Source organism: Onychomys torridus, chromosome 8, assembly GCF_903995425.1.
Source record: "Onychomys torridus chromosome 8, mOncTor1.1, whole genome shotgun sequence".
Lineage (NCBI taxonomy): Eukaryota > Metazoa > Chordata > Mammalia > Rodentia > Cricetidae > Onychomys > Onychomys torridus.
Window position 1 is genome coordinate 50,012,873 of NC_050450.1, and position 144,179 is coordinate 50,157,051.

Consider the following 144,179-nt stretch of genomic DNA (forward strand, 5'->3'; position numbering starts at 1 on the left):
GCTTGTGTGGACAGGGAGGGCCCAGAGACATATGTGCTCCCATCTGGGGCATCAGTATTACCACACACAGGCAGTATCATTTTATTAAGACATTAAATTTCAGATTTTAACATTAATAAAATTCTGATACACATTGGTTCACAAGCTCAGGATTTTAAATTTTCCTTGGCTACTCATTACCTGCTTTTCCATGATTTAGGTTTCAGTATTGATTGATAATAATAATTTACCTAAAACTTTTATTTTTTTTCCTCACTTGTCTATTCCTAAGGATGGTATTTTTTCTCTCTCCTGCTCTTCTCAATTATTAAGACCACGGGCCAAAAGGCTCCAAATAAATTGATAAATTTTAACTCTCATCTCCAGTCTGTATCTCAGCAGGCTGGCAGAAACATGGGAGCAGCCGTGTGGACACAACCTACAGCGCTTCCCTGCTACAGACGTCAGCAGAGACTCTGGTCTATGTGGTGTGGACCGGCCCAGCCGAATGTAATTATTCCCTGCCTCTACAGCCAGGTCTGATGACCACATGCTTGGGTTCCCTCCTCACCTTCAACTAGCCAGAGTCCTCCTGACCACCTGCGCCCTGTTTCAGCTTGAAGCAGCTATGGAGATGATGTCATCCTGTGCTCCCTGTTCACAGGACAGGCTGGAGGGCTGGGTTAGGGTTGGAAACCCTGGCATAGAGTCCACCAAGAGAGTCCTTTTCTCAGAGTTGGGCTGTACCCCGACTCACAAGCCCCTTTGCTCCTGTTCTCATTCGGCTTTGGGATCTTTCCCGTCGTTCTTCTTTGCCTTCTCAGGAAATAGCTTAATAAATAATTATTTCTATATAAGTCATTCAGGATTATAACCTGGATGTACTCAGGGATCAGAACTACTGCCACCTAAAAAGGCCTTTTAAATGATAATAGATTCAGATATCACTACCAACAGCTTAAATAATGTCTCTCCTTACTCAAGGTCTAACCAGGCTTAAGAATGTGAACCTTGCCAGGCGGTGGTGGGGCATGCCTTTAATCCCAGCACTCTGTGAGTTTGAGGCCAGCCTGGGCTACAGAATGAGTTCCAGGACAGGCTCCAAAGCTACACAGAGAAACCCTGTCTCAAAAAAAAACAAACAAACAAACAAACAAACAAAATGTGAACCTCCCTGTCCTTGCTAATTTCATTAAGCTGTAGCTAACTGGAAAACCTGTATATTCAGATCTAAGTCATATATATGCTCTCAAAGTTATAAATACATCTAACAGATTTTGTTCCCCCAGTCCTCAAACACCTGTAGAGATCTGAGAATATGGCATTTAATATAAGAGCCTTTTTATGATAAAGAGACATGTCAGCTCCTGGCAGCATCCTGTATTTCCTCCAAGAAGATAGATGGTTGCAGAAGAACTTCCACTCAGAAGCTCATGGCAAGGTTGGCCATGCAGTGAAAAGCTGATCCTGTCCAGACTGTGAATAAGTAGAACAACGAAGGACCGATTGTCCCATACTGCAAAGTCAAGGTGGGTCAGTCTCCCCAAATTTCTACTCCACAGAAAAAAAATTTGTCAGACCTGGGCCTATCAGCTGAACAGATGCCACCTTTGGGGCTTCTGTTCCCCAACGACCATGAAGAGACTTGGTATTGTGGTCTAGGTAGCTGGAAAGCTGTCTCACTTCTTAAATTTATCCTTCTCAGATCTGATGATGTTTGATGACTAGGGTATCAGTTTAAAAGCCCTAATCCCAAGATATATATGTATATATATATATATATATATATATATACACTCTCCAATTATGGACAGGTATGCCTCATTCACAGACTTCATGGTACAGGATAGACTGGTTTCAGATATAACTCCAGAGGTTCAAAGTTTTAATACTGATAAATGCAGCTTTGATAAACTGATAAACAAAGAGTTCTTAAGAGTCCTTAAATGGATTTTTAACCCCTTTGCCGCGATGTAAATCCATTCCAGCTGTCTTACAGATACCTACAGGCTCCTGGGGAAAGTTTTTCTACTGCATCAAGAAACCTGGTCTGATGAAAACTAACAGTTTCCAGAGCCCATTTCTGACCCCACTTATTTTCAAGCATATTTTGCAGATTCACTGTTCCCACCTGACCTCCAGAGAAATAGCAGATGCCATGGCTTCTATACTTCTGATTTGGTGTGCCATTCCCCGCCGCCCCCCCCCCCCCAAGCTCCTAGAACACCACTGCTACAATCTGTCTCCATGGTTCCCTGAAGGAACATTCCTGAGATCTTCCACTGTGCGTGACTCCCGGTTCCCCCCTCTCCCACTTTGCCCTTGTCAGCTTGAAGTAGCCTTGAGAATTCAGTGCTCTTGTTCCCTCACTTGCTCCCATAACTCACCTCTTTTTATAATAATCAAAATGGAGGAATGTTAATATTCTGATCTGCCCTTGAAATTCCCACCCCCTGGGTGCTGCCCTGTGTCCTGATGTAGAAGCCTCCCTCATTCTAAGGAAAAATTCCTCTCTCTCTCTTCTACTTTTCCTCCCATGAGGTGTGCACCCTCAACCCCCCTCTCTTGCCTAGCTTTTCCTTCATCTCTCTGTTATAATAAACTCTCCATGTGGATGCAGCATCTGGGTGTGAATCACTGGCCGTCGCTGCCACCGTGCCCGCATGGCATGGATCTGCCCAGCCTGTTTCCCTGCATTCGTGAGGTCCCCCCAAGCAATAATTCATATCACTTTCTATACACTAATCTACTGGGGAACTCTGAACGTAATCAACACAATTTTCAGTCTACCCAGATCTACTGAGTGACGCTGAACCAATCACACTCTACCCAAATCTACTGGGGGACCTTGAGCCAAACCAATATATTTTCCACACTCTACCCAAATCTACTTTGCACTTTGAAGATTCTGGTACACTGGTTTTTCAGACCTTCCAAATTTTATTACACATTTGAAAAGTCACATTTGTAAACTAGATCTTACCAGAAATCTCTCAAGTTAAAAAAAACAAAAAAACAAAACAAAAACCACCACCACCACCACCACCACCAACAACAACAAACAAATTCACTATGGTGAACACTAGTTTTCCAAAGTGATTATTTTTACTTGAAAACTCGAAATTTCACCTTGGCAATAAATAATGTCACTGTAGTTTCTCCTGATGTGGCAGGTTTTCCAGAACATGTCTTTTAAATACCAAGTTTGAATAGCTGGCTTGTTAGTTGTCCGTGTAAGTAGATTCTATGTAAACAATGGCCAACTTATCACCAAGAAGAGCTCTCCCTGGCAGGGCAGTGGTGGCACATGCATTTAATCCCGACACTCAAGAAAGCAGAGCCAGGCGGATCTCTGTGAGTTTGAGGCCAGCCTGGTTTACAGAATGAGTTCCAGGACAGCCAGGGATGTTTTGAGAGAAACCCTGTCTTGAAAAACCAAAACCAAACACACACACACACACACACACACACACACACACACACACACACACACACACATATGCTCTCCCTGGACAAATGGTAGTACTGCAACATGCAGAAGTGGTGTATGTGGTCTTGCCGTTTGTCAAAACGTTGAAAAATATGCATTTGAGGGCTGAGACAAAACAATCCATGATATCGTACTATGAAAAGCCACAACCTCATAGATCTCCAGGGAGGGTCTGAGGGATGCTAAAAACCCACAAAGGATGTGCCATTAATGCTGGGCTAGAGTAGGAATACCTCAACATCAGCATTTCCTTTCTTTGGACAAAGACCTCTCTAGGTAGCCCAGGCTGGTCTTAAATCTTTAATCATCTGTGCCTCCTGAGTGTCAGGATTACAGGTGAGTAACACCACACATGGCAATGGGAAAACATTTTCAATTGTATACATTACTTTGTGCAAAGGCAGTAGCTATGAGAATTAAAAAAAAAAAAAAAGACAGCCCCAGAGAAGCTAGGTAACAAGGAGGGCCCTAAGAGAGAAGCATGGATTTCCCCGGGAAGGGAGTGGATGAAGATCTGGGTAAACTGGGAGGAGTAGGGGTGGGTGGATGGGAACATGAGGGATCAGTTTGGCCCAGCTGGGGGAGGGACGGGGAGGTAGAGCAATGAAAGAGATATCTTGATAGAGGGGGTCATTTAGGGGTTAGAGAGAAACTCCCAGGAAATCACAAGGATGACCTCAGCTAAGACTCCTAGCAATAGTGGAAAGGTGCCTGAACTGGCCCTCTCCTGTAATAAGATTGGTGACTACCCTAACTAACTGTCAACAGAGAGCTTTCATCCAGTAACTGATGGAGGCAGATGCAGAGTGCCACAGCCAAGCACTGGGCTGAGCTCCCGGAGTCCAGTTGACAAGAGGGAGGTGGGGTCAAGTAAGGGGGTCAAGATCATGAAGGGGAAAACCATAGACAGCTGACCTGAGCTAATGGGAGCTCATGGACTCTGTGTAACAGCTAGGGAGCCTTCATGGCATTGACCTAGGCCCTCTGCATGTGGATGACAGTCATGTAGCTTAGTCTGTTTGTGGGGGTCCCTAGCAGTGGGATCATGACCTGTCCCTGGTACATGAACTGGCTTTTTGGAACCTATTCTCCATGAAGGATGCCTTGCCCAGCCTTGATGCGGGGGTGGGGGGGATCTTGGTCTTGCCTCAACATGTTATAACATGCTTTGTTGACTCCCATAGGAGGCCTGCCCCTTTCTGAATGGAGGAGTGGATGGGGGAGGGAGGGAGAGAATAGACTGGAAGTGGAGGAGGGAAAAGGAAGAGAGGAGGGAGGGGAAATGTGGTTGGTATGTAAAATAAATGATTTTTGTTGTTGTTGTTGTTGTTTTTCGAGACAGGGTTTCTCTGTGTAGCTTTGCACCTTTCCTGGAACTCACTCTGTAGTCTAGGCTGGCTTTGAACTCAGAGATTTGCCTGCCTCTGCCTCCCGAGTGCTGGGGTTAAAGGCGTGCGCCACCCCCGCCTGACAGTGAAAAATTTTAATAAAAAAATACAAAAAGAGAAGATATCTAGTTTAAGGTTTAGAGATGGTGTCTATTTTCAAGGAACTTGGACTTTTTCCATTAAAAAAATTTTTTTTGAGCCACAAAGTGATAGTGTGTACTTCCTGTAGTCATACCTGCTAGAGAGATTTAGGCAAGAGCATTGCTTAGTCTATTGAGTTCAGGGCTAGCTCAGGAGTCAAAATGAGATCTTGCCTTAAAATGCTAAAAAATAAAATAAAAAAGTGTGCGTGTGCATGTGTGTGTGAGAGAGAAAGAGAGAGATGGGGGAAGAGAAGAGAAGAGAGAAGGAACGGGGGAAAAGAGGAGAATCAATAAAAATTTTGGAGCCGGTGATAGTGGCACACGCCTTTAATCCCAGCACTTGGGAGGCACAGGCAGGCGGCTCTTTGTGAGTTCAAGGAAAGGTGCAAAGCTATACAGAGAAACCCTGTCTCAAAAAACCAAAAAAAACCAAAACAAAACAAAACAAATTTGTTTAAAAAACCTGTAATCAAACCTAATACTGTGTATGCTAATTAAAATTTTAAATAAAAAATATATAAAAAGATTAAACCCAGTCTTATTATGTTTTGTTTTTTAAAAAGATTTATTTATTTATTATGTATACAGTATTCTGCCTGTGTGTGTCCCTGCAGGCCAGAAGAGGACACCAGATCTCATTACAGGTGGTTGTGAGCCACCATGTGGTTGTTGGGAATTGAACTCAGAACCTCTGGAAGAGCAGCCAGTGCTTTTTACCACTGAGCCATCTCTCCAGCTCACAGTCTTTATGTTTTTATGTTTTCTAAAAATAATATAGAGCTTGTAAGTCTTTTTTTTTTTTCCCCCATAACAGAGCATGCCTTTAATCCCAGCATTTGGGAGGTAGAGGCAGGTGGAGGCAGGGGGATCTCTGAGTTCAAGGCCAGCATGGTCTACAGAGTAAGTTCCAGGACAGCCAGGGCTACACGGATAAGCCCTGCCGCCCTGCCTCAAAACAAACAAACAGAGAAAATAAAGCCTTAGCAAAGAATAAGTGGTCATCAGTGTCAGAGAGAAACAAGTTAATTAAGTATACCCTTGTGGACAAATGCTTTGAGAAAAGACCGTTTTCCTCCACTGCTCCTTGTTTACACATCTGATGTTCTACCACAAACCACAACCAGCCCAGCAAAATATACTATCACAGTAAGAGAATACCTATAAGATATACATTAAACAATAAGCTAGGTCATACATTGTAACTATAACACCACACTCTGAAAACGAATTATTTAGCTTCTACTAGAACTTGTTTTAAAGGAAGAAAACAGAGTCCAGAATTATCTCTACCTCTGAAATCTGAATGCTAAAATACTAAAATAGTTTCAAACATCCTTCCTCATGTTAGTAGCTATTACTTTTTATTAACTTACCCAGTATTTTGTTGTTGTGTTTCCAGAGTCTGTATAGTCCCAGGTATCCTGGAACTCACTCTGTGGACCAGCCTGGCCTCGAATTCACAGATCCGCCTGCCTCTGCCTCCCCAGTGCTGGGATTAAAGGCGTGCACCACTATGCATCCAGTATTATAATGAAAATGAATGTTACAACTTAAAATAAAGATCTCTGGTCAATTTGGGAAATTTTTAAAAAATTAAATGTATCAATTTGAGTACTTAAACTTTCAGGAATAGTAATCAGCCAGATGTCTATTTATAATATCTAATTTATTTAATTATACATGCTTATTTTAAAACAATATGCATAATACAATAATACAAAATATTGCTTTCCCCCCATTCTCACATTAAATAACATTTCTATTCAAATCTCCATAAGCATCTTATGCACCAGTGTCTTCCTATTTGCAGCTAGTTTCTTGAAGGAGATCTCCTTGGCTTGCATTGAAGTCATTTGGAGATAGAACACTTTAAAGATATATGCCTGGCACTCTTCCATGGAGTCGGAACCAAGCTGTCACATCAGAATTCTCCTCCTCACACTTGACTTATCCTGAGGGTATTTGTAATCCTCATCACAAACCACTTGCTTATTGCTTTTGAAATAGCTCTTTGAAAGGTTGGTTTGAAAATGTACTCCTGTAGCAGCGAAGGGTTGTTTCCCTGGAATAAGTCTCTCTACCCTGCCTTTACAAACAACAAAACAAAAACAAAAACAAAAACACAACACCCCTCCCAATTCATTCCTGTAGGAAAAACCTAGAACCTACACAAAACTTGCCTTGCAGAGGCTAGTGTGGGCTAAAAATATGCAGTCACCAGAGGCGGAACAGTTTCAGGAAATGGTGAGCTTAGTTACAGGAGCATGGTAGAGGTGGAGACCAAACTGTTGGGCTGTCATAGATTCTGATGTTTCTTGAGATCTAAATGAAATTGTGAAGAAAGCTGGGAACAGTGTATCAAAAACTATTTTGGGGAAGGGGAGAGAGACATTCCCTCTATTCTGCAGTAGCTTGGAGCTGGCCAGATAGCAGAGAGGGCAGCCTCCCAAGCAGCAAGGGGCCTGAATATGGATGTCTCACCAGTCCGAAAAAGGTGTTCATGGATGTTCAGCATGCTGATGCTGAGTCCTGGTTCAGTAAGGGGGGGTTGGGAATTGTCTAAGAGCATTAGGACTTCGAGAAAAACGGAATCAAATAAAAAAGCGATGTGCAGAATGGGCAGATTCTAGAGAATGACTGAGCTGGTTAGAAGTTTATGAGTGAAAAGAATAGAGAAATCCCCAACAGGCTCCTCCTTCTTTCAAAACATACTGAATTGTCGATATTCATTTTCTAGACTATGGGAAGTCTGCCCAGGGAACTGCTGAACAGCTGGGAACCAGAATAGAGTAAATAACTGGAGAAGAGGATGAAGAGCAGGAGAAAGAGGAAAAGGAGACACCAGCTGTCTATGGAACCATAGTAGCACAGGAGAACAGGCAGGAAGCATGGGCAGGATCTCAGGCAGACAGAATCAAGGAGCTGAGAGACAAACAGGGAAGAAAGACTGAGGAGTGATGTTTGGATGTTCTTGGCTTTGATAAACATCTGGACACTAACAAAAGATGATAGGTGCCTTCCTCAGGGTGTCAAGAGTAGGAATTATATTACATTTCTGTGTAGCATGTTACTTTCAAAAAACTAGAATGAAAATAATCATTTCCCTAGCCGCGGTGATGATTTTAAGTCAGAGATTCTCAAAATTGTAGTCTCAGCAGCAGCAGCTGGAATGAAAATCTGCCCAGGAGGAAAACTCTCAGGTCCCACCCAGACCTACTAAAGCAGAAACCTGAAAGGTCAGTCAGGAAAGGCAGCCAATGTGCTAACAAGTCTTCCTGGGGACTCAGGTGCACACTGATGCTTGAGAACAGTGCTTTTCAGGCTGGGCATGCAGCTCGGCTGGGGATATCCTTGCCTAACATGTCCAAAGCCCTGAGTTCGACTATTCGAACTCCAAAAATACGTGTTTTTACATGCCTGCAGTGCTGTCTTGGGAGGTAGGAGGAGATGAAGGAGTTCCAAGCCATCCTCTTCCACACAGGAAGTTGGAAGCCAGCCTGATGTGCTTGAGACTGCCTCAAGACAATAAAAAACAAAACAAAACAACCCAGTGCTTTAAGGTGCGGATGGAATCCTTTTCCTTCCTTCCCTCCCTTCCTTTTCTTAAGACAAGGGCTCCACAGCCCAGGCTGCCCTTGCTGTACAGCTGAGGATGACCTTTAACTCTAGATCCTCCTGTTTCTATCTCCTAAGAGCTGGGATTACAGATGTGTACTACCACACCCAGCTCACGCTCTTCTTTAACCTTTGACATCTGCTATACTAGTCAGTGATGCGTGCCGCATCCATCTCAGCAGTGGGAAAGAGGGCTGCCTGGTCTGCCTCTAGCTGTGTGATCCTGGAGATTCCTTCTAGCTTTGGTTTCATTTATTAATGTAAGAGAGAAAAAAGTACTTACCTTATAAGACTGTGGTAAGGATCAGACAGTGCTTAGCACATCTAAGTGGTCAATTATGCTAGCTATTATTACCTCAATAAAGAAGAGTCACCAAGCCCACCACTTCATGGAGTTAGTTCGATTCCCAGCTAGGTTTCTCCAAGTCCATGATTTTGCACCATGTGTATGTGATACCCTTACATTAGTCTTCGTGTTTCTAGATTCTAAGAAGTAACATGTCCCAAAGTTCTGCAAAGAGCCTTGAGGTCAAGGCCAATCCTACATTCTCTGTTCATTGTTCTGTTCATAAGGCTGTTTATAACCTGTTCAACATGTGATCAAGCATCCAAATGTATACCCCTTTGGCAAGTAAATGGAGTGGTACAGTGACTGGTCCTCATGTAATGGTGAAATTGGGAAGGTATGGAAGAGTGTTGACTCCCAACAGGGCTCTAGGTGGTAAAAGAAATTAAATCTTGATCCAAAAAAAAGCCACCAAAGTAAAAAATACTAGTATTTATTGGTGCTAGGGATGAAACCTAGAGTCCCATATATGCTAAATATGGGTTATTACCACTGGGGGTGGGGTGGGGACAACACCCTAGGCCAGCATGGTTTTTTTTTTTTTTTTTTTTTTTTTTGTTTGTTTTTTGAGACATGGTTTCTCTGTAGCTTTGGAGCCTGTCCTGGACTAGCTCTGTAGACCAGGCTGGCCTCGAACTCACAGAGATCCACCTGCCTCTGCCTCCCGAGTGCTGGGATTACAGGCATGCGCCGCTGCCGCTGCCGCCACCATCACCACCACCACCACCCGGCAGCCAGCATGTTTTTGATGCAACTTTCAACTTCTGGTTCCTTCTTAGATTCTGAGCTCCAGGGAAGTTAACCTTATTTTCTCTTCTCTCACTGAACTATAAATAGTATCTACCGAGTAAACACTCACCAAACTCGTAGTTCATTAGGAGGAAAGCAAGCTGCTCAAATTGGGTATCTCTGCTGAGCTTCTGTGGCTACCACCTAGAGCTACTCCAGTCTGAAGGGTCTCAGGCAGGCGTTTCTTTCAGCTATACACTATTCTCATTTCACATTATGCGTACGTATGTCTACCTGTATGTGGATATGTGCATGTGAATGTAGGTGCACATGAGGGCTAGATGTGAGGGATCCCCCTGGAGCTGGTGGTTGAGAGTCATTTGACAAGAGCAGTATACTGTTGAGCAACCTCTCCAGCACCTGTTTTCAGTTTTGTGACTGAGTATTAGCAAAGCTGGCCTCAAACTTGTGATCCTTCTGCCTCAGCCTCCTGTGTTTTGGGATTACAAGTGCCAGCACACATGGTGTCTAGCGTCACTTTCACGACTCGGGGATGGGTTCTTACTATGATTCAGGCACAGGTCGATTTGGGATCATTATTAGGGACCAGCCTGAAGGCACATTCAAAAAGTGGTCTTGGGAACCTGAAACCAGAAGAAAAGCCAGTTGTTGGAATCCTCACCTCTCATTCATTCTTGGGCAATAGCTCTTTAACCAACTTCAAGGTTTCTTCGCACCCTCCTACCTAAGCCTCAGGTTCCTTGGGTGTCAAGGTTTCACATTTAGGCAAGGGGCTTAATGCATCCTGTTCAAGCTCTACAGCATCCTTATAGCGTGTCAGAGGAAGCCACTTTACAATGAACCAAGGATACACGCACAAAGTTCCAAGGCAAGAACACTGATCTTCTAGTTGAAACGCCTTCTAATTCTCCACTTAGTATACAGCTAAGAGTGGGGAGTCAAGCTTATTCTTAGGCAGAGTATGGGGAAACATGAAGAGGCCCTGGCCAAGGAAGCCTGAGTTCTGATGGTGACCATCCTGCAATAGGCCTTTCTAAGGCCCGAGTACCTTCTCACTAGAAGGATCGAGTGTCTTAGTTACAGGAGGTTAGGATTCCATTTTGACAGTATACATGAGATGACTAAGGACGGCTTACTACAGAAAAATCCTGCTCCAAAATGTCACAGTAATTAGCAATGTGCTGAACACATGGTTGTTATGATTTAGAGAGCTGTGGTAGTACTTTAATCAAGAGCCTTTCTGCTGCATGTAGTAACAAGTCACTTCAGATCATGTTTAAAAAAAATCCAGATGCACTCTAAGCATCCCCAAGGATGAATGAAGACCAAGGCAAGGATACAGGACTGGAGGAAGAAACCAGGGAATCTCCAGGCTTATCAAAGCCTCCTGTCTCAGGCTTGTTCACCAATGCCAACTCCTGCCATGTGAAGTACTCATCTAAGTCATCCTCCAGGTCATCTTTCCTCGTGGTGACCAACATCTCCTTCATGCAAAAGCCTTAAGATACAGAACCATCTTTGGGCATTTCAATGAGTTCACCTTGGCTTGACCAACTAGCAGGCTGGAGAAGATTGAAGAGGACGAGACAAGAAAGCCACCGGGGTGCTGGGTCGGGTAGTCTGCACAATGCCTTTAGAGACAGTTGCTACATCAGCTGCTTAGCTGTTGATACCAAAACAAACCAGCAAAGAAGCCTGGTGTGGAGGCTGGGCCTGTAATCCCCAAATTTTAGGAGGCTGAAGCCTGGACTACATAGTGAAACCCTGTCTCAAAAAACTGAAAACAGCAGCAATAAAGTGTGTAATTTTCTACAGTTCAGAGTGGCCTCCTTCTTTCTCACAAGTATCTATGGAACACATCAAAAGTTCTAGTAGTGTAGAGTTCACATCTCAAAAAGCCTTAATGCATGCTGGAACCCAAGCAAACAAGGCTGTTTCCTGGTTCCACCCTTCACTGGACTGGGCTGATGCCTACAGGAATGATGAAGAAAAGCCCAATTTCTTTTTTCCTTTTTTCCTTTTTTTTTTTTTTTTTTTTTGAAGCAGGGTTTCTCTGTGTAGCTTTGCGCCTGTCCTGGAACTCATCTGTAGCCCAGACTGGCCTTGAACTCACAGAGATCTGCCTGGCTCTGCCTCCCGAGTGCTGGGACTAAAGGCGTGCCCTGGAAAAGCCCAATTTCAGTGCTGCTGTACTTGCACTGTTAAGTTGACTTTCAACAACCTGCTGACGTTCACCTGCTTCTTTAGACTCACAACCCTGCCAGGGAATCATTTTGTGGATACACTGCAGAGAGCCTGGAACACAGTGGGTGTTCAATGTTAGGTCAATCTTATGCTAATTTTAAAACGAGAATAAGGATCTAACATATAGTTGGTCTAATCCCTTTGGGTCATTCTGCTTCTATACCTCACAATAGACAGAGCAGAAAATAAAACCAATCTCAATTTTGCTCATTTCCCCTTACACATAGCTTATAAATACTGACATATCTAGCTCAAAAGCACAAAACACAAAGAAACTACGAGAAAGTATTTTTAACAAAAACCACTAGTTTAAACAGCCTAGAGTATCACAGAAATTTCTACTCTAAAACATGCAGAGGCAGGAGGAGTCACCCAGAATCACATTTTACTCTATGATCTTTATATTGCTTTTCACTTGAAAGTTTGAAGCAATGTGAAATGGATAGAAATACTTTGCTAAGAGAACAAAATAAACCACCACAGCACATATATTGATAAAAATCTTTCACCTATGCCTACATCCAAATACAAGATTATGTCCAGTAGTGGATCATATTCTGAGGTTTTGTAAAGCAAATGGAAGTATTAGGAAGGGTCAATAGAAGAGCCATAAATGCCCTGAAAGCAGGAAGTTGACACCATTTTAAATATAATTCATATATATATATATATTTAAAATCAAACACAATTAAATAGAATATGGTTTAAGTACATGAATACTTCAGAATAACAGAGTTGGTACATAGTACCAAAAACTTACACACAGCCTTTTTGCTTCTTCTGTTGATAAACAGTGTGCCTCTATACAATCAATATTGCAATGAAATAAATTCTCTATTCATTCAAGACTTTCCCAAGGACAGAGGTGATTAATAATATATATACATATACATATACATATACATATACATATATATATATATATATTTTTTTTTCTTTTGCAAACACTGAGCAAAAGCAATGACACCTAAGACAACTTCCTTCCTCTCTAACTCACACGCAGGAGGCACTGGCCTCTCATGGCCAGGGGAGTGTGCTTGCCAGCGGGTGGCCCCACCAACGGCCCTGCTACAGGCGCAAAGCCAACTAAGCGGAAGGGCAGCGAGTGAGTTTGCTACTGTCTGAAGACAGAAAGAGAAAAGGCAACTGTACATTCCCACTCACAGTGAAGAACTGGGGAGACACTACAAAGCGAGCACTTCCTCCCCCACCTTATTAAAAAATAACAGCTGAGAATGTGTTCCAAGTACCACATGGCAAAAACTGGAGTGATACTTAATTTTTTCCAGGTGTATTCCAAAGAGGGAATAAAGAATCTGGAGCATGGCATTCCTGTGGAGGAATGGGTCTTGATGCTCAAAGTAAACTAAATGTGCCCTTTTGCTAGCAGAGGAGAAACTAGCTTTAAGGATATAGTAACATCACAGGAGTGAGTGAAATGTGGAAATTGTGTTCTGTCACCAAAGAGAAGGATGACATCACTGAGGCTTGACTTATGATTTGCCAGCTTCTCTCTAAATGAATGCCTCTGTGAAGGAAGACTACACAAGGGATCGTCGCCCGCTTCACAAGCTGCTGGCCCACATCACCACTTGGAGCAGCATGTTCCAGGTAGCACTGACTCACTGTGAATTTTAGGACAAAAACAAGCACCACTGTCTCGTGCTTTCTGATACTGCTAAGGATGGAGTCGGCTGCAAGCATGTGGACCACATACCAACTCACACTCTCTGCCTCACAGGATGTGGTCCCTGTCTATTCCAGTGGGTAACTCTCTCATAGTGGGTTACAGCTACTGGAAAACTACTTGTCTAGTAATGTTACCAGTACCACTTTGTATCTTGTGACTCACTGTGTTACCATCATGTGCATCTATGTCTACATTTAACAACAGATCTTGGACTGTCTTGCATTCTTTCCTGGAAACAACAGTGATCTAGCAGTGGGAAAGAAATGCAGTGCTCCATTTTCATTGGCTGTGTTGAAGAATCCAACCAAAGGGAAAAGTTCTTATTTTTCAAAATCACATTTCCTTATCTCTGGTTTCGAGTCACAGCTGGGAAAAAAGAAAAGAAAAAGAAAAAGGTAAGGTACATTCCTATAGTGATATAGTATCAGCACAGATAAAAGAAATGTCCAGCACGTACACAGTGCTTCCTATGTGCCAGAGCTTAGGGCACAGCTGAGTACTTTCTTGTGAAGCAAAGTATTAACCATGCTCAGATATCCCAAGTCAACAGGAGCTTAAAGAAGCTAAGAACTTGCTTTTATTTTTCTGTTTTGGCAATGGTTATTAGAATGAAACCATTCATTTTTCTCTCTGTGTGAGTTCATGTGTATGTATGTATGTATGTATGTATGTATGTATGTATGTATGTATGTGTACTTGTGTGCACATTGTGTGGAAGCCAGAGGTGAACATTCTTCAGGGACTGTCTACCTTGTTTTTGAGGCAGGTACTCTAACTGGCCTGAAGCTCAGAAATTAGGCTATGTAGTGAATCCTAGGAATCCATTTGTAAGCACCAGAATTATAAACAAACGCTGCTGTACCTGGCTTTTTAGTGTGGGTTCTAGAGACCAAACTCAAGTCCAAAGTACTTGTGTGTGTGTGTGTGTGTGTGTGTGTGTGTTTCCCCTGAGACAGGGTTTCTCTGTGTAGTTTTGGAGCCTGTCCTGGAACTCACTGTGGAGACCAGGCTGGCCTCGAACTCAGAGAGAGATTCGCCTGCCTCTGCCTCCAGAGTGCTGGGATTAAAGGTGTATGCTACCACCGCCTGGCAATGTTCTTATTTTTTAACATTTATTTATTTCAGCTAGGGCTGTTACACAGAGAATCTGTCTTGTAAAAACAAAACAAAAGAAAAAAGAAAAAAATGTATTTATTTTATGCACATTGGTGTTTTGCCTACATGTGTGTCATTTTCGTCACAGCAACAGAAACCCTAACTAAGATAAGTATTGTTTCATCTTCAAGGATGTGGGGTGGGGGTGCTCTTCCATCCATCCACATTCTTTTGTCGCTTATTCCTGTTTGGTCAGGAAATAGACTGCAGGTTTCAATCAGTTACAATTAATGAAATTTGTTTTATGGCTGAAGATACGGCATATCCTGGCAGATGATTCTTGTGCACATAAAATTGTGTAAGGTGGGGATGGGAGATGGCTCAGACATGTCGCACAAGAACGAGGACCCAAGTTCAGAGCCTAGCACCCAGGTAAGCATGCACAGTGGCATGGGGTGGGAAGGCATAGACAGAAGGAGCCCTGGGGCTAGCTGAACAGCTAGTCCAGAAGAATCTGCAAACTCCAGGGTTAGTAAGAGAGACTGAGGAAGACACCTGATGTTAAACTATGGCCTCTATATGCACACACATGAACATGTGAACACACACACACACACACACACACACACACACACACACACACACACATAAAAATTTTTAGAAAAAAAATTCATCTAATAAGTGTCAAAAAAATTTCAATTAAAAAAAAAAAGCCCACTTGGGTAGTTTGTCTTTTTCTTTTTTTAAAGAAGTTCACTCATTCATTTATTATTTACTTTTATTTTATGTGCATTGGTGTTTTGCCTGCAGGTCAGATCTTTGAATTATAGACAATTGTTAGCTGTACCTGTGGGTACTGGGATTTGAACCCGAGTCCTTTGGGAGAGCAGTCAGTGCCCTTAACCATTGAGCCATCTTTCCAGCCCCCTTGTCTTGTTTTATTTAGAGTATTGTTATATGGCTATGCATTCTTTGCGCTCCCATTGGAGTACCGGCTGGTTTTAAACTCATGATCCTCTACTTCCAGGCTCCTGAGAGCTAAGCTTACAGGTTCTACTACCACACCCGGCTTAAAAGAACCTTCTTAAGATTGATTTCAGTTGTTTGGTCACTGGAAATGAATTCTCTCAGGTGTTGTTTGGCTTATAAAAAAAGCCCTTTACTTAGGTACTTTGAAACCACTGGATCAGTTATCTTCTGGCTTGCTTAAATTTTGACAAGAGGATTGCTGTTCTTATCCATGTGTAATAACATCTCCAGCCATTTTAAAGATTTTCCCTTTATTACTGGAAATCACAATTTATGTTATGTGTCCTAGTGTTTCCTTTATATTTATTTTGCTTTTGTATATAGTTACAATTTTAATCAAATTTGGAAAAAATTTAATCATTATGTGTTTGTTTGTTTTTTCCTCTCTAAATTTTTCCTTTTCATTCTTCAGTTCATCAAATCTCGTGGGCTCTACAGATTTGCCTTCTTTACTTCAGAAGCCAAGTGTCAACAGTGGGCTAGGGAATCACTTCAATTCTACTGCTTTCAAAGATTACACACTCACTGTCCACTATCTGGAAACATATTTTGTTTTGTTCATCAGTCTTACAGTTCCTTATGATGAAAGGTAATTCCTATAGTAGTTAATACTTCAGAGGCAATAATAGAAGTATTCTAATATCTCTGTGTGTGTGTGTGTGTGTGTGTGTGTGTGTGTGTGTGTGTGTGTACACATGGAAATTCAGGTATCTGAGGCATCAAATCTTGGTGTTACAGATGGTTGTGGATTCGGGGAACCAAATTCAGGTCCTGAGCAAGAGCAGTATGCACTCTTACCCACAGAGTCCTAATTCCAGCTCCCTTTTTTTTAAATTAAACACTCAAAATGTGTGCGTGTGTGCACATGTGTTTGTTTATTTACTTTACAAAAGCCAGGTCGGGGCAGAGATACAGTTCAGTTGGTAGAGTGCTTTGGTAATATTCACAAAGCCCAAGGGTTGCTCTCAGCACCACACAAACCAGTTGTGATTGCACAACCTATAATTCTAGCAGCTGGGAGGTGGAAGTGGGAAGATCAGAAATTCTAGGTAGACATTAGTCACAAGACTTTGAGCCTAGCCTGGGCTACATTAAGACCCTGTCTCAAACAAACACCAACAAAAGGCTGTCAGAACAGAAGCCATCCTACCTTTGTAGATCTCTCTGATGGTGGATCATAGTGTGCCTGCTGCATAACATCACTTACTATCATCTTAGCAATCTTCCAAGCTAGTTCCTCTTGGGCCTGAAAGAATAATTCAAACTGCTGGTAATGACCATTCATTCGGAGGATCAAGACACATATAATCAGTCTTCCAAACATGCCTATCGTTTGGATAAAAAGCACCTTCCCATATATCAAAGAATCTGGGCACCTGTGGCTATGACATATTAACACGTAATTCACTGTCTGACAGAGTCAGCTACTGAGTAGCCAACATCATGACTACTTTGTTTGCTGGTAAGAACAGAACACTTTTCTCCCATCTCTCGATGTACTTAACTATTCTAAAGACAAGCTTCCCTGCTAACACCACAATTGAAACTGGTGAAGAAAACATCTCTCCACCTGTCTCTACACTAATGACCTGGTGGTGGCTACAGTGGCCACAGTCTCTGAAGATACCTTCACTGTTAACCCTGGACAATTATTAAATGCTAAGAGGAGCCTCTCCTGTTACAGACAGGATAAGAGGGCACTGATATGTCATCTGTGAAACAAGGAAACTGAAGGAAGAGAACATGGGGCCTTCCTGAGACAAAGCAAGCCTTCTTCTGTAAGAATACACTCAAGACTTACCTCATCAGTATTTCCTTGCACCCACTTCTTCATAGCTTGTGAGAACATGAATCCTAGGAAACAAAGCCAAAATGAGTATGGAGTTTAAGTGTAATTTTACAATACTAATGTTTTTAGGTGATATCACTTAGACATACCTATTCTTTTCTAGTGTTCCATTAAAAACATTAATAAGAAGAGCTTATATTGCTTCTGTAAAAGTGTTTAAAATCACTTTGTGGAAATTGTAATTTAAAATTCTGGGTTTTCCCTCTATTCTTCTTACCAGATGAATAAGACTAAGGTTGAACTTGGAGCTAACCCTGAAAACAAACCAACCAACCCCTAATCAATACAATGGTTTGGTGTAAGAATCTACCAACACATAAGGAGAATGATGGATGCATCTGTTTTTCTCCTAAGTCTGAAAGAGTCATTCAAGTATTTCCTTTCTTTTTATTTTCTTTCTGTTTTTTTTTTGGTTTTTTGAGACAGAGTCTCCTCTGTGTAGCCCTGGCTGTCTTGGAACTCACTCTGTAGACTGGCCTTGAACACATAGAGATCTGCCTGCCTCTGCCTCCTGAGTGCTGGGATTAAAGGTGTGCATCAACACCGCCTGACAGTCTTTCTTTAAAAAAAAAAAGAAAAAAAAAAAACTTTAAGAAATTATTTATTTATTGGGGACGAGTTGGAATTCATAAGTGTAGAGATCAGAAGACAATTTAGAGGAATTGATTCTTTCCTTCCACCATGGGTATCCTGGGAACTGAACTAATGTTGTCAAGTTTGGTCACAAATGCCTTTATTCCCTGAGCCATCTCTCTAGTCCTGGAACTCACTCTGTAGCCCAGGCTGGCCTTGAACTCACAGAGATCTACTTGGCTCTGCCTCCCAAGTGCTGGAATTAAAGGCGTGCGCCACCACTGCCCGGCTCCAGATTAATTCTTAAGGTAAGACTCTAATTAATTCAGCAGCTGAGATGAGCCTATATATGCCATTCATGAAAAATACAAAATCCAGATCTTTTTCCTTCAATAAAATTTATTGAAGGTTAAAAAAAATAAAAGAAAAAATATTGCCTGGTGGTAGTGGCACATATTTTTAATTTCAGGACTCAGAGGCAGAGGCAGGTGAATCTCTGTGAGTTTGAGGCTAGCCCTGGTCTACATAATAAGTTCCAGGACAGCCAGAAGTCATAATAAAGATCCTGTCTCAAAAGATCCTCCATTTTGTAGGCTTAATTGCTATTAAACTTTCTGTTCATCTTTTCAGGTGGTATTTTAATATATAACTTCAATATTAGGAGAGTCTCAATTTTTTTGGCCTGACCTACAGACCAGACTGGCCTCAAACTCACAGAGATCCACCTGCCTCTGCCTCTCTGTTTCCCAAATGTTGGGATTAAAGGATCGTGCCACCACAATGATATGGAGAATCTGTTGAATAACTATACTATTTCCTACCAAAATGTATAATTTCCAGTTTACAAGAAATGCCAAGGAAAATAAGCTAAGTAACATAATTAGGAAAATCTAGGAGGCAGAGAATTCTGGAATTAGCCTGATAAGTTTAACAAGTCAGAGGCTGAAGAAAGGAACCAAGCCAGAGAAAAAATGATAGACTATACCCTTTATTTATAGCTCTGGGCCTTGGCCTAGTGCTTGGCACTCAGGATTTTCTGAATGTAGCAATGACCACCAAAGGAAGTAGGGTGCACAGATGTACTTAATCAAACAGCATACACTACTAGTCATGATTTCATGTAATGTGTCTTGATTAAAAGGTCAAATAACAGGATGGAGAGTTGGATCAGAGGTTAAGAGCATGGGTTGCTCTTGCAGAGGACTTGAGTTCAGTTCCCAGCACCATATGGTAGCTCACAATCATCTGCAATTCCAATTTCAAAAGACCAAGCCCTCTTCTGCCCTCCATGGGCATCAAGCATGCACATGCACGCAGCACGCACGCACAAACCTCATACACATAAAATAAACCTCGTAATGGAAGGAACTGCTGGCAGAAATGTAATCCCATTGCCTGTTCTTCTAATACAACACAAAGCAAACTGCTCTTCCATTACGTGCCTAACTCAGGGGCACCGCCATTCCTCTCCACTCTTCTCTTAAACCGCTGTGTTCTGGTTCCAAACGGCTGCCAGATCAATTCCTTCAACGCGGACTGTCACATCACTTCCCCAAGCCAAACTGCCAGGACTCTCCATTAGCCTCTCTAGTCTTTGCACTGGTCCTTACTACCTTCTACCATTCTTTTGTCTGCTCCCTCTACTCCAACACACTGGTCTTGTCTGTTGATCACGTGGTGTGCTCCAATTCAGCCCTCCTCCTCCTCCTCCTTTCAGCTTAGACACCGCTGGACCGACACCCCTCTTTCTGGAACCTTGGTCCACCCTAAGCCTAAGCTAAACTTTCTGAAGATTATTTTTCAAATACTACTTCTCACTTTTCTGACAACCCCTTATCCTGCATTTAATTTATTATACTTTCAGTACTTTAGCTAAGTAAGAACATATGCATAAGCTGGGTTGATGTTTACTGTCTCCTCCAGTCTCATGAGTTACACAGACAACAGTACCTGTTTTCTCCTAAGCACTGGGAGTGTCAGATGCACAGTAGACACTCACTACATTTTAGAATGAATGGCATGAAGAGATTGAATAATTAGGATGAACAGAAACAGAGAACTCAAAAGCCATTTACTGGGCTAGGGGCACAGCTTAGTAGAACACTGCTTGGCATGTACCAGGAACTGGTGTAATCCCCAGCACTGAAAAAGTGTTACATTTTCTTTACTCTCTATGCTCTTTTCAGCCAAACACCTTAGACACATTTGATGAGACAGGAAATAAACCAATGAAATGGGTAAATCAAGTCAACTAGAAAGCAGACTATTCTATATTACTTCAATAACTTGCTTTTTTTTCTTTAAAAATGTCTATCTGACTTTAGAGTAGATCACTCATCAAAAGAGTGGTGAAATTCTCTATCAAAATATAAATGAATTAAGGCTCAGCAAGTAAAGCATTTGTACAGGTGTGAGAACCTGAGCTCAATGACCAGCACCCATGAGAAAGCCAGGTGTGGTAGTGTGTGAATGTAATCCTAGTACTTATATGGTAGAGAGGAGGTGGAGGTACCCACACTCGTACATCTAAACATTAAACATTACATACAACCTACACTAAGAAAAAAAAATGTAAGTGTGTTTAAAAATAGATAAAGCACAAGGAAGCCAGTGCTATTAAACCCAAAAGGAAGAATAACAACAGCTCCTATTTTAAACCTAATCAAGCAGGGCATTTTCTTTTACAAAGTTGGCATCATTTATTCAATGCAGTAGAGTTGATCCAGCCACACTGACAAGTTCTAGATGTCATCTGAATGGATCCATATTTGTTTCCAAAATTTTCTTGTGTGAACCAATTATTTAGAACTGGAATCAGTCACAAAGAATGCATATATATATATAAAGACTTGAAACAGTTAGGTGTGCATGTATGCCTTTAATCTCAGTACTCAGGAGACAGAAGATGACAGATGTCTGTGAATTCCAGGCCAGTTAGGTATATACAGTGAGACTGTCTCAAAATAAATAAATAAATAAAAACAAAAAAATAAAAGACAAACTTGAGGGGCTCAGTGGGCAGAGTGCTTGCTATGTTCAGATCCCCAGAACCCACATAAAAAGTTGGGTGTAACTGTATATCTGCAACCTCACTGCTGAGGTATGAGTTGGTGGAGACAGGCTGGGGGTAGGGTTTGATTGGTCAGTCAGTCTAGCTGAAAGGCAAACTTCAAGTTTTATTAAAGACCGTTTCTCACTTCCTTTCTCAGACACTTCTCCCCCTTCATAGGACCTACTGCATGCCACTGAGTTTCACAGCTTTGCCTCTTTTTTAGTGTATTTATTTCCGACCTTTCTTTCATTTAGCACTTGTATAATCAGACTGGAAATGGGGACAACGTTGTAAATTCTGTTGAAAATGAGATGCGAATTTTAAAAAAATCTTAAAAAAAAAAAAAAGACCCTGTTTCAAAAAATGTAGCTGAGCAGTGACATACACACACACACACCTTTAATCCCACCACAAAGGCAGAGGCAGGCAGACCTCTGAGTTTGAGGCCAGCCTGGGCTACAGAGTTAAGTTCCTGGAAAGGCTTCAAAGCTATACAGAGAAACTCTGTCTCAAAATACAAAACAAAAAATGTAAATATAAGGTGAAGAAATGATTAAGGAAAACATTCCCACAAAAATCTCTGGCCTCAACCCATGCCAGTATGGGTGAGTGAACACATGAATATATACCATATGTACACAAAATGAAAAAAGAAAAAAAAAAACTTTAAATCTTAAGACTTGACCAAACCACTCTTTCGACTGACTGTTAGACAAAGGATTTGGATTCCAATTTATTATTTTCCATACATATTTCATAATGATCTTCAGTAATAGAGGAAATTTCATAAACCAAAGGATCACAAGATAAGCCACAAGGCCAACCTGGACTGGATGTATACCTTTAAATAAAAACGAAAAAATATATCCCCTACTGCTGTGCTTTCTGTAGTAGCAAAGTCAAGTTCAATAACTTTTTATTCAAAGGAAGAGATTTTGGGGTTGGGGATTTAGCTCAGTGGTAGTGCTTGCCTAGCAAGCACAAGGCCCTGGCCTGGGTTCGGTTCTCAGCTCCGGAAAATTAAAAAAACAACAAGGAAGAGATTTTGAGGAGGTATGGAACACAAAGTCCTCACACTCAGGTGTATCTATAAACACAGAGTAAAACCTCAAGTCACAACCACTGTAAACCTTAAATAATCCTTCACTTACAGTTAGCATATAATGTGAGCCAAAGCTTAATATAAAGAATAAAAAAATACTACATACAACCTTTTGATTTCTTTACATCAGGTTCAGGCTCAGATTCTCGGATGAACTGCCCCAAGTCACTGACTCTTCCAAAGGACATCTTCCTAAACATGATGAAAAGAAGAATATAATTTCTAAAATTCAAAACCAAGTTTAAGTAGCTCATTTATAGCTCAAAAGCTAGAAACACAATTCATAGCAATTCAAGTTATTCAAAGGAAGGTTTAATTGAAATAGAACCTCTTTTCATGGAGACAATCTCTAATTCAATGGAATTACTTTTAAAACCCCAAAAAAGGTTTATGAAAAGTTAACAGTAGGTAATTCAAGTTCTGAACTTCCTTCTTTTCTTTTCTTCCTTTCTTCCTTTCTTCCTTTTTTCCTCTCTCTCTCTCTCTCTCTTTTAAGTTTTTCGAGACAGGGTTTCTCTGCGTAGTTTTGGAGCCTGTAGACCAGGCTGGCCTCGAACTCACAGAGACCCACCTGGCTCTGCTTCCCGAGTGCTGGGAATAAAGGCGTGCGCCGCCACTAACTGACTTTTATGTGAGGCTCTAAGTAAATGAACAATTCCATAAGAGTACATTTCATCTTCAAGAAAGAACTTATTTGGATTTTGTCCACCATTTTCTTTTTCTTTTTAAAAAATGTATGTGAGTATACTTGTTCATGTGTGTATGTGTGTGCATGTGTGTGTGTGTGGAGGCCAGAGGCTGATTTCAGGCATCTTCTTCAATTATTCCCCAATTCAACAATTATTATTGTTTTAAACTTATATTCAGTGTGTTTGTTTGTGTAGTTTCAGGGAAGCTCATCTACTAAAGCACCTGTGTGGAGGTCAAAGGACAGCTCACAGGTGCTAGCTCTCTTCTACCACATGGGTCTCAGGGATTCAATCGAGGTGGTCTGGATTGGCAGCAACTGCCTTTGCCTAATGAGCCGTCTTACCAGCCCTGTCCATCTTACCAAGCCCATGCCTGGCCTCCCCAGTCTGGAAACACAAGCCCATGCCTGGCCTCCCCAGTCTGGAAACACAAGCCCATGCCTGGCCTCCCCAGTCTGGAAACACAAGCCCATGCATGACCTCTCCAGTCTGGAAACAAGCCCATGCCTGGCTTTTTATTTGGTGACTGGAGGCCAGACTCAGGTCCATGTCCTTACACAACAAGCATTCTGTCTACCATTTTTAAAAGATCTCTATGATCATAAAACATTACTAAAAAGCTAGGCAGGCAGAAAGGCACAGTTGGTAAGGGTGCTTTCAGCAGCACACCTGGAAACTGGAGCTCAGGCCCAGAGAACCATGAAAACAGAGAACCACTCAACAAAGTGGGTCCTCTGGCCTCCACATCTGCACATGACATGTGTGCCCACATAGACATTTCACACAATCACACAATTTTTAAAAAAAATTACTACAAGCCAACACAGTCAATATTCACTTTCAAAGACATTTTGACAAAGTTTTTTCTAAACTTCTCAGCCAGCCAAATGCCACTGTTAAACTGGTAAGATCGAGTACAGCACAGGGTAAATAATCAAATCTATACAGGTTTATGTGTTCATCAAACCACACTTAGGAAAGGGTAACACACACACACACACACACACACACACACACACACACACACACACACAGTAGTGTTGATCTTCCTAGGTTTATGTAGTCATCAAACCATAATTAAGAAAGTGCTGTGGGATGTTCAAGTATGTCAAATGTGTTGCTCTGATAGGTTAAAATAAAACACTGATTGGCCAGTAGCCAGGCAGGAAGTATAGGGGACAAGCAGAGAAGAGAATTCTGGGAAGTGGAAGGCGAAGGCAGAGGCAGAGAGAGGTGCCAGCCGCTGCTGCCATGACAAGCAAGATGTAAGGTACAGGTAAGCCACAAGCCACGTGGCAAGTTATAGATGAATAAAAATGGGTTAATTTGGGCTGGGGAGATGGCTCAGAGATTAAGAGCACTGGTTGTTCTTCCAGAGGTCCTGAGTCTAATTCCCAGCACCCACATGGTGGCTCACAACTATCTGTAATGAGATCTGGCACCCTCTTCTGTATTCACAATAAATAAATAAATAAATCTTTTTTAAAAAATGGGTTAATCTAAATAAATGAAGTAGATAACAAGAAGCCTGCCACGGCCATACAGTTTATAAGTAATATAAGCGTCTGAGTGATTATTTTATATGTGAGTTGTGGGACCCCGGGGGCTTGGTGGCACCTGGAGAGAAGCTCTCCAGCAACAAAAGAAGTTCTTTATGCATGTCTAGTAAATTTCAGTAAGTAAAATATCCTATTGTCTTTCCAGTCTAGGCTCAAAAAACCACCAAGTTCATTCTCAAATACAAACTAAGTTTCCTAATAGTATATTAGTAATAGTATGTAACACACAAGTAATGTCACCACTTTTACTTTATGTGTATTGTTGTTTTTAAGATCCAGACTTAAAATAGCTATAATGGCCAGACATGCGGCACATACTTCTAATCTCAGAATTTGGGAAACTGAGGCAGGCAGATCTCTGTGAGCCTGGTATATGTACTGAATCCCAAGCCAGTCAAGACTACATAGTGAGACAATGTCTCAAAATAATTAAGTAAATAAATAAAACAGGTAAAATGTGAACCCAATGGATTGTGTAGAGCAGACAGCCTAGCGCACAGTATGTAACTATGGTATCATACTGGTACATATCCTCTGGTACACAGTATGTAACTATGGTATCATACTGGCACATATCCTCTGGTACACAGTATGTAACTATGGTATCATACTGGCACATATCCTCTGGTACACAGTATGTAAACTATGGTATCATACTGGCACATATCCTCTGGTACACAGTATGTAACTATGGTATCATACTGGCACATATCCTCTGGTACACAGTATGTAACTATGGTATCATACTGGCACATATCCTCTGGTACACAGTATGTAACTATGGTATCATACTGGCACATATCCTCTGGTACACAGTATGTAACTATGGTATCATACTGGCACATATCCTCTGGTACACAGTATGTAACTATGGTATCATACTGGCACATATCCTCTGGTACACAGTATGTAACTATGGTATCATACTGGCACATATCCTCTGGTACACAGGAGTGGAGTGATAGGAGAATGATGTGTACCAAGTGCTGCCTAGACATCAGACACTGTTTTTCAGAGCTTTCATGTATGACTTCCTTTATGCCCATGGGGAGCTGCAGTGGTAAATGAGGCACTAATAGATGAAGCAGCATGCCAAAAAGTCAACAGAACTGAAAACTCAAGAATGTTTTACAATTTGTTGTTATGCATGTACCCCTCATGTATGTGAATGCAGCTATACATGTGCCTCAGCACGTATGTAGAGGTCAGAAGAAACTTGATTCTCTCCTTCCACCATGGTTCCAGGAACTGAATGAACTCAGGTCTTTAGACTTGCTAGCCTGGAATTCACTATGGAGACCAAGCTGGCCTCGAATTCACAAAGATTCGTCTGTCTCTTGAATGCTGGGATTAAAGGTGGGCCACAATGCTTGGCTTCCTTATAATCACTACATTACATGACATATGAAAATGCTGGCTTTTTAAATTTTTTTAAAATTTCAAAAGATGCTAAATTCTACACAAGTTAAACTTACCCTGCGTATGTCCGTTGATATAAAGATTCTGGATCCAGACTTGCAGCATCCACAATTATTGCTTCATCAAAATTTTTCAGAATTTTAATACTGGCTTTTTTCATACTAGACTACAACAGAAATTATAAAATTAGTAGTAAATTATTTAAAAAAAAAAAAAAACAGTCCTGAGTTTGGGAGATGAGAGACTAGGATAGAGTTATTTCAAATATGTTTGTTGTATCACCCACCTCCTTCACTGAGGAGTGTACTGGCAATGACTCTTAAACACAGTCTACAGCTACAACAAAAGGAGGACAGCACAAGACCAAACACACAGCATACGTTTGCACACCAAACCCGTCTTGCTAATGACCTATGCTGTCCTCACATTATTTTTCTAATATGGAAAACTCAGCCATCCAGGCATTTGTATGTTACCTAATAAATATAATGCCTAACTTTTAAAGTGTAAAGATAAAGAGCCCCACCTACAGTGACTGAGTACAGTCAGGTCCCCTCCAGCATTCTAATTTAAAAAAAAAAAAAAAAAAAAAAAGGCTAAGCAGATCAGAATTGGCATTTTTCTGAAACAGAGAGCTATTCAGCTGACTCAGAAATCCAAATCTTAAAAATGCTACCTGGGCGGTGGTGGAGCATGCCTTTAATACCAGTACTCGGGAGGCAGAGGCAGGAGGATCTCTGTGAGTTTGAGGCTAGCCTGGTCTACAAAGTGAGTTCCAGGAAAGGTGCAAAGCTATACAGAGAAACCCTGTCTCGAAAAACCAAAAAAATTATGACTGGGTGGTGGTGGCACATGCCTTTTTAATCCCAGCACTCAGGAGGCAGAGGCAGGCGGATCTCTGTGAGTTTAAGGCCAGCGTGGTCTACAAAGTGAGTTCCAGGACAGCCAGAGCTGTTATACAGAGAAATCCTGTCTCAAACAAAACAAAATGCTGTTATGGATAGGCTCACGTGTATGTAAAATGACTTAATAGTTAACATCAGTCACTGAAGCATTATTTAAAATGCCAACTGGGAAGAACAAGCTTAACCTGTAACTAAGAGACAGATTAAATAAAATAACAGAATAGACAATATACTAAGAAAGAAAGCCTCAAAATATATAATTAACTAAGAAAGGAATACTGGGGTATGTTCAAGGGACTGATGTCGAGGCACTGTTACTCAGTGTGATGGTTAGTACTGTCAACAGACCTAGAATCACCTGAAAACAAAACAAAACAAAACAAACAAGCAAACAAAAAGCTTCCAGCGCACCTGTGAGGGGTTATCTAGATTAGGTCAAATAAGGTGGCAGGACACACCCTGATTCCGGTGGATCCAGTCCAGTGGAATGGGGTCGAGGAAAAAAATCAAAAGGAGAAAATAAGGAAGCTTAAGCATTCACTCTCTTCTTCCTGACTGTGGATGCAAGTACCCAACTGCATCAAGCTGACAGAAGTACTCAGGAACTGAGAGCTGTTCCTTCTTGAAGGTACTTTTGTCTGGTACAGTCCAGCAGTAAGTGAGACAAGCAACTCACATACTCTTAACTGTAAGACCAGACATCACCAGACCAACATTCATCTAGAGTGTAGGCAGTATTTCATGAGTTATAGATCTAAAATCCTCAATAAAAAGAAATCCAGCCTTAAGAGCAAGTAGGATTTGTTCTAGAAACACAAGGCATCTGAAAATCATGAGAAACTTAATACACTATATCAACACAATCAAACTCCCAAACTTATATATAGTCATCTTAGTAAAAAAAGCAAAAAAAAGATGTGTTAAAATCACCTACAATTGGGTTGAGGATTTAGCTCAGTGGTAGAGTGCTTGCCTAGTGAGTGCAAGGCCCTGGGTTCGATCCTCATCTCAAAAAAAAAAAAAAAAAAAAAAAAAAAATCACCTACAATTAAAAAATACAATTCACATTTAGCAATGCATTTCTTTAACCTTATAGAGAACATCTATTAAAAACAAAATGAACAAACCTAAAGCCTACAGATCTAGACTGAAGAGCACAGTAAAGGGGAGAAAGCTCAGCCGCGCCTGTCCTCTCTTCTCACTTCTAGTCTACACACAGTAGAAGCTCCAGGCAGCAGAGCAGCCAAGGCAAGGAAAGGAATCTGACTGCATCCCACGTGGGCAGAAAGCAAACTACTACAGTTTCTGGACAACACAGAAAATCCTAAAGCTATGAACCCTTAGCGCTAACAAGTGAGTGAGAGCAACACCAAAAATCATTGTTTTTCTATGCACTTTAAATGAAAAACCCACAAAGGAAATTAAGAAACCAGCTATATTTCTAATAGCCTCAAAATGAAAACTCTAGGGCTGGAGAGATGGCTCAGCAGTTAAGAGCACTGGCTGCTCTTCCAGAGGATCCAGGTTCAATTCCCAGCACCCACATGGCAGGCAGCTCACAACTGTCCGTAACTCTAGTTCCAGGGGATCTGACACCATCACACAGACATATGTGCAGGCAAAACACCAATGCACACGAAATAAAATAAATAAATAGGAAAAATCTAGGAATAAATGAACAAGGATATGTAATATTATAAAACAATGCTGAAAGAAACTAAGGACATAAATGGGAATATTCTAACTTCATAGACTTTAAAATGTATTATTACAATGGTAATACTCCAGAAGCATCTACTGATTTCATGCAGTCCTGGCCAAAATTAAAAAGCCAATCTCTAAGTTCACATGGAATGCAAAGACTCAGAATAGACAAAACAAAACCCAAAACTGGCTAGGTGTGGTGGTACTCAGGAGGCCAAGGAGTTTAAGATAAAGAGTTTAATAACACGACGTGCTACACAGGAAGACCATGTCTCAAAAATCCCAGATCAAACTACTCCAAAAGCTAAAACTAAAAGAAGATGCATACATCCTAGCTCACCAAAGCTACAGCATTAAAACCAACAGAACTGGAGCAAGTGAGATGGTGGGTCAGTGGGTAACGGGGCTTGTTGCCAAGCCTGACAACCAAAGTTCAAGCCTCAAGATTGATATGGGAGAAAGACAGAACCAACTTCCACAAGCTGTCCACACCTCCACAAGCAAGCTATGGCATGCCCAAGCCCATCTCCCATCCCCACATATAAACAACAACAACAATGGGATTGACGTAAGCAGAGACATTCAGTAGACTAGAACTCAAAGCGTGGAAAAACATACATACTTCATCAACTGTTTTTTTTTTTTTTTTTATTTCTTTTTATGTGTATCAATGTTTTGCCTGTATGTATTTGTGCATGCAGTGCCCAAGGAAATGAGAAGAGGGCTGAGCATGTCTTGGAGTTACAGAAGGCTGTGAGATACCATGTGGGTGCTGAGAATTGAACTCTGATTCTTCAGAAGAGCAGATGCTCCTCATCACTGAACCATTCTTCCATCTTGGTCAACTGATTTTTAAAAAGGGAATTAATTAACACAATATACAGTGCCAAAGGAACAGGAGGATATCTAGTGGAAAGAGAATGAAGCTGGGTACTGGGTGTGGTGGTGCACAGGCAGGTAGATCATTGAGTTTAAGGCCAGCTTGGTGTACATAGCAAGTTCTAGGTCAGCCAGATCTACATAGTGAGAGCTTATAACAACAACAACAACAATTTCTATAAAATAAAAGAATGAAGTTAACCATTTATCTTACACCATATATAAAACCAACTTTAAAATGGGTCAAAAACCCAAATTCTTAGAAAATAGTAAGTTATAAGTTTTTATTACTTTAGATTTGGCAATGATTTTTTTATAAAAAATGTATATGAATATTTGCTTGCATGTATGTCTGTGCACCACATACCTTGCCTTGTGTCCTCAGAGGCCAGAAGAGGGTATTAGAACCCCTAGAGCTGGCGCTAGACTGTTGTGAGCCACTATGCAGGTGCTGAGAATTGAACTCGGGTCCTCTGGAAGAACAGCCAGTGCTCTTCACCACAGAGCCACCTCTCCATGTTTGTTTGTCTAAGACAGGCTCTCATGCCAAGTGGAGTACATGCCTTTAATTCCAGCACTTGGGGGGTGGGAAAAGGCAGGTGGATCTCTGTGAGTTTGAGGCCAGCTTGGTCTACAAAGTGAGTTCCAGGATAGCCAGGGCTGTTACACAGAGAGAAACTCTGTCTCAAAAACACAAAACAAAACAAAAACACAAGATCTCACCATGTAGCCCTGGATGGAACTCACAGAGATCACCTGCTCTGTCTGCTGAGTGCTGGGATTAAAGGCAATTAAAGGTGTCACCATGTCCCACCACTTCTTTTTTTTTTAAGATTTATTTACTTATGCATATGCATGTGAGAATGCCCAGAGGCCAGAAGAGGGCATCAGAGCCTCTGAAACTGGACTTACAGCCAGTTGTAAGCTGTCTGATGTGTGTGCTGGTAATCAACTAGGATTCTCTATAAGTACAGCCAGTGCTTTTTTTTTTTTTAAAGATTTATTTATTTACTATGTATACAGTGAGTGTTCAGCCTGCAGACCAGAAGAGGGCACCAGATCTCTCATTGTAGATGATTGTGAGCCACCATGTGGTTGCTGGGAATTGAACTCAGGACCTCTGGAAGAACAGCCAGTGCTCTTAACCTCTGAGCTATCTCTCCTGCCCCATGCAGCCAGTGCTCTTAACAAATGAGCATTCTCCCTGGCATTCACATAATAATGTCTGAGGAACAACACAATGCTGACTCTGCACACACAGCAGGCACACTCTTGTGCATGAATACAAACACACTTGGTTACTAAGTTACCTAATTGGAAGGGAAGAGAAAGGGGGTTAGAATGGAGCTGGGTGTGGTGGAGAACACCTTTAATCTCAGTTCTCAGGAGGCAGAGGCAGTCAATCTCTGAGTCCCAGGACAGCCTGGTCTACACACTTAAGTTCTGGAAAGCCAGGGCTACGTAGTAAGACCCTGTCTCAAAAATAAATAAAATTCTGAAAGACACAACTTTACAAGGTGGTAGGGAATGGGAGGATAATGGGTAGGACTTTGATCAATATATACAGGTGAAATTTCAACAGAGTACATAAATTTTAAAAGTCAGTTAATTTAAAAAATTATTGTCCATGTCCACATTTGCATGATGTGGGGGTGGGCAACATGTGCCACAATGTGCACATGGAGGCCAGAGAAGAACTCTGTGGAGTATGTTCTTCCTTCCACCTTTAGTGGGTTTGTGAATTGAACTCAGATTGCATGACAAGTGCTTCTTCTGGTTGAACTTATCTCCTTGCCCTAAGTTAACGTCTTAACACCTCCTTTTGACTTGCTGCCTTGGGAACATCCCATTTCCTATGATTTTAGGGAGAATCAGGTAAGGTATGCTATCTAACACTTAAAAAATAAACAGCTCAAAAAGCAAGCAAAACAAATAAACAAAACAGAACAAACAAATAAACAAGGAAGGCAAGCCTGAGGGAGGAGGATGAGTCTTCTCCATGCGGAAGTCAGGGTGGGAGAGAGAACTGACCACTGCAGCTATCCTCTGGTTCCCATACTCACACACACATCAGACAGAGAATGTTTTAAACAAATTAAAACAACCTGAGTTCACTAGTAATAAAAAGTATCCTAAATTTAGTTATTAAAATTTCTCAAATAATTGTAAAAAGAGCTCTTCCGAGTTATAAAATACTTTTTACTGGGCTGAGGAGATAGTAAAGTGCTCACTATACAAGCATGAAAACCTAAGATCCACCACTAGAAGCCACACAGAGTCTGGGCATGGTGAAATGCTTATAACCCCAGCCCCTGGGATGTGAGGAACAGATGCAGTCCTGAGTGAATACCCTGAGTGAATGTCTATGGTGAACATGAACAAAGCATGTCAAGGACCCCAGTGCCTCAGAACCATGGAATGGCAAGGCCTTCCCTTGGTCTAAGTACAGATGTTGACAGGTGTTGCAGAAAATATCAACCATAGCTGCTTCTTCCTCGATGACTGCACCCTTACAAAGGCCCCCTACTGAGATTCAGCTGTATATAATAAATACACTGAATTTCTGGGCTGCTAATGCATCTTCAGAGTGCACAGCTCACCCAATCCCAGCTTTTCTATATATGTTACTGTCACTGAAACACAGTCAGGTCAATCTGAAAGCCATGCAGGTCATGGCATCTGGGAAGGTGGAGACCGGCAGATTCCTGGGCCTTGCTGGCCAGCCAGCCTAACCTAATAGCAAGTCCTGAGCCAGTAAGAGATGCTATCCCAAAAACAAAGATGAATAATGTCTGAGGAATAACCCCTGAGGCTGACCTCTCTGGCCTCTGCACATACAGCAGGCACACTCACTCTTGTGCATGAATGCAAGCACATCTGGTTACTAAAACGAAGAGCATGGCTGTCAAGCAGATGAAAGCTTTAATGAAAGACCATGGTACAATACAGCATAAACCTAATCACAACTGGTAGTCTGATTAGAATTTATAAGTAAGTTGATTGTATTTTCTTGTACTACTTAAAACATGTAAATAGGATCTGCTGCTGACATTTGAAGGAAAGGCTCTGTATGAATTCCTTTCCACTAACAGATTAAAATTAGCTAATACCTGAGCACTGGAGCCATCTGAACCACCTGAGTGAGAATCCTCAGGAAGGCAGACAGAGCCGTGAGCAGCCAGTGAAACATTCGCTCCAAGAAACTCATCTCCTCGAACTGAATGGATGAGGTCATTCAAATACTTGTAATAAAGATTGCTGGACAGAAAACCAGGCAAAAAGACCTGAAAGAGGAACAGCATTTTAGAAACAATCAGACACATCTCGTCCTTAATTTTAATAGCTTTACCTACAAGCCTACCCTTAACAGCAGCACTTGTACTTCTCCCTCTACCCCACCACCCAGTTCCCACTGCCACTACCAGGGTCCTTGGCCCACCGACACCTTCCATGGACATTACACAGCGGGAAGAAAACAGTCCGACTCTTTTTTTTTTTTGGAGCTGAGGATTGAATCCAGGAGCTAAATCCCCAACCCCAACAGTCTGACTCGTTACCACAGTGATTTTAATTCTGAACTGACTTCTCTGAGATAAATGATAAGGAATGGAGGCTGCAGAGATGGCTCAGAGGTTAAGAGTTTGAACTGATCTTGAAGAGGACCAAGTTTTGTTCCTAGAACCCATGTCAGTAACTCAAGCTCCAAGTGGATAGAACACCTCTGGCCTTCATGGGCAGTTTCACCCAGGTATATATACAAACCTATTACATAGACTTGAAAACTAAAACTTAAAAATAAATCTTTAAAAAAATTTACAAGAAATATGATTGGGGGTTGGGGATTTAGCTCAGTGGTAGAGCACTTGACTAGCAAGCACAAGGCCCTGGGTTCGATCCTCAGCTCAAAAAAAAAATATGATTGCTAAGGTAAATTCTAACCTTCAAATATATGGCAAATATATCGATCAAAGGGATGTTATCAATTTATATCACAGGCAATGCATCAGATTATCTATACCTACACAAGCTTCCCTAGCTGGTTTTTTTTATCTGTTTCCAAGTAACTAATGGCACTTGTAGAATAAATGCCAACTGGAGCATGCTTTTATGGTCATTATTATTTTTAAAAATTTATTTATTTATTATGTATCTCTGCAGGCCAGTAGAGGGCACCAGATCTCATTACAAGTGGTTGTGAGCCACCAAGTGGTTGCTGGAAATTGAACTCAGGACCTCTGAAAGAGCAGTCGGTGCTCTTAACCACTGAGCCATCTCTCCAGCCCATTTAATAATTATTAATGTTGCTGAATATACTAAGTACTCATGTTTATCGTTTTCATTTTCCATTATAGACTTCCTTTGCAACACTTAGCACAACTGTGGATATGTCTGTCTGTAATTAAAATGTCTTCTTACAGACTTAAGTTTCAAAGGTCAAAAGCCCCACTGTTTACCACTGTAACACCAATAACCAGTACAGAAATATTCAAAAGTATTTGCTGCATGCATCACTCATGTCTTCCTATCCTTTTTCATCTACCTGCTAGGATCTGCTACTGTTAATATTACTGCAGGGTAGTGGGGGCATGGTGGCTCATGTCTATAACCAGCACTTGGTAGGATGGTCATGAGTTCACAGCTAGCCTGGGCCACATGATCAAACTCTGTCTTGGAGAGTCTCCAACTCTCCCATCCCTATGGACAAAACCAAACCAAAAAAACAAAAAAACCCTAGTACAAATTCCTTACCAGTAAACATTTATTAAGATCTATTTTGTCCTCCTTCCCCCAAAAATACTGAGGATAGAACCCAAGATCTCCCACATGACAGTCAAGTGCCCTATCAGAGTTACAGACATAGTCCATTTTTATTTTTTGAGACAGGATTTCCCTCAGTGCCCAAGATGGCCTTAAATTTTCTCTTTTCTTCAATTTAATTTTATTTATTGTTGCACACATGCATACATGTGTGTTATGTGCAGGTAGGTGTCCATGGTCTATGTCACACATGTAGAGGTAAGAGGACAATTTTCAGGTGTCAGTTCTGTTCCCACCATGTGTTCTGGGAACTGATCTCTGAAAATCCTGCCAGCCCTTCTCTTTTCTGTCCTATGTCAGTTTATGTGTGTGTCATCCTCAGGAACTCGGTCTACTCCTTTCTTTTTCTTTTCTTTTCTTTTTTCTTTTTTCTGAGACAGGGTTTCTCTGTGTAGCTTTGCTCCTTTCCTGGAACTCGCTTTGTAGACCAGGCTGGCCTCAAACTCGCAGAGATCCACCTGCCTCTGCCTCCTGAGTGCTGGGATTACAGGCGTGCACCACCACCGTCCAGCTCAGTCCACTCCTTTAAGACAGGGTACTTGCTGGTCTGGAGGTCACCAATTTCTATACTGGCCGGCCAGTGAACCACAGGGACCTCTTGTCTCTGCCTGCTGAGCACAAATGTGTGCCACTCTACTCAGCTTTTCTAGTTTAGTTCTAGGAACCAAATTCAAGTCCTTGTGTTTGTAAGGCAAGCACTTTACCAACCAAGCCACCCCTATCTCTCAGCTTTGACCATTTAATCTTCTCACCCACCTGAGATGGCAGGCTGTGTGCCACCACACCCAACTACATCTTATCTCTATTTTATTTCTCATTAAGTTTTTATTTTTTTATATTCCCCCCAAGACTTGGACTTTCCTTTCAATTAGAAAATTTTTCATTTTAATCATGAAAAAGTTACTATTTTGTGTTGTTATTGATATGTTATTACATTATCTCTAGCTTTGCTATAACTTGCCTTTTATACTAATTCTTTTAAATTGAGTCTTCTTGTGTGTGTATGTGAATGTGCATGCAAATAAAAACCAGAGACTAATTTAGATGTCTTCCTCAATCACTTCTCAACCTTATCTTTTACAACAGGGTCTCTCACTGAACTTGGGCTCACCAATTGGCTGGATCCTCCTGTTTCTAGGTCCTCAGTGCTAGGATTACAGATGCCACCTCTCCACACCTGGCTTTTTAAGAAATTACTAAGGATCCTAACTCAAGTTTGAGTGAGCTACCTCCCTAGAGTCTAAGTCCAGTGTAGTGTGTGTGTGTGTGTGTGTGTGTGTGTGTGTGTGTGTGATTTTATAATAGTGCTTAATCAATCATTTCCCACCTGGATAAGCATGAAACATTTCAGTGACATAAACTTATGAGTTTTCCTTGGACTCAGTACAACTCCTGACAAATCTGCTCTAATTCATTAGAATACATTATTTACAAATATTAACACTATGATTAAGCTGTTAGTGAAACACATAAAATTAAGTGTTTCAATGCAATGATCAATAGAGAAGTTCAGTAACTGCCTGGGCCACTTAGCCTATGAAAATGAGGTTAATACACATCAAGTCAAGATTCAAAGCCTCTGCTCTTAATCACTATGCTATACCACTTGAGTTTCCCACTGCTGTTATACACTGTGTTACACAAGTAGAACTTGTTGTAGTTTAATATCTGAAAATGTTAGTTACCTTCTCCATGGTTGTCCAGGCCTGACGTAATGGAGTTGTGAAACAGTTAGGAAGTGGCCCACCTTCCCTGCAGATATTGGATTCAATTTCTAATCGTACAACATCATCAAATCCAAGGGGGTGTGTGGCTTGGAGGGAAAAGTACCTATGGCAGAAAGAGATTCCAGGTGTTCACACTTAGGCATTTTTATCTGAGGCTACATGACTCTGTTCCAGACTTTCAACTACAGAACCAGGTAAGGGAAGTGCCACTGGGTAACCTTTCATTATTCTCAGTTCCTATAGGAAATCTGTGCCTTCCTCATGTCTTCTAAACACCTTTAGTTCCTGACCAGCCAGCTCTGCTCTTTGAGTTTGAGTCAGGTTATACAGAGGCAAAGAAATCAACCAGCTGCACACACTTAATGGGCACTTGTTTTCTGTTTAGGAATTAAAAAGGAGTTTTTCAGAAATCTTCCTAAGACTATCATTTTCCTTGAAAAAAAGATTTGTGCACAAGATAAAGTGAGCATACCACCATACCTACAATAATAATAATAGTAATAATCATGGGAATCCAAAATGAACAGTAATAAGATGAAGCAGATGGATTAATTGGAGTTAACTCAAAGGACCTGCTGAACTTTGAGAGTAAAGGAAACAGTAGTTAGTGAGAACCTAAAAGTGTTTGAATGTAACGGGATATAGTCCACTAATATTTGTACTTGGATTCTGGACACGAAGTACAAGCAGGGGTAAATAAGGCTTTCAAATACTCTAGTGGCGTCTGTCCATCTATGACAGAAACACAGAAGGGGTGATGATGCATATAGGAAATAGAGGAATAAAAACAAGCAGGAAACTACAAAGTCCAACCTGACAGCCAACTAACAAAATAGCAGCACCCATAGGACAGCCGTCTTCAGAGAATAACTCCCAAAGTGAAAATGGGACCCTGGAAACACTCGGTCTGCTCTGGGCAGTTGCTGAGCTCCAGCCAGGACTGAGTGGGGCCCTGGCCACGCTCTGCGCCAGCGGTCACAAACTGTTCTTCTTTTCATCAGTATTTCCATAGTCAAAAGCACTTCTCGTGTGCTGTAAGCAATGACAAGAACTCTTCCATGAGTTCAACTTCCAGGCACCCCGACCAAACTTCAAATGTCCATTCTTCCCATTCAACAGCCATCACTGTCCTTCCCCAATACCTTCCACTAGCCCACCACAGCAGCGAGTACTGGGCTGAACAGGAACAAACAGATCTCCATTAGAGTTCTGCCGCTACCCTGCTCTATGATTTTAGAAACAATTTCCTTCATGGGACTTAGTTCCTTACCTTCAAAACAGAAAAACTGGACCAGATGCCCAACCTGATTATCCATCAGAATTATCAAATGTTTTCAAAAGAGTGAGCATTTCTGAGATTCCCCCTCAAACCTGCTGAATAGGAATCTAATAAGCAGGACTGAAAGTAAATTTTTTAAAAAGATTTATTTAAGCCGGGCAGTGGTGGCGCACGCCTTTAATCCCAGCACTCGGGAGGCAGAGCCAGGCGGATCTCTGTGAGTTCAAGGCCAGCCTGGGCTACAGAGTGAGTTCCAGGAAAGGCTCAAAGCTACACAGAGAAACCCTGTCTCAACCCGCCCCCCCCAAAAAAAATTATTGATTTATTTAATGTGCATTGGGGTTTTGCCTATATGTATGTCTGTATGAGGGTGTCAGATCCCCTGGAGTCACAGACAGTTGTGAACCACTGTGTGGGTGCTGGGAACTAAATCTGGGTCCTCTGAAGAGCCATCAGTACTCAAAACCTCTAGGCAATCTCTCCAGCCCCTGGAAGTGAATTGAAGTGAATTTTTTTTTTTTTTTTTTTTTTTGGTTTTCTGAGACAGGGTTTCTCTGTGTAGCTTTGCGCCTTTCCTGGAACTGCTCTGTAGACCAGGCTGGCCTCGAAATCACAGCGATCCGCCTGGCTCTGCCTCCCTAGTGCTGGGATTAAAGGCCTGCACCACCAATGCCCGGCAAAGTGAATTTTTAACAAGCTCCTAGATAAATCTTTTTTTTTTTTAAAGATTTTTTTTTTTTTATGCGTTTGAGTGTTTTGTCCACAAGTGTGTCTGTGCACCACATAGGTGCCTGGTGCCCTTGGATTCCAGGAAAGTGGAGTTATAGATGGTTGTGAACTGACACATGGGTGCTGGGAATTGAACTCCAGTCCTTTGGAAGAGCAGCCAGTGCTCTTAACCATTGAGACATCTTGCCAGCCCCTCTACAATGAATATTATACAGACAGCTTGACATAAACCTGTAGTCCCATGTTTAGCACCCACTGGTCTAGATATGCCTGGCCCTTTTACTCTAACATCACAGAGTTCTTGCTTTTTATTTAATTCTTTTTATGTGTGAATGTGCAAAATGTGTACAGGAACCCGCGGAGCCAGAATAGGGTGTCAAATCCCCTAGAGACGGAGTTACATACAGTTATAAGCTGCCTGAGGGGTGCTGGGAACAGAAACTGAGTCCTCCGAAGACCAGCCAGTGCTCTTAGTTGCTGAGTGGTTGCTCCAGCCCCCAGGCCTGTGAGGTTCTTTAGTCCTAAGTCACCTCTTTACATTTGTCTATGGACACAAACAACAAACTTCCTCACCAGAGAGAAAAGATAAACATACTGGTGATGGGGCTGGCCAGTTTTCTCACTTGTCCAAGCAGATGTTCTTAGTTTATTTACAGTATCATCCCCCCTCCCCCAACTTCTTGTCTTTGGTGAAAACTAGTGAGAAATTGGCTGGTGTAGTCCAGTAGTACAAGGCATGCTTAGTATGTACAAGGCCGTGGGTTCAATTCCCACCATTAAAGACAAACCCAAAAACTACTGAAAAACAAAACTAGTATTTATTATCAATGTAGATAGAATGTATGATCCATCCTTTTCTCTTTTCATATACATATGTATGCATGGTCACATGTACATGTGAAAGTGAGCTTGCATGTCATGTGTGTGCATATGTATGTGGAGGCCACAGGGTGATGCTGAGATTCTTCACTGATAACTCATCTACTTTCTTTGAAGCAGAGTTTCTTTCTTTCCTTAAGATGATGTTCTATATGATTTTATTATTAATACTATTTTATGTGTATGAGTATCTTGCCTGCATGTATGTCTGGGCAGCATGTGCAAGCCTGGTGCCTGAAGAGGCCAGAATGATGGCACTGGGTCCCTTGTAACTGAAATAACAGGTGTTTGTGAGTTGCCATGTGTGTGCTGGGCATGGAACCCCAATCCTCTTGAAGAGCAGTGGTGCTCTTAGTGGCTGAGCTATCCAGCTCCAAGGTAAGACTTCTTAATCAAACCCAGAGCCACCCAGTTTGTATCTGTGAAGCCCCCATGAGCACCCCACTCTGACCCTGCTTGCTCTATAAAAATCCTCAATTTCCTCAGCAGGGACTTTTGATCTGACTGGAGAGTTCTGCATCTGACACATCCAAATCAGCTTTTATGCAATGTCCGGCACACTCCTCTGACAGGAGATGGACCTTAGTCAACATTATTACCACAGTGTACAGCGAATGCTCAAAACCCCTGCTGAACACACTGACCAAACAAACTCACTTGTCATATAAAATCATGGCATCATTCTGTGCTTCCTGTCCATCATACTGGCCCTTTTTGGCAGCAAGCTGAGACTGGAAATTATCCGCTGCCAACCAGAATTGTAAGATATTCACTGCATCTTCTTTTTCCATGTACTAGGAAGAAAAACACAAAAGAGTAAGACAAGAAGCAGTTCCCTCACCACCTGTACTTTATGTTGTAAAAAAGATCCCCTTCACTCCACACCCTTCAGCAACATATAGAAACTTGAAGTAGACAAATTTTAAATATTCTTTCAGGGGAGAGGGGAGTAAATTAACATCAACAAAACCCCACACCATGTACAAGGAGATGCAAACTTCAGTTCACTGGAGTTTAAAAACAAAACAAAACACACACACACACACACAACCAGTCTAATTTGGACTCAATACTTCCTTACCAGTAATGACAATGAATTAACCAAACTAATTCTTTTACACCTAATCTCGGCTACCATTCCATGAGGACACATGGACACTTCAGGAAGACAATCTGAGCAAATAATGATCTCAAGCATGATCAGAAAGGGAAAAATAAAAAGTAAGTCAACTGTGTGTTTACTGCAGTCTTGCAAAAAGGCACAATTCAAGCACATGGGTTGCTGCTTTATGGAACTGGGAGTTGTTTGGCCAAGTGATGCTGGGGACCGTGAAGCTATAGCCTCCAGAAGTTAGACCAGAACTACCACAGGAATCTTTATAACAGTCATTTGTCTTGCAACAAAAAAATTTCATTTGCTAAAGCCTAAAAATCAGTTATATAAAGCTGTATGCCTCACCTGCTTTAGGTGGATAATATTGCTCCCAAAAGCCACAGGTTATTAAACCAAACTTAAGTGCCAGAGAGTGCTATCTTCCTACAAGCTATTGAGCATGGAAGCCCCCAAGGCCCTCAAAGCAATACAGGCAATTGCCACTGTGGCTGTTTGCCCACCAGAACTAGATGTTAAGACCCCATTTGCTGAAGAAACCACTTTGGTCACATGATAAAGAGAAACCAAGCTGAAAATGGAATGGAAGCTTCTTCCCTGCTGAATAGCCCTTATTAGTTGGAAGGCATCATTCGGTGTACTAGGGGAGAATTGTTACATACAATCTTACTTGGCTATAGTGTACTAACAGAGAAACATTACAATCTTACTTGGCTACAGACTCTGTGTCTAATGCTCCTGACCAGCCAGGCAAGATGTGCCCACTGGTACAATAGTGGCAAGTCTGTTATGGAGTGAACCAATTTGTTTTCTGATTCTATTTGATACCCACTTCAAAGGAAGGAATCCACATTTGGCAGTTTAAACCCAGTCAAAAGTTCAAAGCTGAGGAGGCCATATCTAGTGGGAAGACACTGCTATTGTTTTGCTAAATGGATATGATGTGCCTGTCAAGCTGTCTTGTAAATAACATGTTCATACACACAGATTAGTGCTATTAGTTTTGAGCTCCACCTGCCTCTGTTTCCCAGTGCTGGGATTAAAGGCATATGGCACCATGTCAGGTTGAAAAGCTTGTTTTTGCAGTGAACAGTGGTGATTTAGAGACCCCATAAATGACTGTTGAATATGCAACTATAAATGGGACATCTGTATCATTCCCTCCAAGGCTCAAGGAAAATCATGGAAGAAGAGTCAGAAAGAATGTAAGAGGTTGATTTTCTTTTTGAAACTGAGAAGCTTTTGTAGAGCAAAGGACACGGTCAACAAGACAAAGCGACAGCCTACAGAATGGGAAAAGGTCTTCACCAACCCCACATCTGACAGAGGGCTGATATCCAGAATATATAAAGAACTCAAGAAATTAGACATCAAAATGCCCAACAGTCCAATTAAGAAATGGGCTATAGAACTAAACAGAGAATTCTCCACAGAGGAAGTTCAAATGGCTGAAAGACATTTAAGGAATTGCTCAACATCCCTAATTATCCAGGAAATGCAAATCAAAATGACTCTGAGATACCACCTTACACCTGTCAGAGTGGCTAAGATCAAAAACACAGAAGACAGCTTATGCTAGAGAGGATGTGGAGCAAGGGGAACTCTCCTCCACTGCTGGTGGGAATGCAAGCTTGTACAGCCACTTTGGAAATCAATATGGCGCTTCCTTAGAAAATTGGGAATCCATCTCCCCCAAGACCCAGCTGTAGCACTCTTGGGCATATACCCAAGGAATGCTCAATCATACCACAAGGGCATTTGCTCAGCTATGTTCATATCAGCTTTGTTTGTAATAGCCAGAACCTGGAAACAACCTAGATGCCCTTCAACTGAAGAATGAATAAAGAAAATATGGTACATATATACAATGGAGTACTACTCAGCAGAGAAAAACAATGACATCCTGAGGTTTGCAGGCAAATGGATGGATCTAGAAAAAATCATGCTGAGTGAGGTAACCCAGACTTAGAAGGACAAACATGGTATGTACTCACTCATAGGAGGATACTAGATGTAAAACAAAGATGACTAGACTGCTACACAACTCCAGGGAGGCTACCTAGAAAACGGGACCCTAGGAAAGACACGGGGATCACCCAATGACAGAGAAATGGATGAGATCTACATGAACAACCTGGATGACAGTGGGAGAAATGAAGGGCAAGGTTTGAGGGAAGGGAGGCTTGGGGGAGCAGGAGATCCCAGCTGGATCAGGAACAGAAAGGGAGAACAAGGAATGGTAGACCATGATGGATGAGGACCACATGAGAACAGGAGTGGGCAGAGTGCTGGAGAGGTCCCCAGAAATCCACAATGATATATCCTCTGTAGACTGCTGGCAATGGTCGAGAGAAAGCCTGATCTGACCTAGTCTGGTGATCAGATGACTAAACACCCTAACAGTCATCTTGGAACTCTCATCCAATAACTGATGGAAGTGGATGCAGAGATCCTCAGCCAGGACCCAGGTGGAGCTCCAGGTGTCCAACTGTTGAGAAAGAGGAGGGTCTGCAAGAGCGTGAATTGTTGAAGCCAAGATTGCAAAAAGCACAGGGACAAATAGCCAATCAAATGGAAGCACATGAATTATGAACCAACAGCTGAGGAGCCCCCAGCTGGATCAGGCCCTCTGGATAAGTGAGACAATTGAATAGCTTGATCTGTTTGGGAGGCACCCAGTCTGTGGGACCAGGACCTGTCCTTAGTGCATGAAATGGCTGTTTGAAACCTTGGGCTTACACAGGGACACATGCTCAGCCTAGAAGGAGGGGACTGGACCTGCCTGTACTGAATCCACTAGGTTTAAATGAGTCCCCAGGGATGCCTTGATCCTGGAGGACATGGGAATGGAGGGGAGGGGCTGGGGGGAAGGTGGGAGTGGGGGAAGGAGCGGGGAGGACAGGGGAACCCATGGCTGATGTATAAAATTAAAACACATAAAAAAAAAAAAAAAAAAAAAAGAATGTAAGAGCTGGAGGAAGAGAACAAGTGATGTGGAACACGTAATTTCAGGCACAATATGGCTGTTCCCCTATTAACTCACAGCTGCTGTGATTACCTGCAAAGATCTCTGCAGACTGGGGCCATCAACAACCTTGTTGTGGAAGGGGGAAGGGATCATGGGGCTACATAGCTCTCCAAAGATTTGCATGAAGCTAACGATAGATGGGTGATGGAGAGACATTTTCTTCCGTGGTAAAGTCAATGCAAGGGGTCCATGTTTCTGTAAACAACCCTAATGAAACTCACTTGGGGACACACACACACACACACACACACACACACACACACACCCAAAAAACCACAAAATCAAAATATGAAGCAAACAAGAGGGGGGCAGTTGAGAAGGAAGGGTATCAGGAGGAGGGAGGGGCAGATAACAAGGTACTTGTGTGAATATAATCAAAATACATTATGCACATCCATAATGTCATAATAAAGCTCATTATTATATATGATCATATGCTAATAACTTTTTAAGACTTTGATGAGTAAATATTGAATACCATATATAGCTCAAAGAGATTAACAGATTTACAGTTTGCTTTAAATATTATACTGAAAAATTCTATCAAGTAGCAAAAATAAAAATGATGAACATGGGAGAACTTTTACTTTTCTTTCCTTCTTCTGAAATCTGGTCTGTATTTACTGCAATGGAACGAACCAGACAAGTCTATGGCATTATTTCATTTGTATTTAGTGTGTGTATGCATGTTCATGGGCGGGTACTTGTGTTCACGTGTGAGCATATGAAGGAGAGAGACTGACATCAGATGTGTTGCTTTATCACACTTTCCCTTACTCTTTGAGACAAGGTCTCTTATTTAGCCTGAAGCTCACCAACAAGTGCCAAGGAGCCTCCTGTCTCCACTTCTCAATGCTGAGCACACAACCAGGTCACCACGCCCAGCTTCTCTCATGGGCTCTCGGGATCCGAACACAGGGCCTCGTGCTTATGCAGCAAACACTTTCTCTACTGAGTGACTCTCCAGTTCCTATTTATTTTTGAGGTAGGGGCTCAAGTAGCCCAGGGTGTCCTTGAAGTCATTATGGAACAAAGGATGGATAACCTTACATTTCTGATCCTTCTGCTTCCAATTAAAGAGTGCTGGAGTTACAGGTATGCACCACCATGCTGAGCTACATGTGGTGCTAGAGACTAAACCCAGAGCTTCATGCACGCTAGGCAAGCACACTGCCAAGTGAGCTATATTCCTAGCCTCCGATTCTATGGCCTTAAAATAGTTCAAAATATTTTTTATAATCTATTCTCTGATAGCATAACTAAAGCCTTTTTAAAATTAGTGTTATTTTACACTGAGTTTTCTCTTTAATCTGATGAATATGCCATTTAAGTATTCTTGCCATAAAGTACACCCCAAAACAAATCATTTCGGAAAAGACTTATCTCTTCTATGTCATTTTGTTTAAACAGAGCCCCAGCATGGGGCTGGAATGCTCTAGCAGAATATAAAAGAAAATGCAGACTTTACCTCAGAGAAATAAAAGAGGGCTGACTCACAGAAGAGGATGTCAGCCAGGTAAACAGTCCCACTGGTGAGCACTTCAATCTGGTATTTGCAGAAATGGTGACTTCGCAGAAACTCACTAAAGTGCCTGCACATGGACAAAAAGAGAATATTTGAGGGAAAGACCAAGGAAAGAGTGTAACTGGAAAAACAAAACAAAACAAAACCAAAAAACCAAAAAACCAAAAAACCAAACCAAACAAACACTCTTTCCAAAACTATTCCTAATAAATCTTTTTCTTTTTCAAGGTGGGGTTTCTCTGTGTAGCCTTGGGTGTCCTGAACTTGCTCTGTAGCCCAGGCTGGCCTTGAACTCATAGAGTTCTGCCTGTCTCTGCCTCCAGAGTGCTGGGATTAAAGGTGTATGCTGCCACTGCCTGGCTTTATTCCTATAAAACCTTAAAAGCCTGGGTCAAAGCTACCTTATTTCCCAAGGTGGCGCTCCTGATTCCTTTCAGCTGTAAACCATCTGAAACTCCCCATCTCTCAATGAGTTTGTGACTTTCTCCTGATAGTTAACACATGCTACCTCATATTATGGTAACCAAAGAGAACATGGACTGTTTCTTTTATTGAGCTATAACTTCCTTCAAGGAAGGCACGGTTATCTACTTGTGGCTCTGTACAAAGCACATAATAAATACTGAGTAAAAAAATGAATATATACATTTTTTTGTTTTTGTTTATTTGTTTGTTTTTGAGACAGTGTTTCTCTGAGTAGCTTTGCACCTTTCCTGGAACTTGCTTTGGAGACCAGGCTGGCCTCGAATTCACAGAGATCCACCTGGCTCTGCCTCCTGAGTGCTGAGATTAAAGGTGTGTGCCACCACCACCCGGCAAATATATAGATTTTTAAAGGCATACAGCAATAACTTTAAAAAGTCTGGAGGCAGCTTATTATTAGTAATAGAGCATAAACTGAACAGATGTCCATCTGAAGACATGCATTACTAAACTAACAAGTTCTCAGTCATGCATATATTGCAGCCTCAATCACCCCAAATGACTTTATCTCCAAAAGTACATTGTTTTCAGTTGAGTGAAGTCCATTTTCTAATCAGGAGCCAGAATTCCAGGAATGCGAATGTGAGAATATGAACTTACTCTTGCTCCATTGCACTAAAGACTACAGCCTGTGCCAGAACGAAACAGTTGGGATCCACCTGTCCATCTTCTCCACAAATTTTTGCTGTGAAAGAAATAGCAATTGAATTTCTACTAAGTTTAAGCTATACCCACTTTAAACCAAATTGGGAAATAATAGTTAGGGCACATACATGAGGCTTCTGATAGAACTAAGAGCTGGCAAGATGGTTCAGTAGCACCTGCTGCCAAACCTGATGACCCAGGTTCAATACCCAGAGCCATGTGGTGGAAGAAGAGGGCCAGTTTTCAGAGGCTGTGGTCCCCACGGTATATGCACTGCCCCCCAACAACTAACTAATATACATAACGTCTTAGGACAGGAAACTCTTTTGGGGTATGCAGATGGAAAACAGATCCAAACACTGAACGAGACAAGCATCTCTATACAGTCAACTGCTTCAAACACAAATGAGAAGGCAAATAAGGCAAATGGGCACAGGACTGCTCTTCCAGAGGACTCCAGTCTGAGTTCGGTTCCCAGCACCCATGTGAGGCAGAGCACAACCACATCTAACTGCAGCTCCAGGGGATACGACCCTCTTCTGAACTCCACAGCCAGCTGAACTCACATGTGCACACCCACACACAGAAAGATGTACACACACTTTAATAATTAAATTTTTTTTGTTGTTTTAGTTATTTGGAACAGGGTTTCTCTGAGTAAGTAGCCTTGGCTGTCCTGAAACAACTTGCTCTGTAGATTCATCTGTCTCTGCCTCTTGTGTGTTGGGATTAAAGGCATGCACTACCACTGACCAGCTATAAATATTTTTTTTAAAGTCAGGACATGTGACAGGCAGATCTCTGTGAGTTTAAGGCCAGCTTGGTTTACAGAGTGAGATCCAGGACAGGCTTTAAAAACTACACAGAGAAATCCTGTCTCAGAAAACTAAATAAATAAAATAAAAAATAAAACTAAAACACAATAACAAAAGCATAAAATAGCTATTATAGAGATACATAAACTCGTGAGTTGCCAAATGAAGCAGAAACCAGCATAAAATTGCTTCAGCAAACACACACACACACACACACACACACACACACACTGTTTGATAGTACACACTTAAGCTAACTAGGGCAGGGGAAAACTGATACCACTGCTAACCGGAGGATACACTAGTGATCTTCTACAGGGCAATTTGGCAATTTCTACATTAGCTCTTTTTTGGAGACAGTCACTATGTAGCCCTGCCTCGTCTGCAATTCTTTGTAGACATGAGTGGTCTCAAGCTGGGCGGTGGTGGCGCACACCTGTAATCCCAGCACTTGGGAGGCAGAGACAGGTGGATCTCTGTGAGTTCGAGGCCAGCCTGGTCTACAGAGTGAGATCCAGGAAAGGCGCAAAGCTACACAGAGAAACCCTGCCTTGAAAAACAAAACAAAACAAAACAAAACAAAACAAAAAACCAAAAAAGAAAAGAGTGGTCTCAAATTCACAGAGAGCCAGCCACCTGCCTGTCTCTGGAAAAACAAAATACTTTTAATCAGCAATACTATTTATGAGATTGTAACCTAATGAATTATGGATTTAAAAGTTTGGAAGCAAGCGTTATGAAGAGAGCTGCCTAAATAAATTACAGTACATTCACAAGCGGTTTAACTGGCTGTTAAGCATCTCTAGAAAAACCCTGAAGCAACAGCCCATTCAACTCGGTAAAACTCAAGGGTCACATCTTGATGCCTTTATTCACCACTCTCCCATCAATACTAAGCTGTAATAATGGGATATGTGTCTGGACTTTGACCAATTTCCTAGCAGTGAGCTCTTAAACTTCTTGGGAGTCTCTGGTGTTATGAGAGTCTTTATCATATGCTTATGGTATAGCCAGTAGTTAGGAACCCCTAGAGAGTTTCAGGAAGGGGTCTAGTCACCGTAACGACTGGGACCTATGACCAGGGCCTGTGAGTTTAGGATTTTCAGTGAAGGGGACTCAAGGCAGGGTGATGACATGTGGCTAATAATCATACTCATTTATGCTCACACAATGAAACCTCTATTAAAACCTAAGTCGGGGCCTGAGAAAGAGGAGTTTCACATTAATGACCATACACAGGGCGGTGTGAATGTGGAGAAAGCATGGAAGTGCCACATCCTGTCTCTAATCTGCCCAGCACATAGCCTTCCATGGACTGTGGATCTGCATCCTTTCTACCCTTTATTACAAATCAGAAAATGTACGTTCTTCCCTGAATCTACAAGCTGCTCAGCAAACTAACCAGACCCGAGGAGGGTGACTGAGAAGCAGTACCATGAGCCACAACCTTTTCAGAAGGGGGGCACTATGGGACCAAGTCCTGTCTGTAGTCAGTGACAGAACTGAATTGACAAGGCAGACATTTAAGTACACCTGCTAGAGAACTGTTCGCACAACTGGTTGTTAATGGGGAAAGCCCCATGTATGCAGGGTCACAGACTAGTCTCACAATTGTGAGTATATCGGGAGAGACTAAATGTTTCTTGTATCCTTACAATAGCATGCTTCTCCCTCGAGCATCCAACACCTCTTCTATTCTTTGCTGAGGACTTTGCTTCCTACTTCACTGAAAAAGCCAGAGCAGTGAGATTCCTTCCCTCTCTCACCCCCACAGAGTACATTTGCTCCTCTCACTACAGATGAATCTTTTTTCTTTCTTTCTTAATTGTTTTATGTGTTTTGCTCGAATAGGTGTATATGTACCATGCACATGCCTGGTTCCATCAGATCCCCTGGAATTGGAATTACAGTTGTGAACTGCTACATGGGTGTTGAGAATCGAACTCTGATCCTCTGAGAGAGCATCAAGTGTTCTTAACCACTAAGCCACTCCCCAGCCTGGATGAACGATTCTTGCTCCTAACTGAGCAACCCTCCATTCCAGCTCTGAAATTCCATCCTTCTTCCCGTCACAAGCCTTTTCCTTCCACTTTTGTTTCACTGCTATCTCCTTTCCTCAGCTGCCTGCAGGATGCTAAACACATACTCTTGTTTGAATGTGGTAACAAACTTATATGGTTGTAATGCATTACTTTACAACAAAACCAAAGACCTTGTCCCTTGACTTAATTCACTCTTCACATCAGTGTAGCTCCTAAGAATTTCTAATACTTCCTACTCTGTTCTTCATTTTCTTTAAACAGTCTTTCTTTTTTCTTTAGAGATGAGGGTCTCACTATGTACTGTCTGTCCTAGAACTCACTCTATAGAACAGGCTGCCTCGAACTCACAGAGATCTGCCTGCCTCTGCTTTCTGAAGGCTGTGATTAAAGGCGCGCACCACCATGTTTGGCTCCTTGAAGACTCTTAAAATGAAGTTTTGTCTACAGTCTACTATCACTAAGAAGAGGATGTGGAGTTGCCAAATCCTCCAAATTCTTAGTGTTGATCTCATTTCACCTTTCAGCATCACTTACTACCTTTCTCACCTGTCTCTTCCTCCCCAATACTGGGATTACAGCTGTGCACTTTCTAAATTTCTAAAAAAAATAATTTATTTTATGTGAACAGGTGTCTGGTCTGCATTTATTCTTGTGCATCACATGCACGTCTGGTGCCCATGGAAGCTAGAGAGGGCCAGACCCTACAACTGGTTAAGATGGTTAAGAGCCACTGTGGTGCTGGGAATCGAACCCAGGTCCTGGGAAAGTGGAGCCAGTTCTCTTAACTGCTGAGCCATCTCTCCAGCCCCAACAAAGAGTTTTCTTTTTAAATATATTTTTAATTTCTGTGGTGTGTGTGTGTGTGTGTGTGTGTGTGTGTTTAATATGTGTGCAGGTAACCTCAGAGACCAAAAGAGAACACTGAGTCGTCCCCCCCCCCCCAGCTGGAGTTACAGGGTACCACGAACTGAAACGGATCTTCTGGTAGAGCAGGAAGCACTCATATCCACTTGGTCCTTTCTCCAGTGCCTCTCCTCCTCCCCATCTGAAAACTTGGAGCCACGTAGAAATACAGCTGCTGACATAGTTTTGTCTATGCATATATTTGTATGTTGGAAATACATTTTTGAAATGTTTGTCTCAACAACTCTGAAACACTAATTTTTCTATTCTAGTCTTTTTTTGGCAGGGATGTGAGGTCATAAAAGAAAGCTAATGTCAACTTACAGAGTGAACACACTGTCACCGAGAGCATGTTGGTTCACACCTTTAATCCCAGCCCCCAGAAGGTAGAGGCAGGCAGAATCTGAGTTTCCCTGGTCTACATAGCAAGTTGTAGGCCAGCTAGTGCTACACAGTGAGACCCTGCCTCATAAAATAAATAAATAAATAAATAAATAAATAAATAAATAGATGAATGAATGAATGAATGAATGAATGAATGAATGAAAAACTAAATGCAAACCCTCATGTCATGTTCTTGAAAGCACCTAACTTCTCTATTCTCAAGTTTCCTCATTTACAAAATAGTAATTGTATTTATCTATGAGATTCTTATTAAATACATTTATACAAGGAAAATACTCAGAATATTGTCTGAGACATACAGAGTAGTCAATAAAAAATTATTATTCTTGTGCTTGCTATTACTGGTCCCAGTCCAAGAATCTGGGTCAACATGCGAGAGAGAAGTGAGCTAAAATAAGATAAAAGAAAAGTACCTGGGGGCGGGGGAGCTGAAAAAAATGGCACAGCAGTGAAGAGTACTTAGTGCTCTTGCAGAAGACCTAGGTTCAGTTTCCAGCACCCAAAAGGAGGGTCATAACCACCTGTAACTCCAGTTCCACGGGATCAAATGCCCCTCTTCTGAGCTCTGTGGGCTCCTGCATGTACATGGTTCATACTCAAATACGCACGCGCGCACACACACACACACACACACACACACTAAATATTAAATTTTTTAAAAAAGGTACTTTGAAAACAAGACTAGGAACTGGTCAGTGATGGCATACACCTTTAATTCCAGTACTTGGAAGGCAAAGGCAAGTAGATTTCTGAATTTGAGGTCACCCTGGTCTACAGAGCAAGTTCTAGGACATCCAAGGCTACACAGAGAAACCCTGTCTAGAACAAAACAAACAAACAAGGAAGAGAACTGTTACATTCCACATGTACACACACACACACACACACACACACACACACACACACACACTCTCTCTCTCTCTCTCTCTCTCTCTCTCTCTCTCTCTCTCCTCAGGGTTGGAGAGATGGTTCAGTAGTTATGAGTACTTGCTGTTCTGGCAGAAGACCTGGGTTCAGTACCCATCACCCACATAGCCACACACAACTGCCAGTAGCTCCACTTCTGGGGCCTAATGCCCTCTTCTGGTCTCCATGGGCTCTTGCACTCATGTGATACACATAAATTCATGCAAACTCACATATATTCACATACAAATAGTAAACAATTTTTTGGCTGGGTGTAGGGGCGCACGCCTTTATCCCGACACTCAGTAGGCAGAGGCAGATGGATCTCTATGAGGCCAGCCTTTGCTTCATGGAGTTCCAAGCCAGTCATGGGTTTATAGTAAGAACCTGTCTGAAACAAACAACCAAATACCAATAATAATGTTAACTGAAAAAAAAATCCTAGTCAATAAACCAGTCAGTTCTTTTCCCCATGACTTCCAAGTACTACTTACCTATGATGTCATTTCTCATGGCTTCTGTAATTGGTATTGGTTTAGCAGCATCTGGAGATATATATTTGGTAAAAGTATTTACTGCATCTTGTTCTATACCTGCAAGAGAAGAAAGGGACAGCTCCAAACCACTGAAATGAAGTGTGTTCCTAACAGAAGGGGGCTTTTTGCTATGTGTGCTATTACAAGTCAACTTCCACATAAAGCTGCCCTTTTACTGTGTGGTGCTCAGAGAACAGGAAAACCTTGTGTCAGTTATTTCTTCCAATGTCTGTAGGAACCACAAAGCTCCTTGGTAACAATGATCTCTTTCCAGAGTCTCAGCTTGAAATATTTCCACAGTAATATAACCGCAGAAGCTCAAAAATCTTTATAAATCTGTATTTATAAATAATATTTGAGACACTTAAACACAGAGCCAAGAAACCATGAACCGAACCCTCTAAAACTGAGGCCAAAGGGAATCATCTCTTCCACAGTTGGTTACTGTTGAGCACTTGTTAATAGGATGAAAGCAAATCATTTGCTTCATCTCAACTGAACTTTGGTAGGTCAAGATTATCTCTAGAGTCACCCATTTACTTTAGATTCTCCAGTTCAGGGGAATAGATTTTAAGTATGTCTTTAAGGTTCTCTGAATTTCCTCAGTGTCTGTTGTATTGTCTCCCTTTTCATCTCTACTTAATATTTTTGGATCATCTCTCTCTTCCGCCTAATTTAGCTAAAGTCATGTCAATCCTTTAAAGGACATTCTTTCTATTTTCTTCACTGATTTCAGCCCTAATCTTGGTGGTGAGCCTTAGCCTTCTCTCAGCCCTGATTTTGATCTCTTCCTGTCTGCTTGTTTGTGATGCTGATGGCTCTTGTTTCTCAAGAAGAAGGCCTTCCTGCTCATCATAAAATGAGTACAAAGTATTTCTCAAATCTTTGTATGTACATACATGGTGCTACAAGCTTTCCTCTTAGCACTGCCTTCATTATGCCTCCTAGATGTTGACATGCTGTGTTTTCATTTTCACAGGTTCAACTCTAGGAATTTAAAACTTTCTTCTTTATTTCTCTTTTCACTCTATGTTGATTCAGTGGTGTGGGGTTCAACTAGTGTACTTTTCATCACTTCTTTGTTGACATTCAGCTTTATTTCACCGTGGTCAGATAGAATGCGGGATGTGATTTCGAGTTTCCTATATTTGTTGAAACTTGTTTGGTGTCTTACTATGTGATCTATTTTGGAGAAAGTTCCATGGGCTGCTAGGAAGAACATGTATTCTTTAGCATTTGGGTGGAATGTTCTGTAGATATGCATCAAACATTGTAAATGTCCATCAACTGCTAATAGATAATGAAAATTTGGTACACCTACATAAAGGGATATTATTCATCTATTAAGAAAAGTGAAATCTGCAGGTAAATGGATGGTGAAGAAAATGATCATTCTCCAGAAAGACAAATAGCACATGTACATTTTCTCTCATTTGTGGTGTAGCTTTGAATCTTCAGATATATGTGTTTCATCTGGAATATCCAAATGTCAGAATATTAATAAGGGGCCATCGGGGAGGGGTGCGTTTAAGGAGAAGAGAGAGAATATACTGTTACAAAGGGTTAAAAAGGACTAGCGATAACAGGAAGGGTTAAATCTGAAGTGAGGTAGGGAGGACAGGGATAAGTTCCACTAAAGACCTTTTGAAAAAGTCATATGGAAAACAGCTGCTGAGGAAGCTTCCTTAAAATATACACATACATAAAAAGTTAAAAGTACTAGACAACACCAGAGACTACAGAGTTGTGGGCAAGTTAGGTCCCACAGACTCTATGAGACATTAAAGGTCACTGCCCTTGCTAAGCTCTTACTTACCTCTGAAACCTGACATTAAGACTCTACTGCAATAACGGATGGCTTGGCAAGACCTGGCCACTGGTGCACTTGTGGCAGGACAATCACAGATGTAACCAACCACTTTCAGATTGGATTTAAGGCCTACTCTATGATATGAAACCCTTATCTGGCACCATTATTGGTCCAAGAATTTATGGCTAGACAAGTCATAGGCCCCAGAGGTGAGCCTACTACTAAATGGACACAGTAACTGACACCTAATGACTTATTTATATATCCATAGATTGATGCATCACTCAATCTTCATCAGAGACTCACAACTGGCCAAGGAAGAGAGAATTAAGAGACTGTGGAATGTTTGGTCTTAAATGGAACACATACATCATACTCCCTTATCCCAAAACTTAAGGATCATTATGGAAGCAGGGCAGGAATAGTTTAAGAGTCAAAGGCACACACCTTTAATCCCAGCACTCGGGAGGCAGAGCCAGGCGGATCTCTGTGAGTTCGAGGCCAGCCTGGGCTACCAAGTGAGTTCTAGGACAGGCACAAAGCTACAAAGAGAAACCCTGTCTAGAAAAAAAAAAAAGAGTCAGAGGCAACAGATGACTAGTACAAGGAAACAGTGTCTTCTGAACACAGCAGGGCAGCTGCACACATGAACTCAGCAGTTACGAGCGTATACAAGGCCTGTGCAAGCCCAGGCCAGCTCAAATTCTAGCACAAAGAGAGGAGTTGGTAGTCAGGTATGGCGGCACATGCCTGTAATCCTAGCACTAAAGAGGCAGAGGCAGGAGGATCTCTGTGAGTTTGAGGTCAGCCTGGTCTACATAATGAGTTCCAAGACAGCCAAAGCTGTACAGTGAGACCCTGTCTCCAAAAAGGGGTTGGGGCACGAAGTCCCATTCCACCCCCAGCTGAGGAGCTATTGGTAACTGATACCTGCTAGGACAGGGGATTCAGTCTTCTCTACGGATATAGCTAGTCACTGCTAAGTCATCACGCTCCAGTTGAAGACCACATACATAAGACTATTGGACAGAACAAGTCTTGACAGATTTCAATAAAAAGATAGCGTTTTAAAAGGATACAAAATTGGGTGGGTAGAGAAGGAGTACGGATTTGAGCAGAGTTTGGGGTGTTGAATACAATCAAAACACAAAATTCTCAAAGAAGTAATAAAAACAGTTTTTTTTTAATTAATGAAGGCAGATACAGTAGCACACACCTTTAATCCCAGCACTCAGGAGGCAGAGGTAGGCAGATCTCTGAGTTCTAGGCCAGCCTGGTCTACATAATAAGTTCTAGAACAGCCAAAGCTACACAGTGAGACTCTGTCTCAGGGGATGGGGAGGAAATCAATGACTATGACAGACAAGCTATATATAGTTATACCACTTGTAGTCCTGGCTACTTCAGAGAGTGAATCAGGAGGATTATTCTAAAAGCATACCAAGGGAATTTGGGGTCAGTCGGGCAATATAGATTCTATCAATAAAATACCAATTAGCGGGTTGGGGATTTAGCTCACTAGTAGAGCGCTTGCCTAGCAAGAGCAAGGCCCTAGGTTCGGTCCTCAGCTCTGGGAAAAAAAAACAAACCAAAAACCAAAAACCAAACCAAAACAAAAAATACCAATCAGCCAAAATCAACAAAACAATACATTACTGATATAGATATAATAGGATGAATGGATAGATTAGAGAACTTACTTCTAAAGAGCAACAACTTGTTTAAAATGTTTTACATTGGTATAGATTTTAGTCTATCGATACAAACTTAAAGTTAATTTTGTTATACTATGTGTATATTTCTACTCCTGTTTAAGGTATTATGTTTGTATAGCTCATTTTAAATTGTAATGGATAATTAAAAATAGATTGATAATTAGTCATCTATGATAATCATACTCATAGCCATGTTAGTTAAGTCTTCTAGGTATAATAGAGATATTTCAGATAGATAGGTAATCTTCAAATACTTCAAAGACCTTCAGAATATGGCATTTAAAATATTTTTAAAATTTAGACTTTCTGGACAGTGAGACATGTCTGTTCCTGGCAGCACCAATTTACTTCAGAGAGGAGGATGGGCATTGAAGACACTTCATATCTTATCTTCACCTTAACAAAAATAGCCATTTGGGCAAGAAACTGTTCTTGCCTGGACTGCTTGATCGACTGGACATGCATGATCCATAGAAAGGTGACCACTAAACTTTGCTTGACAAAATGGTCCTTCAGTTTCCTGCTTCACAGAGGAAAATGCCAGACATTCTACAGGACACTGAGAGAAGTGATCGAGAGACTTTAGCCCTGTGGGCTGAAGACAAATGCCCCAACTTTACAAAGGAACATTAGGTGACTGTGCAGGCTTCCAGCTGTCTCTGTCTACCTGCAAGACTCCTGAAAAATGCTTACATCCTTCTCCCGGTTCTCAGGTAATATTATATCCTTCTGAGGTCTTTGATGTGGTTGAAGACTAGATAGTTATAATTTCCTCAGTTATGATAAAAGATAAGTTAGATATAAAACCTTAGACTCACAAATATAAGATAGATAGGATATCTTCTTTAATATTGTAACTGTAATTCTTGCTTGATAATTGTTTTGTTATATGTAATTGTACTATGTAAAAGTTAAAACCTTCCTTAAAAAAAAAAAAAAAAGGAAAAATGCTGTGGATATTGCCCTGTATAAATAAAGTTCTGATTGGCCAGTGGCCAGGCAGGAAGTATAGGCGGGACAAGAGAAAAGAAAATTCTGAAAAGTAAAAGGCTGGAGAGAGACACCGCCAGCCGCTGCCATGAAAAGCAACATGTAAAAACACTGGTAAGCCACAAGTCATGTGACAAAATATAAACTAACAAAAATGGGTTAATTTAAGATAAAAAAAAAGTAGATAACAAAAAGCCTGCCACAGCCATACAGTTTCTAAACCATGTAAGTTTTTGTGCGCTTTCTTGGTTGGGTCTGAGCAACTGTGGGACTGGCGGGTAAGAGAGATTTGTTCTGACTGGGCCAGGCAAGAAAACTCTAACTACACACTACACAACAACTTAGGTTGTACTAATTTTAATACTCTATAATAAAAAGAAAAAAGGGGGTCAGCCTAGGACTACACATAAAAAGACCCTGTATCAAAAGAAGACAAGAAAAAAACAACAAAACTAAATAAATAATAAAGGGAGCCTGAAAGATGGTTCAGCAGGGAACCATATAGTCGGAATTGTCCTCTGACCTCTACAAGTATGCCTTCATTTACACACACACACACACACACACACACACACACACACACACACACACATGAATGCAGTATGACATCAAAAAGAAAAAGGAAGCGAAAATTTCCTTAAAATATTCTATACTTTTTAGGGTCTGTGCTGCACCAGAAGCTAAAAATGGGGACTTTCCTTCAGACATCAGGGGGATGTTTAAGCACTAAGTTACTCAACTTAGCATTTCAATAATTAGCTTTTAAAATATTTAAGGGACTGGAGAGATGACTCCTCAGTTAAGAGCACTGGTTACTTTTCCCAAGGACTCAGTTTTGATTCCCCCAGAACCTACATGGAGGTTCACAACTGTTGGAACTCCAGTTCCAGGAGGTACAGTGCCTTCTGGCCTGAGAACACTGCACATAGCGGTGCATAGGCATACTTGAAGACAAAACACCCACACACCCACACACCCACACACAAATAAAAAAATTATCTGACTCCTTAGACTTGTCTTTAAGCAAACTTAACAAAACTCAAATAGTGACTCCATGAGACCATACAAATAAATATATCTAGAACTTATTATTTCTTATAACTAAGATACAAGGATTTTTTTTTTTATTGTTTTGTGTGTTTTTCTGAAAAATGATATATTTCAGGGACTGGAGAGATAACGGAGAGGTTAAAAGCCCTCATCCCTTTTGTTGAGGACCTGGGTTCAATTTCAAGTACCACGTAGTGGTTCACAACTATTCATAGCCTCAAGGGATCCAATAGGCACACATGTGGTGCACACACATGTATGAATGAGGTAAAACATCCATACATGTAAAGTAAAATAAATATATCTTTAAAAAGGTTTTTAAAGAAATGATAAGATTTCTGATCACTAGATTTTAAGAACAAAGTCTTGAAATTCAGGGTATATGAAGTAATTTAAAATTAATTAAAATATAAAAGATGAACATTTAAGTATTAGAAAATTCTTCAGATATTTCATAAATTAGATAAAAATTTCCCTGAGTGGTTAGCCTGTGACTATTCCACTTATTACTGTATCTTAGAAATGAGATGTATAGTAAGAACTCAAGAATAAATTTACCATAATTACTTACTGAAAGAATGAATTTACCACATGAAGGTAACCAAATTTTTCTATTATCTGCATGTACACCTTTATGCCAGAAGAGGGCATCAGATCCCACTAGAGATGGTTGTGAGCCACCATGTGATTGCTGGGAATTGAACTCAGAACCTCTGAAAGAGCAGCCAGTGCTCTTAACCACTGAGCAATCTCTCCAGCCCCTATTAACAATGTTCTTATGAACAAAAACAAAACTCAAAAAACCTGAGGTTATGCAGCTGGAGAGATGGCTCAGTGGTTAGGAGTACCAACTGCTCTTCCAGAGGTCCTGGTTCAATTCCAGCATCCACATAGTGGCTCACAACTGTCTGTAACTCACAGTTGTGGTATAGAGATTTTTTTTTTTTTTTTTTTTTTTTTGAGACAGGGTTTCTCTGTAGCTTTGGAGCCTGTCCTGGACTAGCTCTGTAGACCAGGCTGGGCTCGAACTCACAGAGATCCACCTGCCTCTGCCTCCTGAGTGCTGGGATTACAGGCTTGCGCCACCACCGCCCCGGTTTATATATATACACATATAAAAGCCCCGAGGTCAGGAAGGTCAGTAACCCCCAGCTGAGGACACCGGATGATAAACCAAGCTTAACACAATGAAGGGAACTAGTCAATGAAGTGTGGCCCAGCCACAAGAACCACAACAGACAGGGCTAGCTATCAGCAAAGCCAACAGGAAGCCAGGGAGGTAGCTATAGAGACACATATATATTGGGAAAATTAAGTATCTTTATCAAAGTCGGCTAAAAAATTACTTTAGCCGGGCAGTGGTGGCTCATGCCTGTAATCCCAGTACTCGGGAGGCAGAGCCAGGCGGACCTTTGTGAGTTCGAGGCCAGCCTGGTCTACAGAGTGAGATCCCGGAAAGGCGCAAAGCTACACAGAGAAACCCTGTCTTGAAAAAACAAAAACAAAAAAAAAATTACTTTTTTTTCCCCTTGATAACATAAACTAAGATCTTGAAGCCAAATTTATAATCTTAAATGAAGTCCAGACTACGGGATATAGCTCAATGTGAAGTTCTGTGTTTAATCTCTGACAGATACTAAGGGAGAAGGTGTCGCGCCCGCCTCGACCAGCAAGGAAGACGCGACACCGGGATCCTTCTCATCACAGTTTATTCAGACCTTTGATTAATTGCATTGTGTCTCTCTCTCCGGGCAAGCCTCTCCCAGCACCTAAGTAGGGCTGGGCTGCCAACCCCAAGCAGCCACGTGGGCACTGTCCACAGGTTCACGCATATGCCAGCAACACACGAATCCAGCCACAGCCAAATAAGGAGCTGTTTACCCTAAAGAGTGTTTGCCATCAGGAAGGCAGAGGGTAGAAGCCAGCACCATCTTTAGGGTGCGGCTACACGCAGCTCTCTACAAGAAGGGAAATAGAAAACATTACTCTGTCCTAAAGAAGTTACTCCAAAGACATTATACACCAGAGGATGTAGGGAGAGGGAATCAAAGACCTTATGGAAACCTACTACTTCTAAAAGCTTATTTTAAAATATAAAGGAGTGTGAACATAACAGGATGGGTGGACAACCACAGAAGCCATGGATTAAGATCTCGGTATCAGGCTTGAGATACTTCCCTCTAAATTATTGGTCAGGGAGACCCTAGGGGTCCCCAAACAATACAGGCTATTGCCACTGTTCTTGACCGCCCACCACAGCTACACAGTGGGACTCTATCCTGTCACTAAACATAGCACTCATTTTGGTTGTGGGATATATAGAAATCAAGATGGAACTGGTCCAGAAACTTCTCTGCTGTGGATATCGCTCTGTACAAATAAAATGCTGTTTGGCCAGTGGCTAGGCAGGAAGTATAGGCGGGACAAGAGAGAAGAGGATTCTGGGAAGTAGAAGGCTGGAGAGAGACACCGCCAGCCGCCGCCAAGAGAAGCAACATGTAAAGACACTGGTAAGCCACAAGCCATGTGGCAAAGTATAGACTAACAGAAATGGGTTAATTTAAGATAGAAGAAGCAGATAACAAGAAGCCTGCCATGGCCATACAGTTTCTAAACAATGTAAGTTTCTGTGTGCTTTCTTGGTTGGGTCTGAGCAACTGTGGGACTGGCAGGTAAGAGAGATTTGTCCTGACTGGGCCAGGCAGGAAAACTCTAACTACACTTCTCGGATGACTAGATTTTACCGTGTCAGAAGGTGTCATACAGGCTGCTGAGGAGAAAAGTCATCAAAGGAGGGGCTCATGCCCGACACCGTAAAGGCCCAGAGATGAAGGGGAGCCCGCTACTGCTGTTCTGTTAAAGGGACATGAGGAGCCTGGGGAAATGGCTTGGCAGCTAAGAACACTTTTTGTTCTTGAAGAAAACTTTGGTTCAGTTTGGTTCCCAGCACCCACATCATGGCTCACAATTATCTGTAACTCCAGCTGAAGGGCTCTGATGCCCTCTTCTGGCCTTCATGGGTACCAGGCACACACACGGTACACAGACATACATGCAAGCAAAACACTCATGCACGTGAAATTTAAAAAAACAACAAGGGTTGGGGATTTAGCTCAGTAGTAGGCAAGCGCAAGGCCCTGGGTTCGATCCTCAGCTCAAAAAAAAAAAAAAAAAAAAAAAAAAACCAACAAAACCAACTAAACTAAATAGCCTGCCTGCCTTCTAAATACTTTATATCCATAAATTCGTGCGACTCTGAACCTTAATCAGAGAAGCTTCTTTTTCACTTAGTAGCAGTCAATGCAGACTCATACCTGGCCACAGTGCTGAGAAGAAGAGCAGGATCAGATGTTCCCTTATCTTAATCTTCTAGAGCTAGCAGTACTTTGAAATTCAGAATTTTGATGGTTATTACAAGGACAACATTATGTTCAACATACAATATGTTAGTATCATAGCATCATCTAGATGTTACTATATAACTAAACATACTTACATTTCTACAATAAGTTCATAGTGTCTCAGGTCATGTTTTGTTCACATAACTCTAGTCAAAGCTTTTTGAATTTTAGGAGAATTAATGTAAACTCAGGCAATAAAAGTACATTTACTTGAAAAAAAGAAAAAAAACAAAAAACAAAAAACCTCCAGCAATCCTAGACTTGGCACTTAATATTTAAAGGAAGCTGCCCAGGACTAAAGTCACTACTAAGGGCAGAAAACCCAAAGGTGGGACATATTTTTGGTGACACAACTGAATAGGGAAAAAATGACTTCTCAGAGGGAGGTTCTGGTGTTCTCATGCTCAAGAAAAAGGTGTGTATGTTGTGTGTGTGTGTGTGGGGGGGGGATTTTCCTTTGACAATTCTCGTCTACAAGATTGTTCACATGTGGATTTTAGGCCTAAAATCCACAAATAAAACTAGTTTTTGGTAATGCTAAGATAGTGAAACAGGTTCCAGGTGCATGGGGAAAGCAAATCCAAATACTTCTGAACCAACATTATTGAAACAGACTACCCATGCTTGCTCTAATATTAACTATCAACTTGAAACAGCTCAGAATCACCCCAAAAGTCTCAATTGAGTATCTGTATCAGGTTGTCTGTGAGGGATTATGTAGATTGTCTTAATTGAAGCAGGAGGGCCCAGCCCATTTTGAGCAGCCCATCCAGAGATAGATGATCCTCTACTGTGTAAGAAGGTGTGAGCCTGTGAAGGAGTCAGCGACCAGCATTCCTCCATGGTTGCTACCTTCAGGTTCCTGCTTTGAGCTCTTGCCCTGACTTCCCTCAATGATGGAGTATGGTCTTAAGTGTAAGATGATACAGACCTGTTCCTCCTCTAAGCTGCCTCTGTCCAGTGTTTTACCACAGCAAGAGAGAGTAACTCTAGTTTTACAGGGCCTCAACACTGTCCATATACACAGGTTCACGAAACAGGTGGCTGGTTAAGGTCAGTCAGCTAGAAAACTGTGGTAAAACTTGACAAAATGTATGTTCACACCCCTACCCCTTGAACAACCACATTCCACACTACGTTTGTGAATCTGACGAAACAAATAACACTGACTCAGATCCACCAGAACTGTAGATGGGAATACCAGTCGACTGTGTTGAATAGATATTTGAGAAGATAAAAACAATCAAAATAAAAGCAAAGGAAACAAGAAACTGCAACCACCACCACAACAAAAAAGTCAGAAAGAAAGCATTTGAAGAAATGGTTCAGCGGGCAAAAACATTTATCCCACAAGCCCGAGATCCAATCCCTGCAGCCGACTGTGGAAGGAAGCAAGCCTGAACTCTCTTCTGACCTCTACATGCATGACAGACCTCGCATGTCCACAATCACACACATATACACACAAAGAGTAAAATAAAATTTTACAAAAACTCAGGAACTTTCTAAGATTAATTAACACACTAAAATTCATTAGCAAACCAGAACTGTCTTTATAGACACTCTGTAAGCTACAAACATTTGAAGAAATCATCCAACCTTTAAGAAATAGAGAAGATAAAAAAGATAAAAAGTCTGGATAATAAGAATTCCAAAGAGCAGGAATTACAAAAATGAGAATGTGGTACAATTTCCAAACTAACAGAACAGAAAATAAAAAAGTGCTATTTTCAAAATGCCTGGGTTTAACTCTAGCTCCTCACTTACTAGACAACCAGGGAAGGAACTTTCTAAACCAGAGTATTCTCAAGGGTAAACAGGATATTAATACCTACTTTAACACAGCTATTATGATTATTAGGTGAAATGCAAATAGATATGTAATACAGAACTCACACGGTCTGCTGTTAGCACACAGCAAGGCAGTCATCACTCAGACATACTTCCTGATGCTTTTCACACCAACGCCACTCAACCCTTTAAATCTTCCTCCATTTGTGAACCAGAAGAACAAAGACACTCTTCTGACCCTTTCATTCCTTGTTTTAAGTCCTGAGCTGTGATGAGGCACATACACATACTTACTTTTCATTAGTTTTCCTGATAGTTCTCTCAGTGGAGAAGAGGTACTATTTCTACTGGCTACTGTAAGTCTGGAAGAGGATTCTCGGGAGTCTGCGGAGAGTTGATGAGTTCCTGTTCTGGCCATTTCTAGATGGAGAGAATGGGCACTGTGGCATTCCTGGGAAAGCAACAAGTGAGTCTGAGTGGTCTGAGTTCTACTACTCAGGTCAACTCCTTCTGGTTGAGTCAGAAGCAGTGGGGCTGAGCTAGAATCCCCCAACCTCCTGTCAAGAGACTCAGTTACAAACGATGCTGTAGTTTCCTGCTTTTTAGATGGAGAGACGGGCTCAGCCAGTGAACTCTGTTTCACTGTGTTCAGACTGTGTGCTCTTATTCGGGACCAAGTTGTAGAATGAAAACTTTCAGCCTCCAACCAAAATTTCACCAAGTGCTCCATTCTCCGAAGTTCCATAAACTGAAGGAAATATGGGAGGACAAGAGCGTCACGTAAGACTTGTTCAAGAGTCTTTGAAAGACTAGATTTGGTCTCTTGAGTTTGATAGTCCAGACAGGATCTGCCTAAAAGACAGAAGTAAATGAATAAGCCATTTGGTAACCATTTCCTATTTGAAGACAGACTACCAGTTTTTCTAACAGTGGAATCAGACAATACTTCTAAACTGACTGCTTTCCAGAATGGCCCTTCTCATTTATTACACCACTGCTCACTAGGAGTGGCCATTTCCTTCAACTCCACTTAACATTCCCATTAGCAAACTTTGAATATATTTTAATATTTCAACTTATTATTTTGATTTGTATCTCCCTGAGTACTACTGAAATAAGTAATCTTTTTTTTTGCATTCGTATTAAGTGCTCAAATATACCTCTTTATTTTTCTATTGGACATTTCTTATATTTACATGAACACAATACAGCACTACCTCATTACTCTTGTGGTTATTTTTTAATGCATTTTTCAAAGTCTTTTCCAGTCATGGAGTTCACTGTCCTTTGACTAGAATCTTCCATGTTTTATTAAGTTTGTCCTTGTTAGGCGTTAGCAGGAAGTCACTTACCTAGGTCCCCAAAATGAGCAGCCTCCATGTGGCTTGGCCGCTTCTTAAGTGTTGCTGCTCTGCTACTTGAAAAGGAGTCCATGTTGGCAGAAATGGCATTGATTGCAACATGACTTGGTCCTGCAGCTTCCAGCAAGGCATGATTTTTAGTGCTTTTTTGTGGGGAATGTACGGCTATTGAAGCTATAAATTTGAAAAAAAAAAAAAAGTTTAAAGTTAAACACAATTTGATGATCTGAAACCCATAAGCAGGCTTTAAGAAAGTTAAACTAAACTTTTTAATACTTAAGGAACACTCAAAAATAGTTAAGGGGTTGAAGAGACAGTTCAGTAGCTAAGAGCACTGGCTACTCTCCAGAACATCTAGGTACAAGCCCAGCACCCACCTGCAACTCCAGTTTCAGGTGATCTGGTGCCCTCTTCTGGCCTCTGTGGGAAACCAGACACACACATGATGCACAGACATGCATGGTACACATGCAGACCGAACATCCACACTCATGAAATAAATAAAATAAGCCAGGCATGTTGGCACACGCCTTTAATCCCAGCAATTGGGAGGCAGAGGAGGTGGATCTCTGTGAGTTCAAGGCCAGTCTGGGCTACAGAGAGAGCTCCAGGACAGCCGGGACTTCATAGCCCGCCTCTAATAAATAAATAAATAGAAGGCAGTTCTATCAAGCAAAGTGGAAAGAAAACAATCTATCCTCATTTATAACTCTAAAATATTGCACCAAGACTCTAACTTAGAGGGCTCTGTCTCTGGAGAATTAGGAGGACACAAGGCAAGCTGAGTTTGGGGGTCTACAATGACAACCCAGCAGGGAGCCAGGGAGTCAAGTCAGGTTCCGTTACTCTAGTCTTCCAAAAGAGAAAAGTACACAAATCTAGGAAGCATTTTGAAATGGGGACCTTTTCAATCTCTTAATATTTGCTTGCTTCACAAACAGAACTGAATTTAGAATAAATTCTTGAGAGAAAAAAAAAATCTAGAAAAATGTTCATCACAATACTTTACTTTTTTAATTGAGCAACAAAGTTTATCCATCTAATAAAGACACTGATTACTAAAGTTCAAGTAACTTAAACACTCTTAGGCAGGGCACAGTGTCCTATGCCTTTGATCCCAGCACAAGGGGACAGAGATGGGGAAAATCCCTCTTGAGTTCAAGGCCAGTCTAGTCAACATTGCTTGAATTTCAGGCAAGTCAAGGTTACATAAAAAAAAATAATAATAATAATAATAAACTGAGCGTTGGCACACGCCTTTAATCCCAGCACTCGGGAGGCAGAGGCAGGTGGACCTTTGTGAGTTCGAGGCCAGCCTGGTCTACAGAGTGAGATCCAGGAAAGGCGCAAAGCTACACAGAGAAACCCTGTCTCGAAAAACCAAAACCAACCAAACAAACAAACAAAAACCAATAATAATAATAATAATAATAATAATAATAATAATAATAAACAAAATTTACAAAGTCAATGGAGATGCAATTTGGTAGCAAAGTTTTTTGTTTAGCATGTGTCAAGCAGGCCCTAGGTTTGATCCTCAATACCACAAATTGTTTTGCTCAGAAAATGTATTTCTTTAGTAGTCTGACTTCTGCATCCTAACTGGAGAGAGAGCTCAGCTTCTAAGGAACAAGAGCTCAGTTCCCAGAGTAAGAAGTTAGTTACCAATGCAGTGGCAGAAAAAACTGATTCAATACTGCAACACTGTCAGAGCCACACTTAAATTTGTTGCTGAAGCAGAGTTAAAACTCTATTTGTCTATCTGTGCTGGTGATGGTGCACGCCTTTAATCCCAGCACTCGGGAGGCAGAGCCAGGTGGATCTCTGTGAGTTCAAGGCCAGCCTGGTCTACAGAGAGTTCCAGGAAAGACGCAAAACTACACAGAGAAACCCTGTCTCGAAAACAAAAGCAAAAACAAAAACAAAAAACAAAAAAAAACCCCCAAAACTCTATTTGTCCGATCTAGTTCACACAAGTAGTAATGAATCTTAGAGAACATTCTGGGGGTTGAGGATTTAGCTCAGTGGTGGAGCACTTGACTAGCAAGTGCAAAGCCCAGCGTTCAATCCTCAGCTGGGGGGGGGACGACGACACACATTCTGAATAAGTTTTGGAAAGCCAGGCATGGTGGCGCACACCTTTAATCCCGGCACTCAGGAGGCAGAGGCAGGCAGATTTCTGAGTCCATGGGCAGCTTGGTCTACAGAGTGAGTTCCAGGACAGCCAGGGCTACAGAAAAACTCTGTCTTGAAAAACCGAAAGTTTTCAGTGTATTACATTGTTACAACAGGGAAGACAGAAACGACACAGGCCTCAAGAATCTCTCAAGTAACTAAGCTGCATCTCCTAGTACCCTGTAAGTGCTCACAATCTCCTAACACTCAGAACTATTTCTTATGATGGATACAGAGTACTACAACCCAATTGATGGCTCTCTGAGATAGTTACAGGCTAAAGCAGGTACAAATGGCACATACACAGCTGTTTACCAAATATGTAAATTTGTCAGCCATTCAAAAGTTCAGAGATTATGGAATTGAGAAAAACTGCCTTCAAACTATTTGTTCAACTTTAAAAGAAGGTTGTTGGGCTGGAGAGATGACTCAGAGGTTAAGAACACTGACTGCTTTTCCAGAGGTCCTAAGTTCAATTCCCAGCAACCACATGGTGGCTCACAACCATCTGTAATGAGATCTGGTGCCTTCTTCTGACCTTCAGTCATACATGCTGTATACAAAATAAATAAATAAATCTTAAAAAAAAAAAAAAAAGCTTGTCTTAATTTTTTTTTCACATTAAATTGAAGGAAGTAAAACCATTTTAGCAAGTCTATAAACAACAGTTTTGCTTTTTACTTGTCATTTTTGAGGCATGGTCGGACTATGGTGGTCAGGCCATTCTCAAACTCACAATCTTGCTTCAGCCTCCAGAGTGTAGGAATTACAGGTGTGCACTACCACAGCCAGCTTTAGGTTTAAAAGTATGTATGTGTTATGTATATGGGCACATTTGCCACAGTGCACGTGTGGAATGCAGAGGACAACTTTGTAGAACTAGTTCTCTCCTTTACCTTTATGTGGGTTCCAGGGGATCAAACCCCGGGTCTCCAGCCTTGCCACTGGCAAGCACGTTTACCCACTGAGCCATATCACCATGCCTGGCTAGTTTTTTTATTCAGACAATAGCTACACAGAAAATTCTATATGAATGTCTCCTTTCTAATCATATATATATATAGGTGGAGCTGAGAATCGAACCCCAGGTCTTTAGCAAGCGCTCTACCACTGAGCTAAATCTCCATCCCCTCTAATCATATCTTAATCAGAAATCTTTGATAACAAAAATGCTATGAATTAATTTGTGTAGTATTTTCTCTTAGGGGCTGGAGAGGAAAGTGGTAAATCAGTTAGTATTCATTGCTTTTAAAGAGGGCCAGGGTTCTGTTCCCAGTGCCCACATGGTGGCTCTCAAGCGTGGTAACTCTAGTTCTATGCCTTCTTCATGCATGGTGCACACATATCCATCCAGGAAAAACAGGCTTTTCTCCCCTCCCCACTAATCTGTCAGAACTCATGCTTTCCATCTGCCTGTTCCTTCCCCACAGTCTCTTTCTTTGGACTTCATGGCTCTACACTCCCTCATTTCCTCTTGAGTTTGTTCATCCTTCTCATTCTAAAATCCATCTCCTAAGTGTCCACTGTTAGAAATGGCCTCCTTCCCTGACTCTTTTTCCTAAGGATATTCTATATTGCTTTCTTCTAGAAAGTACAATTATTCTCAAACCTTTGGTTATTACTAAAGCAAGTTTGCAAATCTTAATGTTGCCCCTTAAATAAACTTAATAAAAATCAGACCTAATTATGTCTATAAGACCAATAAAAGTAGAGAAAGTAACATGCCTCTATTGTTTCCTTGGCAACAGCTCCTGGGGAAGACTCAGTGAAGCAGCTGAAGAAGCCCTGGCCTGCTAGCATATCTATCCTTTGATATGGGCTCTGTTCTTACACCTCTTATTTATTGCTGGGGATTCCCATTCTGGCTTTGCCACATCAGGCCATATTTGTCCAAATATAAGACTCATCACCTCTTCTAAACCAATTCTTCTTTTTAATTTGTCTGTCTGTGTGTTCAGATCCACCAGTCAGCAAAGCTCAAAAGTATAGTCTCATTCTTTTTTACTATCTGATTTTTTCACTATCTATTTACTTTCTTATTATTTATTTTCAAGACCAAACTCTTTTTTCTACAGTACAAAAGAATTTCTGGGTCTCATTCTTAGAATTCTTCCAGAATACCTGTCATGAAAACCACATGACATCAGTATCCTGCTCAAAGGCCCACATTTTATCTGGCTCAACTTTCTTTTCTGGCTTTTCATTTTTTTTTGGGGGGGGGGGGGCATCACTCTTTTTTGTTTATTGCATGAAGGAGTTGTACGAGTATGAGTGGACCTCAAATGGATACATTACACAGATGTGAAGTTTTTTTAAATTATGACAAGGGACAGACAGGAAATTCTACTCATTAGAAGGAAATCCTCACTTAAGCTCCTGGGAGCCACAAGCACTTAAAAGCCATGAACCTTCAGGGAATCACCTTTAGCCAGTCCAGTCTCTATCAGGCACTGGTGTATGTTCTGTAGAAGATACATCTCCATATTCTGGATGCTCAATTATGGTACAATGGTAATAAAGGCAAATTTCTGCTTAAATGCCTTACTAGTTTCTTTTTATCATAATCGTCAGTGATCCCTAGGATAGCAGTTGAAGGGTCTTCCTGCCAACTGGATTCTTACATGATATACTCCTCAGTGCCAGTAGGAAGTAGGTTATCAACTTTGAAGTTCTGGAGAGCAAGAACAGGATACAATTCCTTCTCCTTGGTGGAAGTGGACTACGGAAGGGGGCTGCAGGAAAAAGGGGTGTGGATGGACAGATACGAAGCGAGGGGGGTGGAGGGAGAGGCAGCTGAATCCTTGGCAGCAAATCAGTGACTAGGGCCCATTTTCTGGTCTTTATGGCTCTGTATAATCTCATTTCAATTGTTTTGTAAAAATTTCCCTTTACTTAGCTGAAGCCCCCCCTGCCCCATATATATACATACATACACACACATATACTTAAAGGCTGGCAGGGACAAAATAAACAATTCTCTTTCATCTAAATCCTCTTATTCTTCAGTGTGTATATTTCCATGAAATCTTTGTTGTGGATATCGCTTTGTATAAATAAAATGCTGATTGACCAGCAGCCAGGCAGGAAGTATAGGCAGGACAAGCAGAGGGAATTCTGGGAACAGGAAGGCTGAGTCAGGAGACGCTGCCAGCCAACACCATGAGTACCAACATGTAAGATACCAGTAAGCCACGTGCCATGCGGCAAGGTATAGATTTATAGAAATGGGTGAATTTAAGATATAAGAACTAGATAATAAGAAGCCTGCCACGGCCATACAGTTTGTAAGCAATATGCGGGACTGGCAGGTGAGAGAGATTTGTCCTGATGGTGGGCCAGGCAGGACTGGAGAAAACTCCAGCTGCAAATCTTCCCTAAAGTTTGCTGACCTCAGATTTTCTGGGCTCCTTGCAATCCTTCACATCAGCTCACTATGTTAACACTAGGCAGTAACCCTGCCATCGGGCACCCGTGACAGACCAGAAACTCTGCTGCTTTGTCCATGGCTTTTTACTCATTTTGGTCTCTCTGGACAATTCTTCAAGACTGGTATTTCCTCCATGTTATAGGTAGAGGCAAACATACAGAAAAGTTAAACACTCTGTCCTAGGTCTATGAACTTGGGAAGGGCCATTTCAACAGGCAGCATTCCAACCTAGGTCACCTAGAGTCTCATATCTTTGGTTAAAACCTCAGACCCTAGAATTACTGTGTGTGAAACATATAAAAATGAATGACTCAAAAGTGCTTCCCACGCAATATACTACAACTGAACATGTAATTCCCTAGCTTGGTTCTGTGAGGCAAGCCAGAAAGGTAGCAAGTGATAAACCTTACATCTGTGTCCCTCGCATCTCAGATCTAATCAATAACAAACTTCAATTCATTTTACCTGTTGGACTTTCAATTTTGTCCTCATCTCTTTATTACCACCACTAGTTCAAATCACATGTAAAATTACTTGGTAAAATTTCCTCTCCCCTACCAATCTCAATAAATAAAGGCAATATGCTAGTCTTTCGTGGTCTCTGTTACAGCCAACTTTTTAATGCCAAGAATAAAAATGCTAGCTGGGAGTGGTGGTGCACACCTTTTAATCCCAGCACCCGGGAGGCAGAGGCAGGTGGATCTCTGTACGTCTGAAGCCAGCCTGGTCTACAAAACAAGTTCCAGCACAGGCAGTGCTGATACACAGAAATCCTATCTTGAAAAACCAAAACCAAAAAGAATTAAAAGTGCTCTATAAATGGAGGCCATTATTATTTTTGCCCTATTTGCCACTGTATATCTAAGTAGGTCCTGCTACTCACCCTGCAACTTTACTTTTATCCCTACATATGTCTGTGTGTATGCATGTGAGTGTATGTGGGGCAGGGAGTGCATGTGGGGCAGGGAGTGTTTGTGTACAAACTTCTAGAAGGGCTGTTTCTTTTAATGCTTCTGTTGTTATCCTAAGGTCAAGTCTATAACTGCTAAACAGAGATTATGTGATTTCACTAGCAGATTATGAGCATGAAATTTATTTTTATATATTATTTGTGAGGTTTGTTTTTTGGGGGGGGTGGGGGGACATAATTTATTTACTTGGTTTTTCTGAGACAGAGTCTTGCTGTCCTGGAACTGGCTAAGTAGGTCAGATTGGCCTTAAACTTACAAAGACCTGCCTGCCTATCTCCTGAGTGCTGTAATTAAAGGCATGTTTCACCTCACCCACCTATCATGAAGTTTCTAAAGCTCAATTTTAATTGAGAGAACTAGAAACCCACTGGAAAACAAATGTTGCCTATCTCCTCAATGTTCTGATGCTCTCAAGTGCTAGTCCCTTCCTACTACTACAGTCAGCTCTGCTTCACAAATATCCGCTTAGGACCTTTTCACCTTTACCAAATGCCAGTTACAGCTGGCTTAAAGAAAATAGTTTAGTACAGAATCCAACTCACTTTAAATTATCAGTAATAAGTTTACAATAAGGCTGTAAACTTTTTTTCTCTAATCTTGCAAACTTTGTAAATGTTGTAATTAAACTCGCTGGTAAATTGAGCAGACTGTAAACACTCAATGCTGGCCACATCAAAAAAATCAAGAAAAATCTAAGTAGTAGTCTGCATATTTTAGCTATGTCATACAATGAAATTTGTTGTATATACTGGCTATGGAAATAATTTTCTATTGCAAATTTCCTCATTCCAATCTCAGTACAGTAGACATTGAATAAAAAAACCCAGAAGAGATGGTAACTAAAAATAATAATAATAATAATAATAATAATAATAAAATAAGAAAAGCATACTTAAGCCCATGAATAAGAATAGTGCATTAACATTCACAAAGTACTGTGAATAAGCTTAAATGAAGGGCATTGATTCTAATACAGTGAAAACTGTACTCATCCACATTTCTGAGCAGAGAGAAAACCAGCCTTGTAAATGGGAGTTTCTCTAGCTGTCACAGCTCAGTGTTTGTTTTACTGAACAAAGCCAATGAATTACTGTTAGGGAACAATCAAATGTCTGACTAATAAGGAACTGCTTCACTTTAGAGCAGCCAGCAAATGCCAGTAAAAGCCTGATAGAGTATACATGCTAAAGAGAGAAATGTCATAATTATAAATAAATAATAATAATATTGAAGAATGATTACTGCCACAAGAAGAAAGGAGATAAAAATCAGAGCGCTTATAACCCCAAAGCCCATTGCTGTGAATACAAAGGAGAACTCACTCACCTTTGATGGACTTGACATCTGAGCTCTTCTCTTGCTCTTTACCTTTCACTAGAACACAAAAAGGCATCATGACCAACTTCTGCAGTCAAAGAGATCCATTCTATAAATTGTCACCATCGGACTCTTGAATCTAACTGACAGGTATTCTAAGTTCTAAAACAATGAACTATGTGCCCTGGGGGCAGGACAGATCTCAGAAAAGAATTCTGAGAAAGTAACCCTTGAAGAGCACTTGATCAAACCTCTGGGAGGGCTTCTCAAGAGCCAACCTTCAAAACAGCTACAGTCAAGTTCTGCCCTTGCTACTTATCAGCCATGTAATCTTTGGCAAGTTATTTTATTTCACTGAATGTTAATTTCCTCAAGTAGTAAAATCAGGCCATTAATAAAACTCATTTAGAGCATTGCTGATGAAAGTGAAACTCTTATATAAAAGGCATCTGAAATGAATTTAGGATGTTAACACCACGACATCATCCACTATGCTGCCTACAAGTGCAGTAAAGAAAGACTTCTTGGTCATACATCTATAGCATCTTACTTCTTTTGTATGCCCTCCCTAGCTTTGAGTACAAACATCTCAAACTTACAACCTCAATTCCTAAGTCTAAGGTCTCACAAGTTGTCTCTAAAATGATTACATAATCTTTCCTTTATTACACAAAACAGTGAAAATTCTATAGCAGAGAAGCTCACAACAGCAAGCAAGGAAGCTGTAAATGCTCTAGGCAAGTGTGGATTCTATTATAAGACCTGACATGAGGTTATTTTTAATCCGCTTTACTTTTCTTGTGTTGGTTTTAAACATTACATTTCCTTGGATTCATCTTGAGTGGCTTATCAAAATAAGAACTCTCAGAATGTGTCAGGTCTCTACATTCTGAAATATTAAAGTTGAAAAGCCAGCAGCAAAAAATAGCTTGCTCTCAGAGTGTCTCCCTCAAGTCAACCCATCAACAACCCGAGTCTCTGGCATGTGCCCAACTCTCCTGCATCAGAAAAGGGCCCTTGACTTCAGCAAGTCTACTTCCAAGGACGAAGGCATCAACACAGAAAAGGTAAGGTGGCTGGCTGCTGGTACTAGTCACTGCCATTGGTAACAGAAAACAAGGATATGTGAGAGAGTGACTGACTGGTACCTTACAGCAGTCTTCCTGCCTCAGCCTTCCAAGTGCTAGATCTGCGTGAGTGCACCACCCACCATCGCACTGTGGCCTAGCTGTCTTTTCTCATATAAAGAGATGGGAAAACCTGTGCTCGGGGGTGGATGGAATTCTCATTTTCTTCTTAAATAATATCTTAAGTTCTGTCATGACGGTCCTTATTGATATTTTCACACAAAAATGCCCCCATAAGAATTAGCACTGGCTTTTTTTTAATACGTTTTTTTTTTTTCTTTCTTTTTTTTTTTTTTTTTGGAGACAGGGTTTCTCTGTGTAACAGTCCTGGCTGTCCTGGAACCCACTCTGTAGACCAGGCTGGCCTTGAACTCACTGAGATCTGCCTGCCTCTGCCTCCCGAGTGCTGGGATTAAAGGCATGTACCCACAGACTTTTAGTCACCCTTGTCTCTGTCTTGTCATTTGAGGAGTGGCTCTCAGAGGTGCCAGTCCACTGCCTGCTGTTGCTGTGGGCTTGTGAAAAGGTAAAACATGGGGTAGCAAAGTGGTGGAGACCATTTAATTCATGACAGCCAGGAAACAGGGCCAATGCCATCTTGTAACATCACCTGTATATTCCTAACTTAGATTTTACATCTCCGGCCTTGCTCCTTATCGAAATTCAGACTGGTTAGCTAACTGTGGTCCACTTTTTATATCTCTGACAGGTTTACTTATATTACCTGAAACTCAACTCCAAACTTGGCTCATGTAGACCTATCATCAGGTTTTTAGTATTGACTTTCTCAGGGTAAAACTTCAGTCCATCCTTGAACGTCTTTCTTTCCTGCTCGGTATCTCACTAGTCAGCAGGTCTGTTACAGGCTAGCCCAGAACACAACCTAAATTCAGCCTGTGTCACCACTCTTGACAGTTAACACTGGCTGAGGCAGTTGCCTCTGTCTAGACAGGGTACCTAAGGAAGTCCTCTGAGATGTTATTTGAATTTCAGCTTAAATGTCAAGGGGGAGCTGATTTTTTTTTTTTTTAAGCTGAGAATCAAACCCAGGGCCCTGCGCTTGCTAGGCAAGCACTCTACCACTGAGCTAAATCCCCAACCCGAGGGAGCTGATTTTATAAAGATTGAAAAAGCACAAGCATTTTGCTATCACCTTGCTTATGGAGTGAATCTAGTGGGCAAATAAATTCCTAATCTCCCACCTTTTATTCTATAGCTGTATCTATACATCTATATTGAAGGTTCACAAACTTATTCTGAAAAACGCCAGAGTATAAGCATTTTACATTTTTAAAAAATTTTTATTTGAGGCTGGAGAGATGGCTCCATGATTAAGAGCACTGGCTGTTCTTCCAGAGGACCCAGATTTGATTTCCAGCACTCACATGGTGGCTCACAACTGACTGGAACTCCAGTTATGTCAAGTCTTTTCTTTTCTCCGTTGCACTGTGTGTGTGTGCCTAAGTCAGTGCACACGTGCATGGAGGTCAGAGTGCAATGTTTGTGAGTCCTCTCTACTTCCACCACGAGCTCCAAGGACAGAACTTGAGTCGTCAGACTTCCCAGCAGGCACTTTGTCCTGAGGACCATCCCACAAGTCCCCAACTGTGACTTGTTAAGTTCTGCTGGCCTCAAAGGTCTGTCTGCACTATTAAACATGCCAACATGTCTGTTAAAATTCCAGAGGACCCAGGATCGGTTTCCAGCACCCACGATGTGGCTCACAGCTATCCGTAACTATAAGATCCAACCTCCTCTTCACACCTTCTAGGGCACCAGCCACACACATGGTATACATGCAAACATGTGTGTGTGTATGTATGTATGTATGTATGTATGTATATATATATATGTATATATATACCAAAAAAACTGGTGGTGTGCGAGGTTTGATGAGGGTATCTTGTCTCTGAAACACAGAAATAAACTCCAGGGACTGGAGAAGTGGCTTTAACCCACGAAGTGTTTGCCACATAAGCCTGACTGACTGAATCTGATCTTCAGGACCCACATTAAGCTGGGAGAAGAGAGCTGACTCCACAAAGCTGTATCAGTCTTGTGTGCCCAGTAACACCTTGCCCACACACAAAATAATAAAAGACATATTTTAAAAATTTCCAAATAGAAAGGAGTACAACTGGTGAATAAAACAAAATTTGAAATGATTTAGAAGGAAAAGAAACAAACATCTGCTCTTGGGGTAGAGAATGGCATTTAAAGAAAGCAGGCTGGAAACATGGTTTTGTAGTTAAGGGCACATACTAACTACTGCGGGGTGTGGAGGCACATGCCTTTCATCCCAACGTGCAGGCAGAGGTAGGTGAATCTCTGAGTTCCAGGTTAGCCTGGTCTAGAGTGAGTTTCAGGACAGCTTGGACTACACAGAGAAATCCTTTCTTGGGAAAAAAACAAAAACCCACATACTACTCTTGTAGTGGACCTGAGTGTGGATATTACCAGAAGTGCCGAGTGGCTTGTAACTGACTGTAACTCTAGCTCCAGGGGATCTGGCACTCTTCTGCACTCAGGGCACCTGTATTCCCAAGTGCACATACTCACATACATCTGCCATTTAAAAAACAAATTTCTAGAAGGAAAAGGCTCCATCTCATGCAGTTTCTAAGGGTCTTGGAGTGGGCTGAAATTAGTTCACACATGTGCTGCTCTTCTGTAGGTCCAGCAAATGACGGCAGCATCTTTATTGCCCTTGAAGGCTGAGGTCACTGTACTGAAAAAAGGACTCTGCTTTCTGCTTGTGTCTTCTGGGTTTCAGAGCCATGAGCTATTCAGCTGGTTGGAATCTTCAACACAGTGCCAAGTGGCCAGGTGTGATAGTTTATGTTCTGAGGGCTAGATCTCGGCTTCCCAGTGTGCAACTGTGCCTATCAATAACATTTCAAAAGGAGAAAGCCAGCCACAGTTAAAAATAGCAAGGATGAGAATAGGAAAAGCATGGCTACAGTAGGGCAATTGTTCTAACCACTTTGCATTTGTTATCTCTGCCAGGCGACGTTCTTGCATATTTGCATAGGAAAACACCTACTTGAATAATCATCAATGTCAATATTTCTAAGTAAAAATTTAAAAACAAGTTTATTACTAGGAAAATGAGATGAGATGTATTTATGAAGGAATCAAGTAGTTACAATAAATTCCCATCACCCATATGGTGGCTCACAACCATCTGTAACTAGTTCTAGAGGATTGGATATTCTCTTCTGGCCTGTTCAGGCATAGGCACACACATACACACACAGGCAAAACACCCATACAAATGAAAAGGGCAATGCCAATTCCTTTGGAACATTTCTATGTCAAAGTAGAAATAAAAGGGTCATCATGACAGATTTTTTTTTTTTTTTTTTTTTTTTTGAGAGACAGGGTTTCTCTGTGTAGCCCTGGTTGGCCTGGAACTCTGTAGACCAGACTGGCCTTGAACACACAGAGATCCTCTGTCTCCCAACCTCTGAGATTAAAGACTAGTAGAGACATCATTAAGATATTCTCAAAGACAAATGAGAATCTTGTAACTCCGTCCATTCCAGGGTGTGTATACCAGAGGAGACAGACAGGCCAGGCTGTGTTACATCCCTGTAATCCTGTCCTCAGAAGACTGAGAAAGGATTGCTGTACGTTTAAGGCCAATAATGCCACATATCAAGATACTAATTTCAACCTCCCCCAAAAATAAGAGATGAAAACCATGACAGAAGAATTACAAACAGCATCTCTCAAAAGACTTAGATCCAAAAGTAAAACTTAAGGGGTTGGGGATTTAGCTCAGTGGTAGAGCACTTGCCTAGTAAGCGCAAGGCCCTGGGTTCAGTCCTCAGCTCCCACAGAAAAAAAAAAGAAGTAAAACTTAATACAATACAGAGAGGCAAAATAAAATGAGAAAACACTAAGGTAATTCTTATCATCTTCCCCCTAGTTTGTTGTTGCTGTGTTTTACCTGTTCTATGTATACATACTATGGGCATGCCTAGTGCCCAAGGAGGCCAGACCTGGCCCTACAGATGGTTATAAGCTGCCATGTGGGATCCTCTGTACAAGAACAACACATGCTCTGAAGGGCTGAGCTACCGCCAACCCTCTTTCTTGCTTTCAGATTTACCATTTTAAATGAAATGTAACATAGTAAACCTCTATCAAGGAAGAAAAATAAAGTGAGGAGGAGGCTCTTTATAAGATGGTTTTCAGAAGACAGATGTGGTGGTGATACATGCCTGCAAACCCAATACTACAGAGGCAGAATAATGGCTACAAGTTTGTGGGCATCCTGATCTCACCAGTAAATGCTAAGGCCATGCTACAAAGCTAGACTGCCTCAACCCAACACTCCACTTGTAGTTTGAGTTGCCACACCCAGTCTCCAAAACCCATCTGCAAGAATTTTTTTCAAGTACATTTATTTATTTTATGGGTGTGGACATGTTACAGCACTTGTATGGAGGTCAGAGAACAACTTATGGGAGTCACCCTTTCCCTCCACCATTGTGGGTCCTGGGGCACAAACTCAGATGGTCAGGCTTCACAGTAAGAGTCTTTACCTGCTGAGCCACCTGACTCTAGCTTCCCATGCAAATAATCTGATCACTCTTTATTGTCAGGTTATCCCTCTCCAAAAGTTTTAATATATTCTTTCTATATTTGGAATAAAACTCAACAATGTGTTTGCCCACCTACTTCTGTATGCCTCAGTCACAGGAGCTGTCTTGCCTTTCCTGAAGGGCACCAGCTCTCTATTCCTGGTACCTACAGTGTCTTCCCTGACCTCTCTAAAGTTACATCCTCATACTGCTCCACTAGCTTTACGTTTCAAGGTTACATACTGAGTTCTTCCTCTAACACCCAACCAAAATAGGTCTCTCTTCATAAATTACTCTTTCATTACACATCATTCAGTTTGTAAAGATATACACACACTCTTAAAAAAATTTTTATTCTTTTGCTTATTCTCTGCCTAGAGCATCAGTGAGCTCCATAGGTAGAGACTAGGTCTGGCTGACTGTTCAATGACATCCTAGCAGTGTCTGGCAGACTGGACATTTGGCAGTGTGTGTTGAAAAAACAGACAACAGTCTGTTGTCCTGCAACATGAAATTCGTCCCATACTTAGAATGTATTTTCCCCCTTAACAAGTGAGCACCCAACACTGTCACACAGCTACTAACTCCAGAGGTACTAAGACACTTTACTGACAAAGGCTTCCAATCATTTCACCAGTTTCATTCATTCATTCACCATCTAGCATTAACAGTCAGCTTCAGTCCCATGAGGCCTTTAGGAATCACCTGATTCGCAGCTGGGAGAAAAGTGGGTTAACTGGCTGCTCCAGGTTACAGAGTTTACGAAAAAGCTGTCATGTGAATACAAGTCCGATTAAGTGTTAATTTTTTTAAAATCTGTCTGGCATATCTTCTCTGAAGCAACAAGAATGGACACATACAACCATCACCATCTAAAGAGATTTTGCTTGTTCAATTTGTGTATGTATTTTTAATGAAATGCAACAACCTTCTCCAGGATCAAAATCACCCTGCCTCTTATTTTAAAACGAAGCAAGCTTTTACAACTGAACATCAGAAATCTAAGTAGTTCGTTTATTAAAAACAGCAATGATTCCAATCATCAGTAAACTTGCTAAATCATCAAAAGCAGTAGTCTTCTGAATACGGAACTTCAGTAGTAAGAAATTTTATTTTGGGAATAACAGTGGGCCCCTTTCCGCTCTCCAACCCCGCCCCCAAAAGAGGAAACTAGAAAATAGCGCTGGTTGAAGAAACAACAGCTTCACGTGGTTTTAGGTATATGTCCCTCAATATTCAGAAAAGTCAGACTTCCTAAGTAAAGGGATTTCCTTGATCTTGATCCACAGTACGCTCTTGCACGTAAGACAACACACACATACAAACCTCTGGAAACCAAACACACCAGAAAAGCCGTTCTTTAGCAAACAAGTGTTAACTTCTATGGGTTTGAGCAAGCACTTTCGGCCCAGAGCGACAATGCCCCTCCGACCTCGCATGAGGCCACCTTCTACCCTGCGGAGTCCCGGGCAGTGCACCGCACCGCGGGTGTCGGCGCCGAGGCCGAGCGGCTCACCGAGAGCCTCGCGGCCGCCCTGACGAAGCCCTTGCAGGCCAGCCGCCCCACCGCCGCCCGGCTCGCCCCCCGCCGGCGACCCCTCGGCTACCTTTCCGCCGGAAGAAGGACATGGCGGGGCCCGGGTCGGGGCGGAGGGCGCGGGGGGACTGTCGCGGGGAGGGCCCGGCTCCCCTCATTCAGCAGCTGGCTGGGACTTCCGGGTCCGCAGAAGCCGCCGCACTAGCCAGAAAACAGCCCCTTCTTCCGGGTGTGGGCGCCGCCGCCTCCTCGGGATGCCCGGGCAGCTGCTGCCGCCATGTTATCAACAAGCCACCCGCCCGGAGTTCCGGTCCTTCCGCGCGCGGGGCTTCACGGGAGGCCCCGGCCCCGCCCCCTCCCGGCGCACCTCCTCCCGCGGGGCTGGGGCGCGCGCCCGCCGCGCCCACGTGACCCGGCGTCCTTGCGTCCCGGAATCCTTCCCGCGGGTGGCTCCGGGTGATGGTGTGTCTTCGCTGATCCTTTTTTTGCAGAGCCGGAGCGCCGCCTTTTCGCGGAATTTTGCTCAGTGGCAGGGACTGACTGGCAGCTTTACCCTGCCAGGTCTCCCAGACGCGCAGGAGAGCCAGCAGGACGAGGAATCGAGAGCAGCAATCTTCCTACGTGGTTCCTGAGGTTCCGTCCCTCAAAGTGACCTCGGAAAGGAAGGAGAAAGAATTAGTAGGCTTGTTTTCAGACTGAGATCCCTACAGATGCTCAAAAAACGGAAAGGGCCAGCAACCTAAAAACCTCGACAGTGAACCATTTTACCGTTCTTATTCGAATGTTAACTTCCTATGAATCTTCTGGCTTCCTTCAATCCTTAAAGACTCCCCACCTTTAGTGCCCTGGGTGGATGGTCACTATAGCTCCTGCCAAAAAGGAACCAGGAACTCATGACGCACATATTCGCTGATTTTTATGTTGGATCAGTGAAGTCTACTTGAGGCAAAAGGAGAAACAAGTTCAGAAGATGCAACTTGCCTGATTCTTCGGTGTGTAAAACAGGAACTAAAGCCTGGAGTCTTAACCATATTACTAGAGCTAATTAATACAATGGCCGGTTTTGTTTTCTGGTCCGTTTGCTAAGACATGAAATACCACCAGAGCTAAATTTTTAAAAACATACGGTGCATAGATACTGTACTGAGCCCTTCGGGTTAGTAACAGTCATTAAGCTTGTTCTTGGTATGGAGGAAACGGGGCACATTCCTTCCTCGCAAGGTCACAGCTAGCTAGAAGTGAAGCCCAGGTTTCAAGGTCAAAACTCTTCCAAGTAAAAAGAACATTTCTAGGAATGCTGAGCAGCAAGCAGCAGGAAAGAGCAGAGGGTGTGGCTGTCCTTAGTGAGGTAATGGTGGGGAGAGTTAGCTGTGCTAAGATCAAGATCGGAGGCTCGCTTGGGAGTTAACGTTGCTCTCTGAGCGTACCTTCAACCCCATTCAGACCCACCTCTCACCCTTGTGCGTCCTTCGTGCCTCATACTGTTAAGGCTCAAGCCAGACGAGGTGTGGCCGAAGCCTTTAATGCCAGCACTTGGAAGGCAGAAGCAGGTGGGTCTCCTGATTTTGAGGCCAGCTTGATTTACTTGGGGAATTTCAGGCCAGCCAGGGATATGTAGTAGATCTTGTTTCAAAAGGATAAAAACAAAACAAGGTGCTGAAGGCATGGCTTAGCAACTAGGAGCACAGACAATACTTGCAGAGGGCCACAATTAGAGCATGAGAATGCTCTTCTCTCTTCTCTGAGAATGTGTAGTGCTGCTCTCATTCCTCTCCCTTCTGGAGTTCCAGTCTTGGCCGGGACTGTTTTGTATTTGTTGTCTGGTTGGTTGACCAGGGCAGGAGGCTCACCAGAGAGGGATGTGTGTGAAAAATCCTTGAATGAACGAAATGCCGAAGGGGTTTAGGGAAGGGCTCCAGTCCCATTACGTCTTCTTGATCGAACCCAGGGCCTTGCGCTTGCTAGGCAAGTGCTCTACCACTGAGCTAAATCTCCAACCCCGTCACAGAACTCTTAAGAAAGCTACAGGTAGTCTGCTTCCTTACTGAGCCCATGGTCCACAAACAGGTGGGAGGGGGCAGGGCTGTCTCAAGCCCCAAACTATTTGTTTGTTTATTTATTTAATTAAGCTAAACTGGTAGGGTTGTCAAGAATTTAGTCTCTTGAGTGACAGTTGGCACACACCTCCCCCCTCCCCCACCCCACCCCATGCCTGGCTGCTTTGAGTTGTCAGCCAAGCGGCCCCTCTTTTGACAACCAGCAGGGGGCAGTGTGGCTGTTCTGAGCACTCCACACTCACTTGGAAAGTATTACTCCAACCACAAGGACTGTTGGTGAAGCTGTGACTTCTACTTCAGGAAGTCTTGCTCTAGTTATGACCACTCTAGGCAACTTGCACCTGCTTTGGGTGACTCCATTCTGGGTAAGATAAGCTTATGTGACCTGCAGACCCCAGCTTCCTAAAAGGTGACCCATATGGGGTCACTTAACTGAATGTGGGGGGCTACAGCCAAAGGCTTCTGAATGTATAATGACTACAAATTTAAAATGGGGGCAGGAGGAATGGCCCATCAGTTTAAAGCATTTGCTGTGTAATCATGAAGGTTGGGTACCAGAAGCTAAATAACAAGTTGAGTATCCAGTGCACACCTGTAACCCCAGCTCTGAGATAGGCAGAGGCAGGAGGATTGCTGGGGCTTGCTTGCTTCCAGATTCAGGAAGAGGCCCTGTCTCAAAAGAATAGGCAGACAATGGTAGAGGAGGACACCTACTCTGTGCGCACACGTGCACGTAAACACATACACACACACACACACACACACACACAGAGAGAGAGAGAGGTTCACATATAAATGAATAAACAAATCAGTTAAAAATAAAATTAAAAAATCAAAGGTGTGATAAGTCCCCAAGATGGTTCTGTCAATACTTGCCTTGATGTATCTTACAACTTTTATGCAGCCTTGCTTTTGAACACACAACATGGTGCACTTGGGACTGTCCCTCCATAGAACACCAGTAAGTGATGCCCGAAACACCTTCGATCAGAGTTGAGACTACTGTATATGATGAATTGCAGTGTTCTTCATTGTACTTATCAAGTTTTCTAGTGCTGTAGAGTCACAGTGTTTTCATTGTGGAGAACAAAACATTCAACATTTCCCACCACCACTCCTCAGCATAGAAGCATCAAATTAGTGTATCCTTGGATTGCGCTGTGTTAGAATGTTTGGTTTTCAGATTTTCTGTTTGATTTTCTAGATTGGGTTTCACTAAGAGTTGTTAAACTTAGCTTGGGATAAGGCCAGAGAAATTACCAAAAATTCTGAAATGGCTCCAAACATACTCTGTTGTACCTATGCACTTAGGCAAAGCAGCACCGTCAGCAGTGACAATTATAAAATCAAACTGTCCTTCAACTCGGCTGGGCGGTGGTGGCGCACACATGTAATCCCAGCACTTGGGAGGCAGAGCCAGGTGGATCTCTGTGAGTTCGAGTAAGTTCCAGGACAGGCACCAAAACTACACAGAGAAACTCTGTCTCCAAAACAAAACAGCAAAACAAAGCAAAAACAAAACCAAAAATCATTCAAATCTGACAGGCATTGACGATTCTTTGTGTCATACAGTAGCAAATATTTAGCCAATATTTAATTCTGCGTGTAAAAATAAACAGGCAAACCCATCTCAGTGTGCAGATTTGCTTTCATTTTAAAAAATGGTAAAATTCTACTTCCGTCAAATAATTGTTTCCAGTAAATGTTTATTTTATATGCTGGTTTTATATTCCTACATATTTGGGATTGTGCAAACATTTCTTGGGCAAAAACATTTCTTGGTTCATTTTGGTTGTCCATTTGATAGGAGATTAGTAGAACACACCTCTGGATGTGTCTCAGAGTGTTTCAGGAGACACAAGTGTGAGGGCTTTGACTTAACACACAGATCAATCCCTTGATGGGTTTACTATTTTATGGAATCTTTTAGTAGTAATGGAAGGTAGGAGGTAGGATGTAACTGGAGGAAGTGGATCACTGAGGTCCTGTCTTTGGGGCTGTGTCTGGCCTGGCTTCCAGCATGCTCCTGTCTGCTGCCTGTCTGCCATTGAGGAAGCTGACCTACACACCATGATGTTCTGTCCAAGGGCGTGAGGCAAAGAAAACAGGAAACCATGAGATAAAGAAACCCTTCTTCCCTTCCTTAAGCTGTTCTCTTCAATACTTTGTTTACAGCAACACTAGAGTGGCTACACAGGTACCCGCTGTCATATAGGCTCGTGCCAACCCACTTAGAGTGCTTGCCATCATTCACGGAATCTAATTAACATGATCCCCAATACAGTGTTCCAGTGTGTTCCTAAAGTGCCCAACCAAGGCTTCTTCAGACCTGCATTGTTCTATATGGTAGCCACTAGCCGCAAGTGGCTGGCTATTCAGCACTTGCAGTATGGATAACGTAATTAAGATAGTTATAATTGTAAAACACAAATTGTCTTTCTGTATACTCTAGCTGCCTCTGAGTCATCAGTGCTCCTGCAAGTAACCCCAATAAACTCATTGCTTCACCACATTAGACTTTGGTTTGTCATTGCTTTGGTTGCCTAACTAGGCTCAGCAGAACATCAGTAGATGTTCACATCTCCCCAGGAATAATGTATTGTAACAAATACCTATGACTCTTTGTCTCCAATTTTTCCTTGTATGGAAGTGCCAGAGAGCTAGCAACAACAAGTTAGATTTCAAGGACTTGAGATGAAAATAAATAAATAAACAATTACATCCATATTGTCATACTGAGTACAATGTCTGCTACAAGGCAATAGCCACACAGTGGATTAACACCTGGAATTGCGTCAGGACTCCAGAGGGCATAAGCCTTCACTCTAAGCATGGAAGCATGTAAGATCATCTAGTTGCAAGCAGCTGTCCAGCATTACTTCTCCACATACTTCATGAAAGATGCTTGGGAGCAGAGGCATTTAAAAAGACTTGTATCTATTGTAGTGATTTCATTGAGGTGATCTTTAGGTGGATTTTTCTTTGGGACTGTCAGCTCCCCAATAATGACATGGAGACTAATTAATTATGAAAGCTTGGCTGATAACTTAGACTTGTTTCTAACTAGTTGTTTTTTTTTCCCTTTTTTTGGAGCTGAGAATCGAACCCAGGGCCTTGCGCTTCCTAGGCAAGTGCTCTACCACTGAGCTAAATCCCCAATCCCTCTAACTAGTTCTTATAACATAAATTTACCCATTTATATTACTTTACTCTCTGCCTCGTGGCTTTATTACCTCATCTCCATATTGCTCATCCTGCTTGCTCTGTGTCTCCTGGTGTCTCTACCTATTTCTTCACAGTATCTTCTCTGCCCTGAAAATTCTGCCTAGCTATTGGCTGTTCAGCTTTTTATTAAACCAGAGTGATACATCTTCATGGTGTACAAAAAGATTATTCCACAACATTTCCCCCTTTTTGTATGAATAAAAAGGAAAGGTTTTAACTCTAACATAGTAAAACTATATAGAATAAGAGCAATTATCAGGTATTGTCTAAATATAAAGGAAATTTATTAACTTTAATAAATGAAACTATATACAATAAGAACAATTATCAAGTAAGAATTACATTCATGATGTCCAGTCTTTTGTATTTGGCATATTTGGAGAAAATACTCTATTATCTATCTTATCTTGATGAATTTAAAGTTTTAAACCTAAACTATGTCATATTCTGTTGATCTCTGAAGAGTATGAAGATCACCTAAAATATCTGTTTGACTTGAAAACATGCCTAACATGACTACAAGTTTGATTGTTACAGGTGATTATTAACCTGCCTTTCTTTATTATCCTAAATAGTTTGTAGTAATAACTTTCAAGGACTAGAAATTTACATTAATCATTAAATGAGCTGCATAGATACAATACCTTAAATAAGAGTAGAAATGTATGTTCTAACAAAAATAACCTTAACTTTATATCTATATACCAAAAATACCTTAAACAAGAGTAGAAACATATATACAGTATAACAAAAATAACCTTAAATTTGTATCAATATATAAAAATCCATATCAATATAAAATATTTAAGACTAGTAGTTGCCACCAGGCAGTGGTGGCATCTGCCTTTAATCCCAGCACTCGAGAGGTAAAGCCAGGCAGATCTCTGTGAGTTTGAGGCCAACCTGGTCCACAGAGTGAGATCCAGGATAGGCACCAAAACTACACAGAGAAACCCTATGTCAAAAAAACAAACAAACAAAAAGACTAGTAGTTGCTTTATTGGTTTAAAAGTAGATTCAATAATCTACCCTTTAATCTATCATTTCTATATTCCCCCTTTTTCTTTTCAGAACAAAATTCCTGATTCTAATCTCCTTTGTTCAGCTTTTTTCCTGACCATTACCAGTAACAACTTATAACCAACCAGCCCCCCTAAACAATGGCAAATAGCCATAACTCACTGAATGACCAAAACCACCTACTCCACCTCTTAGGAATGTGGGTGTAATGTTCTCTAGACTGCTTCCTGTTGTCTGGGGAGGGTGGGGGTTGAAGACATCTCTAAGGGACCCTGAGAAAATGGAGATCATAGTCAAGTCCTGGGAGAGCTAGCACTATCATTTGTTGCCAGTCTCTGTGTAACGGGAAAGTGCAGCGCTTATCTCAAGTCCTGGCTAGAGTAGTCTGTGAGGCTGAACCATTTCAGCTAGCGACCTTGAAATTGTCCTGAGAAGTTTGTAGTGCAAAGCTGATCTTTGGGTGGTGTTTGTTAGCTTAGTGGCATTACCACAATCCAGGTGGAATCATTGTTGTTGTGGGGTTCCATCATCCTTTTGGAGACTTCAAAGGTTGCTGTTAGGAATGGTCACGGTTCCCTGAAGAAAACTTAGACATACTAGATGTCATATGCAGCAGATCTCAAAGAGGTTAAAGGACCACAATTTGTTACGTATATCCGGGGTACACAAACTTAATACTAGTTACCTGATTCAGACTCAAGCCTAAAAATCATGTATAGGAAGCTAGATGAAGCCTCTTTTTTTAGAATTAGTTAGTATTCTATATGACCATTAATATCATGACAGAAATTTAAATATATTTATATTAATCTTATAAATTTTGAGATAATATTTATACCTTAAGAAATGTTTTAAAGAGTCAAAATAAAACCAAAGGATTATGAGATTAGTGACAATAGAATAGTTCCTTAATTTTGATTTTTCTTCTGTCCCATACCAGGTGGCTCTTCTTATATAAGATAGAAATTTTGCATTTTCCTTTAACAAGCGTGTTGGGTTTAGAGAGGGTGAGAGCTACACCCCAACTCCAAAGCCAGCTTTAATTTTTAGTTGAACTAGGACTACAAAAGACCATTTGCCTTTTATGTCTGTAGAGAACAGCAGAAACAAACATTTTTGAAGATTTATGAAATTTTGTCCTGTTGGAAATGTGCTATACCATTAGGCCAAATTACTCTTTTTCTTGGGACATTTTCTCTGGATGATTTGTCCCTCTTCTTCAGATGTCTTTTTTGTTCAGTAGTCTTTAGATTCCTTAGCCTTTATTCTCCTGGAAAGATATAAAACAAAACCCTGCCCCAACCCTAACTTTCTTTTCCTTTTTGGCAGGTTATGTCTGATCAAATGAGAGGCATTTGTTAGTTTTGTAAGTTAGTTTAAATTAAATGGCCATGCTGTTTGATGAACTATCACCTCTTCTAACCAAGAGGTCTCTCCTGTTCAAATCTAATCTTTATCAATTTTGATGGTATCTATAACTTTTCCTATGGAAACAAAAGCAAAACCTCTTCCCCATTGTAACACATATTCTGGTTTCTATTCTGAGGTCAGCATATCTTTAAAGTATATAGGCTGATTTAATTCAGCAGTTTTTTTCTTCTATCCAATGTCTCTCTGCAGCTGTCCTTCCTTTCTCATTAGCATTTAAAAATTTTAAATTAATAAAGCATTGCGCAGTCTATCTTTGGGGGTCTTTACTACCCCTTTCTGTTTATTAAGCATATTTTTTAAAGTGTGATTAGATCTTTCTATAACTGCTTGCCCTGTAGGATTGTGTGGTATACTTGTAATATGCTTTATGTTTTAATATGAAAAACTCTTTCATTTTACTAGAAACATATGCTGGAGCATTGTCAGCCTTAATTTGTACAAGTCTCCCCAATATAGCCATAACTTGTGATGAATGTGTAATTACAGAATCAGCCTTTCAGAACTCAAAGCAGTTGCCCATTGAAATCCTGAATGTGTATCTATGGTATGGTTTACATAACTTAAATTTCCAAACTCTACAAAATGAAACACATCAATTTGCCAAATTTCATTTCTTTGAGTATCCTTTGGGTTACTTCCTACAGGTAGTGGAGTTTGGTTATACAAAGAACAAGTAGGGCATTTCTTTATAGTTTCCTTGGCTTGTTGCCTAGTGATAGAAACATCTTCCTTCAAACTCTTGCTATTAATATGGTGTTTCTTATGAAATTCTGAGGCTTCTAGAACACTTCCTACCAATAAATGATCAATTTCATTATTACATTGTGTTAGAGGGCTTGGTAGACCTGTATGGGATCTTATATATGTTATATACAAGGAATGATTCCTATTTCTGATTATTTCTTGTAATTGAGTAAATAACAAAGTTAATTCTGAATCATCTGGAATAAGTTCTACAGTTTTACTATGTAAAACAACTCTTTCTGAATACTGAGAGTCAATAACTACATTAAGAGATTCTTGAAAATCTAATAACACTATGAGAATAGTATATAATTCTGACTTTTGAACAGAATCATAAGGGCTTTGAGCCACTTTACTTAAATTTCCTGACTTATAACCTGCCTTTCCTGATTTATTTGCATCAGTATAGAATGTAGGGTCTCCAGAAATTGGTATTCCCCATACAATGTGAGGAAGGATCCAATTAGTTCTCTTTATAAAGTGAAGTCTCTTGCTTTCGTGATATCTGTTGCTAATATCTATGAAAAAATTACTGCAAGCACTTTGCCAATGTTCATTTTCTGCCCATAAAGAGGAAATTTCAGCAGTAGTAAAAGGTATCACAATTTCTGCTGGGTCTGTTCCTACTAATTGATGAAGTCTTAATTTTCCTTTCAGAATTAATTCAGAAACCTTTTCTACATGAGCACCATATTTCAATGTATTTTTTGTTGGGACCATCAGCTCTTTAATAATAACACAGAGACTTATTATTAATTATGAAAGCTCAACCGATAGCTTAGGCTTGTTTCTAGCTATTTCTTATAACTTAAATTAACCCATTTCTATAATTTATTTTCTGCCTCATGGCTTTATTACCTTGTTCTGTTGTGTGTTGAGTTCACATGGGTCCATGGAAGAAATAGGGTTACTCTAGGATGACTTTTAGCCTTTACAGCCACAGGGAAGTCGGTCAGCCTCTGGTGAACTAACTGACTGCAGTTTAGCAATTGGCATTTTTATTGTTTTACAATTTACACCTCTAGCAAGTCAGTTTCTGTATACCATATCTGAAGACTCTACAGAGACAAATGCCAAAGTAATTCCCAGTCACAGAACATTTCAGTTTTCTGAGTCCTCCCACAAACAACTTTTGCATAGGCCTTGAACCTTTAGGAAACTCTCAGATTAGATTTATATACTTCAAACAGAAAGTACCAGACACAAAAGGTAATGGTCACAAAAGACAGATCAAAGTCAGGTGCCAACACTCTGGAATCAAACCAGCTGCAGAATTCTGCAGGAACTTTCACTACATTACCTTATCTCTATATTGCCCATCCTGCTTGTTCTGCATCTCCTGGCATTTCTACCTTCTTCTTCCCAGCATCCTCTCTGCTCCCCAAAATTCTACCTAGCCATTGGCCATTCAGCTTTTTATTAAACCAATCAGAGTGACACATCTTCACAGTGTACAAAAAGGTTATTCCACAACAGCGATCTCCATAGTCTCAGGCATTTGAACATTTGGTCCCTAACTGATGGTAGGGAGATGTGGTGGTTTGAGAGAAAATGGCCCCCAAAGGGAGTAGCACTATTAGGAGGTGTGGCCTTGTTGGAGGAAGTGTGTCACTATTGGGGTGGGTTTTAAGGTCTCTTTTGCTCAAGCTTCCCTCAGTGTGACAACCTGTTGCCTGCAAGCCAAGATGTAGCCAGCATATCTGCCTGCATGCTGCCATGCTCCCCACCATGGTGATAATGGACTGAACCTCATAAATTGTAAGTGAGCCACCTCAATTAAATGTTTTCTTTATAAGAGTTGCTGTGGTCATGGTGTCTCTTCACAGCCATAAAAACTCTAACTAAGACAGGGCGGTTAGTGAAATGATCCATATGAGAGAGCTCCTGATGACCATGTTGATTAAGCCAATTAAAAGTTCTGCTGAGTCCTTTTTTATTAATGGGCAGACCAAGAGTAGACTTGTGCCTCTGAAAAGTCTCTTCTGTGTCCAAGATCAGGGGTACAGCATTTTTATAGACAAATCCATAATTACATCAGTACTTGAGGTGTGTGTGGTGGTGGTGGTGGTAGGGTTTACATTAGTGAGGGATTTAGAGTTGCCTAGTAACATCTGCTTTCTTCGCAAGGCTCAGAGGCATCTTCCAGACACTAAATAATACATTTAGACTATGGTTAAGGCAGAGGTGGATATTGGGGAGTGGAAGGCTGAGAAGTGACCAGGCAGACATAAAGTAGAGTTGGGACAGGATGCAGTTACTTTAGTCATTTCATTAGGAGGTGTGTCCTTGTTGCCATTGTAGCCTTTGAGAGTTTAAGGACTCATACCGCTTTGAGTTCACTCTCTGATTTCTGGTTGTGGTTTAAGATGTAAGCTCTCAGCTTGCTACTCCAGGTGCCATATCTGCCACTTTCCTGCCATGATAGACTCTTATTCCTCTGGAACCATAAGCCCAAATAAACTCTTCCTTCTATAGGTTCTCTTGGTTATGGTGTTTTATCATAGCAGTAGAAAAATAACACACACAAACACATACACACACACACACACACACACACACACACACACACACACACACTGAGATGTCTTGGGGATGGAATCAAGTCTCAACATGAAATACGTTTATGTTTCTTATAGCCTTATACACAGAACCTAAGGTCAGGTGCAGAATTTTCAATTTATGACATCATGTTAGTCCTTAAATAGTTTAGGATTTGGGACTATTTCTGCCTTTGGATTTCCAGATTAGGGATGTTTAAATTCATTGATTTTCCTTCACTTAAATGCAGCTATCTGATCTTTGACAGAATGCATCATCTCCATTGGCAGGTAATAGCACTCTTTTGTTTTGTTTTGTTGTTTTTTGAGAGGGTTTCGGGTTTCCCTGAGTAACAGCCCTGGCTGTCCTGAAACTAGCTCTGTAGCCCAGGCTGGCCTTGAACTCACAGAGATCTACCTGCCTCTGCCTCCTGAGTGCTGGGATTAAAGGTGTGTGCCACCACAGCCCAGTGGTATTAGTGTTCTTATTGTCCACGTTCACCAATGGATGGCTGCCACCATCAAGCCACTCAGAGAGTCTCATGGCAAGACTGCCCAGGTCTGGCTTAGAAAATCATTTCTCACTTTTTTTCCTTCTTTAAGCCTACTGACCTCTTCCTTAATACCTCATCAAGAAAATACTGAAATAGCTTTTTATTTTCATTTACCCTAGGGCAAATTACATTTTAACAATCTAATAAGAGCACTTCTGGGTGTTCTTGACAGACAATGGGATCTTGATTTCTGAAAGAAGGCCCCCAAATGGGGGGAAAATCCTCTGATGGTTTATAAAGTCCACTCTATACTCATACAACTGTGACTGAATACAGTATGCTTACATCACCGTGAGTGCAAAGCCCAAACACACATGGCCAAGACATAGGAAGGTGCATCATGTGTAGTGGGTGAGGAAGGCATCAGTGTTCCTTCCTAGCAGTGCTCTTCTCAAATGAAAGAAATGGGATTTTTTTTTTCAGAAAGTCTATGTGTATTCATATTGGAAAGCCCTTTTGGGGTAGACACTTCCTGAGTATGCGCAGTGAAAGAGTTCATACCTAAGGAAGCTTGGTTTAAGGTCATGATGTAAGAAGGAGAGATGATAGAAACATCTTTGTTTATTCATTTTTTCCTGCCATGTTTATCTCCAGGTCATGGTGCACATGTTTAAAATACTAAATTGGTGAACAGAAATACATCATGCTTATCTTGCATCCTAAAGTTTTAGTGGCAAGACCACTCAGTAGGTGTCTTAGACAGTGTTCTTTTGCTGTGAAGACCAAGACCAAAGCAACTCTTATAAAAGAAAACATTCAATTGGGGTCTTGCTTACAGTTTCAGAGGTTTAGTCCATTATTGCCATGGTGGGGAGCATGGTGGCATGCAGGAAGTTGCTGAAGCAGTAGCTGAGAGCTATATCCTGATCCATAGACAAAGACACTGGGCCTACTAGGGGCTATTGAAATCTCAAAGTCCACCCCTAGTGACACACTTTCTCCAACAAGGCCATGCCTCCCAATCCTTCTAATCCTGTCAAAGAGTTATATATCCTGGAGACTAAACATTCAAATATATGAGCCTATGGGGGCCATTCTTATTCAAACCTCCGCAGTAGGTAAAGACACTTACCACCAGGCCTGATGACTTGAGTTTGATATCTGAAACCCATATGGTAGAAGGAAAGAAATCCTGCATCTTGTCCTCTGACCTCTGTATGAGAAAAATAGTTACACACACACACACACACACACACACACACACACACACACACACACACGCACACACGCACACACACACACACACACACGCACACACGCATACACATGTTAAAATTAAAAAAATAGCTAGAAAATGACACTTAAAAGATGCAGTAAGGGAGCTGAGGAGGTGGCTCCATGGGTAAAAGAACTTGCCAGACAAGAGAGAGGGACCTGTGTTCAGCTTTCAGAACCTGTGTGAAGCTGAATGAACTTCATGTCTGTGGTTCAGGGCTCTGAAGGCAAGATGGAAGCTAGAGGGCTGGAGAGATGGCTCAGTGGTTAAAAGAACTGACTGCTCTTCTAGAGGACCTAGGTTCAATTCCCAGCATCTACATGGCAGCTCACAACTGTCTGTAACTCCAAGATATCAACCTTCATGCAGACATGCAGGCAAAACACCAATGCACATAAAAAAATAAAAAAAAATATTTTTTTAAAAATGATGGGAGTTGGAGACAGGAGAATCCTAGCTAGCCCGGTATTTACAAAGGCAAAGAACAAACTACCTTATCTAAAACAATGTAGAAGGTGAGTACCAACACTGAGTTGCCCTTTGACCTCTACATGCACATTGAGGGTTATGCACACCAGCACCATACACACAAATACACACACACACTTCATTATTTACTTTTTCTGTGGCTGTGGTAAAATCTCCTGACCAAGGCAACTGTGCTGGCTAGTTTTATGTCAACTTGACACAAGCTAGAGTCATTTGAGAAGAAGGACGTTTAACTCAGAAAATGCCCCCACCAGCTTGGCCCATGGGCAAGCCTACTGTGCTTGTCTTGGTTGGTGATTGATATTGGAAGTCCCAACTTACTAAATGGTGCTAGCTCTGGGCTGGTAGTCCTGGATGCTGTAAGAAGCAGGCTGGGCAAATCATGGGAGCAAGACGGTAAACAGCATTCCTTCATGGATTCTGCCTCAGCTCCTGCCTTCAGGTTCCTGCCTTGAGTTCTTGCACAGACTTTCTTCACTGGTGTCCTGCAACATGGAAGAGTAAGGAAATAAACTTTTTCCTCCCTAAGTTGATGTCAGTCAATGGTGTTTCATCACAGCAATAGAAACCCTAACAAGATAACAACTTACGGGAAGAAGGGCTTGTTTTGGCTCACAGTGCATCATGGCAGAGGAGTCCTGGCAGTAGGAGATGGTCATGGTGTATTTGCAGTCATGAAGCAGAGAACAGTTGATTGCTGGTGCTTAGCTAGCCTCCCTACCCCTGCTGTCCAGGACCAGGCAATGGTACCACCCATTTTTAGAATGAGTTTTCCCACCTCAATTAGCCTAATCAAGATAATTCCTCACAGCCAAGAGGGTAACCTAATCCAGATCTGTCATCACAGGCATGCCCAGTATCTGTCTCCACGGTGATTCTAGAGTCCATTAAGTTGATAATCAGTACTAACTATCACATACTAAACAAAAGGAAGAGGAGTTTTGTTCATACTCAGTTAACATCTAATATAGCTGTTTTTAAGTCAACACTCACGTCATCCTGGTTTCTCCCACATCAGAGTCTTTGATAAATGTGAGATTTTCTATCCATCAGGGACTGACTTCTTTGATCAGTTGTCCAGTGGCCCAACTCTGGTTATTTACCCAGGCACAATCTGAAGTGTGAGTGTGGGGGGGTCTACTCCAGCAAAGCAAGTAGCAATTTGCACAACATCTGTGTCTTCTGGGGGTAATGGAGAGACTGGAGAACTCTAAAGATTTAAGCTGAGCCAAGTAGCAACCATCCATTAGCTTTGGCCAGGAGCCTGGTTAAGAATTTGTGTTCTGTATCTTTTTCAAGTTTCCTGATATTTCTATTAGACTCTGATAGTCACCAAGATCAATTCTGCAACTACTGTCTAAAGCTTCCAGAGAACCAATAATGCAGCTCCAGGGCAGAGCATGTGTTTAGCATGCCCAAGGCCCCAACTTAATCCCTATCTCCCCCATTAAAAAAAGAAAGAAGCTGCTATGGGGTGCTGTGGCTTTCAATATGTGATTGGCAGTTGGCTGTTCGAATCCTGCTGTGTTTCCAAAAAATGGCCTTAGTCACGTTTTGCAGGTGCTTTAAAGAGGCAAAACCCAGAATTTAGGGGCAAGTGTACCTCCTGCCCACATGTTATCAAGCACTTCTGGTGCAGATAAATCAAACACAGGACAAACAAGAACTTATCCTTAACTGCACACAGAACTCTTAATCTGCAAGGTCGATTTTTTCCTGTTTTGTTCTCACAGTTGCACTGAGATTATCATCATCTATTCTTTAGCACTACCATCACCTCCCATCTGTTAGAACCCACATAACAAAACACCCAGGGCTGGAGAGGTGGCTCAATGGTTAAGAGCACTGGCTGCTCTTCCAGGGGTCCTGAGTTCAATTCCCAACAACCACATGGTGGCTCACAACCATCCGTAATGAGATCTGGCGCCCTCTTCTGGCCTGCAGGAATACATGTAGGCAGAACACTCTATACATAATAAATAAATAAATCTTAAAAAAACAAAAAACAAAAATACCCAAGGCCAGTGGTTTATAAACAACAAAACATTGTAGAGGGCTGGGCGATTCAGTGTCTGGTGAGAGGATCCTTTCTAGATCATAGATGGCACCTTCTTGTCTCCTCACAAGGCAAAAAGGGATAGGGTCTTTCCTTCATACTACCATTCATGAAGGTTCCATTATTGTGACATAATCACCTCTTAAAGGCTTCTACTTATAATCCTATCACAGTGGATATTAGGATTCCAATACATGATTTGGGTTGAGTATGGTGATATTTTATTTGTACTGAAATGTGATTTTATTTGTATATTAATAAAGTTGCCATGGGGTCAGAGCAAGCCATAGCAAAAGCTGGGCAGTAGTGGTGCATGCCTTTAATCCCAGCACTTGGGAGGCAGAGCTAGGTGGATCTCTGTGTGTTCAAAGATACCTCCAGCATGGAGACACATGCCTTTAATCTCAATACCAACCATAGAAGACCTGGAGGTCTGTACAGATAGGCAGTGACGAAGAGGTCATGTGGCTGAGTTTACAACCAATGAGAAGACAGAACAGAAAGTCTATATAAAAGACAGGACACAGAAAATAGGCCTCTTGTGGAGAGGAAAGACAGCAGAAGCACTGGAGGGTGCTCTCAGTTATTGCTCTGACCTCTTGGCTTTTAACTCTGCAATTGGCTCTGTGTTTCTTATTTATCAAGACGGTTACATCTACAGTTACACACATAATACCTCCAGACAATTGAGTGCCCCAGCTCTTAGTGTCTCTAAAGCTACATCAATTACTCATAGCTGAAGAACTGATGAATTTTGATGTTGCTGATTGCAAGAGGTTGTTTGTATCTCTGCTCACTAATCCTGTCTGTGAGCTGCCTAGTGCTCAGATATTATATTAGTTATCTTTCTGTTGTCCCAGATAAAACATTGTCTGACCAAAAGCAACTTGGAAAGAATTTATTTTAGCTTATGGTTCCAGAGGGATGGAGTCCAGATGGTAGGGAAGGCATGGCATGGTGACAGGTGCAAGAAGCTGGCTGATCAGATTTTCTTCCAAACACAGGAAGTAAAGGAAGGAAGCAGGAAGTAGGGTGACCTTAAATTTTATAAATCACCCTTTCCCTCTCCTTTAATTACCCTCCTACCCACGATAATTTTTAATAAATTTGGATGACAATTCAGCAATATTCCATTAGGGCCAGTTCTCAGATGCTAAGTAGCTACTAAAGGGACAGAGAGGTAAGTCTATCCTCATCAAGTGTTTACCGCATGCAAGAAACCATCCAAGGGAGTTTTCATTTCATTAAATGTAATGGTGCATTCAATTCTCACAACAACCTGGAATGGTAGATACTATTATATGCCTCATTTGGAAGATGGAGAAATGAGTCTTCTGAGAGATTAAATGAATTGCCTAAGATTTCTTTCTGTGAGTAAAGGCAGAGGCAAATATTGAAATAGATTTCTCTTGTTTCCAAAGTCCTTTTCTTTATACCACACTGTGTAAAGATTTGACCTGGCAAATGTGATGGTTAGTGAAATCTATCCATGGGTTAAGGTTCTAACCTTGGAGAGTGGCATATGTAATCTGGAAAACTCACTCATCTCCTATGTGATGCTGCATTTAAAAACAGTATGTTGAGGCTGGAGAGATGGCCCATGGTTAAGAGCACTCTTGCTCTTGCAGAGGATCTGGTTTGGGCTCTCAGTACCCACATGCTGGTTCACATTGTCTGTAACTCCAGTTCTAGGGCATCTGATGCCCTCTTCTGCCCCCTTGGTCACCAAGCATCCATCTGGTGCAGACAGAAACATATATCAAGACAAAACATTTATATATGTAAAGAAAAAAACACAAACAAATGTCAAAACACAGTGTCGGAAGTGCCTGGAACAGAGCTCCATCCTCCAGAATGTTTTTAGTAGATGGAGTCACCTTTGCTATAGTGTTGCAGTGGTTCTGTTGCTTCTGTGTATTGAAGATGTAGGCCTTGTTATAATCTCCAGGGTATAGAAGATTAAAGCCTGTTGCTGTCTTAATATCATCAGACTCACAGAGGGGACAGGTCCCTGAAGATAGACTGTTCTCAGAGGATCTGAGGGAGAGGAAGGAAGTGCAACTCAGTCACCACTTGTCCCATCAAGAGTAACAATCACAGAGTGTTCTCTTGGTCTCCTCTGTCCAATTCCTATCTTTTCTCTCCTTAGGAACTGGCTAAAAGTCCATCTCCAGTCCCCAGCGCCCGCCCCCCCCCCGGACTTAGCCAACTTCTGCTGACTTAATCACTTCTAACCTGTTATACTTAGCACAAGGCAACTATCGGTTCTTGAACACATATTGTGTTCACGGTACCCTTTATGCATTATCTCAGTTTTCTCATGGGCTTCAGAAGAAGGTATTTGAATCCCGATTTTACAGATGGAGAATCTCAGACTTAGAAAGCTTTGCCAAACTCCTACCGCTAATCGGCAGCAGAACCAGAATTCCAATTTACACCTTAGTGATTCTTAAGTAGGACTTGGCAAATTGAGGCCCTCGGGCCAAACACAGCCCCATTCATTATCTATTTTTGTAAATAAAGCTGTGTTGGAACAAATTCGTATCCATTCATGTCTATGGCCAAGACTGTTACTCTCAGCTGAATCTGTTCTTCTCCGGGGCTGTGGTCTGTCCACATAGGCTAAGTTATGCTGCTATAACAAACAAGTTCAATAGCTCAGTCACTAGAGACAGTAAAGACTATCGTTCATCTAGTACTTCTAACGAAAGTCCACGCGGGTTTTTTTCTTACTGTGACATCCAAAAGGACACAGTGGAGAGTAACGTGATTGCCACCGGGGGCTCCAGCACTACTGCAGCTGTGGTTAAGTAGCTCATCAAAGCACACATTTTGATTCAGAATTTCTGTTCAGATTGTACCTGCCAACACAATCACACAATTTGATGTTTGCTCAACGTCAAAGGTTATTTCAAAGGTGGCATTCAAATAAAGCTGAGACATGTTATCTTACCATGAGTCTGGGGAAAAATAAGGTGTATTTGTGAGCAGCTCTATGGACCGCCATGTCTCCTGACACACCCACTTGAGTGTCCCCTATCCCCACCTCATCTAGGGGTCAGAGTGGCATTGAGAACCTCATCAGGTGGAGTGTATGGACTTAAAAGACCTTACTGAGTCTACTGGAAAACTCTTGGACCCAACAGACACAGTAAAGTTGCAGATACAAAATCAATGTGAAAAAATCATTTATGCTAATAGTCTACTCTCTGAGAAAGAAATTAGAAAAATTGTTCTATTCAAAATAAGTCCCCCCAATAAATATTTAGGAATATATCTAACCAAAGAAGTGAAAGACCTCTACAGTGAAAAATCTCAAGATACTGACAAATCATAGGAGATACTATATGATGGAAAAATATTCCATGTTTCTGGATAGGAAGAATTAATTTTGTGAAAATGTCTATTCTACCAAAATTGATTTATGGAACTAATGTAATATCTACTAATTCTCATGTCATACTTCACAGGTTTAGACAAAAAACAATACAATAATTCATATGGGACTCCAAAAGACCATGAATAGCCAAAACAATCCTAAGGGGTAAGAGCAAAACATGACCTTAAATTATATTACAGATCTAGAGTGATAAAAACAGCATGGTGCTGGCATGAAAACAGACAGGAAGACCGTGTGGGATAGAATAGAGGGCCTGTAGATACCCTTACCATTGACAAAGGAGGCAAAAATATACTTTGGAAAAAAGATAGCCTATCTGACACCTTGTGCTGTCAAAACTGGCTATCTGCCTAGAGGAACATTAAGCTAGATTTATGACTTTCATCTTGTACAAAAATTATTTCAAAATAGATCAAATACTTTAATAAAAACCCCAAACACTGAAATCTTAAGAGAAAATACAGAGGATACACCCCTCAAAACACTGGGGTAGGCCAGAGCTTTTTAAACAGAACACCAACAGCACAGGAACGAACCCCAGTATCAACAGATGGACGATGTGAAGAGAAAAAGTTTCTGTACAGCAGAGGAAACAGTCAGCAGAGTTAACAGACAGCCCAGAGAATGGGAGGGAACCTTAACCAGCTGCACTTTAGACAAGGGGCTAATGCACAGAACTTAAATACCAGAACTGCAGAAATTAAATACCAAGGGAATGAACCAGCCAATTAACAGAGAAGTAAATGAATGGAATAGACATTTAAAAAAAAAATACAAATGACTACTGGGTGGTGGTGGCAAATGCCTTTAATCCCAGCACTTGGGAGGCAAAAGCAGGCAGATCTATATGAGTTCAAGGTCGGCCTGGTCTATAGAGCTAGTTTCAGGACAGCCAGAGTTACACAGAGAAATACTCTCGAAAAACCAAAAAACCAAAAACCAAACAACAACAACAAGAAGAAGCTAATAACTGTTTTAAAAACAGTCCAACATTCCTAACCATCAGGGAAATGTAAATTAAAATGACTTTGAGATACCACCTCATACAACAAATGTTGGAGAGGATGTGGAGACAAAGAAACCCTTATTCACTCTTGGTAGGGGCATATTAATACAGCCATTATGAAAATCAGTTTGGAGATTCTCAAAACGTTAAAAATACAACCACCATCAGGCATGCCTTTAATCCTTGCTCTTTGGAATCAGAGACAGGTTTATCTCTGTGAGTTCCAGGACAGCCAGTGCTACACAGAGAGATCCTGTCAAAAACAAAACAAAACAAAAACACCATATGACTACTCCATTCCCCGCCATAGAAATATCTGAACCCCCAAGTTTATTACTACTTTATTCACTATAGCAAAGAATCAGAATCAATCTGTTGTCCATCAATAGATGGTTATAAATTGATATATATTATATATTAGGATATAAATATAATATATGGGATTACTATTCAGTTGTAAAGAAAATGAAGTTTAAAAGTTTGTAGGAAAATGGATAGACTTAGAATGTGTAGCATTAAATGAGATCTCACAATTGGAGAAAGAAATAAATTTCATGTTCTTTCTAGTGTGTTGAATCTAACCAACAATGTATGCAGACAAATGTACATGTGGGTACAGCATAACACGAAGAAAAGAGAACAGGAACAAAAAGGTTAGTATATTGGGGATGAGGAAGGACTAAATGCCGGTAATGGACACAGTTCCTGTTCTGAATGCCAGCCCTAAGTATATAGAAGGTCATTGAGGTGTATAGACCTTGCGTCTGCTTAATCTGGGGTATGATGTTTTTAGTTATTTGCAGGCTTTGTTTTCTTTTGAGTATAGGGTTTGTTTTTTGTTTTTGTTTTTGAGACAGAGTCTTACTATGTAGCCTTGGCTGTCCTAGAATTCATAAAGACATACCTGCCCAGCCCTATTTGGTAGGTTTTTTTAAATGATGAAGTTTATAAAATAAAAGATTAAACTGTGTCTGTTCTCTGACGTTCTAGATAATTCCCTATTAACAGAGATTCTCTCCTGGGGACTAATGGCTAGTGTGGTCTTCAGTGTCCTCAGACTCCTAACAGGTACATGATGTCTCAGAGAGAGCCCACTATTTAATCACTTCTTAAAATGTGTCCATAGCTTAGAAAATATTAGTTTCCATCAGAAGGTATGTGGAAAAGTTCTTGCTCAAAACTCCAAGGAATTTTGCTTTATTTAATTAAAAGCCTCTGGCCGCGGGGACTCTGAATTTTGCAAATGGGTCACTACTAGATGAGTCCCCTAGGTGGCAGCAAAGTCCCGGATCTAAATCTGACCTGGGGGACTTGACTTTTGAGAGGGTGGGATGGGGAATGGAGGGTGGGGCGTCTGTTTGTTTGTTCTCTTCGTTGTTCTTGGTGTTTTATTTGTTTGTGCTTTGAGACAGAGTCTTACACTGTGGACCGGGCTTGAACTCATGGTAATCCTCCTGACTTAGCCTCTCTAGAGTGTTAGGAGTACAGATATATGCCACCATATCCAACTTCCTGGTCTTTTTAAAAACTAGTGATCACAACGAGAGCATATTTATGTTTATATGTATGTATGTATGTATGTATTATATATGTTTTACAAATAGATTAAATTTTGAGCCATCTTTAATTTAAATTTTATTTTTGAATTGAATTGCATTACTATTTTATTACTATTACTATTCTGAGGTTTTAGTTCATTCCTATTGTGGACAGAAGTTCTTCCCTAGAGATCACATATATAGTGTGTATATATACATATACATACACATATATTTGTACATATACACATACATACATACATACATACATACATACACTCCCACATCAATCATTAATCAAGGAAGTGTCCCACAGGCTTACCTGTAGGCTAATCTCAATTGAAATGACTCTAGTTTATGTCAAGTTGCCATAAAACTAACCAGGACAGCTATGTTATACAAGAATTAAACAATTTACCACTGGTTAGAGAAGGCTTTAAATTTCTATTGTGCATGAGAGCCTGGTACACTCACTAAGTGTTTTTTGTTGGGAGCAAAAGGTATAATCTCTGGTTCTCTTAAACACAAAAAGAATTTATTTGAATGGCATGAGAGTCATTTGTTCAGGGTTCAAAAGCAGTATTTAGTCTTTTAAAAATTCTTTTAATGATTTATCTATTTTTATATTATGTGCATTGGTGTTTTACCTGCATGTATGTCTGTGTGAGGGTGTCAGATCCTCTGGAACTGGAGTTACAGACAGGTGTGAGCTGCCATGTGGGTGCTGGGAATTGAACACAGGTCCTTTGGAAGAGCAGCCACTGTTCTGCATTGCCGAACCATTTCTCCAGCCCTGTGATAATTAGTCTTAATGACCTCAGGTACCTGTGTTCCATGCTTGGTCCACAGCTTGGCACTTTTGGAAGGGGCTGGAACCTTTGAGGGGTGGAGCCTATGGAAAACGTTCAGGTCATTGAGGAAATGCTCGTAGAAGAGGAAATCTTACACTGTTCCTCTTTTCTTTTGCTTTCTGGACCTTAGGTGAGCAGTTCTGCCTTTCCATTCCGACCTGAGCTGAGAGGCCAACAGCTCATGGACAGAAACCCCCAAAGCAGTGGGCCAATATCACCGTTTTTTCTTTGTAAGTTGGTTATCTCAGGAACTTGTTACAGTAATAACAAATGGACTCCCATGAGCAGGCCCATCCAATAGGGTCCTCGCCACTGCCGCCAGGTGCCTGTCTAGTAAAATGAGTCATGGCTGAGAATTTGCTTTGTTTGCCATTGCATCGTGCATGCCAAACTTTTGGGTGGCACACCCTTGGACAAGGCAGGTATGGCAGCTTAGGGCACCGGAAGTATGGAGAGAGGGATGGTTTCCCTGCTGCAGCCCCTACAAGAGGTGGGAACCACCACATGCTTGCAGCAGCTCCTGCACGTCTTTGTCACCAGCTGCAATACTGGAGTGCCTTTAAATTTCGTTATTGCTGTTGTTGTCTTCATTGTGTGCTTTTATTGCTGAGCCATCTTGCTGGTCCCCGACGTGCTTTTATTGCTGCTCATTTCTTGATTTGGGGACACTAGATGACTGCACAAGAGCCCTTTCCTTTGAATGGGAATATTTCTTATTTATTTATTTATTTATTTACTTACTTACTTACTTACTTACTTACTTACTTGTTTGTTTGGTTTTGGTTTTTCGAGACAGGGTTTCTCTGTGTAGTTTTGGTGCCTGTCCTGGATCTCACTCTGTAGAGCAGGCTGGCCTCAAACTCATAGAGATCTGCTTGGCAGATCTGGAGTTTCATTCTTTACCTCTCATGGATCATTTCCTTGTCTGCCATGGTGCTTGCAGGGTCCCCAACAGTGTCATACTTTGGGGGACAGCTGTTGACAGCAAGAATAAAAAAATGAGAGGCAGGTGGATCTTTGTGAGTTCGAGGCCAGCCTGGTCTACAGAGAGAGATCCAGGAAAGGCGCAAAGCTACACAGAGAAACACTGTCTCAAAAAAAAAAAAAAAAAAAAAAAAGAATAAAAAAATGAAGACTAAGGCAAATGCCTGAAACCCTAGCACTCAGAAGGCAAAGTGTCAGTCCCTTAAGGAGCAAGAGCATCCAGGCCCCTCCCCTGATGACCTACAACTGCCAGGCTCTGCCCACTGAACACTCCAAAGCCCTAACAGTGGGACCCACCTAACCAGACACAGGCAGCCAACTTCTACTCTCTAGAATAAAGAGCCCAGGTTCAGGACTTAAAAATCCACCAATCCCCACCCTGGAAAGTGCCATCCCCCCAAGAAACCCTTGATAAACCCTTTCTTCTGTTTGGTTCTCTGTTGCTTCTTGCCCAAGCAGAGACAGCCATCATCCTGGGTTTTTCCCTCCCAATAAATCCCTGTGTGAGGTTTGTTGTGTGGTGTGGCTTTGTGATATTCCTTGGCTCCTAACTGCCAGGATACCTTTGCCCTCAGAGCTGTAACACTTATACAGAGGCAGGAGGATCACCACAAGTTTGAGGCCAGCCTCCTCTCCATAATAAAGTTCAGTGTAGGGGATTTTTCCCTCCCAGGAGCCATTTCCAAATTACCACACAGATGCTTATATTAATTGTCAGTGCTTGGCTTATAGCTCAGGCTTATTACTAACTAACTCTTTTTTTTTTTTTAACACAGCCTTACATTTCAATTTTTTTCTTTAAAAGGAGTGAGCTGTGTACGGGGGTTAAATGCTTTATAGACAAGAAAAAAAAAACATGCACTACAACCAACTTATTCATCACCATGATCATCTTCTTCATCTTCGTCTTCCTCTTCTTCCTCCTCTTCCTCATCCTCTTCACCCTCCTCCTCATCTTCCTCTTCCTTCTTTTTCTTTCTCTTTTCAGCCTTGACGACCCCCTTCTTGGCCGCATCCGGTTTTCCTTTAGCTCTGTAGCAGCAGTATCCTTCTCATACTTCTCCTTCAGCTCGGCAGCCTTCTTCTCGCAGGGCTGCTTGTCATCCGCAGCGGTGTTGTTCCGCATCTCCCCCAGCTTCTTCGCAACGTCCCCGATGGACAAGCCGGGGTGCTCTCCTTTGATTTTGGGGCGATACTCAGAACAGAAGAAGAAGAAGGCCGAAGGAGGCCTCTTGGGTGCATTGGGGTCCTTGAACTTCTTTTTGGTCTCCCCTTTGGGGGAGATGTAGGTTTTCATTTCTCTTTCATAACGAGCCTTGTCAGTTTTTGCCATGTTTTCAAATTTCCCCTTTTCTTTAGCAGATATGGTCTTCCACCTTTCTGATCATTTCTTCGAGAACTCTGAGAAGTTGACAGAAGCATCTGGGTGCTGCTTCTTGTGTTCCTCCCAGAAAGTATGCACAAAGAATGAATATGAGGACATTTTACCTCTCGGCTTCTTAGGATCTCCTTTGCCCATGTTTAGTTGATTTTCCTCCGCGAGGCACAGAGTCGCCCAGTGCCCGCCGGCTCAAGCTTGCCCTGGCGCTGTCTCTATGGAGCTCAATGTACTGTAATGGCTGTGAGGGCGGGAGCCAGATGCAGCCTCCTCACTCTCTCCGCTCTGTAACCCAAACTCTTACATTTTAAGTTAGCCCATATTCCTCTGCCATGTGGTATTATCTTTATTAGCATGGCATGTTCATCTCCTGCTCCCTCTGCATTTGGCTGGAGACTCCTCTGACTCCACCCTTCCTCATCCCATCATTCTCAGGCTCTCCCACCTGACTTTATCCTGTTCAGCTATTGGCCAGTCAGCTTGTTTATTAAACCAATCATATATTCACACAGTATACAGAAGGATTATTCCACAGCGGTCCAGGCCTATCAAGGATACACAGCAAGACTTGGTCAACAAATCAACTAAAATTAAATCTTCTAATAAGTAAACAAACAGCAAATGAAGATCAAGACAGTTAGGGTGGCAGTCATCTGAAATTCCAGGATTCAGGAAGCTGAGGCAGGAGGATTAGGAATTTGAAGTCAGATTTAGCTACATTGTGAGACTATATCTCAAAAAATCCAGGACTTGGGATATAGCTCAATGAGAGAGCACTTGCCTAACATGCACAGCCTTTGGATTCACCCCATGTATTCTCTCTCTCTCTCTCTCTCTCTCTCTCTCATATTCTCTCTCTCTCTCTCCTTTATTCATAAAAACACTAAGCCTTAAGACCAAAACACTCACCACACTCCCCAGGATGGGGTTGAGAAGACACACTGGCCATTTTCAGTCTCTGTGCTCTCCAAGACAAGGAATTTTCTTTTCTTTTCTCTTTACTTTTCTTTTTCTTTCTTTCTTTCTTTCTTTCTTTCTTTCTTTCTTTCTCTCTCTCTCTCTCTCTCTCTCTCTCTCTCTCTCTCTCTCTTTCTTTCTTTTTTTTTTTATTTCAAGACAGGGTTTCTCTGTGTAGTTTTGGTGCCTGTCCTGGAACTCACTCTGTAGACCAGGCTGGCCTCAAACTCACAGAGATCCATCTGGCTCTGCCTCCCGAGTGCTGGGATTAAAGGTGTGTGCCACCACCGCCCGGCTGACAAAAAGATTTTTTGATGCTAAAATAATGAGTACCAATTACAACTAATTCCTAATTTTAAAAAATCCAATTCATTCCTAGAATAAACTGCTCTAGCCCTTTTCAAAAACTGCTTGATTCAGTTGCTAGTATTTTGTTTACAATTTTCAAAATGGTATTCAAATGTGGAGTGAGCAATGACTTTCTTTTTGAATGTCTGGTGGTGTTTAGTTCTAGAGTCAATGGCATGCTTCTGTCATACAAACAAACAAACAAACAAAACAAAACAAAACAAAAAACAGGTGGCTTCCATTCTCCTTTCATATTAGAATAGCTGTGTGTGTGTCCCTTCCCAGTCTAAAATGTGTGTGTGTGTGTGTGTGTGTGTGTGTGTGTGTGTGTGTGCTTTTGACTCTCCTAGATCCAGGCTTGTGGTACACACCTTTACTCCCAGCACTCAGGAGGCAAAGGCAGTTCCAGGTCAGCCTGGACTACACAGGGAGCCCCAGGCCAGGCAGAACTGGTACAGTGAGAACCTGTTGAAAAGCAAAAACAAAAGCCAGGGAGACAGCTTACTGTGTAAATGTGCTTGCTACCACACCTGAAGACCTGAGTTTGATCCCTGAGAGCCACGTGGTGGAGGCAGAGAACTAACTCCAGCAAGGTGTTTTCTGACATCCACTTGCATGTGCATGACATGCACACCTACACACATTCACACCATAAGTAAACAAACATAAAAACAAAAACAAAACCCCCAAGACAAAACTCCAAGAACTGGTTTTGATAAAGCATGTTTTCTTTCGATCAAAGTACACAGACAGGGCTGGGCAACTGGCTCAGTTAATAAAATGCCCGCTTTGCTAGCAGACACCTAAGTTCCACCCCCAGAACCCGTGTGAAAAAGTCAGATGTGGTAGCATGTACTTATGATCTCAGTGCTGGGGAGGCAGAGACAGTCTGATCTTTGAGGCTTGCTGCCAACCAGCCTGGCCTACTTGCCAAGTGTCAGGCCAATCACAGCCAATGTCAAAAGAAAGACAGATGGCACCAGAGGAACAGCACCTGATGTTAGCCTCTGGCCCCCCAAATGTGTGAAAACACACACACACACACACACACACACACACACACACACACACACAAGAAGCAATCCCCCCTTCCCTAGTTATCCCTTTCTTCCCAATTTCAAGAGCATTTGCATCAAGGTAAGCAAATCGGCCTCAAGTTTCTTCAGGTCCAAACCTCACAAAACCCAGTCCAAGTTTCAGCTCTTCCTGTGGGTCCAGTCACGTCTGAGCCCACAGTCTCCCAAAGGCCAGCCATACCTCGCTCGCACTCTCGTCAAAATTCTGCTTCTTTGAAAATGTCAACTTCATCACTCTTTCTTTCCTTCCTGCTTTATTTCCATTTAAAAGGTCTTTGTGTGTGTTGGGCATGGAGGTGCACTGCTTTTAATCCCAACACTTGGGAGGCAGAGGCAGACTGAGCTCTGGAATCCAAGGACAGTTTGGTCTACATAGCAAGTTCCAGGCCATCCAGGGCTTAAAAAATTCCCTTCAAGACCAAAACAACAAAAACCAATCAAACAAACCACAACAACAAACCAAAACTCTCTCTCTCTCTCTCTCTCTGAGTGGGTGTTTAAGTGTCGATGCCAGTGTGTGTGGCATGTGACCAGTCAGAGGATAGCCTCGGATGTCAGTCTGCCTTCCACGCTGAGACAGGATCTCTTTGGTGTTTGCTATTGTGAACACCAGGCTACCTGGCCCAAGCTTGTGGGGCTCTCCTGTCTGCCTCTTTGAAAGAGCACAGGGATTACAGAAACGTGCCTCCAAGTCTAGCCTTACATGGGTTTGGGGGTTCAAATTCAGTTTCTCACACTTTCATAGCAGGTGCCTCACATCTGAGCCATTTTTCCAATGCCTGCTTACTTCTTATTAATTGAAGACAGCAATTACAGCGGTTGTCACTGCACTTCTCCGTAGTGGGTAGCTGTTCTAGCTATGATCTGGAAGCACCACCCCTAGAGAGGCAGCAGGTAACTGCTACACCTGTCTATGACCTTGAAGTACATGCCCTTGGGCATGGCTACTCCGGACCCTTCAGACCTGGGATACACATACATGGGCTCTCTTCGATCCCTTGTGGTTTGGATGTCGGGATGAACCAGGCAGATCTTGAGCCAGGAAGAAGATGAGCACAGACCCTACGATAAATACCCGTGCTGTAGTGAGTTACCCCCTAATAAATTCCTTTGCTCATTGAATAGACTCCATGGGTTTCTTGCATTACTTCTCTATCCAGAGTAGCTGGCTTCTGTCCGACTCACAGAGGGTACATGGTGGACCTAACAACTCCATGCTTATTACCCATCTCACTGTCTGTCTGGTTGCCGTATAAGAAAAGTACCATGGGCTGGGTGGCTTAGACACTGGAGATGGAGTCTCAAGGCCCTCCAGGTGTTGAAGATCAAGGCTGACTTGGTATCTGGTGAAAGTTCCCTTTCTGATTAATTGACAGTAACTTTCCGCTATGTCCTCAAATGCCCTCAAATGGGCATGATCATGGACATAATCATGGGCAAGGGAGCTCTTTTATGAAGACACCAATCCATTTCCTGAAGTTGCTGCCTCATGACCCCGCAGTGGCTCCACCTGTAACACTGAACATAATCACTGGAGACTGTTTTGCAACATCTAAATGGGGACACAGTCATCCAGTCCAGAGCACCCTCCATTCTCCCTGCCTGATCTGGGAACTGTCAATACTCCATGTTCTCAGGAACGCCTCTCTGGCTTGTTTTTTCTTTTTTTCTACAGCCTCTCTCTCTCTCTCTCTCTCTCTCTCTCTCTCTCTCTCTCTCCTCTCTCTCTCTTTCTCTCTCTCTCTCTCACACACACACACACACACTCACCATTCTCACAGATAACATCCTCTCTTCGTTTCCAGAGAAAGCCCCTTTGACTGGCTCCCCTCTACTAAAGGAAACCACCATCTCCCTTCCTTTGTGTTTCCCTCGTCTTACAGCATAGGGGCTGCTGCCGTCCAAGCCAGGGTTCTTTTTTTCCTTTGCTTTTTTGAGGCAGGGTTTTATAGTGTGCTTTCTTGGACTGCCAGCCCCCAAATCACAATACAGAGGGTTTTTTTTTTTTATTAATTATTAATGCTTGGCCTTATCTTAGGCTTAGTTTCTGTCTAGCTTCCCCCCCACAACTTAAATTAACCCATTTCTATTAATCTATGTGCTGCCCCGAGGCAGGTTTACCTCATCTACATACTGTCCATCCTGTTTTCCTGTTTCCTCTGGGTCTGTCTGGCCTTTGGCGGGCTGGCCCCCCCATTTCTCTCTGCCCGCCAGCCATGCTTATCTCTTCTCTGCCCAGCTATTGGCTGTTCAGCTCTTTACTAGACCAGTCAGGTGCCTTCGGTAGGCAAGGCAAAAGAGCAACACATCTTTACTCAGTTAAATGAATGTGGCATAAACAAAAGCAACACACGTTTACACAGTTAAACAAATGCAGCCCATCTTTACATAGTTAAACAAATATTCTACTCCACAATAGGGCTTCTCTGTGTAATAGCTATAGCTGTCCTGGAACTCGATTTACAGACCAAGCTGGCCTGAACTCACAGACATCTGCCTACCTCTGCTCCTGAGTGCTGGGATTAAAGGCATGCACCACCACACCTGGCTTCACTTTTTCCTTCTTATATATGCACAGTCTGCTGGGGAGTCATGCAGTATTAGCTTTTCCTGTCCTTCAATGGTATTCTTTTCATAAATATTTTAACATGCTGAAGTTGCCCCCACCATAAAAACAAAGTGAAACACGGACAAGGGCCAACCCAACCCACAAAACCCTCCTAGAACGGTGTTTTCTACCGCTTTTGCTCGGGCCTCTCTTCCCCTCCCCACATCATCTGAAAAGAATTGGCTAGGTTTTATTCTCACTACCTCAGATATGACTCATGATCCTGTCATCTGCCCATGCATATTTAACAGTCTTAGATGACTTTTATGTTAATAAATATAGAAGATGTTCTTCAGCCCCTGGACATAGGTATGCCACCTCAGGGCAGAAACAGGTTGAGGGAAGTGACAATCCTGAATGTGGTCTTGACCTTGTTCAATTCCAGGGTCTCTGAGATATCCTAGGGATTTGAGGGGAGGAGGGCTAAAGTGAGGGAAAGGTCTGGATTGGAACATAAACGGTCCCTGCAGTGTATCTGCAGGAGAGAGAGAAAGAGAGGAAGAAAGAGGGAGAGAGAGAAAGGAAGGAGGAGGAGGAGGAAAAGAAGACAGAGAGAGATGAGAGGAGAGGGGAGAGAGGGCAGAGAGGGGAGATAGGGGAGGAGAGAGAGGGAGAGGGAGGGGGAAGAAAGAGGGAGGGGAGAGAGGGGGAGAGAGAGGGAGGGAGAGAGAGAGAGGAGATTGAGATTTTGATTGTATGTAAAAAAGCAAAAAACCAAAATAAATAAATAAAACCAAATAGTGCTGTGAGTGTAGCAGCTCAGTGATAGAACGCTTATCTAGCATCTATGAGGCCCTAATTCCCATACCCAGCTCCGCAAAAACTGTCCCAAACCAAAACCCAACAGTCTGTGAGATACAGACCCTGCACTTTAATCTTAGCTCCCACGCAACGCTGATGGTGTTGTTCCGAAACATTCCCCTACTCCCCCACTTGAAGAACAATGGTCTGAAGTGTGGAGAGAGGATCTCTCTCTCCCGGCGAGAACACAGGAGATGCTGCAGGAAAGAAACTACCCTCATCGAGAACCGAGGCTCCTGGACTACAACTCCCAAGAAGCCTCGCGCTGGCACGCGGGCGTCCCCTGGAGGTGGCCACCAGGACGGCGCCGGCGGGATCGCTGGGACCTTCCCGGTAGCATCCGTGAGCGCAGAAAGCCGCGGCAGCTGCGGGCTGCGGCGGCGCGGGAGTCCAGTGCGAGTGAACCACGGCGGGTGAGTCTGGGTATGGGCCGCCCGCTCCTCTGTTCCTGAGCTACCTTGTCTCAGGTCTGGCAGGCAAGACGCGGGTGCAGGAGTCCTGGCACCGGGGCACGGGGTGCCCCTCTGGGAAGACGCGCTGCGGTCCTGGGTACCCAGGCGGCGGGCAGCGCAGGGATCATGCTGCAGGTGGGGACCGCAGGTGGCCGGCCCTCCCTTCAGTTTTGGCGCAGCATCCTGGCACTGGAGCCAGGTGGCTCGGGCGGCTGTGCCCCTGGGGAGCCCCCGCCCCCGGGACAGGTGCATGCGCGCCCGCGGGACTCTGGTGCCCCGCAGTGTGCATCCACTGCGCCCTGGTCCGGTCCAGGTGATCGCCTAGGGCTTGGGCTGCGGGTCTCCAGGATGCCTAGGAGTGCAAGGAATTGTGTGGATGTTGGTGCGTGTCCCAGCGATATGCAGCCTGGCGTGAGTGCAACCGTGCCGGTCTCTTTTTCTTAATACCCTTAGAACAAAATTAGTTTTATGTGCTTATTATTTTTTTAAACAAGTTTGACTCTGAATATCTTAGTTTGATTTTGTGGGAGCTCCATACGCCAGCACGCAAGTTTATATAATAAGCAGTATACGCTTTGAGAAAAAAAAAATCCCATGAAGGTGCTCTTCCTTGCCCTCTATCGGATGAATTATGTCGGACTGGTTGACAAGGGTATCCATTAGTAACTGCGGTGGCTGGAGGCGAGAGATAAAGTGTTTTTGAGTGAAGTCACGACCGAACCCTTCTGATCAATTTTTGGTGTCATAAGATTTGGTTATCCAGTTTCAAACACTGTTCTTTCAACGTTTAAGACAGAGATAGAAGGTGGGGGCAGAGGCTTGTCAATCCTAATTCCCTAGTCTAAGGGAAATAGCTTTGCATGATGAGCTCAAAGCCATCAAGTTTCTTTATTGGTTATTTTGAGACAGGGTCTCGCTAACTATCTCTGAGTGGCCTGGGACTCACATGAGCCACCACACCGCGGTTATTTTATTTTTGTTTTCGAGATAGTTTATCCCTAGGCAGTTCTGGCTGGCCTGGAATTGCTATGTGGCCCAGACTGGGCTTGAACGTCCCCCACCCACCACCTCATGAGCACTGGGACTCCAGGAGTGAGCTACCACACTTGGTCAAAGAGAACATCTTTAGAGGCAACACGGTGTCCCTCTCAAGCCTGCATCAGTTTTAATGCTAGTTCTTAAGCTGATTTGCCGATGTGCGAAACTATTGTTTGTTAAGAAGCACCATGGGACGTTTTTATCTTGTTTGGTTTTAGGGAAGTGTTTCCCCCATATTTTCTGAAAGTGTACTCTATTATGTTAAGTGTATTTCTGTTCATACCTGATTGGGTGCCCCTCCATGCTTTTGTACAGAATGTATTGATATGGCCATGTAGATTTCCTTCTTTTAAAAATCTCTAACACATTATTATTTTGCTGGATCTTCTCACTAGAATCATGTAATACTTTAAAAGTGAATTTTTGGAGCTATGTATGGTGGCTCATGCCTGTAATTCCAGCACTCCAGGCTGAGTCAAGCGGATGAGTTTGAGGCCAGCCTGTGCTACATGGCAAGACCTTGTTTCAAAACAAAACAACAACAACAAAAAAACCAACCCCCCCCAAAACAAAAAACAATAACAACAAAACAAAAAAATGAAGACAAACAGAAAAACCAGACCCCACCACCACCACCACCAAAACACCGTGAATGTTTGGTTTGTTTGATAGATACCAAAGCTAACATTTTCCTTAAGGGTTGGTAAGTGGCATTGCTGTGGATGACTCTTCCTGTCCTGTCCTTATGCTTGTACCGTTCACACTGAACCGGCTGGGAACTTCCTATTATTTTCTGTGCTTTGGAACCAAAGAATGATCTGTTCCTTAAAGTCTGGCAGAATTTGCCTGCAGACCTCCTGGGCTGCCACTGGGTGCTTTAGGAAGCTAATACCAACATCCAGCTACCTTTTCTCTTGTGCGCATAAGCATTGATTGCTCACAGCTGGCCTATTGCAGCAGTCATTTTAATACCCTTGTCTCAGAAAATCATTAGCATTATTGATAATATATGTTTGCATCTGGTACCTACTCACTTTCAGAAGATAAACTCAAGTAAATATGATATTATTTTTTCTAATGCTTTGTGGCTTCTCTTGTTCTTCCTCTGTTAGTATGTATTAATTGTACAAAATAATGGCTTTCATATATTTTCACACATGTATATCATGTACATTGATCACGCCCACCTTTTCTCCTTTTCATTGGTCAGGTTTATGATTGCTTCTTTTCTCGATCCTTTCAAAGCATTGGGTTTTGGACTTACTGATCGATGCTACTGATTTTTATCGTCCTATGTTACTAATTTCTGTTATTAAACTTTATGCCTCTTTCTACTTACTTGAATTTATTGTGTTCAAGCTCTGATCTGCTGCTCTGGTCTTGTAAGTCAGTGTTCATCACATTTAGCAAGGCTTGCTTTAGCTACCTGTCTGTCATTTCCCTCATTCTCCACCCTGTTTTCCTTCTCCTTCAAGTACACTTTTAAAATCTCATCCAGTCACGATAAACTGTGTTGATAATATCTGAGAAACTTACTTTGTCTGCATTCTTGGATTTGGGTTTTCCCATGTTTCTTTATTTAAACTATTTTGAGTGAGTGTGTGTGTGTGTGTGTGTGTGTGTGTGTGTGTGTGTGTTACCATTTTTGAAAGATTTTGTAGTTGGGAGATTTGGGGATCTCTGGTCTCCTGTATTACTGAAAAGAAAGGAGAGGCAAAAAGATAGCATTTTGTAGTTTGTGACCTTTAACGTAGTGGGTACCGTTTTTTTAGACACCTGCTGTGCCAGTGTTAAAGTTGTGGCCCAACCAAACTCTAGAGCCCACCCATCTTGGAAACGGAAACTGAAAGCATATTATCTCTTCCTTGGCCCTGGAATTGTTACTCTTTCTGTCTCTGTGGCTGGGTTTAGGTACTTCATGTGGTATTTCATATGATACCTGGGCTTTAGGGACAGGATTATTTTGTTTTAGCTTGATTTCCCAAAGACTCCATGTTGTACCATGTGCCTGTCACCGTTTCCTTCCTTTTCAAGGCTAAGTAATATTCCACCCTCTGTGTGTCCCCCACAGCGTTTATCTGTTCATCTCTTCTTTCGTCAGTGGACACAGGCCGCTTTCACATTCTAGCTACTGTAAATGACCATAGGTGCACACGTCTCTCTTCAGTAATCTATTTTCAATTCCTTTGGGAAATGAATACCCATAGAAGTTGGCATTACTAGTTTAAACACTAATTTGTTTTGTTTTGTTTTGTTTTAAGTTTTTGGGACTTCACCACACTATTTTCCATAAAGTCTGTTCTTTTACATTCCCCTTAACCACATGCCCTTCCCTCTGTCTTGATACAGCCATCTTGACAGATGCATATTTCTGCCTTCCAATAGGCAACTTTTGTCTTATATATTTATGTCTTTTGTGTGTCTACATATTTGTGTGTGTGTGTGTGTGTGTGTGTGTGTGTGTGTGTGTGTGTGTGAGTGAGAGAGAGAGAGAGAGAGAGAGAGAGAGAGAGAATGTGGATGTTCATGTGGAGGTCAGAGGACACCTAGTCAGGGGCAGTTACTGCCCCTGTCACGTGTGTCCTAGGGAGGTAACTCCGGTCCGCAGGTTTAGCGGCAGGTGCCTTTACTCACTCATTGGCCTCTGCTGTAATCCGCCAATGTTTATAGACTATTGATATTCTGAGCTTACTTCTACTATCTTATTTTTTTCTGTTGTTTGTTCTTAGTTATTGCTAGTCTCCAACCCCTTTTCTCTCTGCCTACGTTTTGTTTGATTGAAGTTTTGTTGGTTTGTTTTTGTTTTATCTTGAGGCAGTACCTCACTGTGTCCTGGGGCTCACAGAGATCCCTAAGTACTGGGATGAAGTACATGCACCACCACAGCTGGCTGGATTGAGTTTTTATTTAGTCATTTTTATCTGACTCAAGACTTGAAAGTTAAATATAGTTTTCTACTCTCTATATGGTTAAGCCCCTGTGTATTTTTGCGGCAACTGCTCATTGAGATGCAGGCATAGAGGTGTGCAAACTATCAACATGTAGTTCAATGAATTCCAATAATCAGAACCAACCCTCAAAATAAGAAACGACTTTTCCTTGCTCCTGAGTCCTTCCTCACTCCGTCAGCATTTGGAGGTAAAGGAGGCAAAGCTTCCCACTGCAACCTCAGCAGCCCCAGACGTTCTTGAGTTTTAGAGACCCAGACTCAGGTCCAAATCCGAATCCATGGTTTTGATACTAAAAAAAAAAAAAAATTCGGGGTTGGGGATTTAGCTCAGTGGTAGAGCGCTTGCCTAGCAAGCGCAAGGCCCTAGGTTCAGTCCTCAGCTCTGAAAAAAAAAAAATCCAGGACTAGCCTTGCATATCTTATTAAAAATATTTTTATATAGGCTTAGGCATGAGAAATAGGAAAGCAGGACACACCCAGGCGTGGCTGTGATTTAAGGGAGGAGAGAGCCCAGCTCACTGCTTTTACAAGTCATAGCTAGGATTTTGGTGGGTTTGCAGTTCCTGTCCTCTTACTACGTGGTTCCTGAGGAGCACCTGCCGGGGTTACAGTTGATGAGGTTGAAGTCTGGCCATTGGGATGCAGGAAGGTAAGTTGTCTTTGCATAAATAAGGTGAAATCATGTTTGAGAGCCTCTGGCAGCGGCTGGGGAAGGGGGATACTCAGCATCCTAGGCATTCAGGCTTCAGCCTTTGGCAGCCTTTACCACGGGCGTTGGTCCTGTGATGGGATTCTTGCGTCTCAGCTGCCGAGGGGTTTTAGTCTGGCTCGAAGGTGACAGGCTCCTCTTGTTTTTCCTCTCATGGCCTCCTTGGGCAGCTCATCACAAGGACAGCCACTGTTTTGATTTCTAACACTGTGGTTGAGTTTTTCCTGCTTTTCCCTTTTGTGTTCATGGAAGCAGATCGTCTGTGCTCTTCGGTGCCTGGCTGCAGCATTACCTCTTGTGAAATTTGTCCATGTTCTGTAGAGGGGATGAGGTTGGTTTGTTCTTATTGTTGTTGTTGCATTGGCTTTTTCTAGAAAGACTCGAATATATTCACCCTACATAGGGCACCAGTGACAGACCAAAGCCTGGCTCACCAGAAGTCCACCTTGGGGAACCAATGAGTTTATTGGGCTTACTTACAGTGAGGGCTTACTTACAGGAGTCCAGGTGACTCCAAAGCAGTTGGACCATGCTAAGCTCCACATCATTAGGGATGATGGCCTAATGGACGCCATATAGTGCATCCCTTTCAACTTACCTTCCACTTCAAAATCACCTCAGAGGAAGGAGTGATAGCTGGACTTCCCAGTGAGGATCCATGACCTTCCCTTCCTCCGTCCAAACAGAATCTCAGGATCTCCGTTACTGTTACCATCGACCTGGTTATCCTGGTACTGTTTCGCCCAGGTTTTGCCATGGCTACCAGGCCATGTTATTCTCTGTTCCAATATGGCAGGGAGGTGAACACATTGTGCCTAGAGGAAAAAGGCCTACTACACATGTGTACACATCCATAAAATCAATAGCCATTCTACCATGATTGACGTGGGTTGTTTGCAGTTTTGGACTATTACAAACAGCGATGCTATGGGCATTCTAGTTCTTGCTTTTTGTTGGATGAATACATGCATTTCTGTTGAGCACAAATGAATCTAGGAGCCGAATTACGTGGTGTGAATATGCCCAGCACTCCTGCCCCTCACCCCATCTCTTATTCCGCGGACCGAGCCCTATACCACTATTTGTACTTCCGGCCTGATACTGTCAGTGTTCAACAGTGATTATGGCAAGAACATGCGATCAGAAACACGGGTGAAGATGTCTGTGTCTTTCTCTAGTGTCAGAATTTACTGAATGACAGTAAATTTACATGGTATGGCAGTTTCATTGGCAGGGGTGTGCCAGCTACTCACACTTTCCTGATGGCCCTGGCTGAGCTGACCAAGGTTTTGTTTTTATTTTTTTTTATTTCCATTCTTAAAAAAAATTGTATTTGTGTGACTGTATGTGTGAAGGTCAGAGCACAACTTGTGGGAGTCAGTTCTCTCCTTCCACCATTGATGCCCTGGGGATCAAATTCAGGTGGTCAGGCTTAGGGACAGTGCCTTTACCCAATGAGCCATACTATCACCAGCCCTCATTAAAAAATTACTTTTGTTTTATTGTATGTGTATGGATGTTTTACCTGCATATATGTCCATGCACCACGTGCATACTTGGCATCCATGGAGGCCAGAAGAAGGTGTTTGCTCCCCTGGGCCTGGAGTCACAGATGGTTGCAAGTCACTGTGTTGGTGCTGGGAGTGAACCTTAGTCCCCTGGAAGAGCAGCCAGTGCTCTTAACTGCTGAGCCATCTCTCCAGCCCCTGTGCTAGAAGATGGCAGGTTAAGTAGACCATGTCAGCAGTGTGCATGGAGCTGAGCTGAACCTCCCGGGACAGTGAGGAGTCCTCTGTCGGGTGGACCCTTGACACACTCACTGAGTGGTCAGTTGATGGGTCTGTAGGCAGCCATTGCTCTCACAGTGTTGGGTATGGTGGTGAGGCTGAGGTAGGGAGATTGCTTGTACCCAGGAATTCAAGGCCAGTGTGAGCCACATAGATTTTCTGTCCCCCAAATTCCAAACAACAGCAACAAAAATCCAAAACAATAAAAGTCCCAAAACACATGTAGACATACAACTGGACAAAACAAAACCAGAACAGAAAAACTGACAGCATGTGTGGGGATGGAGCTCAGTGGTAGAGTACTGTCTAGCATGTGAGAAACCCCGAGTTCCATCCCTAGTATGGTAAATAAACTCCAAGCAACCCCCAAAGCAAAATGTGGTGATTCTTAGTGTTTATGGCCTCATCTTTGAAATTTCTTACCCCATCTGATGAGAAGCCATAAATTTATTAATGATTGAAACAGTTTAGATTTTAAACTATGCTGAGACCCTCTTTGAAACAGTATAAAAAGGGTATTGGTTTTCAGATGGTTATATTGTTAACAGTAGTGTTTACATATTATTACTTTAGCTTTTCAGGGTTCTTTTACTCACCACACATTTGTGACTTGACCAGTTCTATGACCTTAGTGTATACACACACACACACACACACACACACACACACACACACACACACATACACACACACCACACACATACACGTGTACACCCCACCCTGTAGCATCAGCTTCTTTCTCTTCATTCTGCTCGTTTTCTTGTATGTTTGAAAAAACTTGTCCTTGAGCTTTGGATTTCTCAGCAGCTGCTAACTGTGCTTGCTGAGATATTTTCTTGACTTCCTCTAAAATTATATATGTATCTAAAGCAGGGCTCTTGTGGTCATCTGGTTTTATGATGACAAAGAGAACATTCTTCGATGTCCAGATAGTGATTCTACTAACCCCATGTGAGCTTGCCAGTCTGGGCATTGCCCTCCCTGTGAGCTGGCTGGTCTGGGCATTGCCCTCCCTGTGAGCTGGCTGGTCTGGGCATTGCCCTCCCTGTGAGCTGGCTGGTCTGGGCATTGCCCTCCCTGTAAGCTGGCTGGTCTGGGCATTGCTCTCCCTGTGAGCTGGCCAGTCTGGGCATTGCCCTCCCTGTGAGCTGGCTGGTCTGGGCATTGCCCTCCTTACCTTCCTTTCATGCTGACTCCATTTTCCTTTGTGGATTTTGGCTGCTGCCAGCTGGACTCGTGTGGAATCTTGTTCCTTGTGCCTTGGTACAGATGTCACTGTCAGATTCTGTCTTGGACCAGAGTGGAGAACACAGACCCACAAGGTCTGGGATAGAATTCAAGCGAGAGCACCTTATCTTGAATTTGATGATTCTTGTTTCCTGCCTGTCCCCTTGGCTGTAGGCTCATCTCAGAATCGCTGACCTTTTCCTATGTTGTTGAGTGGGATTGTACTTGGGATGTTTGGTGGACTGTGGGTGACTCAGGCTGTGGGGTTCACTTCTAACACTCCTAGCATCCCAGCTGCTGTTTCCTGGTGACTGGGTGGTTGGATTCCATCCTTGTCTTTTTCTACATATTTGGAACCTGGATGGTGCTATTGTTTTCCACTGCCTGGCAGCCTCCTCCCAAGCTCGTGGTGTGGTTTGGTGGTTTGCCTAGATGGTCTGGTTCTGAGTACTCTTGACATTGCCGGAATTCCTTAAGCGTTTAAGTTGGCCTCTGGCCCTGTTTCCTGTTTTCTAGGTTTATTATTGATTGGGTGTTTTAAAAATAATACTTCTGTTATTCCAAGTAATGTGAAGCCGCTTGAAAGGCAGAAGAGTATCTGTAGTCTGTTATCTTGGTGCAATCTTTTATCTTGAATTTATTTCTTCTGTGAACCAAGGTCACCTGCAGATTTGGTGATTCACCATGGTTCACAAAGACTCAGTATGGCCATACTTTAGTTTAGTGCGAGACCACAAAGAAGCATTAAAAGGGGGAGCTATGTCTGGAGACCAGGGGCCAGTTTCCAAGAATCTTCTCCCCATTGGTCATGTAAGATGTACTTCACTCCCCAGCAGGGAGCTGTGAAATGATGTTTACCAGGGAAGCTCACTATACTCAGTTTTAAGAGAGAGTTTTTCTGGGGAGTGGTCATGTAGACACACACACATTCCAGTCCAGAAGAAAGCGATATATCCAGCATAAACTAGTGGTTACAAAATCTTGCCATTGGTGTGGTAGAATACACCTTTAATCACTGGGAGGCAGAAGCAGGTGGATCTCTGTGAGTTTGAGGCCAGCCTGGGCTAAATAGAGAGACCTGTCTCAAAAAACAAACAAACAAAAAACAAAAACAAAAACAAAAATAAACAAACAAAAAAACCTAAAAAGCCTCTGAAACAAAAATTCTTATGCTTTTACCAGATAAGATGGTGAGAACTCTACATTCCCAGATGCCAGCCAAGGGTCAACTTTGCCTTTATTTTTTTATTTTTTAATTTGCATGCAGTGTAACAAATTTCCTTGTGGTATTTTATATATAAGTTTGGTAAAACCTCCCCGACCCTGCACCTCCATCCTGGTTTAAACCCTGCTGTTTCCTTATCTCTCTTTGACTTTCATGCCATATTTGTCCCCCTACCCTTGTTACCTCGTCTTCCCCCCTCTCCAGGGCCCCTTTATAATTTCCTGGCATTCATTCACACGCTGCTCATTCCCAATTAATATATTAAAATGAGAGGCTAGGGTCCATATGTGAAAGAGAACACACAGTATTTGTCTTTCTGTGCCTGAATGATCTCAGTGTATTCTTTAGTTCCATCCATTTACCTGCATATTTTATAATTTCACTTTCCTTTACAGACAGTAAAATTGCCTTGTGTATGTGTACTACATTTTCATCATCTGCTCATCAGCTGGTGGACACCTAGGTTGGGTCCATTTCCCAGCTGTTGTGAATAGAATAGCAAGGATATGCACGTGTCTCTGTGGTAGGATAGAGGGTTCTTAGGATATATGCCCAGAAAGTATAGTTGGGTTGTATGGGAGTTCTATTTTTAGTTTTAAAACAATTTTTATTTTATGTGTATAAGTGTTTTGCCTGTATGTATGCCTGTGTACCATGTGCATGCCTGGTACCCACAGAGGCCAGAAGAAAGTGTTGAATTCCCCTAGAATTAGAATTACAGATGATTGTGAGCCATCATGTAGATGTTGGGAATTGAACCCTGGTCCTTTGGGAGAGCAACCAATGTTCTTCACTGCTGAGCCTTTTCTCCAGCCCCTGTTTTTTAGGCTTTTTGTGGCTGGGGGGAGGGGAAGCCTCTGCTCAGATTTTTATAGTGGCTACACCAGCTAGCATTCCTCCTGATAGGGAAGAAGGACAGGTGCCCATTTTCCTTCACTGACAGGGAAGAAGGACAGGTGCCCATTTTCCTACACCCTCAGCATCATCTCTTGCTTCTTTTCTTTGATGATACCAACTTCATCTTTTAAGGACCCTATAAAGAACAGCAGGCTCAGGCCCTACTATGCTTTTTCTTCAAAGAAACATGGATAGTAGACACTTGGAAATGACTTCTGCAGATGATCAAATGTTTTTCACCCTCTCTGAGAAAAGCATTTGTAACTATTTAGGTGTAAACATTAAGACTTGCAAATATTAGCACCTGTGTTGGGGTGTAACTCTGTGATAGAAGACTTGCCTCTAGTGTATAAGGTCCTGTGTTTTATCCCCAACACCAAGGAAAAGCAAAACAAGATGCAAACTGATGCTTAAAGAATGATTTCTTGACTTGGAAAAAATTCTATAGTGTGGCACATGATGCGCAGCGCACAGAGGAGCCAGCGTTTGACCTGATCTCTCCCTTTTTTGTCTATATTCTCGTCAAGAGCCTCACCCAGCACAGCATTCTGCAGCTTTGGTCATATCTGCACCACAGTTTGATTGCTCCCACCCCCCATCATGATCTCTCCTCACCCACACTCGGGCCTAGTCTCTGGTCACGTGGCATCTCTCCTCTTTCCTTCTGGTTGTGGTAGATCAATCATATCTGAGTTCGATTTCTCTCCACATTGGGAATCCTTGAGGACTGAGCAGCAGGTCGGACTGGTTGAGGGCTGAACTGGTCAACTGAAGCTTTCCCTGTGGCCTTGATGTATGGAGAAGGAACATTCAAAACCAGGAACATGCCTGGCAGAGCTAAGGCCCCTGGGATTGGGGCCTTGGGACCTTTTCCCTGAGGCCCTGATAGACAGAGAAAGAACACTGTTCCTTCTCTATAACCAGCCACATGCTTGGCAAAGCTGGTACTGGCCTGGGGCCAGGGCCTTGGGGGAGCTGTGGCTTCAGAACTGGAGCCCTCAACTCTGCCCACCGTATGGGGCTGTGGTTATCAGTCCCAAGGCTGCTTTGCTCTCAATCTGTAACGTTCTTGAGATACCTTGAGTCACCCTTGTGTAACATTACTTGATTAGCTTTCACTGCCTTGGTCCTGTTGTGTGATAGTTTCTGCTGACTCGGTCCCATGTCTCCTCTGGCGATAGTGTGTAAGCTGTTGTGCCTTATTATATTATATGTCTATTGCTTGGCAGAGACATAGCTTGTAAAAGACCTCCAGATCCCAAACTTACCTGTCTCCTTGTATTCTGATCCCCTGGTCCTCTCTCTCAGGACCCTGTCGCTGAAGAACAACCTGCTGGCCCAGGTCACATAGGCTACACGCCCTGTGTCTCTTTGGCTACAGTTGGTGTTTACTGATGTTAATTGATAGAACAGATGAAAGGGAGCAAGAAGCAGTACCATTCCGGGCCTCGTGTGCACCTGAGTTTTACTTTGTGCTGAGGGTGCTGATTTAAAGCACTAGGCTGACATTGTCTGTGAGGTTGTCTGGGTTCTGTCTGCAGCAGATGGTAAAATTAAATGTTTGAGTGTGAAAGGCTTCTTGAGGTCATATAACTTACGTACGGCCTTAGGTCGTCAAATCATAATTTTTGAAAATCAGTGTGTATTAATCGTACAGAGTAGTGGCTTTCTCTTCCTTCCCTTCCTTCTTTTTTGAGACAGGAGCTTGACCTGTAGCCCTAGCTGGCCTGGAACTTGCCATGGAGACCAGGCTGACTTTGAACTCACAGAGATCCAGCTTGCCTCTGACTCTGGGATAAAAGTGCTAGCACTAAAGGTGTTCACCCCCACACCTACCCCTGGCCTCAGTTTACAGTGATCCTCTTACCTCTGCTGAGTGCTGGGATTATAGCTATGTGACCCTACAACTGGCTAAAGTAAACATTTTTGTTTTTCTGAGGCAGGGTTTCTTTGTGTAGTCCTGGCTGTTCTGGAACTCGCTCTGTAGACCAGGCTGGCCTCGAACTCACAGAGATCCGCCTGCCTCTGTCTCCTGAGTGCTGGGATTACAGGCGTGCTCCACCACTACCCAGCTAAAGTAGTTTTTTAAAAGAATTTTAAAGTTACATTTATTCATTCATTCATTCATTCATTCATTCATTCATTCATGTATTTGTGTGTGTGTGTGTGTGTGTGTGTGTGTCTGTCTGTCTGTCTGTCTGTGTCACAGCATGTGTGGAGAGATAAGAGGACACTAAGGGAGTTGGTTCTCTGTTGGACCATGTGGGTTCCAGAGATTGAACTCAGGTTTCAGGCTTGCTGGCAAATTTCTCCACCTGCTAAGCCATCTTGTTAAGTAACGGTTCTCACTGAGACATTTTCAGATATATAAAATACATGATTTGTTTTGACCACATTCTCCTATTACTACTCTCTCTCGTCCTCCTTCACCCTGGTCCCCTTGTCCAACAGTCTCCCTTCTGCTTACCCTGCCGACACAATTTGAGAACAAGCATGCTGTACTTGTCATCCCGAATTGGACTGATTTTACTTAACACGGTGATTTCTAATTTCTTCCTTCCTTCCTTCCTTCCTTCCTTCCTTCCTTCCTTCCTCTCTCTCTCTCTCTCTCTCTCTCTCTCTCTCTCTCTCTCTCTCTCTCTCTTCCTTCCTTCTTTTCTTTCTTTCTTTCTTTCTTTCTTTCTTTCTTTTTCTTTTTTTTCTTTTTTGAGACAGGCTTTCTGTCTCAAAACTGTCTTGGAACTCACTCTGTAGACCAGGCTGTCCTCAAACTCAGAGATCCACCCACTTCTGTCTCCCGAGTGTTCTTTCAAACAACATGATATCACCCCCTGCACACACACACCTTGTCATGACATGTATCTGCAGTTTACTCCTCTGTATCTGTAGGTTCTATATTCAAAGGTTCAACCAACTGTGCATGAAAAACAACCCCCCCAAAAAAATCCAAACTCAAACAGTAACAAACAGACACCTCCCTCAAACAACAACCACCACCCTTAAGGCGTCCTATCTGTACAGCTGTTCCTCCTTGGTATTATTCCCTAAATACCACATCAATGTTTCCACAGCATTGCATTATGCCAGGGATGATAAGTAATCTGACATCATTTTACATGAGGACTTGAGCATCTGTGAATCTTGGCACGTGTGTGGTGGGGCAGGTGGGGGGAGGGTCCCCTGTGGCTACTAAGGGATGACTGTGTTAATGTAGCTAGTTCTGACACTTTGTTCTCCAGATGGCCTGTACCATGCTACCTGCACCCCAGTTCTGACACCTTGTTCTCCAGATGGCTGCACCATGCTACCTGCACCCCAGTTCTGACACTTTGTTCTCCAGATGGCCTGTACCATGCTGTCTGCCCGCCAAAGCATGCTAGGATTTTCCCTCCTTTTTCCTTGTTGCTAAGGTCAAGGTTATATATGGTTTGAGTAACCTTTACCTGAAAATGCTTTTGATGTTGAAGTATTTGCATAGATAGGAGTTATCTTGGTGACAGGAACCAAGTCTTGAAATCATTTATGTTTCATGTATAACTTGTATTTATCACCTGAAGGTAGTTTTCTACATTCTTAGTGTATCTGTGTTTTGGCTTGGGATTTTCCATGAGTGGCATTATGTCAGCACTCAAAAAAAAAAAAAAGTTTGATGCTGGGTGGTGGTAGCACACACCTATAATCCTGGCACTCAGGAGACAGAAGCAGGCGAATCTCTGAGTTCGAGGCCAGCTGGTCTACAGAGTGAGTTATAGGACAGCCAGAACCACACAGAGAAACACTGACTCAACAAACAAAAACCAAAAAACCCCACAATAATAATAATAATAATAATAATAAGAAGAAGAAGAAGAAGAAGAAGAAGAAGGAGAAGAAGGAGAAGAAGGAGAAGAAGAAGAAGAAGAAGAAGAAGAAGAAGAAGAAGGAGAAGAAGGAGAAGAAGAAGAAGTAGTAGTAGTTTGGATTTTTAAGTTTTGTATTAGAGGTTTAAACCCTATGCTGGTCTGCTAATGAACACATCATAAGTACCCTACTATGTGGTAGGTACCGAGGTGAACATGAAGCACGAGAGTCAAATACTCTTAAGCTTCATGTCTGTGTCAGGAGACAGATGAGAGAGCAGTCAGTGACAAACCAGGACAGGGTGACCACAAGGCTAGAAAGGCAGGAGCTGGGCATGCCAGATGACATGGCTTGGAAGCTGGTCTGAGTGACGGGAGGAGCTTGGGGTGGGGGTAGAGAAAGCAAGGCCTTTTTTGTACTTCACCTGAAAGATCCAGTGTGGCTGGATGGTGAGCTCAGGGTCTCTCAGGGGTTCGTGGTCTTGAGGAGGATCGGGATCGATGCAACAGGGGGAGTGAGTTGTCAAAAAGTGGGAGCGTGAGACCATCCCTGACACGGAATCCTGATACTTCCGTATTTGAGCCTTGGCCGTGACAGCTCCTTCACTATTGAGATGTGTCAGAGCATAAGAAACACTCAAGCATCGCAACTCAATTATGATGTAGCAGTGGCCCTGGGAGGAAGAGCAGAAGCCTGCAAAAGTAAGCCGCAGGCAAAGTCTCCATATGATGTGTGCACCAGGATCCTGAATAACAAACAGCAAAATGGGTTCAGCAGGCTATCAAAGGATAGGAAACCCAGAGAACAAAAATTTCATTCCAGAAATGCCAGAATGTCTTAATGTTAGGACATATATTAGTTTCATGCAGTTTTCAAGTTAAAGGGGGGAAAGGTTCATAATCATCCTTGGAGGTGCTGGAAAGTTCTGGAAGGTAGAACTTATTTGTCTCATCTCTGGCATTAATTTGTAGTGTTCCTTTTCTTCTTTCCTTTGATTTCTCATTATTTCCATAACTTTGCATTCTCTGTCCTTGCACATCTGTGCTGGTTGCCTCTGTGTGGGGTAAGTTATTCTCATCCCCCAGGGCTGGCAGCGCTGGGTTCTTGCATTTCCATGGAAATTTCCAGTTATCTCAGCACCCAGTATCTTCTTTCCATAGCTGCTCAGCCCTGTGGTAGGCACTGGCGACACAGAGAGGTAAGACAATGTGAAAGTCACAGGCTCTGCATCCTCGGAGTCTCTACCCCATCCATTTCTCTCTCCCCCACTCTCCCTTCCCCCTCCCCCCCACTTCCTCTCTCACTCCTTTTTCTTTCTCCCCCCCCACCCCCACCCCCATCTCCCCGACTACCTCTCTCTCCTACAAACATCATTTTGTAGCTTCCTTTGCCAACTGCCTTTGGCCAGGCAGTGGGAGGCACCCATGGAAGTTTGAAACGTGCTGGCAGGGAGAGGCCAGAGTATTTCCTTTCTAATTTTTGCTTTGGACAGTGGTACTGGGGTGGTCCCAGCTGGAGCTGTTGGACTCTGGCATCATCCCCCCCACCCCCACTTTTTTCTGAGACAGGGCCTCTCTAAGTACTCCCAGCTGGCCTGGAATTCACTCTGTAGCCCAGGCTGGCTAGAACTCAAGAGATCCACCTGCCTCTACCTCCTTAGTGTTGGGATTAAAGGTGTGGACTGTCACACCTTGTCCTCTGTCCTCTTAACTTTGCCCTTCTGGACATACAGATGGTAGCAGGCTCCTGCTGTGGCAAGTCTCTGGCCTGGTTCACCATTTCTGGTCTTTTCAGCTCTTCCCCAACTTGGAGATCAGTCATGGTATTAAGTTCCCTCTACTAAACTGCTTCTCCTGAATGACACTCAAGAAGACAGCATTGGATGCTGCCTGATATAGACACAGCCCTCCCTGTGTGCTCACACTCTCATGGGAAAAGCAGACATTGGAATGACTATGATTTGTGTCCATTCCTGCTTCTTTCTTCTTTTTTGTTTGTATGCATGTATGAGTGTATACACACACACACACACACACACACACACACACACACACACACGCACGCACGCACGCACGCACGCACGCACGCACACGCACACACAGAGTCTAGGGTTCAGCCTCAGGTGTCATTTCTTGGGCACTATCTACTTTGTTACATCTCCACCACCCACAACTGCCTCAGACAAGGTCTCTCACTGGCCTGAGCTCTTTGATTAGACTAGGCTAGCTGGCAAGTAAGCTCCAGGAATCCTCCCGTCTCCATCTCCCCAACACCAGAATTACAAACATGTACCACTATGCTTGACATTAAAAAGAATTTGTTTGAGACTTAACTTGTTTTATGTGGATAAGTGTTTTGCCTGTGTGTATATATGCATACCATGTGCATTCCTGGTGCCTGCAGAGGTCAGAAGAAGGCATCTGATCCCCCTGGGACCAGAGTTATGAATGATTGTGAGCCACTATATGGGTCCTGGACCTTCTTCAAGATCAGTACAATCTATCAACCACTGAGCCATCTCTCCAGCCCCATGCTTTTGGCTTTTTGTGGGGATTTGGGAACCAAACTCAGGTCTTTATGCTAGCACAGTGAGCATTTTACTGTCTGAATTGTCTCCTCACCCCACTCTCTTTGAAAATAGACTTTACTCTGGGCACAGGAATTGGCCAGAATGAGTCAGTCCGGATGTGGACACAGTCATGTACAGGGAGATGATGAAGTGATGAGAGAGAAGATGTCATCTCAGGAAAAACAGGCATTAAAATGACTACAAGTTGTGTCCACTCAATGCTCCCCTTCTCTGTTCTTTTTCGTGTGTGTGTGTGTGTGTGTGTGTGTGTGTGTGTGTGTGTATGCATATGGCTTATATACATTCAAGCAACGGAATGGGGCCTGGAAATTCCCTCACGGCTTGCAGAAGGAGCCAACAGGCTCACTCACACCTTCATGTCAGTCAGCCTTTTGGCTTACAGAGCTAAGAGAAAAGACTTTTTTTTTTTTTTTTTTTTTTTGAGCTGAGTATCGAACCCAGGGCCTTGTGCTTGCTAGGCAAGTGCTCTACCACTGAGCTAAATCCCCAACTTGAGAAAAGGCATTTTTATCATGCTAGCTACCCAGGATTTGGTACTTGTTAGGGCAGCCCAGCAAATGGATGCATCCATGTCCCCCACTGCTCAGCCGTAGACAGCTGCTCCTTGCTCCATCCCTGGAGATTCCCTCATTCTGGACAGTTCCTAGAAATGGAATCATGCTTGCGTTCTTATATGACTGGCTTTTTTTCACTTGGTGGAATAATTTCAGGGTTCATCCGTGCTGTAGCATGTAGCCTCATACCATTGCTTCACATGGAAAGTCTAGCGTCTACCCCTGAGCTGCAGTCCCAGCCCTCGTGTGTGAATATTCTACATGTTATCCATCCATCATCAGTTGGCAGACATTAATAAGACCACTGTAAGTGCTCATGTTCTTAGGGCATACATGTGTTCTCACTCTTCTGAGTGGAGTGGCGAGGTCAGAAGGGAACTCCATTTAATCATTGAAGACCGACCAGGCACATTTTCAGCGTGGTTGTGTCATTTTATAGTCTCATTAGTGGTGAATGATGGTTCTGAGTTTTGCCTGTCCTTGCCGGCATGGATGTGATCTGACATTTCCAGCTGTTCTGGAGGGTGTGCAGTGCTGCGGCATCTTGTGGTCTGTGGTTGTTTGCCTCCCTGCCTTATTTGCTGCAGAACGGCCACTCCCACTTAGCCTCTCAGAAACTGGCCAGACCCCATCACGGCTAAATGTTCTAAGAATTTTGTTTTCTTTTCTTTTTTTTAAATGTGTTTATTTTTATTTTATGTGTATGGGTGGTTTGCCTACATATAAACGCACACACTACATACACACAGTACCCTAGGAGGCCAGAAAGGGGCATCCGATGCCCTGAAACCAGAGTTACAGATGGTTGTGAGTCACCATGTGGGTGCTGGGAACTGAACCCTGGTCCTCAGCAAGAGCAACAGTGCTCTTCACCACTAAGCCATCTCTCCAGCCTTTTTGTTTCTTTTTTTAAAGAGGAATCTCATGTAGCCAAGGCTGGCCTCGAACTCCTGTTCTTCTTCTCTGCCTCTTGAATACTGATGTTACAGGCACACGGGGCATGCTCAGCCTAAGCTGTGAACTTTTTAAGTCCTTTGACGGACTTTCTTTGAAGTGAGTGATCTAGTATACTCTGCTTGTAGTGGGGCCATCTGCAAAGAATTCCCCTGTTCAGCCATTTCAACATTTGGTTTTTCACAAATGTATATGTTGGTTTTAGGCTTTTATAAATGTCCTTTATTAAGTTGAGATATGTCCCCTTTATTGCTGTTTTTCTCAAAGTGTTTATCATGAATGGGTGTTGGATTTTTTTTTTCCAGAGCTGAGGACCGAACCCAGGGCCTTGTGCTTGCTAGGCAAGCGCTCTACCACTGAGCTAAATCCCAAACCCTGGGTGTTGGATTTTTGTCAAGTGTATTGTCTTATTAGTGTGTGTTGGGTGGGGGTGGGGGAAGTAAACCAGGACCTTGTTTATGCCAAGAGCTTTCCTTGCCACTGGACTACACCCCTGTGGTCTGTTAAGTGTTGTTGTTAATTAATTGAGGTGATCATATGAATTACCATGTTTAACACATTTATATGATGGATTATATATTTATTGATTTTTAAATACTGACTCAAATCGACATTTCTACAATAAACCCAGCTACCATCATGATATGTAGTTATTCTATGTGTTCCTTGCATTTGCTGATATTGTTATGGGATTTGTGGAGTTTTGTGTTCTGTTTATGAGGTCTGTTGATGTTTTCACTTTCGTATCCAGTTCTAATAGTGGGGGACACCAGCTGCATAAAATGAATTGCATGCTCCCTTCTCCTGTTTCTCGGATTCTCAGTAGACCGTAAATTCTCCCGTAAATGTGGTAGAATTTCTCAGTGAAGCTCTTGGCTCAGAGATTTCTTGAATGGAGGTTAAAATATTTCCAAGAGTTTAGTGTCCTAATAAAACTCTCGTTTTCTGAAGATTTTTTTTTTCATAGAATACAAAACATCTTGATGTAGTTACAAAATCTTTTGCTGTTGTCTTTATTTGTTAGGGAAGGGCATAATTAAAGTTACTGTTCCTATTTTTGAGCTTTTAAATTACACTCTCAATGTCTTAGATAGTTACAGGACTTTCCAAATGACCTCCCCCCCACCTCCCCCACCCCCTACCCCCATCCCCACCCCCACCCCCGCTGGGTGAGGCAGTCATTTTTTGTTTGTTTGTTTCTGGAATCAGGCCATTTCATCCAAGTCATCAAACTGAGACATGCCATGTGGCTTGCTGTGTTCTCTTATCTTCTGGTATAGAGGGCTCAGTGATGTGTTTCTCTAGTGTAACAGTAACCCTTATCTTCTCTTTTAGAGGTTTTTCAATTTTATTGATCTTCAAAGAACTAGCACATTATCTCATTGATTTTCTGTTCTTCAATTTCATTTGTTTAATTTAGTATTTTCTTCTATCTGCTTTGGCTTAATTTTCTTCTTCTTTTTTCCCCCTAGAGTCTTGTGGTGGGGGCTGGGGTTACTCTTTGAGACGCTGTCTTTTCTAATGTGAACATATCTTTGTGGCATTTTCCCCTCTGTATTGCTTTGGCTGTGCCCCACACATGCTGGGATTCGGTATCTGGAAATTTTCTTTGAAGTCTATTTTGTTAGTTATCAGCTTAGCTACCCCGCTTTCTTCATGAATAATGTAGGCTACAGCTAACCAGTCTGTATTTTCACGCAGCCTCTGACTGATGTTTAAACTGGGCTTGTTACATACCTTTTTTTCTTCTCTTTTTGAAATTGTCTGGGTTAGTGGCAGTTTCCCCAGCATCTCCACTGACGTGTGCCATCACACTTCGTTTTCACAGTCCTGCTCTTTCCCGGTGTGCTCCCTGCCCCACCCCAGCAGCCCCCTTTTCTGCTCTCTTACTACGCATATCCCATCGCCCCTGCTATTTTATTTTGCACCCCCCTTAAGTGTTCTCCCTTCTCTCATGATCTGCTTCCTAGTTCATGCTTTGTAAACACACCCACACACCACATACAGAATTTAAACTCTGTTTCCACATATGAGAGAAAGCGTGGTGTTTGTTAGAACATGCTTTTAAATCCACTTTGCCATCTGTCCTTTTAGATCATGTCCATGCGCACATATTGACAGTTCAGAGCTTGACTCTACCATGTCTTTGGATTTCTGTCTTATGTCTATTTTCATTTCCTATGAACTATTTGGGTTTTTGTTTGTTTGTTTTGACACAGGGTATCATTATATACACTTGGCTGGCCTGGAACTCATTATGTAGATCAGGCTGGCCTCAAACTCAGAGACCCGCCTGCCTCTGTCTCCTGAGTGCTGAGGTTAGAGTTGCCTGGTCCTTGGACATTTTTAAACTTTATGTGTATAGGTGTTTTGCCTGTATGAATATCTGTGCACTGTGTATGCAGTGCCTGCGAAGCCAGATGAGGGCGATGTGTTCCCTTTTCCTAGAGTTTCAGAAGGTTGTGAACCACCATATGATATGCTGAGAATCTACCCTGGATCCTCTGGAAAAGCAGTTAGTGTCCTTAACCATCAGCCATCTCTCCAGCCTGTATGAGAGTTATCGTTGATGGGTCCGTTGTACGGCATTATTAGTAGTTGCTGTGAATACAACCTTTGTACATAACTTACCTTTCCTGTGTTGTTATTTTGTTACTTCAGGGAAGTGTTGGAACTTCACCTGTATTTGCTTTCCCCGTTTATAAAGCTATACATACGTTTGGAAGCACATCAGCTGGGGTTTCATTTATTTATTTATTGCTTTAAGGTTTTAAATGCCATTTAGAAATTAGGAGGCTAGAGATGGCATTGTGAGACTTCGTTTCCTGTCATTTCTTCCCCCCATATGCTCTTCAGTGTTGTGCAGATGGAAATTTCTCCAGTCCTGCCTTGCCTAGCTGTCCAGATGAAGCTCTCCCACCCAAGGTCCCACAGCTGAAATAATTACTCAGAAGCGTATATTAATTACAAGCTGTATGGTTTATGGCTTCAGCTTCTTGCTCGCTAGCTTTTTCACCTCAAATTAACCCATTCCTATTGATCTACATGTTGCCATGTGGCCTGGCATTACTGGTCTGCTGGCATCTTGTTGCTCCTTTGATGGTGGCTGGTGTCTCTCCCGAATCCCGTCTTCTCATTGTATCTCTGCTTCAATTCCCCTCCTGGATGTAAGATTTCTTGCCATAGGGCAAAACAGCTTTATTTATTATCCAATGGGAGCCACACATATTCACAGCATACATTACTGTGACATCCTACATTACTTCTCCTTTTATTTTCTTCCCACTGAGTGGATTTTCTGTTGCAGGTTGTTTTGGGGTCTCACACATGCTACATAAGCACACTACAAGATCTATGGCCTCCCCAGAGCCTCCCCCATTCTTTTGGGGTAGGTGTGCTGGCAGCCTGCTCTCTTGTTTTCCCTTTTCTGAGAAAGCCTTGGTTTCCCTTTGAGTCCTAGAGGGTATTTTCACGGGCTCTTCGGGCTCTCAGTACTTGAAAAATGTGTTTCTTCCTTCCAGCCTGCAGTTTCTGTTGACTGTCTGCCACGAAAGCATTGTTTCCCCTGTGGGTAAAGCAAGGTTTTCCCTCGATGGCTTCCACTTTCGTCTTTTCTGTTTTAGTCGTTGCTGATCTATCTTGTCGTGGCTCTTTGGACTTTTGCCTTGTGCTCCGGCATTTTGACGTATAAGCTTCTCTCTTCTGCCGAACTTGAGATGTTTTCAGTTACTGTATTCTGAGTTTTTAAGGGTTCCTTCCCTCCTTGTCTCCTCTTTCTTGGCCTCTGATGTCAAGTGTTAGAGCCTTAGTCTGTCCCACCTGTCCTGGAGGCTTTTCTTGCCCACCTCCTCGTCCCCCTTCTCCATCAGCCTCTGTTGCTCATGGTGGATAGGGACTCATTGTCAAGTTCACTCATTACTCCCCGTAGCTCCTCCATTCTGTATGTAGATCGTCCTTAGAATTTGGTCCCTGCATCCTTTGATTATAAAATTTCCATTTTAAGGGCTGGAGAGATGGCTCAGAGGTTAAGAGCATTGGCTGCTTTTCCAGAGGTCCTGAGTTCAATTCCCAGCAACCACATGGTGGCTCACAACCATCTATAATGGAGATCTGGCGCCCTCTTCTGGCTTGCAAAGACACATGCAGGCAGAACAGTGTACATAATAAATAAAATAAATCTTTAAAAAAAAAATTCCATTTTAAAATACATGTCTTCCATTTCTTTGCTGAGACTGTTTTTCATTTGTTTGAGTCACATTTGTTAAATACGAGGCATTTTATTTTACTTCTGTGTTTTTTTGATACAGAGTCTCACCATGTAGCCTTGGGGTAGAACTCATTATGTAGAGTTGAACTCATAGAAATCCACCGGCTTCCGCTTCCCAAAGTGCTGGGATTAAAGGTGTGCACCACCACCACACCTCATTTGAGGCATTTTCTGATGGTTGCTTTGGAATCTGTCAGATCCCTTTAGCTCTGTCCTCAGTGTTGCTGTTTATTGATTGCTGCTCTCTTTCAATCTGGGCTCTTCCTGCCTCTTCGTGTATACTTTTGTCCTTTGAAACTTGGACAGTTTGAGAATGAACGAATTTTCTGTAAGCGGCCACGCAAGTTTTCCACTAGAATGTCCCACATCTCTCTTTGCAGTGTTTTGAACTGGAAGAGGTCTCAGGAGCGACCTTCGTGCCTGGAAGCCCAGAATGACAGGCGCCCAGTGGTGTTGAGGACCAGCTTGATCATGGCTTCCCCTTTACAATTAGTAACTTTGCCTGTGGGGTGAAACTTTGATATTATGTGTTTTTCCACACCATCATTCAGTGGTTTTAGCATACCTTAGCAACATGGTGATGTTCCCCCCCCCCCATTCTGTCTTCTTTACATTTGTCAACTAATATTCTGTAGATGAGAAATTCCCTCCTGAACTTTTTATTCTTTTGTTATTATCAGTATGCATTTAGAATTTATTGTCATTCTATTTATTTTTGCTGAAATTGTCTCGAATTGCTTCAGTCTAACTCCCAAGTTTATCCAATGTGACCACTTTAAATCTTTGGTAATTTCCTTCCTTCCAGGACAAGCCAAGATGTCAGTGAGTTTTTACATGTATTGTGTCTGGCTCAGCTCCTTCTATGAGCCCTGATCCCATTTAGTGAGGAATGGTTTTAAAATTAAACTTTAAATATTTTAGAGAAAAGAGTGGGCACTTTAAATGTTGAATTTAAGTAGTAATCCAAGGGTGAAATGGCCCAGTGGGTAAGGAGCTTGCTGCCAAACCTGATGATCTGAGTTCAATCCCTTGAACCTACATGGTAGAAGAAGAGAGCTGACCTTCACAAGCTGTTCATGATGTCTACATGGACACTTTGGCACAGGTCCAAGTATATGTGCATGTATATACATATACACACATACACACATGTAATTTTTTTTTTGTATTATTATAGGTTTTCAAGCAGGTGTCTGTGTAGCTCTGGCTGTCCTGGAACTCATTTTGTAGACCAGGCTGGCCTCAAACTCAGAGATCTACCTGCTTCTGCCTCCCAAGTGATGGGATTAAAGGCACGCTCTACCATTATGTAAACACAAAGTAACATGTAAAAAGAATTTTTCAAAAGGGCAGTCCAGTCATAAGTATCACGACTTTCCTCATAACAGGTTTTTTCCAAAACCATTCAGGTAGAGTTTGTTTCCTCCAGTCATTCAGAAGTTCATGGAAAGCTGGGTGGTGTCTTTTCCATATTTATATTCATGCTATTTAGCACTATCTGTGGATCACAGGAGACAATAAGATTTAGACTTCAAACATGGTGGCATATACCTCTAATGCTAGCATTTAGGAGAGTGAGGCAGAAAGGCAGCCTGGGCTATACATCATCTCAAAAAACAAACAAGCAAAGCAAAACCCAAAACAAAAAAAACATATGAGACATGTACTTAAATTGTGCTAAGTAGATTCCACCCCAATCATGGTATAAATCTCCCCCCTCCTCAGCTTGCCTCCCTTCTTTCTTTATTTGGCACTTGGAAATCAAATACGGGCTTTGCACATAGTAAGCACATGCTTTACTGTGGAGCTACACATCTCCGGCCAACTCTATTTTTTTTTAATGACTGATCAAGGATGGTAAAGTGGCATGGAAATCTTCATGGGCCATGGGCAGAGCATGCCTCTCCTGTTGAGTAGGCGATGTCTCATTGGCTTCAGCATCCTGAAAGAGGCTGCTACAAGCTCTGTTCTCCCTAGTGCTGGTAAGGTGGTGTGATACGATGCTGTTTGCATGCTTGTTAGGGTGCTTTCAAAGCCTTTGGCTCACCTTAATGGTGAGTGGTATGAAATGGCATTTATCTCTCCAGTTTTTCTCTCACTGCTTATAACTTTAAGACAATCAGTCATTCGATTTCTTTTCTGCATTTTTTTACTTGAGAGAGTATGATAGCATCCCAAACAAACCATACCAAGACATAGTGAACCACGGTGAGACCCTTCACCGTTGTCTGATGGGTGGAAAGATGCAATGGCACCCCATTAATATGCTGTTTTTACATATTTACTTAAAATTAATCCCAGCACATATTGGCTTAAAAATCAATCCCAGCACCTGTTGGTTTAAGAATTAATCCCAGAATATATTGACTTAAAAATTAATCCCAGTACATATTGCACATATTGGCTTAAAAATTAATCCCAGAGGAAGGCAAATCTCTGTGAGTTTTAGTCTAGTCTAGCCTACAAAGTGAGTTCCAGGACAATCAGGGCTACACAGAGAAACCCTGTCTCAAAAAGCCAAAATCACCACCGTCGACAACAACAACCCACCAAAAACCGAGAAAGGAGTAAGGAGAAAAGTGTGTAGCCCCGTGCTGTGCAGCGATTAAATAATAGCCACGCTGTGCAGCGATTAAATAATAGCCACGCTGCAGTAGAGAGCTTGGTCACTATGACAGCAGAGAGGGATCCTCACTCCGCTTCCAGGGTTTGGTTTTTCAGGAAGGAGTTGAAGTGGTAAGAATTGAAAGAAATGAAAGATTAATTCTGGGCTGAGCCTAGGTCTGAGTCTGTGATGACAATGGGACTGTCAGGCTGTGCTGTTTTCAAATCCTAAGTGGGTTTAGACCGAGGGCACAGGAAAAGCAGATTTATTAACAAAGTGCATTTGCCTAAAGGAACAGACCTACAAGGAAATACTGAATGTTAAACACTAATCAAGTGAAGGTGTATGTGTGTGCACATGTGTATATGTGTTCCTGTTTAGGTGTGTGCATATATGTGTACTTGTGTGTGAGGGTGTATGAATGTGTGTGTGCATGTATGTGTGTGTATGTATATGTATGCATGTGTAGGTCCATGGTCAGGAGGAACGTGTTCATTTCATCACTGCTAGTTCAAACACAAGGTTTAAAGAAAAATTTTGTTTCCTAAATTTAGTTTCTTATTTCAAGAACTAACTCTCAGCCTGGCGGTGGTGGCACACGCCTTTAATCCCGGCACTTGGGAGGCAGAGGCAGGTGGGTCTCTGTGAGTTCAAGGCCAGTCTGGTTTACAGAGTGAGTTCCAGGACAGCCAGGACTACACAGAGAAACCCTGTCTCAAACAAAACACAACACAACAAAGAAAGAAATACCTCTCAAAGGGAGGAGGGCAGAGTGCTGGTGTAGCGTGTGCAAAACCCCAGGCTCTGTGTCCATCCCAGCACCCTCCCTCCACAAAATGGCATTCTTCCCCGGGAACGGTGATTTCTCCTCTTGTCTGAAGCTACTTGGGAGATTGAGGCAGCAGGATCATTAGGCCTCAGAGCTTGAAAGCAGTCTAGGGAAGACTCTGTTTCAATAGAAAAAGAATATTTAATTCTTGCTTTCTGGTAAAAATCCAAACCAACCAACCAAACAAACCCACACAAACCCCCTCTCTATTTTTCTGTTTGTTTCTATTTTTTTGCACTAACTTATTTATTGCTTGTATATGCGTTTGTGGATCTACACGCATGTCACAGCACATGTGTGGAGTTTGGAGGGCGGCCTGTGGAGTTGTTTCTCTCCTCCCTCCATGTGGGCTCTGAATATCGAACTCACATCCTCAGGCTGGGTGACAAGTGCCTTGACCCCTGAGCCATCTCACTGGCCCATTATTCCTACTCTTTCAGGTCTCTTTTGCGCTCTAGAATTCTTTTCGTAGTGAAATTGCTCGTACCAGCATGAGCACAAGTGTTAGGGTCGGTATGTGGACAGCTCAAGTGACATAGTGAGACCGATCTCAGAAAAACAAAAAATAAATACATAAAAATCTTATAGCGCTGGTGATCAGACACAGGGCCTCACACATGCTGGCTTTTTCCTTTCTCTCTTTGAGTCAGGCGGTCACCGTGTGCCTCTGGCTGGCTACAAACTGCTAAGGTCTAGTCGACCCCTCCTCCTTAGTCTTTCAAGTAGCTGAGATGCCAAGCTCTGGCCAGTTTTCAATTTTTTTTTTTTTTTTTTTTAAGCCAGGGTTTCTCTTCATAGCTCTGGCTGTCCTGGAACTCTCAGAGATCCGCCTGCCTCTGCCCCCCAGGTGCTGGGATTAGAGATGTGCAACTCTACCTGGCTCTGTTTTTGATGACCGAATCCTCTTGTTCATTTCTCATTTTACCAGTGTCCTGTAGATGGACACTTGTTTCCTCTCTTATTGTAGCTGTTATAAACACCACCACTGCACAATCGCTGTGTCTGCATCTGGCCACATATGTGCTCTGGCAGCGGGAATCACGGGTGGATCACAGAGATGAAATTTAGGGATTAGGGATATTTCGATGATATTAGGATATGTAGGGGTGTTCTCCTAACAGGTTGACGTTGAGGGAATTCCTCATCTCAGACCATCAGACTACAGCTCTCCCCTTTGTCCCTTGGCTAAGCACCATGTCTTCCTCTCTGTCACACATGTCAAAATTGCACATAAATAATTAAGTGTTCCTTTGTAAGTTTCCTTCCTGGTGACATGATGGTGCTACTGTTCTCTATTTCTATTAGCTAGTCTGTCTTTTCTTGTGTGTGTGTGTGTGTGTGTGTGTGTGTGTGTGTGTGTGTTATGTGCTTGTATGTGTGTGTGAAATAGTGTGTGCATAGGTGTATGCATGCATCTGGAGGTCAGAAGTTGACTTCAGGTCTCACTGTAGCTGCTTTCCACTTTATTGTTTATTTATATTTTTGAGATTCATTCATATTTTATAGGAGTGTTTTGCCTGTATGAATGTCAGTGCACCACGAGTGTGCCTGGTTCCTGCAGAGGCCAGAAGAGGGTGCTCTGTCCCCTGGAACTAGAGTCATCTGTGGATGGTGGTAAATCACTGTGTTGGTGCTGGGAACTGAGTCTGGGCCTGCTGTAAGAGTGGCGAGTGCTCTTAACTGCTGAGTCCTCTTTCCAGCCCCTGCTTCTTATTTTTTGAGACACGGTCTCTTATTGAATCTGGAACTCACCAATTCAGCAAGACTGAGCAACAGGGGTCAGCATATCTCACCTGCACCTCACCCCCAAGCACTGGGTTACAAATGTTTGAAGTTATCCCTGGCTTTTATGTGCCTGCTGGTGACTGAAGTCGTGTGCACATGGGACAAGCACTTTACAAAAGGAGTCATCTCCCGGCCCTTAGTGTCTTAGTCAGTGTTCTGTTGCTATGAAGAGACACCAAGACAAAGGCAACTCTTACAAAAGAAAAGCATCTCGTTGGGAGCTGGCTTACAGTTTTCGAGGTTTAGTCCATCATCATCATGGCAGGGAGCATGGTGGCAGGTAAGTGTGGTGCTGGAGATGTAGCTGAGAGTTCTACATCCTGATGTGAAGGCTGAGAGAGACAGAGACTGATACTGGGCCTGACTTGGGCTTCTGAAATCTCAAAGCTCACTCCCAGTGACACACTTCCTCCAACGAGGCCACACCTCCTAATCCTTCTCAAGTAGTGTCCTTCTCTGGTGACTAAGGCTGGCTTCAAACTCAGAGATCCACTAGGCTCTGCCTTCCCAGTGCTGAGATTAAAGGCATGCACCACCACACGTGGCTCTAAGCACTTTTTAAATTCCTTTTCACAAGTTGAAAATTTAGCTGGGTGGGATCATTACTGATCACCCTGAGGTCACCACTCCCTATATTTAATTTGTTGTTGTTGTTTGATACAGGGTTTCTCTGTGTAGTTTTGGTGCCTGTCTTGGATCTTGCTCTGTAGACCAGGTTGGCCTCGAATTCAGAGATCCACCTGCCTCTGCCTCCTGAGTGCTGGTGTATGCCAACACTACCCAGCTTAGAACCTTTTTTGAGCCCTCAGGTTTTATGTGGAAGTTCTTGCCAAATGTTGGGTGCCAAATGTAGCTGGAAGTTTTTTTTTTTTTTATGTCTCGGGCTGCTTTGTTCCAAATAAACACACAGAGGCTTACATTAATTACAAATTGTTTGGTCTATGGCTCAGGCTCATTGCTAGCTAGCTATTGCATCTTAAATTAACCCATTTCCATTAACCTATGTATTGCCACATGTGTCGTGGCTTTACCTCTGTTCCATTACATCTTGCTCCCCTGGCAGCCTGCAGTGTCTTCCGTGACTCTGCCTTTCTTCTCCCTGTCTCTTTGTTTGGATTTTCCACCTGCCTATAACCTGTCTTGCCATAGGCTAGAGCAGCTTCTCTATGAACCAATGGTAGCCACATATATTCACAGCATACAGAAAGGCCATCCCATATCAGTGCACCACTATGCCTGGCCACATTTCCTTATTTCTGAAGTTCCATTTTGAGTGTGTCAGCTTCTTTTTTAAGACTGATGTTTATATGAACATTTGTCTCAGTGCTTCTTCTCCTTTTGACATTTCTTCTTCCTTTATTGGTTTTTTGAGACAGGGTTTCTCCATGTAGTTTTGGTGCCTGTCCTGGATCTTGCCCAGTAGACCAGGCTGGCCTCAAACTCAGAGATCTGACTGGCTCTGCCTCCTGCGTGCAGGGATCAAAGGTGTGTGCCACCACCGCCCATCCCCTTTGCTATTTCTATCCATTTAATTCAATAACTATTGATTGATATCTGCCCCATGATAGGCAGTGTTCTAGGTACTAATGTGTGCTAGAGAACAAGACAGATCAGAGGGGGAAGGGGGGCGTGCTCTCTCTGAACTATAACCTCAGGCTGTAATCAGCACTGTGGAGAACTGAAGCATCGTGGGTGTTATATTGGAGCACCCTGGGTCAAGTCTAGTAAGGGGTTGACATAGTTAATAATCAACCTTACTTAGCATCTCACACATTATCATCAAGAGAGCCTGGGGAGAAAGAAAAAGCATGGATCTTTCTTACCCAAGAGCCTGTTATCGCAGGTTATCTATGTGCGAGCTGTGTGGCCTTCAGCAGATTGCCAACCTCTTGGATCTCAATAGCTCAGAGGGGAAAACATCATATATAGCTCCTAGCAGTTTGTTAAGGATTTAATGTGAGGGCCAGAAAGATGGCGCAGTGGTTACAGGAACCTGCCACCAAGCCTGGCCACCTGATTTGGTTTTGACTCTCAGACTACATGATGGAGTACTAATTCCTCTATCTCCACACCTGCACAGTGGCATGAATGTACCCTTTCATGTCTCCCACAAATTAATGTAAAGACTGAATATTTTTTTCTAAAAATAATTAGATGTGACCACGCAAGGAAAAAAAAAAAACCAGAAAAGCGTTAGATCTTAACAATTACTTTATTAATTTTTAACTACAATATTGCTAGCTTAATTGCTTTGTTCATTAAATTTCTTAAATAAAAACTACTCCATGACTTCTCTATGTTTAACATGAGGCTACTAAGATGTGATATTTCAAAGACAGTCCTTTAGACATCGGTTGATGCCGCTTGTCACCATGGGGACTGCTAAGATGAGAATTGCTGGTATCAGCATCTTCATTACTGAGTTGTTACAGTTTGGTGCTCATGCCTCGATGGCCAGATTTTGTTGCAGTTATGCATAGCAGAGAGGCGCTACATTTGTACTGAGCATGATGTCAGAGCAAACTTCAGTAGATTCCAAAGGTCACCTAGTGTTACAAGCATGCAGGCAAAAAGAATGCCTCTGGGCGTGTTCACTTTTCTCTGAGAGGTTCAGGTGAAACAAAAGGAAAAAAAAAAAAAAAACACGTTTTAACTGTATGCTAGCTAGCATAAGCATTTTCTCCTGCAGGTGACTGTCTCACCTAGTGGCTTCCAGGACTTTGGTGTGTCACTTGGAGATACACAGAGATGTACCCCTTTTTAGTAGCATAACTGATAGAATGAGTGTGTGTGTGTGTGTGTGTGTGTGTGTGTGTACTCGAGTGTTCAAGGGATTTATTAGGTTGGCTTACAGGATGTGGGCCGGGTAATCTAGCAATGGTTGTCTCATACTGCAGAGGTTGAGAATCTGGTAGTTGCTCCGTCTATGAGGTTAGCTTCCTCAGTGGTACCCTTCTGCCGCTGGAGGTGTGGAGGATTCTGGAGAACTGCTGGTCTTCCATCTTCTTCGGAAGCCCGAAGACGCTGGTTCTCATAGCAACAGAGGAATGCTGCAGCATCAGGAGAGGGGAGCTTGCCCTGAGAGTGAGGGCATGCAGGCAGAGAGCAAGAGCTTGCTTCTTCCATGTCCTGTTAATCAGGGCAGCCATCAGAAGTACCAACCACATTTGGGGTGGGTCTTCCTGTTCAGATGATCTGATCAGAAAACATCTCACTGGAGTGTCCAGTGGTTTGTGTTTTAGTCGATTCTAGATGCAGTCAAATTGACAACCAAGATTGGCCACCTGACCTTTCTGGTCCACATTTGAGTTCTAGTCAACAGAGATCTTACACGTGGTAAGATTGTAATTTTATTACTCTCAATGCGACTTTTATACATTGTCAAACCACATTGACATCTTTCTTTTTTTTTTTGTTGTTTTTTTTGTTGTTGTTTTTTTGAGATGGTTTCTATGTGTAACAGCCCTGGCTATCCTGGAACTCTCTTTGTAGACAAGGCTGGCCTCAAACTCACTCAGATCTGCCTGCCTCTGTCTGCTGAGTGCTGGGATTAAAGGCATGTGTCACCACACCCAGCCACATTGCAGTCTTTCTGAACTGATGTAGTACTGCAAAATTAAAAGTTGAAAACAATGAATTTTAACAAACATGAACACAAACTCATATGTAAATGCCAGTGAACAAATATCATGACCACATCATTTTAGCTCGGCTGTAGACAAATGACTAATATTTGTAATGTGACTTTAAACTTCAAACATAATGTTTATATTCACAGTGTAGATAGTTCAGTAGTTAAAAGCACTTGCTGCTCTTGCAGAGGACTTGGGTTCAGTTCCCAGTAACCACAATGGACTGCTCACAACTGCCTGTAATTCCAGTTCTGACACTGGTCTTCTGGCTTCTGTACATGATACACACACACACACACACACACACACACACACACACACACAAAACACCCATGCACATAAAGAAAACCAAATAGACACACAAAAAAGAATGTAGACACAATAGCAATGTCTCTCTTTCCAAGAGAGACATAAAAATTGTGTGTGTGCTTGGAGTGGGATGTGGGGGGAAATGGCGATTACATGTATCATATTTCATTGTATAGATGTATGAAAGTCTTTTTTCCAATGCAGGATTTCTCTGTGAAACAGCTCTGGATGTCCTAAATGTACTTTGTAGACCAGGCTGACTTTGAACTCACAGAGATCCACACTGGCCTCGGCCTCCTGAGTGCTGGGATAAAGGTGTGCGCCACCATCACCTGGCAGATGTGTGAAATTCTTGAGCATAATGGAAACCGCTTAAAGAGTATAACAGGATTCAAATGAATTAAACTTTACACCTAAATATGTGAAATATGTGTGAGCAAATTTGTTTCATGTGTTTCTTTTGAACAGAAATTCACGTCATACCACTTATTATTTATTCATACTTTAATTATTAAGACAGTCTCACTGTATAGCTGAGTGCATTAGCTACTTTCTGTTGCTATGGTAAAACACAATGACCAAAGCAGCTCACAGAAGAAAGGCTTTAGTTGGCGTATGGTTCCAGAGGGATAGGAGTCCATCCTAGCGGAGACATAAGCAGCCGGCATTGTTGGCTGGAGCAGCAGCTGAGAGCTCACACCTTGAACTACAAACAGGAAGTCGAGACTTGGGATTTCCGGGAATTTGGTCTGTCAGGGCCAGCACTTAGGATTATGGCTGGTGAGTTTGTGCTTTTTAGGTTTTCAGTCAGCCCCACCCAGGCCAACTGTGCCAAGGTGGACAGACTCTGAGAGAGATGCCCTTTGGAATCCTTAGGTCCTCAGCTGTTATCTAGTAGTTAACAGCCTAACCAGTCATCACTCAGGACCCCTCTATAGCAGGCTGTGAGGGACTGGGTTTTGTTTCTTTAATTATATGTGTGTGTATGTGTCTGTATGGGGGTAAATTCAGCTGCTCACAGAAGCTGAAGGCAATGGACCCCCTCGGAGGCATTGTGAGCCTCCTGGTGTGGGTGCTGGGAACTAAACCTGGGTCTTCTGGAAGAGCAGTATACGCTTTTAACCACTGAGCCAGCTCTCCAGCCCTGAGACTTTTTTTCCCTAAGAATCTTTTGGAAGTTTTTCCTATTACTGATCATACACCCTGTTCTAACATGGGGAGCACTGATTTTGGTCTCTCTTTCTTTCATTTGCAAAGTGCTGGGCGTGCTGAAACAGGCTAACACACTGTGGGGCTTTCACTCTGCACTCTGTTGCTTACTCTTCTGGCTCTTCTGTTTTTCATGCCCACTGTGTTTCAGACCCACAAACTATTTTCAGCCTGTGTTGTCATTTCCAGAACCTGTTATCCAGTGTGAACACACAGTGACAATTGTGGCATCAGTCCTTTCCACAAGAGTTTAAAATTTCTATTATTTTATTTTAATTTTTCAGTTTCAAATCATGAAAACATATTTTTTTTAAATTCAAAAATACAGGCTGGGGATATGACTCAATGATTAAGAGCACTAGGTGCTCTTCCAGAGGACCCAGTCTCAATCCCCAGCACCCGCATGCTCCATCACAACTGTCCTTAACTTCAGTTTCAGCAGCCCTTCTGGTCTCTAGGCATACACATGGTGCACAGACATATATGCTGGCAGAACACCTGTGTGTGTGTGTGTGTGTGTGTGTGTGTGGTGTGTTTCTATGGCTGTGAAGAGACACCATGACCACAGCAACTCTTTTTTGTTTGTTTGTTTGTTTGTTTTTCGAGACAAGGTTTCTCTGTGTAGCTTTGTACCTTTCCTGGAATTCACTCTGTAGCCCAGGCTGGCCTCAAACTCACAGAGATCTGCCTGCCTCTGCCTCCTAAATGCTGGGATCAAAGGCGTGCGCCACCACCGCCCGGCTACCACAGCAACTCTTATAAAAGAAAACATTTAGTTGGGATGGCTTATATTTTCAGAGGTTTAGTCCATTATCATCACAGTAGGACATGATAGCATACAGGAAGACATGGTGCTGGAGAAGGAGCTGAGAGTTCTACATCTTGATTTGCAGGCAACAGAAGTACACTGTATCACTGGGCGTAGCTTGAGCATAGGAGACCTCAAAGTCCATCCCCACAGTGACACACTTCCTCCAATAAGGCCACACCCACTCCAACAAAGCCACACCCACTCCAGCAAAGCCACACCCACTCCAGCAAAGCCACACCCACTCCAACAAAGCCACACCCACTCTAACAAAGCCACACCTACTCTACCAAAGCCACACCTTCCAATAGTGCTGCTCCTTTTGGGGCCATTTTCTTTCAAACCACCACAGTGTATATAAAATTAACATGAATAAATATTTAAAATAAATAAAAATAATAAAATTTGTAACAAGTCAAATATCGAAACAGCGAAATATGAAACATCTTTTTTACCACTCTCACGCTGACTGACCCCCAAGTCCACACAGATGAACTCATCAGAGTGTCTCATGCCTCTCTCTCTCTCTCTCTCTCCCTCTCTCCCTCTCTCCCTCTCTCTCTCTCTCTCACTTATTTATTTTATTATTTATTTAGAAACAGGATCTTACTTCGTAGCCCACGCTGGTCTGGAACTCCATAAGCAGCCCAAGATAACTCAGACTCATGGGGACCCTTGTGCCTCAGCCTTCTGGGTGCTAGGTTTATAGGTGGGCCTGGCTTAGTTTCCATTTTCGTTAACATTGCTATTTCTTTTAAAATTATTAACCCGTACTATAGACTTTAAAGCATATTAGTACTTAGCTCAAACTTGTTGGCTATTGGCTAAGCATGTCTCTATATACTTGGTAATTGTGCTTTTTTTTTTGTTTTTATGTCCTTTGCCTTTTTTCTGGTGGACTGTTTGTTTCTTCTTGAGTTAATTTTGGTAATCTATGTTTTTATAGAAAATGATCGGTTTTGCTTGGTTTAAAAATCCATGTATATAATTATGCCTTCTTTCTTGTTTCTAATTTGGGTATTTTTTTTTCTTCCTTGATTAGATTTTTTGAGAGGTAATCTCTGGTTAATCCTTTTGAAGCAGCCTATACTTCTATTAATCTCCAAGACTGTTTTTAAAATCTCATCCTGCCGGGGCGGTAGTGGTAGCACACGCCTTTAATCCCAGCACTTGGGAGGCAGAGCCAGGCGGATCTCTCTGAGTTCAAGGCCAGCCTGGGCTACCAAGTGAGTTCCAGGAAAGGTGCAAAGCTACACAGAGAAACCCTGTCTCAAAAAAACCAAAAAACAAAAACAAAAAACCCCTCATCCTGTTTTGTTAATTACTGCCAGCATCCTTGTTCCCCTCTGTTCCTTTCTGGGGTTTTTGACGTCCCTTTCTGCAAGTTGACAGGTGTGAGCAAAGGTACAAGCACAGGTGTCCCCAATTGAGAGGGACAGTGTCAGGTCGTTCCCTCTCCTTCCTCCAGCCTCCCATCACCCTACATCACACCTGTCATCCCAGCACTCAAGAGCCTGAGATGGGGTTGCTAAGTTGGAGACAACCAACCGACCAACCTCCAGACAAGCACAGATAGTTGAGAATCAATCAAGACATGAGGTGTCTGGAGCCAGAGAGCCTGAGGTGAGACTATTGTCTTCACTG

General features: G+C 42.3%; 2 protein-coding genes and 1 pseudogene across 6 annotated transcripts in view; 1 reads left to right on the plus strand and 2 right to left on the minus strand.

The window, feature by feature from the left end:
• Positions 1-12,881: 12,881 nt before the first annotated feature.
• Akap10 (A-kinase anchoring protein 10) lies at positions 12,882-79,184 on the minus strand. Of its 2 annotated transcripts, XM_036197166.1 has the most exons (15): positions 78,663-79,184; positions 71,349-71,396; positions 63,441-63,623; positions 62,383-62,940; positions 51,290-51,388; positions 45,680-45,764; positions 44,540-44,663; positions 39,590-39,726; positions 36,004-36,148; positions 32,611-32,784; positions 26,069-26,178; positions 22,455-22,537; positions 17,571-17,623; positions 16,920-17,015; positions 12,882-14,011 (listed from the first exon to the last, which is right to left on the minus strand). In XM_036197166.1, the coding sequence occupies exons 1-15, from the start codon at positions 78,748-78,750 to the stop codon at positions 14,006-14,008; spliced, it is 1,989 nt and encodes a 662-aa protein (XP_036053059.1). In that variant the 5' UTR covers positions 78,751-79,184; the 3' UTR covers positions 12,882-14,005. The 2 variants fall into 2 exon arrangements, with proteins under 2 accessions (XP_036053059.1, XP_036053060.1); XM_036197167.1 differs by lacking the exon at positions 71,349-71,396.
• A 23,388-nt stretch (positions 79,185-102,572) lies between these two features.
• Positions 102,573-103,263, minus strand: LOC118590063 (annotated as a pseudogene).
• A 5,903-nt stretch (positions 103,264-109,166) lies between these two features.
• Specc1 (sperm antigen with calponin homology and coiled-coil domains 1) overlaps positions 109,167-144,179 on the plus strand; it is a 274,206-nt gene continuing 239,193 nt past the window's right edge. For 2 of the 4 annotated variants that reach the window (XM_036196411.1, XM_036196418.1), the window contains exon 1: positions 109,167-109,281. The gene's annotated coding sequence lies outside the window, so the exon portion shown is untranslated. Of the gene's footprint in view, positions 109,282-109,546; positions 109,567-109,712; positions 109,732-144,179 lie in introns of those variants that run through there. The other 2 variants (XM_036196412.1, XM_036196413.1) reach the window with 2 other exon arrangements.

What these genes read in the sequence shown, in the direction of transcription:
- Akap10 (XM_036197166.1), bottom strand. Translation starts at nt 78,750, where the DNA reads ATGAGGGGAGCCGGGCCCTCCCCGCGACAGTCCCCCCGCGCCCTCCGC. An exon ending in AGATGTCAAGTCCATCAAAG is followed by an intron (nt 63,624 to 71,348) that starts GTGAGTGAGTTC and finishes TCAAATTTATAG; the next exon opens with CTTCAATAGCCGTACATTCC. An exon ending in CCCTCTTTTATTTCTCTGAG is followed by an intron (nt 39,727 to 44,539) that starts GTAAAGTCTGCA and finishes TTTTCTTCCTAG; the next exon opens with TACATGGAAAAAGAAGATGC.